The sequence below is a fragment of the Mchenga conophoros genome, linkage group LG22, assembly GCF_057382185.1.
Source record: "Mchenga conophoros isolate Kocher_MC1m ecotype Shallow Benthic linkage group LG22, M_conophoros_male_GT1.1, whole genome shotgun sequence".
In the NCBI taxonomy this organism is placed as follows: domain Eukaryota; kingdom Metazoa; phylum Chordata; class Actinopteri; order Cichliformes; family Cichlidae; genus Mchenga; species Mchenga conophoros.
Window position 1 is genome coordinate 9,563,061 of NC_140546.1, and position 115,106 is coordinate 9,678,166.

The 115,106-nt window shown below is 40.4% G+C and overlaps 7 protein-coding genes and 2 long non-coding RNA genes across 11 annotated transcripts; 3 read left to right on the forward strand and 6 right to left on the reverse strand.

Moving 5' to 3' along the window:
- The first annotated feature begins 652 nt into the window (after positions 1-652).
- klhl43 (kelch-like family member 43) lies at positions 653-15,431 on the forward strand. Of its 2 annotated transcripts, XM_085261297.1 has the most exons (8): positions 653-838; positions 7,832-7,963; positions 8,051-8,371; positions 8,751-8,899; positions 10,372-10,718; positions 11,468-11,767; positions 11,967-12,142; positions 12,458-15,431. In XM_085261297.1, the coding sequence occupies exons 3-8, from the start codon at positions 8,058-8,060 to the stop codon at positions 13,251-13,253; spliced, it is 2,082 nt and encodes a 693-aa protein (XP_085117423.1). In that variant the 5' UTR covers positions 653-838; positions 7,832-7,963; positions 8,051-8,057; the 3' UTR covers positions 13,254-15,431. The 2 variants fall into 2 exon arrangements, with proteins under 2 accessions (XP_085117423.1, XP_085117424.1); XM_085261298.1 differs by having other exon boundaries at positions 7,832-8,371.
- A 1,300-nt stretch (positions 15,432-16,731) lies between these two features.
- On the reverse strand, positions 16,732-21,211 carry rpl11 (ribosomal protein L11). Its single transcript, XM_085261299.1, has 6 exons — positions 21,105-21,211; positions 20,335-20,485; positions 19,340-19,446; positions 18,910-19,041; positions 17,500-17,610; positions 16,732-16,814 (listed from the first exon to the last, which is right to left on the reverse strand). Exons 1-6 carry the CDS (start codon positions 21,108-21,110, stop codon positions 16,785-16,787), a joined length of 537 nt encoding a protein of 178 aa, XP_085117425.1. The 5' UTR covers positions 21,111-21,211; the 3' UTR covers positions 16,732-16,784.
- Positions 21,212-22,341: 1,130 nt separating this feature from the next.
- Positions 22,342-32,217, reverse strand: LOC146548791 (cyclic GMP-AMP synthase). Its single transcript, XM_085262244.1, has 9 exons — positions 32,064-32,217; positions 29,495-29,617; positions 29,184-29,401; positions 28,630-28,858; positions 27,506-27,636; positions 26,399-26,543; positions 24,963-25,062; positions 24,432-24,554; positions 22,342-23,250 (listed from the first exon to the last, which is right to left on the reverse strand). The coding sequence occupies exons 2-9, from the start codon at positions 29,598-29,600 to the stop codon at positions 22,857-22,859; spliced, it is 1,446 nt and encodes a 481-aa protein (XP_085118370.1). The 5' UTR covers positions 29,601-29,617; positions 32,064-32,217; the 3' UTR covers positions 22,342-22,856.
- Positions 32,218-34,151: 1,934 nt separating this feature from the next.
- LOC146548792 (elongation factor 1-alpha) lies at positions 34,152-44,330 on the reverse strand. Its single transcript, XM_085262604.1, has 8 exons — positions 44,181-44,330; positions 43,013-43,165; positions 41,305-41,484; positions 40,912-41,208; positions 40,679-40,829; positions 38,912-39,168; positions 37,270-37,504; positions 34,152-34,528 (listed from the first exon to the last, which is right to left on the reverse strand). Exons 2-8 carry the CDS (start codon positions 43,154-43,156, stop codon positions 34,404-34,406), a joined length of 1,389 nt encoding a protein of 462 aa, XP_085118730.1. The 5' UTR covers positions 43,157-43,165; positions 44,181-44,330; the 3' UTR covers positions 34,152-34,403.
- Positions 43,843-57,921, forward strand: LOC146548793 (uncharacterized). Its single transcript, XR_014890442.1, has 2 exons — positions 43,843-43,985; positions 48,904-57,921. It is a non-coding gene; the product is annotated as an uncharacterized LOC146548793 (long non-coding RNA).
- Positions 44,482-48,135, reverse strand: LOC146548794 (elongation factor 1-alpha). Its single transcript, XM_085262603.1, has 8 exons — positions 47,979-48,135; positions 46,988-47,142; positions 46,310-46,489; positions 45,917-46,213; positions 45,682-45,832; positions 45,342-45,598; positions 45,026-45,260; positions 44,482-44,938 (listed from the first exon to the last, which is right to left on the reverse strand). Exons 2-8 carry the CDS (start codon positions 47,129-47,131, stop codon positions 44,814-44,816), a joined length of 1,389 nt encoding a protein of 462 aa, XP_085118729.1. The 5' UTR covers positions 47,132-47,142; positions 47,979-48,135; the 3' UTR covers positions 44,482-44,813.
- A 3,445-nt stretch (positions 57,922-61,366) lies between the features above and the next one.
- On the forward strand, positions 61,367-65,044 carry LOC146548795 (G2/M phase-specific E3 ubiquitin-protein ligase-like). Of its 2 annotated transcripts, none has more exons than XM_085262606.1 (5): positions 61,367-61,510; positions 63,115-63,296; positions 63,510-63,682; positions 63,958-64,172; positions 64,289-65,044. In XM_085262606.1, exons 2-5 carry the CDS (start codon positions 63,150-63,152, stop codon positions 64,522-64,524), a joined length of 771 nt encoding a protein of 256 aa, XP_085118732.1. In that variant the 5' UTR covers positions 61,367-61,510; positions 63,115-63,149; the 3' UTR covers positions 64,525-65,044. The 2 variants fall into 2 exon arrangements, with proteins under 2 accessions (XP_085118732.1, XP_085118731.1); XM_085262605.1 differs by lacking the exon at positions 61,367-61,510 and adding an exon at positions 61,564-62,532.
- A 56-nt stretch (positions 65,045-65,100) lies between these two features.
- Positions 65,101-69,123, reverse strand: LOC146548796 (uncharacterized). The gene is made up of 5 exons (XR_014890441.1): positions 68,886-69,123; positions 68,573-68,678; positions 67,250-67,948; positions 66,041-66,259; positions 65,101-65,434 (listed from the first exon to the last, which is right to left on the reverse strand). It is a non-coding gene; the product is annotated as an uncharacterized LOC146548796 (long non-coding RNA).
- A 21,075-nt stretch (positions 69,124-90,198) lies between these two features.
- Positions 90,199-91,347, reverse strand: LOC146548797 (uncharacterized). Its single transcript, XM_085263161.1, has 2 exons — positions 91,170-91,347; positions 90,199-90,713 (listed from the first exon to the last, which is right to left on the reverse strand). The coding sequence occupies exons 1-2, from the start codon at positions 91,345-91,347 to the stop codon at positions 90,199-90,201; spliced, it is 693 nt and encodes a 230-aa protein (XP_085119287.1).
- Positions 91,348-115,106: the final 23,759 nt, after the last annotated feature.

Consider the following 115,106-nt stretch of genomic DNA (forward strand, 5'->3'; position numbering starts at 1 on the left):
ACATGTTTGATTTGGCAGATTTTTTTTTTTTTTACACCAGTTGCCCTCCTGACATACGCCAAGAGGATATGTGTCTTTTCTTGGGATCAAACCAGGAGTCATTTGCTTGCTATGTGATATGTGAACCACTGCATTATCCAAGCATCTCATCAGGAATCACAAACCTGTAGCTGTCTGGTTTGTTTGGATTTGAATTGCTGATATTTATTGAGTGCATGTTTACGTGAAACAACACAGGTGATATTTTTATATGATGTCAATTCTGTGCATGACTCCAGTTGTCAGTTTTTGTTGCATTTAAATTCCAGGCACATTTATTACTATCCACTAAACACTAGACAACTTAATGTTTGCAGTAATCATAAAATAACTATTGAGCCATGCTAACCCTGTTTGCTGGTGTGAAAAAGCTGAGCAACAAACTAACAAAGAAAACAGACACACAAGAGAGAAGCCAAGTTTAACACCTGACACCCTGAGGTCCCAAAGGAGGGAGGGTGGTGAGAAGAGAGCAGGCCTGTTATGGATTCTATTCTAGGAGGGGAGGGGTGATGAGGGGGTGCCTGTATTTGGAAATGGAGGTGGATGCTGGAGAAGGGAAACGAAAGAGGAGGGTCTGAGGGGGGGTTGAATCATACGTTACAGCTTTGTTGGGGACCCTGATACTGACACACAAACAGTCACATACACACACACACAGCACTGCTGCAGATGGACAGAGGACAGAGGGACGGAGCTAAGAGGAACCTGTGAGTGAACAACCACCCAGAACAAAGAAAGACGGTGAAAGAAGACGAAAAGGAAGAGAAGAAGAGCAAGAGCGAGGCCAGAGAAAGAGGTAAAATACATTTAATTTCAATGCTTAACAGCATGTTGAGGAGATTTTATTAAAGTGAAATAAAAACAAAACACATATGAAATTATCTCAATATGAAATTATGCTATTATCATAAAAACTAGAATTTATTCTAATCTTTATATTTAACTGTTGAGTGGAAACAATGTGAAGAAGCTGCTGCTGGAATATTACTGTACCGCAGGGGGTGTTAGAGCACACACACACACACGCCTGTAGTGCTGGTCAGCTTCTATAAATACCCGTATGAGATAAGCAGAGGAATGCAGCCACATGTGAAAGGTGATAGAAGCCGGGAGCTGCTGTTGTGTCGTGTGGATTTATGCTGCACAGGTACAGGTGACATAAACGCAGTATAGCACAAAGTATAGCACACAGTTATTATGGGTTATTATTACTGTCACAGTATGTGAGCCTGTAGTTGGTTGTGGAGCCCAAGCATGAAAACAGCATGAGCCCACCTGTCTCTGTAGCTCAGGTAAGACCTCAGCAGCTTTGAATCTTTTCTCTATTGACTAATTTCTTTATTTAACGATGAATGTTATAAATGCAACCATTTCTACATCGAGCTGATCGCCTTTTCTTGAGACTCTTGGTTTAAAAAGTTTGATTGGATTTTCCAGCACGGGCAAATTTGTGATCAAGATTTCAAACAAAGTGAAACAAACTGAAGATTCTAGCTTGTAAGAAGAAGAACAAACGTGTGAAATTCTCACATCAATATTTATAATTCGCACATGAGAGCTGAAGGCTGTGAGAGATCAGATAAATAGGTTTACCCGGCAACAAATGAGGCAGAATTTACACACAGACACTGTAGATGTCTGTATAAAGGTGTTGTTTATGTGTAATACAGATTAGGGATATCCTCTCCACGCACACTATGGAGAAGACTGTGTGTGACGGTTGTTCCCAAACAATTCAGGTATGAATCAGATGGCTTTCTATTTCTGTCCGTGGAAACAATATCAACGACCAGTTTTAACTCTGTAAATAACGCCGATGTTTCAGACTATAGCAAGCAGCTGATCGGTGAAATTGCTCTAAAATCAGTCACTTCCTGCTGAGCATCAAACAGCAAATAATCAGAGCATTTATATATGAATTATATAAGTTATTAATTCAAAATTATACTTTAATAAATGAAAGTTTGCTGACTTAAGCTGCTCTTTATGCCAGAGAGAATAATTGTGTGTGTTCACTGTGGATGTGAGGAGTGCTGCTGCTCCTCCTCATCGACAGGTGCTCTCCGTCTCCTAAACCTCCCACACTGTGATCCAGTCACAAAGGGCAGCAGATAAATTCACACTTAATACATAGTTGTTGTTTTTTTTAAATTGGCACATTAGAGTTTTTTTTCCTCTCATAAGTAGTTTTTCACTCCTGAATCACTGCTGATTGAAAACACATCTCTAATCAAGTTTAAAAACAACAAAAAGGAACAATAAACACACTCGGAAAATCAGAATCTGTAGACTGCGCTTGTGTTGTGCAGCTCTTACACGTTTAACTGAAAAGACGCTGCTCGTTTTCTGCAGAGTGACAATTATTGGACAAAATTTGTGCTTCTTTGAGAAGTGCGACACACTCAGAGCAGCTTCACAGGAGCACAGAGCTCAAGGTTTAAAAATAAAATTTCAGAGCTGAAGCTGGACCTCCAGTGCTTAGATTACCAGCCTCCTCCTTGTATTTCACAGTAAAATAGTTCCTATTTCTTCAGGTGAAAAAGCACGTGTGGCAACAGCAAATTAATACAGTTAAAAAGTGTTTTCAACATCATTTAAGATGTATTTTTCTTTTCCACCAGACACAAACAAACATCTATTAGACTGCAGAGAAGAAACTGTGAGGCTCATTACAGCTCCATAACTTCAATAATCAAATTCAAAGAAAAGCAGAGCTGAAGCTGAAATGGGCAACAATGTTAAAAATGTTTATGTTTGTAAATAAGAAAATAATCAGCCCACAGATGGATCATGTGATCACTGGCAGCGATTCAAACTGAACTCTATTTGTGTTCGGCTGCATGTTTACATTAATAACTTTCAGAGTAATCTATTACACATATGGGCTGATCCGCTTTAGTCCAGAGCTTTTATTTAACCACAGGAGGCAGGATCTTCTCACAGTTTTTGTGATAACACCTGAACTCAAACTGATTAATGCTCAATCTTGTTGTTTTGAAAGAGGTATATTTGTTGTTGTTGGTGGTTGGAGCTGGGGGTGGAGGTCTGGTTCCCAGTACGGTGGATGACGGAGCAGCTGCTCACACCTCTAACCTTGGTCCCAGATATTTGTGACAGCTGACCCACACAGAGCAAAGATTATTTTCACAGCACTGAATCACTTCGTTAGCAAGTTTGTCTGAAATCTTGATTTTAAAGATGTTACATGTTAAAGGAAATGATAGATGGATTTATTTATGTTTAAACTACGAGAGCACAGCGTCAGCTAGTGGCTTTTTTTTATTCCAGATGCATTTATATGAAAGAGAGTGGGCTTATTAATATTTGTGACAGGCCACATTTAGTAAATTACACTTGTAAAACATGCATTTAAGTAATGCTTCAACATTTAAGCTAAGCTACTTTCAGCTGCTTCCTCTTTCAAAGGCGTCACCACAGAGGATTTGGCTGATTTTCCCTTCCTGATTCAACCTCAAAGGGATTTGTGTATCCTCCATGGACTGAAGTGGGGATCTTTCATATGGTAGACAAATGTATAAATAACTACACTGTGTTTAACTTTTGAAAGGGAATGAAATTCAGTAGCCTGCAGAGACTGAAGCTACTCTTCTAAACTAGTTAGGTTAAAATACCGGTGGACGTTTTTTCCCTTTAGGATTTAGGATGTAGGCTTTGTCTTATGAGGAAGAACAAAAACTGTCCGGTGTTCAACCATGAGCATAAAATTGTGTAAACCAAGAAAAAGGTGCTTAATCAGATTTAGCTAAATAGCAGGCGTTGATTAGCCTGAATGTGATAAAAAAAAAACTGCAGTTCCTCTTACGGCCACTTGAGGCTTGCTCCTAAACTGAGTCCCCATAAACCTCCAGGTTAAAACATCCAGCTTCACAGCAGGAATAAACCTGCTTACAGTTTTCTGTGGATAGTTTCTCTCTGAGGGGCGTGGCCACCTTCACTGACAGCTGTTGGGACCAGTAACCAGCTGTTGCATTGTCACCTTTGCTAATTAGAATTAATGAACCATGGTATGCTATAAGACAGACTTTCCTTGTGTTAACTGACAAAACCTGAAATCCCAGCTGGAGTTAACAGGTATGACGGTGCTTATCAGCTCTCCCTGTTAGGCTTCCATTATCACATGATCATAATAATAAAATGGTGATAAAAATCATTAAAATGCATAGTCGTTGCAAAAAGAGATTAAGTCACAGAAAATGGTTAAATCTGGTGATTTATCGCACTGAGCGGTAAAATAAACATTTTATTGTTTATTTATGTTATGGCAGAGTGCGCCCTCAGTGCTGCTGTTTATATCTGAGACTTAGAGCTCTGATAAGGAGACGTGGAAATCGCTTTAGTTTGCCAGCAGATACAGAAGTAGGTATTCCTGGTGTGTGTTCTGTGCTCTGGCAGCTGCAGCAGTGTGAAAGAGACTCGCACTCAGTTTGGGTTTAATCAATATTCCGATTACCAGCTTGAAGAATCTGTATTGCACTTACATCATGCTTTAAATAAAAGAATTAGTGAATACCTGGGTCTGTCAGACGATTTTAAACTGTGAACATAACCTGCTCTTGACCAGGTTCTGTGTTCAGCATATGTTACTGCTGTGATTTAGCCAGGCACAAAGACACTGAAAACTCTGACTTTAAGCTTGAAATAGCCCGCTGAGCCACTAATCTCACTTCATCGTGCACCCCTTGGGGCCTCTGTGCCATGTTTATGCGATTTTTATGGGACTGAAAAAGAAATTCTTACTTTATTTGAAATTTCTATAAGTAAAAGTTTGCATATCTTTTAAGATCAGGCTGTAAATTTTCAATTTTCTACATTTACGTTTGGTTTTGTCTTCATATCTCTGCTGATGCTTCATGTTTTAATGGCTCTGCGTTGCTGTTACCATCAAACTGAAGGGGAGCGGCCAAGGTCACAGTCACAGAAACCCTGTATAGACTCACAGATCCGAAAGTCTGTGGAGTGATTTCACTCTTCTTCTTCTGATGTATGAGGTTATACAGCAGCTTAGCAGTCGGCTAAACGCTACTGTTTCAACTGTTTCAGGAGGGATTGCAACACTCCAAGTGACCATTTGTAACTCTGAGCTCCTCCTCTTCATATGACACCAACAACAGCTGCTGCTCCGTCCTGTACTATCCCATCTCCCACCATTGCCCGTCCTTATGTGGAGCCCAAAGGCGCTATTTAAGGGAGGAGGGTGGAAAGAGCGGTGAATCACGTCTGTGGTCTTGGTGGTTTCACTGCAGTTATGTTTGAGTTGTGGGTGTAGGAATACTTTTTCCATGAGGCTAGAAGTTAACCGAGCCGTCTTTTTGATGAGCTGAGAGGTTTGACAGCATCAGATTACAGATACAGTAACACTGGTGGTCGCATCAGAGGATGTTGTTAACGATTTAGATCAGCCACATTCTGCAGCAAAGGAAGCATGAGAAACATAACGGAGGCAGAGAGACAACATCATTAATTTACACCATCTAAAAAAGCTTAAATCACATTAATAACATGTTAGAAATAAGCTCATATATTTTAACATATTAAACCTTACTACGTCCAGTCGTTGTGCAAGCACACGCTCATAAGTTTTGCAGATTATTTTGCTAAGAGAGCAACAGTTACACCAAAAATGACAAATTCTGCTTCTTAATGCTTTAATGGTTTATCCCTCCTGAAATCTACACTTGTGCCCAGTTCTTCACTAAACAAAGGAAATGCGGACTTACTGAACATGTTCTGGAATGACAACAAGGGCAAAGCTGCTATTTCCAAGGCTGTGTGGTTTTATAACTGGCAGAGCTCGTTATCAACAAACTGTGAGCCAAGAACAAAGATCACCGTCTCTGTTTATCGCTGCATGTCCACAACACTTTAAAACTCTGCAAACAGAGCAGGGAGGCCTCTGCGTTTGTGTCACTAACATTTATAACCGTGTCATCGTGACCTTCGCTCATTCACTGCATCGCGCACGAGTGCAGCAGCTGATGTAGAAAATAGCTGCATATAAAGCACAAAGCAGACACGCCGAGTTTCAGATGAGGAGTTTTTATCAAAAGATTTGAAATTTGTTGTTTGTCCTGCATCGTCAGAGAAGGATGTGTTTGTCAGTGTGAACCAAATAGTGCCACACAAAGACAAAAGACACAAACAGACAGATTCTTTGCAGTAAAGATTGCTAATATTTTCTTTTATAGCTTTTTCTCCCAATGGATGTTCATACTACACCAACGTTATTAAGTAATAGATAAATGATTAAATGATGTAAAAGTTCCTGGGTTTTGTTTTTTTTTTTTTTTACCATCTACAGTAGAAATAATCAGTTCTCATTTCACATTTATTTCTTACAATTTTGGCCCAAAGCTCCGTGCAGATACATTTTTTGTTTTACCAGAGCAGCTTTTCTTTATCGTGCAGAAAAACTGAGATGTGCTGTTGATATTGCACTTCTTATTCTTATATTATTCTCAGAGATTAAATGTGCAGTCAAACTTCTTTACACTGACAGAAAGGGGAGAGTAAAATGAGTTTGTCATCCCTGATTTAAGATATATAACCAACCAAACCAGAATAAGTAGAATCCGAAAGCTTTCAGTGAAAATTGTTTGTAAACAATATCCCAGACCAGTTGCACAAATACATTTATGCATATAATATACAAGATGTTACTGTTTTCAGCTGAAAAGACAAGACGACACCCTCCATCCTTCATGCACAACTGAACCTATATGCTTTCAGCATATGCAGGACGTCCCCTATGCAACATTTCTACTCTTTGTTTATTTCAGACACCCTCTAACATCCATGTATCGCCTCCTCTCGGTCACCTCACTGCTCTGGCAGTTTGTAGAGCTCGACTCATTGCGAGCGTGACTAAGATTCCCCGGTCGCTTTGTGAGTGAAATACGGAGCGTGTGATGTGCAACAGTGGGCCACTATAAACCGCAAACACCGCCCCGAGCCGAGCCTCAGGACACATGCAGCTGTCATTCACAGCTACAGACGTGGAGTTTGTCCTCGGGCGAGCCTCTGCGGGATTTGGAAAAGGTTCTGATGATCAGTCGGTGTTTGTTGTGTTGTGTCAGAGTACTGGTCATCTGTCAGTAGGCGGGGAGTGATTCTGAAGTCACCATAATACAGAGACTTTTGAAAAGCTCGTGGATTTTGTGATACTGTAAACAGAAAATGTAAGAAGTGGATCCAAAGTGCTTCGTCAATATGTACAAAATATAAAAACTGCGATGTTAAACAAAATTTCAGCAATAATGAAAAAAATGTATGAGAATAAAATACTGGAAATACCAGATAACAATAACTATAAAGGAAACTGGGATGATGTAACAGGACTGTTTACACCAGAGAGGGAAATCACATCATGAAGCTTCAAGCTGAGTCACCATTTTAAAACTAGATGTGAAGACTGAGGGGTGGATTTGATTGGTTGTTAGTGAATGAGTGTATCCCAGGTGATCATCCATTCTGACTCTGATAATGACCATAATCCAAAAGCTGATCGGCAAAGTGTTTGCCGAGGTAGTGAGGGAGGGACCTGAGGGCTGTTTTCCTTGCTAAGCAAATTGAGGCCTGGTCAGCACTTGAATTTGAGAGCACCTGGGAAGAGCAGCTCCTGTAAACCTGTGGTCAGCTGTGGCCCAGGAGGCAAAGTTGGTCATTGACCAACTGGACGGTTGTTGGGTCGGTCATCAGCTCCCCCAGGCTGAACATCAAAGTACTTGGACAAGTTGGTGAACTCCAAATTTCTGCTTCTGTTTTCTTCCAGGTGCTGTGTGCTGTGTTAGAGTGAAACCACCAACCTACCCAGCTATCAACACTGATCCAAGGCTGCTTCACTGAACACTTATTTTCCCCTAAAGAAGATCAAACCAACTCGTTTGTACATTTTATTGTAAAAGTAAGTTACTCAGTGGGTGAATTTAATAAACTCAGTCATTAAAGTAAAGATCGACTAAAACAAAGAAAAAAAACACATCGCCCACAGTCCAACGATGCCTCCCAAGAAGAAGGCCTCCCGTCCGAAGAAGGCTGCCGTGGAAACCATCTCTCAGGTCGCCATGGAGGCTGTTTCAGCCACCTTGAAAGTGGAGAACCGTGGCGACGGTGTTGTGGTGATGGAGAGCGGGGTGAAGAAGATTGAGCAGATGGCAGCTCTGGACATCGCTCAGCTGAACAGCCTCAACCTACCCCTGCCGCCGCCCGTCATCAAGCCCGGAGAGAGAGGCCTCGGCCTGGGCAGCGAGCTCACGCGACCCCTGCACGGCAACGCCCTGCTGGAGGAGCTCAGCAAGATGCGCCAGGAGAAGTTAGTTTGATGCTGACTGCTGCATCACACTGTAAAATACTTTCAGTTAGTGATAGAGTAATATATGTTTTTGTGCAATAATTTAAGTTTACAGGCTGCTGAGACACACAAGGGTAATTTCAAGATTCAGGCAGAATTTCATCAATAAAATTTCAAGGAACTGAAAAACTTTTATTGGCACTTTACAGTACGCGCCAAAACAGCATGATACAATATAACCTTCTTAGGCTACAGCTATGATTGAGTGCATTGCAAAACCCACACATTTAATGAATCTTTCAATTAAACACATCAGTAATTCAGTTATGGAACGATACAACCTGGGAAAATGACCAGTTTAGAGTTTTATTAGAGCTTTCTTCTTCTTTGTTCCTCCCAGGTTCCTGACTGATCTGGAGTTGGCTTGTAAGACAAAAGCCTTTGATGTCCACAAACTGGTGATCTCCTCAGTCAGTCAGTACTTCAGGGAGATTCTGGCCAAAGACCCCAGCATGAAGCGCCTCGAGCTCCCCTCCCTTTCACCTCTTGGTAGGTTCAATTCATGTTAAGACAAAGCTTAGATTCTTACATGTAACCTTCAAATAAAGCTTACAACATAAGTCAAACTCCTTTGGCCACAGACTTCATGCACCTCATGACGGTTACCAGGCCAAATGTACAGCTTCTTCCTCCAAGTTTGTTACAATGGCCAATCACAGCATCTCTTATACCGATGCTACAGCAATAACATCTTAAAAAAAGAGAGTGCGTGTTAATAGTTTTCTGTCTTTTAGATGTTTTTGTTGAATCATGTCGTGCTGCAGACTATTTAGGCAGATACCTTACACAGCCATTACTTCAGTGTCTCGATGACATTAAGGCTTGGATGTCTGTTAACTTTTTAAAATTCAATGATAAAAAGACAGAGGTGATGGTTTTTGGTAGCTCCACTGAGACCCCCAATGTGTATGTAGATTCCCTGGCACAGTATGTTGAGCCAACTGTCACAAACCTGGGGGTCAAAGTGGACTGTGATCTGAAGTTTGATAATCAAATTAAGGCAGTGGTAAAATCTAGCTTCTTTCACCTCAGGCAGCTGGCAAAAATAAAGCCAATTCTTTCACGGCAGCACTTTGAGACAGTGATCCACGCCTTTGTTAGCACTCGGCTGGATTACTGTAATGCACTTTATATTGGGGTCAGTGCATTATATATTAGTCATCTACAGAGGGTGCAAAATGCCGCAGCTCGTCTTTTAACAGGCACTCGAAAGTTTGAGCACATTTCCCCTGTTTTAGCTTCACTTCACTGGCTGCCCATTTCTTTTAGGATTCATTTTAAAATTCTTTTATTTACTTTTAAAGCTCTCCATGGCCTAGCTCCATCTTATCTCTCTGAGCTGCTACAGCCTTATACACCCACCCGCTCTCTCAGGTCAGCTGATCAGCTGCTCCTGAAGATACCCAGGACTGGGCGTAAACTTAGAGGAGATCGTGCTTTTGCTGTAGCAGCTCCCAAACTGTGGAACAAGCTTCCTTTAGAGATTAGACAGGCCACTTCTTTACCTGTTTTTAAGTCACTCTTGAAAACCCACCTCTTTACCCTGGCCTTTGACACCACGTGAGATGTTGGTTTTTTATTTTAGTTGTTTTTAGGTGATTCGATGCTGTTTTATCTTGTTTTTGTTTTAACATAGGGCTGTTTTAATTTTATGTTTTAATTTTATGTTTTTTATTTATTTATTTTGCTGTTTTCTGTTATTCTATTGTTTTAACTTATTTTCTGTACAGCACTTTGTTCCTGTGCTGGGTATTTTAAAGTGCTTTATAAATAAAATTGGATTGGATTTACATCCTATGAAGCAGAAAAAAATCAGTTTTTTCAAGTATAAATGGCAATAAAATGTTAAAATAAAACAGTTAAATAAAACAGTTATCCATTGCTCCTACCGATGCATGACACTCCTTATCTAAACAACTTTCTTAAGTTCTTCAGTTTATGTGGTGACTCCCCATCTGCAGGTCTGGCCAATGTCATCACCTTCGCCTACCTGGGTCGCGTCCACATGTCCCTGTACACCATCAGCTGCACCGTGTCCGCCGCCGCCACCCTGCAGATCCCGCAGCTCCTCAAGATGTGCGTGGACTTCCTGCTGGCCGAGCTCAACGTGCAGACCTGTGTCTACATCTGGAACATCGCCGCCGCCTACGCCCTCCTGCCTGTGTGCGACGCCGCCCGCCGCTTTGTGCTGGAGAACTTTGTGCAGTTTGCAGAGACACCGCTCTTCAACCAGCTGACCCTGGAGCAGATCTCGGCCTTCCTGCAGGACGACTCACTGCTGCTGCCTTCAGAGGTCACCGCCTTCAAGGTCAGAGGTCAAACATCGTGTTTATTTGTTAATAAAACATCGTTCCAGCACATCCGGCCGAATTAATCACAGCTGCGGTTTAATCTTAAGTTTATTTTAATCCAAATTCTACTAAAATGCTTCTTACTGTGAATTTGGGGGAAAATAATATCAACTTCTCAGGTGAGAAGTAGTGCCGGCTCTTCTAGGAGGCGACTCCTGACACTTGCAGTGTTAACTCGCTGACCCTCTGGGACTTCCTTCTATTTTCATCCAGGACTAAAAACAGGCCCCAGACCAGCTGTTGAGAACCCAGCACAGACCCATCAATCCAAACCAGTCAGCTGCAGGTCGGCTGTGAGCATAAGGCCCCAAGTATAACTCCTTGCCTGTTTATTAATATTCAGCCGCATTACAAACTTAAATAGACAAACAGCTGAGAAGAAGTGATTTTATTTATAAACTGGACCATATGTGAGTCTGTGAATATCTCAGTAGATACATTAAACTGGTACCATCTCCGGACTGGTTTAGTAGCACAACAAATTACACATACTGAATCCAAACGGTGAGTTATTATCACAAATCATATTAATTAAACCTAAATCATAAGTGCCAAAACAAGACATTTTAAAACTTTTTCATGACAAACAGAAATCAGGAGATGTGGGTTTCCTGAAAAACTATGGCCGCCGCAGGACTGGAAAATGAGAGAGTTTATGCTAAATCTTTAAATCTCTCATATCCAGTGATGTCATCTCCTCCTCCAGCTCGCCATGAAGTGGCTCGACTTTGACGCCTCCCGTCAGGTTCACGCCGGAGAGCTTCTGTCGCAAGTTCGCTTTGAGACCATCCCGGCCAGCGAGCTGGTGAGCCAGATCCAGCCTGTGCCGCGCATGATGCAGGACCCCCAGTGTCACCGCCTGCTGGTGGACGCCATGAACTACCACCTCCTGCCCTACCAGCAAAACACCCTGCAGTCCCGACGCACGCGGGTCCGCGCCGGGCATCAGACTCTGCTCATCGTCGGAGGGCGTCCGTCTCTCACCGAGAGAGCTCTGAGCCGAGAGGTCGGTGCTAAAAATGTGTGACTATACTGAATAGAAATAGAACAGAAATATCCTTTATTGTCCCTCAATGGGGAAATATGAGTGAGAGGACATGTAGTTTGATCCTGGGGCTGAGATGGACTTATTTGCTAGTTTTGTACTCTTTATATTCAGTTAAAACTAATAAAATGCCAAACTGACCTTTGACCTTGGCATTTAGGTGCTGTGGAGGGACCCTCGTGACGGAGGAGCCACCTGGCGTCACCTCACCCAGCTGCCAGCAAAGAGCTTCAACCAGTGCGTGGCTGTGATGGATGGTTTTCTGTATGTGGCGGGAGGAGAGGACCAGAACGACGCCCGAAACCAGGCGAAACACGCCGTCAGCACCCTCAGCAGGTGGGAGCAGGAACAACCAGCAGGACGCTCTCAGATATCTGACTGTAGTGAAGCTCACAAGGGGGTTAATGCTGCTCTTTGATTATATCATGGTGACTTTGATAGAAGATCACGTCTCAGAAAATATTAAAGCAATAAAAAGAATATTACTGCAGAACATCTGGAAAAACATTTATAACCAATACATCAACAGGACCTTGAGATCAGTAACCCGTCCCTGCTACTTTGGTTTTACCTAATCAGATATATTAGAGCCCCACTTTTCCCTGAACGAGCCTTTAACTGACTCTCTCCTCATCCATTTCCCTACATCAGATATGACCCTCGCTTCAACACCTGGCTCCACCTGGCCAGCATGCGTCAGCGCCGCACACACTTCTCCCTGGCTGCCAGCGGCGGTCGACTGTTCGCCATTGGCGGGCGCAACGTGGAAGGTCTCCTGGCCACCAGCGAGAGCTACCTGCCCTCCTCCAACACCTGGCAGATGCGTGCCCCCATGGAGATGCCCCGCTGCTGCCACGCCAGCGCCACTCTGCCCTCCGGAGACATCCTGGTGACCGGTGGCTACATCAACTGCGCCTACTCCCGCTCTGTGGCGTGCTACAACGTGGAGACCGACACCTGGTCCGAGAAGCCTCCCATGGAGACGCCCCGCGGCTGGCACTGCTCCGCCACCGTTGGAGGGAAGGTGTACGTGGTGGGAGGAAGCCAGCTGGGGCCCGGTGGAGAGCGGGTGGATGTGCTGTCAATGGAGGTCTACTCTCCTGAGAGTGGATCATGGAGCCGGGCCGCCCCGCTGCCTCTTGGTGTGAGCACTGCAGGTCTGTCCTCGCTGGCAGAAAAGCTGTACCTGCTGGGCGGCTGGAATGAAGCGGAGAAACGCTACAAGGCTGCCGTGCAGAAATACGACCCGGCCACAGACAGCTGGTCTATGGCCGAGGATCTTCCCGAGCCCACGGTTGGAGTCTCCTGTTGCACCCTGACGCTCCCGCATCGCCAAACACCGCGCCGGCAGCACCGCAACACCCCGGGCAACGAAGACCAGCAGCAGGTCGCCAAGAACCGAAGTAGAGAGAGCAGCATGTCTTCATCACAGAGCACCACCGCATAGGAACACCGAGGAGGAGAGAGACCAGAGGAGAGCAGAGGGGGTCAACCTCAGGACAACATCTGGATCATGTCTGATGTCTTTTCTGAAAAGTTTAGTAAACGTCACAATTTAAGAACAAAACAGATAAACTTAAAGGTACATGTTGTAAATTTCTACATTTTAAAAAAGTTCCAAACCTTTTTGAAAAACGATCTAAAGTTCTGAAAAGCTGCTATGACTTTATGTCCAAAGCATCTGTGTTCTGTGTGTAAGAGGCAAACTAGGGCCGGGCCAGATTTTTGTGTAATAACACGATGTGCTGCAGCAAGTCAGCGTAGCTTAACCAGCCACTAATTTAATAAATTTAAAGGTATTTACTGTGGCTGTCAGGAAAAAGGCAAAGCCTGTCGAGGAAATAGGGGTAGATCAAAAGAAAGATCAAAAGTAAAACATCTCAATTAAAATCTCAACAAACATCAGTAGAGTGCTGCCCCCTGCTGGTGACAGGTTTAATTAAAGGGTAATTACAAAAAATACCTTTAAACTGCCGCAAGTGCTGAGTAAATGACAAAATAAATGTAAACATCTGAGAAAACATTTACTCAAACACTCAAATGTGAATGTAGACATGGTAAAGTCACACTTATCATGCATATTAAGTTCATATTAACAGAAGTGAGCATACTCAGCAAACATTATTAAAACAGCTATGGTGACATTGCTTTCAGGTACGACAGAGGCCACAGACCGTCGAGGAGTTAAATACACGTGTCTTTGGTTTTTTGTTTTTTATATAATGACGTCTGATCGACAGTCGCACATCTTCCCCATGTTCACACACTGGTGCTCCCACAGTTTGAGCCATCACCATTCATCTGCATGTCAACTTATATCTGATCTGATTAAGGTGAACTAAAAGTGTCTCTGCACCGACGTCAGCGTTTCCTGTGATGGACGTTCAGTAAGAAATGGGCTCCAGAGTGTTTCGCTTCGTTCAAATCGACAATCTGACTGAAGATTTAAACATTTAAACTTGCAATTATAGGCAGCTAACATGAAAACATGCAATATCCAGTACAAGTGACAGGGCATGTATGTAAGAATAAGAAGATGAAATACTTTATTTATCCAAAAAGTAGTGAAATACAAACAAAACACAACAAAAGATAAGATCACGGGCTCAGACGCTATAATCTATTTTATTGTTTTAAAAATTGTAAGCTGATTGATTTGAAACTCAGGTTCAAAGTTCCAGTCTTGTATTTGTCCAATTTAACGTCTTCAAAGACACATTTCTGTCCACGTGCGTGTGTCCTCCATTTTTATGAAGTTAGAATCTGAGCCTTACTGATGATGCAAACAACCACAGCACCCGAGCTGTTTTAAAAAGAATAAATAGGAGACTGCATGGTCCAAAGGAGGTTTAAGGTGGATTGGAAACAGAAAAGGTAACGGATGGATGGGAAGGTGGAGCCGGTGGAGGAAGAGAGGCGACAGGTGGATGATGAAGGACGGATAGATGGAAAAAAGGTTATCTGTGTCTGGGGTGGTTTGATCAAACGTCGCTGTGAATCCGCAGGTTGTGCACCAAGATGTTTCTAAGCCAGCGCGTGGCTGTCAAAACAAGTGTGAATGTGTGTGTGAGTGTGAGAGAGTGATGGCAGGAGTGTGTGTCTGCTACAGCGAGAGAAAAAAAACTGACAAAAACTGCAAAAAATATGACGATTTATCATCAGGAAACTTGAAATACTCAAGATCAACTCAAGAAAACCAGCAACAAACGATCATGTAGTCAAGGATTTATTTATTTAATATTTAATTTTAAGTAGTGTAGCTTAAACGTAACAAAAAAGACAAAAAATATGCAGATGCAGTGCCTGGAAAAATATATAAAAAAAATAAAAAAGGTTAAGCAACTTGGCTTCAACACTAAATAATTAAGTTTCCCCAAAACATAAAAAAAAAGCATAAAAACCTGAATAAAAGGATAAAAATATACAAATAAAGAATTAAGTGGTGTCACGGCTCACCTGTTTTAACTGAAACTAAGACAAAGTGCAGAACCAGTGAGACTCCAGCAGCTGTGGAGCACTTTCACAGATAAATACTCTGCATCCTGCACTTTATCTGATTGGCTGAAGATGTGTTTGGGTGGTTTCTGTGGAGTTTCACTGAATAAAGACAATCTGATCAAAACAAGTCGACTCTGCCTGTTGTTTATTGTGGACACTCTCTTTTTTAGACGTCACGTTAGAAGTGGAGACACGAACTACTTACTGCTTTTCAGGGCAGAAAATCAGTGCAGGAAACATGACTGCACGATTTCAATAAAACCTAAAAAATTCATTATCCTTGTCCCTCGTAAACATGAAACAATAGTTTTGAGTAAAATGCAACAAAAATATAAAATTAAAAATGTATTTGCTTTATATAGATGTATGCGCTTGGTATAAAAAAAATTAAATTTTATTTGACCAGATTCCTTTTTAATTTACATTTTACATCACCCTTGTGTAACAGAGTTACATGAAGAATTTACACAATCAAATAAGTCAGCATTTTGGGCATAAATATATATTTATCATGTGCAAAAACACAGGTTTATCACATGCAACATGGCACTGTGCAGGAGCCTGGAAATCGTACTGAGTATTTTGCAGGCATTTAAAGCCTTAAGGATAAATCACAATCCTACTGAAGTCAAGTGTCTTTGATCACGATCAGTTATGAAGCATAAACCTTCATGGATCCACCCACTAATCCAGCAGGAGTTGTACCTGCTCCTCTGTGCTTGGAGAAACAGGAAGAGCGCTAGCTGAGCTCTGCAAAGTGAAGGGTTGTCCTTTGTTGCCATGGTTTCTGCTTCTCAACCACCTCAACACTTCCTGTTACACAGTGAGGATCGTTTTCTTTAGCATGTGATTTATCATAAAGACTCATTTTGCAGAACACGCATTATGTTTATTTCTTTATTAATGTGTCTATTGCATGATGTGAATTATTGCTGGTGTCACAGCAGGGGTACATTTAAACTGTAACTCCTCTAGTATTTTAAAGAAGTTGCCTTTAAGCAGTTTCATGTTCTTCTACTGCTGTGAGAATGTTAAGCAGAACTCATTTTATTGTTCAATTTTAATGTCTTGTAAATGAGACACTGAGTCTCAATGGGACTACCTGCATAAATAAAGCTTAAATAATAATAAAAACTATTAGCAAAATAATGAAACTGCAACTCGGAAATCAGAATACCTCGAATGTTGATAAACTGAAGGATGTTAGTACTTTTATCAGAATTTTATTCCAGTTTTAAACATGTTTGCATTTAAAGTGAGCACATTAAAGTACTACTGTACGCAAGTAAAATTAATGCTGCTGCATTTCAGAAATTAACACTTAAATTTTTCCCTCATAATCGGCACAACATTTCTGCATGTCAGTTTTTTTTCCCCTCCCACAATCAATTAAAAGATCTGAGAAATAAAAAACACGAGACAAAAACTTATTTTTTCCCATTTTATTACTTTGTTACAAACAAGATCAAAAGGTGGTCCTTTACTTGCCGGGGAGGATGATGCCATCGTACTGAAAGAGAGGAGACGAGAATGAGAGGTTACACATGAAGGAATTTGAATTTTCAGAAGAACCGTTTCACTCAAAAAGGACGTGAATTTTTAAAAAGCTGCAAAACTTTTAAAAATAGTTTAATTACCCTTTTCAATAATTCAAAAATAATAATACAATCAGCCTCCTCTGATTCAAAGGTGCTACTTTTCAGCAAATTATCCACCAAATCTTATGATACATGTTCAGCATTTAACTTGAATTAGAAGTTCAACAAATATCAGGGTTTCCCCTTCAAAATAAAGGTTTAACATTTGGTCAACATTTGAGCTTTGAAAGGTTTATGACACTCAAACTGAGTCAAACATCCTGTTCCTCCTCTTTGTCGCTTTTAAAGGAGCGTTTTCTAAATTTCTTTCTTTCGAAACTGTTTAAAAACTTCAAAAATTAACGTCAGCTATTAAAAAAAAAAATGTAAAGAAGCACCTGCTATGACCAAATCAACCCAACCTTCACTCATGCAGGTCACTAACAGCACATTCTCGTTCTTAACAGTGGTCTTATAAAAAGGTCAAGCCTCTACAGGAAATGAGCTGCACACCCAGTGGGAAACTCTTCCCCCTGGTGGTGAAAGTGTTGCCCTACAGAGGGTAATTCTTCCATAAAGGACACGTAATCTGGCAGCAATCAGGATCTGTGTACTCACTTTCTGCTGGAACCAGCGCATGGACTCCTCTTTGCGGATGCGGTGCTTGAAACCGATGCGGCCCCTTTTCCGCTTCTTGTCGGCGATGCTGAAGCCGGGTCTGCCCAGAACCTGAACGCAACAAACAGGGGAGAGCGCTTCAGAAAAGGCTCCGAGCAGCATGGATGCGCGTCTGTGAAGCCAAAGCTTTGACCTCAGTACAGCCCCCAAAACTTGATTCGCTTATGAAATAAAAACAATCATTTAATACTTATGAATGTTACAAAAACATTAGCAAATATTGGCTGCACAGTGCACGACTTCAATAGGAGAAAGTAAACTCCATTAAAGCAGAGCTTAACTTTTTATGTACTGCTTCAGTTAAAGACGATCAGCTTTGTGTGTGATTTCTAAATCAGACGTCACATCCGAGTAAACAGCATGCAGCTGTGAGTGGGTTTATAATGACAGTCTATGCAGCTGCACCGCACTTCACATTCAGCTGTCACCACATTAAAATTAAACTAGGCTGTTTTGTTAAAAATTAACTTTCTCTTCGTGTCTTTGCTCACCTCCTCTGGTGGGAGGTCTAAAGCTCAATTTAAATTAGCGTGTTCTGTGTAGAGAGTACGATGAAGTCTACACCATTTCCAGCACTTATATTTGTGTGACTGTGCTGTTTGTTACACTGTGTATAAATTCATACTGAAGTCCTGTCGATTTCCTGATTTGGGATTTCAAAAGAATCACCTTCCTCAGTCAAGTTTCCTGGTATTTTTGGAAAATTGGATTTACATTAAAAGTACTAAGAAAAAAAAGAAAAAAAAAAGGCTGAAAATCTGCGTATCGCAGCCCTGAAGACAAATTCTCATTTATTTTATTATACAGCAAAACCTGTCAAGCTGTATGCTATTTTTTCACGCTAATTTTTTTTTTTTAGGTTTCGGTTTTAAAAGGTAAAGAACTTTTGTTCCCCCTCACTGATTTAATTTAGTCAAGCTTAAAATATTTTTTTGTGGTTATAAAATGAGCAAAATAAATAAATAAATAAAAAATAAAAAATGGAAGGACAACATCAGAACAAAGTCTCTGTGCCTCACTGCAAAGGCCACACTACAATGATGGCATCAAATAAACTGACATGAATATAAAACACTGCTAAACATAAGCACTTGAGACAAACCTACTGCAGGAAGCTGCTCCGAGGATTAAATGAGTCAAATAAATCCCCGTTACATCGTATTTATTATGATTTGTTGTCTTACTGTCATCTAAAACCATAAAACCCTCAAAAACCTTGAATGACAGGTCCAAACAACATCAAGCACCCACACACGAACAATCAAAGCAAAAGGAGACAAGTAGCCGTTACTGACCCACCAAATAAGCGCTACAATTATCTACTCTTAAAGGCATTTGAGTCTTCCTCACCACATAGAAGTCCAGACCGTAGATGCCGATGCTGGGGTCGTACTTGATGCCCAGATCGATGTGCTCCTGGATGCCGAAGCCAAAGTTTCCGGTGTCGGAGAAGTTGTTCTTTCTCAACTCGTACTCACGCACCTGGAAGCAGCAGAGGAGAACCGATTTACAGCAACAGCACAAGAAAACTCCCCCAAAACACGACAACAAATCTGAATATTCATGTCAATTTGAATAACTCTACATTAATACAAATTTTTTTTGTGAAGAACGATGAATTTTTTATTGAAAAGTTTTCTATGATTTTAAATTTTACTCTAATTTTAAACACTACAATATAAAACCTTAACATTTATCAGTCTGGGTAAGCGACACCAAGGACTGAAAAGTGGAAAAAGATCACATGGATGCAGGTAAAACATGACATGGAGACACAGACCTTGAGTCCCTTCTCCAGAATCTCCTCTGCTTTGGCTCCACGGACGGTGCAGTGGACAGCAATCTTTTCATTTCTGCGAATACCAAAGGATCTCACAGTGTAGCGGGCTGCAGGAGGAGGAAACAAAAACAACCTTTAAGTCCCCATAACAGCACGAAGCGGAGTGAAATATTTCCAAAATGCAGTCCATTCCTCCTCAAGGAGGTACACATTTAAGATTAGACACATAGCAAGGGGCTACAGGAAGTAGTTTAAAAAGTTGAGCTACTACTGGCCCATCAAACACAAGGCGGGATGTGTGCCGCGGTTAATCATAACCTCTGTTCAGCTGCTTACATTTGACTTTAGGATTTGAAAAAGTCTGGTGATCATTTTTGTTTTTTAACAGTAAAATAGACTTTTCAAAGAAGTTTTCTTGACTTTAAGAAACAGGCTTAAACTCAACCGAGAACAGAAACATAACCCGGAGCCGTTACCACAGATTTGCTGGCTTGTTGCCCTCACTCATCAGCACCAGTTGCAGAAGTCAGTTAAGTGAATTATGCATATTTTATTACAGTACAACTAATAACTAAGACTAAACCACAGCTAGAAAGTGAAAACTTTGTTTTTCTATGCAGGAGGACCCGACTAGAACCTGCAACAGGCAACAATATCACTAATGTACCGGTGTGCCAAACGAGGACTACAGTCACCATCTCCTGTCAGGAGGTACGCAAGTCCAAGAGAGGCCATTGGCAAGTGAGTTTTCAAAGTAAAATACAAATAATGGCAACACAAGAGTCTTCAATACTCACAACTCAGGCCTCAGAGACCATTTCATCCCAATAGCTTAGATTCTGTTTGGTCTTACCCTCACCTGTCCATATGGCACTCTTGTGTTGTATATTTGTACTGTCCTTTATCATATACACAGGGACTTTACCTTTGAACCTGGTTGTACTGTGTAACTGTGACAAAGTTGTGTTTTTTGCTAAAGTGAGACAGACACCTACCCTTGGAGAAGACGGGGGTCTGCCCCGTGAGCTGCTCCAGCACCTTGGCAGCTCTGGTCAGTCTGTCTCCGCTCTCTCCCACGCAGATGTTCAAGCAGAGCTTGCGAATGCGGACCTCTCGCATGGGGTTCTCCTTCTTCTCACCCTGGTCCTGAAAGGGAACAACACATAGGATCAGCAACTCAAAAATATAAAACATGACAAAACCACCATCATCCAAAGTCCTCACACCATCTTAGCTGCTCCTGTTCCGCTAAAAAACCAGCCTTACTCGAGCTTCAGTTTATTCCTTCAGTCTCTTACGTCCTGTCAATGATCTGATCTACTTCAGCCTGAGATCAACACATGCCGGCCGGAGAACATGTCCGTACATATCCCCGCTGCTAATGCTACTGTTAGCACTGACACAAGAATCATACACGTCCTGATTTTTGGCAACCCCGTTAAACTGCCTAAAAACACCTCGATTAAATAACGACACGCTCAAAAAGCGGCCTGAACGTCTCTGCAATCTGAACTTTAATAGCGGAAGCGCACAGGTTCACAGAGTCTGTTAGCGGCTAGCTGGTTAGCATTACTCGCTTTCCTACTTTTAATCACTTTTCTCCAACTTTTATGTACAAATACGACCCCAGTGTGATCAACCACAGTGAGGTCTATGGCTCTGTTGACGGATCAGCCATCAGGATGAGCCTGCTGCTCCGATGACTGCAGATTTTAACCGTAACTTCACATTTCATCGCCACAGTACGACGTGAGACGATACTCACCGCCATGTTGGATCACTAAAAGAGGGCGTTTCGTTTCCGGCGACGTATATTTATAGTCGTGGGTTCACCGAAACGCGGCTTGAGGAAACATCGATGGAGAGAGCCAAGGTTCCGTGTAACGTGAAATAATAATAACAGCTAAAAACATCAACAACAACAACAAAAATAAATAAAGTTAAAAATATATCATAAAGTTAAAATGACAATAGAGCTAAAATATTAGACGTCATAAAAGAAAGTTTTAAACTTTTTTCTTTTGAAGGTAAAATCAGCAGTTTTGACTGATAAATTAACACACAGTGCTTTTTTTGCCCTGTTTCCCACTATAATTTAAGCAACGCTTCAAAATTCAACATAACTGCGCTAATAGGCAGGAGGAGGCATTTATGCTGGCTGCCAGGTGCTTCAAGTCTATTGAAAGATGCTCATGTGTATTTCTTCTGTATCACTGTTAACTACTATGTCTTTTCAATCTATTTCCTTTAGGGGTTACCAAAGCAGATCATCAGCCTCCATCTCACCCTGCCTCTAACATCCTCTTCTGTCACACTAACCCTCTCGACCACCTTCCTCGCTGCATCCACGAACCTCCTCTTCCTCTTTCCTTCCTGCCTGGCAGCTCCATATTCAACATCTTCTGTCCAGTATATCCACTATCCTTCCTCTGCACATGTCCAGACCACCTCAGCCTCGCTTCTCTAACCGCTCAACCTGAGCTGTCTTGCTGATGCACTCAGTTCTTATGTTGTCCATTCAGGTCATTCCCAGTGAAATATTAACATCTTCTACTCTGTGCCTTCCTGCTCGGCCTCCTGTCTTTTTTTAGAGCCACCCTTTCCAAACAAACACTAGCAGGTCTCACTACCATCCTGTAAATATCTGTTTACAGGATTAATTAATTAAATATATGTTGATTAAATATATTTTTGTCTTCAGAGTTTTTACCAGACAAAACAATTTCAAGACGAAGCAAGCCGTCCTCATTTCTTTTATAATTATTTGTGAAAGCAAGACAATTAAAAAATTACAATAATTATCATCCAATGTATTATCTTTTCTATATATTGCTATTTAATTAAGCAATAATTACACCTAATGGAAAAGCTGTTGGATGAGTTTCCCTTTTTGATCTATTAATATTTTTGTTTATGAAGCTGAGTCATATTACACTTAATTTTTTCAAAAACACAACATTTAAAATGGTGAATTGAGCCACACGCACACACAAAACTCAAACTAATGTTTTTGTATTTTATTATTATTATTATTTGCCTTTATTACACTTTAAATACCTCTCTATAAAATAGATTTATTAATTTTGTTTTTTTAGGTTGCAAGGAAGTCACATTAAATCCGATTTTCACAAAAACACAATAATTCAAAAAGATCTAAAATTCTACATAGATAGAAAAAGTGAGGGAACGGGAAACAACAACAACAACAACAACAATAATAATAATAAAGGTAAATAATGTGAACACAACCTAACCTTTAATGACATCAATGAACTATTTCATGGCTCGAAAGGCTGCCATGGAATAGCTCTACGACATGCACTATAGGTCCACCTGGAAGTTTAATGCTATTATTAAGTAAAGAAAATATCAGGATGTAAAATGTTTTTTTTATAACTACTTCATAACATCAAACAATGTACAATGACGTTAATTTGATTTCACCTGAAATGTCTGAAATCAGTTTTTGGTCACAGGGTTTCACTTAATCAGCATCATACTTCACATTTCTCATTACTTAACAGGATAACAGGATATAGAAGGCATAACCCACCAGGACAGTAAATGCTACACCCAGTTTATTCATCAGTGCTGCGTCCACAAAGTGAACCAGTACGAAGGACCTTTCCTCAAACGTCTCATTGCAGGTTTCATCTAAATCTTCCCTGGGCATCAGAGGTGGCACCAGAGCTGGAGGCTTCAGTAGGGGCAGGCCCTCCCTCCTCTGCTCCTTCAGGGCACTGACGAGGAAAGCCAGAGCTTTACGAGAGAAGGAGGACGGCGAGAAGAGGTTGCATTCGGGAGCAAAGAAGTGAGGGAGGTTGCCTCTGCTCGCATAGTCCTCCAGCGCCCGGACAAGATACAGGAAGCAGACAGGAAGGTCCTGAGGGTTCCATTTGGCATCGTCATACCTGAAAGACAGGATGCAGGGAGGAAAACATCAGAGAAATCACGTATGTAAGTTAAGAGTCATATCAATTTGTGGGCAGATTACAGGTCACTCATTCTTATCATTATAATTAGTAATAAGCATAAATATACTTTGTTATATTTACTTGTAATATTTTGCAGAGATTTAAATAGGAAATGTTTTGCTTGTTATTCAACTGAAAGGAAATGATTGTGCTAATCTTTACATATTTTTTATTCTTGGAGTCTAATAGGGTAGCTTTGGACCCTGAGCCACGATTAATTCTCCACATGCAACAATTTTGTCTTTTATTTTGTTTTTCACAACAAAACCAGGGACCAAGCTGAACTTTAGTTAAATAAAGATCAATGCACTAACATCAAATACTCTACTTTACTTATGTTCCCCAAAAACAAATAAATAAATAAAAATGTTATTATTGTATTCAACTTCTTTCCATTATGGGCATGTATGTCTGCAACCCATTGGCAGTGGCTTCGTGTGCCACTAGAGGGGCCACTGCACAGTTTGGGAACCACTGCATTAGACCTTCTTTTGATTGGCTGTCCCTTACTAACAGAAGGTTTAAACAGGAGGTGGGTGGAGCTTCTCACAGCTGGGAACATAATCTGTTGCAGATGCTGATTTTGTGCCTCAACAATGACTTGTGCAAGAAAATATGCATTAGCAAATTCATTTAGGAATTCACTTTGTAGTTCTTTAATTTATTTAGAGATTAGTAAAGTCATTTATGTTTGAACAATGCAATTTCAAACAAGGTTGAGATATCTATCTATCTATCTATCTATCTATCTATCTATCTATCTATCTATCTATCTATCTATCTATCTATCTATCTATCTATCTATCTATCTATCTATCTATCTATCTATCTATCTATCTATCTATCTATCTATCTATCTATCTATCTATCTATATATATATATATATACACACACGTATATATATATATGTATATATATATATATATGTATATATATAAACATATAAGAACAAAAAGGAAAACATAACAGCAAGTGAGTTGGAAGCCGCCAGTACATCACATTTCTTTTTTACATGAATTTATCACCCACACATACGTCAGGAGAAATCAGGACTTCAAGCCAACCATCGTTAGCTCTACCTTTAGCCTACCCCTGTAACGAGAGTTTTGAGGAATACCTGGTGGACAGGGTGTGCAGGAAGGTGGTCTTCCCATGGTACGAACAGAGGTCATTCAGCTCTTCAGGAAAACGTTGTTTTAGACCCTCAATCAGAGATTTGAGGAGCATTAAGCACCGCTTTCTGCAAAAAAAACCAAAAAAAAAAACATATGGCAGAAAGGCACAATCCAAAAGTTTAAAATCTGTGACATTTGTCATCCACTTCATTAGCCAATTAGACAGTCTAGGCTCACAGGCAGGCTGGAGCTGATCCCAGCTCTACATTACTCAATTATTTGTTTATTATCTTATCGAAAATGCTCTACAAGCATAATAAGTGTAGCTCTAAAACAGAACTGCACAGGATGGCACAAGATCTGTAATTGCACTTATGTCATTTTACACAGCGACATCATCAACTCTGAATACTGTGGTCAAACCAATTAAATCTATCAATTAAGATTCTGTCTAAATGACACTCGACACTTAAGTGCTTTACTCCGGCCTGTGATTCCAAGATGATCAGATCTTGTGTGAGAAGATGTCTCACCGGCAGCATTTGGTGTCACGACTCTCACAGCAGGTTTTCTTGTTACCATGAGACGTGATGATTTTCTTCTCAATGTGAGAGAAAGAGATCCTCCAGCTCTCTGATGAGGGAAGGCAAAACATAATATCACCACGTATTCGGACAGCATACAACAAAACCGAGCACTGTCTATTGTGCAATAAAGCTTCAGAGATTCAAACCTATCTATGACCTGTCATAGTTTGTCTTATTTTATATTTTGTCTTTGCTCTTAGTTGTTGTTATTATTTTGGACTTCGGTCATGGTGTCATACCTGTACACTGAAGATGGATCAAAATGTATTGATTGTTTTTCCCCAGTACTCAAACTTCGATATCTCTGAAACCATTCACACGATTTGGACTGTTTTAAATATTATTATATGTCTTGTCCATGAGAAGATGTAAATAAAACAGTCGTCTACCTGCAAAACTGGGATTTCTACACATATACAAACCTGCTGTCATAAATTGGACATCCAAATATTTTAGTGACTTCAAGAATCTGTCACTTTGTTAACATGAGCTCCACCCCTGAGAGTCACTGAAGCATAGCACCAGATATTTGCCCCAAAACACTGAAGGACCTAGCTCAAGAAGCTTCCAACATAATGGGAATCTTTAAAGCTGATGCTGGAAAAACACTGAGAAACACCCCGACCTTTATCCTAAACAAAACATTTGTATCATCTTACAGAAAAATAATACTTTTTTAAACTTTCTGGCTGTTGTTGAAGTGAATCTATCAGGCTTTTCCTTATTTTCTGTCATATAGCTACCGTTAGCTGAACTGTCCAGTTAAGTCAGGGGTGTCGAACTCCAGGCCTCGAGGGCCGGTGTCCTGCAGGTTCTAGATATCACCCTGGGTACACACACTCAAATCAAATGATTAGTTCATTACCAGGCCTCTGGAGAACTTGAAGACATGTTGAGGAGGTAATTTAGCTATTTAAATCAGCTGTGATGGATCAAGAATCCATCTAAAACCTGCAGGACACCGGCCCTCGAGGCCTGGAATTTGACACCTGTGGGTTAAGCAGTTAAGAAAATGAAAGGATGAATGGTGGATAATACTTTTTTCAGTCACTGTTTCACCTTATGTTAAAGACGGACAAGGTTTCATAATGATAAATCAGAGTATGTATCACTATATCACTATATCACCATGAGCCAAACGCTCAGGCTGTTATGCTGGAGGTTTCTTCCTGTTAAAAGGGAGTTTTTCTTTCCCACTGTCGTTGAAGATCTTGCTCATAGGGGGTCATGTGATTGTTCTGGTTTTCTCTGTTTTCTCTATATAACTGAAAATGAATTGAACTGAAATGAATGTGCTTTGCATTGCCAGTCTTTTTTAAAACAAACCACACAGAAACTCCTCTCTGAGTTTGGGGTCTGGAGAGGAGTCAGCTTCCTCTCACCTTTGGCGTCCTCGCTGAGGTTTCGTCCTTTCTGCCTCTTTGGTACAAAATAACACGGCAATCTTCGGATGTCTTGAAGAGCTTTCTTTCCCAGCCAGTTGGATATATCCAGGCCATTACGAACCGCAGCCGGCCAACTTTGAACCTACAAACAGACACGAGGAGGAACATTACCTCGCAGCAGGTGCAAAACACAGTTAACTCTTTTGCCACGTGTCATGTAACTGTCCCGGTTCACTGTTTAATATTTATTTTTTGGTGGGTTTCAATGGCATCCTGATGTTGTTATTCCTCTGTCAAGCCTTTTTTGGGATGCCTGTTTTGTTTTGCCCTTTGGGAGATGTCATTGCTAGATTTCCAAGTGATTCTATCTCCTCAAAATTAGTTTTGTGACCTTTGTGTATAGTGGGGAAAAAATGTAGGTGCATACTGGGGGCTATGTTTATTATTGTAATCCATTTTGAGGTGTGTTATGTGCTGTTGCTGTCTGGTAAGGAGTAAATATTCCTGTAGTTTTTCCTTGTGGTAACTAAACTGATTTCTTTGAAGCTTATCTGCTCCCAGAATAAATATGTATGGCATTTCTTCCCTTGCAAGTGAATAAACACCTTAAACTCACTGCTCTGTGTCTCACTTTATAAGCAAACTTTGAAACTGACACTAGTCAAAAAAACAAGCCTCAAACTGTCAAACCAAAAAAAGTTACAAGTTGATGCACAAGATAGGTTTGACAAAAGACTTAAAAATTTTACGTTACTGAGAGGGAAACATTAGAAACACAAGACTGGGAGAGCCCAGTGTTTCCAGAGCCCTTAAAGTACAGACAATACATGCAGATGTGTGGTTTTATTTTGCCAATAGTTTCCGGCGTCACTTTAAAGGGGTATGAGTAATTTTGGGGGGAGGAGAAAGAAGCCAGTGATGATTTCTCTTATGTCCAAGTTAAACAAACTGAGCATTGTTACAAAAGTGCTGAAGGTGAATCATGCACCATTCAGACAAAACTACAGGTCCTCCAGGCTTCATACCTTTAATTGTGATTTTGAGCAGCACACATAAAGCGGTCAGTAATCTTATTTATGACCACAGAGCAGATTCAGTGATTACCTCGAGCGCAGGAACCACGTCCACGGAGATCAGCTCCTCGCTGTTCTTGTCAGTTTTGAAGAGAGACAAAGTGACAGCCGGAGAGTGCACGCGCTTCCTGTTCACCTCCCAGCGATAGCATTCATCGGGCACTGAAAACAGGCACAGGTTAAATGTTAAAAACTCTGTTTTTGTTTGTGTAAGGATCCCACTCTGAAGAGTGCACATTAAGAGGCCGGTACCACTGTGATTAAAATGCATCTGAACATGTTGGGCTTCACTTCTCAACACTTGTGGTTCAGTAACATCAGAGTTTACTGACTACTCGTTATAAAATTGTTATTCACTGCAGATATTTTGGGAATAAAGAATAAAAAAAATCAATTATTTCTAATCTCACTTTATTAATCTAGTGATGGAGACTCGGGGTTGGTGTTGATGAACCTTTTTGTTAACGAACATCAAAATCAAAACTGCAAAGCTAACAGAAACGATAGTGCATACTTACAAAATCAGCAAAAATAACAACTTTAGTCTCTTTTTGTTTATTTGGTTCAGTTTGACTGTAGAGAGTTTGATGGATATGCACATAAACTCTGGGATAGTTTTGTCTGTGCAGTGCTTGCACTGTTACATTCTTTTGCTGTTAATGATAAAACCACAGTTTTGCTGCTGTGCATCTAAACTGAACTAAAATGAAAATAATGGAAAACGTGACACTATAATAACTCTGATGGGGACTAAGATACAGCTGTGTTTAAAAAATATCAGGATAGTGTTAATTAAAAAATGTCTCTGTAATGCACAAATGAGTTAACAAGTTCTTTTTTCAGTCTAGGTATTGATTTTAAATGATCCTAACAAGCATCGAACAAGATCATTTCTTGTGCCTGTTTGACTGGCCTTTATTTAGCCTCATAATCGTGAAAACTGGGCTCTGCTTAGTAAAAGTTGATCCAAATTTAGCCCAATATGATTGTCTGTTTTACATCCCATGAAACCATGATCAGATCCCACCCAATTAAGACCTGTTGACAAGACAACTTTAGGAAATTCTCTAAACAGTTTTGAGCCATTAAAAGGTGGAAAAGCCAGAAGACCAGCAGGAGAAACAGAAGTATAAGATTAGAGGTGAGGCAGAAAACCTTTGTAGGTCTTGAGGAATTTGCGGACCAGGCGATGCATCTCATTCAGGACCTTGCTCGACGAGAGGGTGAGGTTGTTCTCCAGAAGAAAATCCTTAATGGGTTGTCGAGTGGGCCGGGTGAGATCGAGCCGGTAGAAGAGACCCCCGTCGAGCTTCATCGGGTTGAGGCGTAGGTTTGGGCTGCCTGGAAACGTCAGCATCATGTCAAACTCATCAGGCATGTGGATCTGGGAGCAGAGGATGAATTAAAAGTCAGATCAGATCACATCAATCAGGAGGAGCAGAGACTGGGAAGGGATGTGCAGGAAGGCTTTCATTATATATTAATCACTAAGGTGCTATGAGATGTTTTAGAAACTACTGAAGTGATACTCGTGCATCAAGAGTTATTTGATGACGTGATTTGATGTTTTTCAGGCAGTCAGAAGATCAGATGAACAGGTGAACTTAATAAGAACAAAGGCAGGACATACGAATACTTAAAACTGGATTAAAAAACATAAACATTAAAATAGTCACGTCTGAATTAAAATTCAGAAGCTGTGATCTCACCTTAACTTTCTCAAAGTAGCTGCCGGCGTTGAGGAACTCTGCTGACTTGAATAAAGGTTCATTGTTAAGGAATTTCAGCAGATTCTCACGAAAATCGTTGACCACCTCAGCAGCCCAGCGACGGTCTGTCAGCCGGATCTTCAGGTCTTCGGCATTATTTTTGATCCAGGTCTCCAGATCTGTGGGGATGGCGGACTCCTCAGCCACCTCCCCCTCCTCTGCAAAGTGACAAAGATAATATTTTTTTAGGCAAAGCAGAGAGGTGAGCGTTAAAGATTCACGTAAAGCCCCCAAAATTATGGCAGTGTCACCTGACTGCTGCTGCTGAATCTTCTCTTTTGGTCTGGCGACAGGCTTTACTCTGTCTCCCACCCGTGCCTCACGTGGGGATTGTTGTTGTTTGTCCTTTAACTCCATAACTCGTTTATTTCAGCCTTTAACACAGATAAAATAACCTGCTGTTTAATTAAATCTATGAAACGTAAATATGGGAGATGTAAAAAAAAAATATTAGAAACACACCACTGACTTTGCCCATTCTAAAATCTGCAAATTTTCTGCAACCTATCCAACCTTTAACCTTTAACCACTGCTCTGTTCATTTATTTCTTCGTGTTATCATTGATTCATTTTGATCTTCTGACAATTTTCTTTTTTTGGAGCTGACAGTAACACTTTAAACGCTTTACCTGCAGCAGCTGCTAACCGCTGCTACACTTGTTTTTCCCGAGACAAGTTCAGGACCAAATATCTGTCAGAACAGAAAAAGTAACACGAAGCTTTTTATTAACTCACTCATTTCAAATTGTAAATCTTAATTACACAATAGTAAATTACATGGTTGTGTTTTGTTTTTTTCTGCAGACCAACTGCACCATCTTAAATGCCCAGCAGGGGGCCACAGCCCACACTTTGGACATTGCTGATCTAATTGTAGAGGTTTATTAACACGTGGTAAACATTTATACATTCTATATAAATTACAACAGATATCATACAGTTAGATTTTATGTCTTTAATTATTGAAGTTTAGGACTGTGTGTTTCTAAAAAAAAAAAAGTGTTTGCTTAGTCTTTGCTGGCTTTGATGTATTCCATATGATATTACAGTATGGTAAGGTTGTGTTGTTTTTGCAGCCCTGACCAACATCCTACATACACTTCAGTCATCCGGCCACACCCTGCATTGCTGCTATCCTGCACATTCACAGCTCCCTTCCACGCTTTGGTTAAACAAACTGACAGGACAGTTGAGCCCTTTGGGCCCAGTTGGTATGAACATGTCAGACTCACTGGAGTCCAGAGTTTGTGTCAGCTGGACTTTCATTAACACCACCTGACTGTAAAAGCTGCACCAAAGTGCTGTACTGTTGGTTGAAATCAAGTTACCAATGCTCTGTTCTCATACACTTCATTCATACACACGTCATTCACTTTCTTATTACCCACTGCAAAAAAGCAGGAATTTCTCATTGAGACAGTGAAAAACTTAACAGATATCAGAAGACTTCCTCCAAACAAAGTACAGCAAAATTCAAACAGAAGCCAGCTGAAATGTAATGTCAGCAGCTCAGCTGTCAGCAGGGAGCAAAACATTTATAATGTACAGGGTGTAAAAAAACAAAGGCCGGTCAGTCATGGCCGGTTTGTTTTAAAGTTTATGAGTAAAATGAACTTCTAGACTTCTCTGGAGCAATAAATGGATGAGAAAATTGCAGAAGCAGGGAAATATTCAACTCCTGACTAAGATAAAGCCCATGGCCTTGCATAATAAAATAAACTAAGTAAAAGAAAGAAATATTAAACTATACAATTTAAGGTGTGTTTTGTTTTGTTTTGTTTTTTGTCAGGGTGACAATTCATTACCGAAAAGTTTCTCTTTTTTCACTATTCCACTATTTCATTACAGTTTTGCTTTGTTTTGTTTGCTGTGGGTCTGTGGCCATTTATTCAGATTAGTCAAATGAATGTGATTTTCTGTGAATGAACAGAAAATGTCATCTTTTCAGTTAGAGGACAATCTCAGTCCTTTTTGCTTTTTCTGTAATTTTACGGATTTACATCTCAGGCTGTTCATCAAATTTGATAAAACATCGTTTGATTAAAGGATGTGTTATTTAATTTATCGTGTACCTTGATTTTCTTTACAGTAAAAAACTCAGGTGAGATGTTTTATAGGTTATTGAGCAATACTTTTAGTCGTCTGCCACGCTTTGGATCAAACTTGGCTGTATGTGTCTCATGAAATTAAATGAGCTCTATGATAATTTATACTAGTAGATGGTAAATACCCAACTTTCAAATAAACAAAATGTAGCAGTGGGCCGGTTAGCGTTGTTTGTGTTTATGAACATCACTGCTCCTCCCCATCAGGGCTGTACGAGGTCCCTTTAATATCCCTGCAGGCCAGCAGTGTTAAGAAGGAGTTCGTGTAGTTAATGTTTAAGAAAACCTGATTGCGTAAGTGGATCCAAAGATCCAAAGAAATATAGAGATAAATTTGACTGAAAAGGGTTGCATATGCGTACAATGTGACCCACGAGCGTAAACTAAGCGTTACACGCGTACCAGTGATTTCTGTGTAATGTTTAAGGACTCCTACGCGCGTGCTCCAATCCACACAGAAATACGAAGCGATCCGACCACAGGTATAACACTTTTATAAACGTGTACGTCCAAACCTGAATAAATACTGATCATTTACGCACATTATATTAAGTTCGGCTTCACGGATCCCGGATCCGATCATTTTGGCTTTCAAAAACCACAGCTGAGGGGCGAAAGAGCCGCGGCTCTGTGACCTCTGCCGTAAAACACCGAAGCGAGTGATTTGTGATGTGAAAAGAAGCAAATGAAACAATCCGACAGCGGTTTGACTCACCTGAGCAGCGTCCTCTGCAAATGGAGATGAAGCCCTGACTGTTGTGTTTTACTTCCTACTCTAGGATTACTTTCTCTTTCAGTTATCATGAAGCAGAATCTAGGGATGAAGCCCTCTTCCTCCTCCTCCTACCTGGGATCCGGTTTTGAGCTTCATCACCCCTGATGGGAAAATGTTGCGCAATGAGCTGGGGTATGTGCTCACACACCTTGTACGTTCAAGTGTGCCCAACAATGAATTCCCACAAAGACACCACTACATCAGGAAGCATTTAGGCTCTATGAATCAAGTGTGAGGTTTAATGCTTTACTTGTGTTTTTGTGGCTTTTATCTCTTACCTGCTCGTGTTAGGTCAGGATCACTTAAGTGGAAAGAATGTGTCATACATTCAACCAAACACTGTTCCAAGTAATCTTGCACAATCTGGAAATATCCTCTGATTTTTTTGGTTTCATTTTCAAGAAAATGCGAAGGCTGTGTCACCTTTGATTCTACTGCAGAAATAAATGAGGGCATAAATAATCCTTATTCTTGTTCTCTGCATACTCTGATGGAGATGAGAGAGCAGAGAACTTGTCCTGCTGGTGCTTAGAAAACAAACTGAAGCTTATCATGAACTTCAGAAGACACAGACAGGTCCACTCCCCTCTCATTATAAATGGAGAATGGGTGGAATCTGTCTCCACTCGAGGTTTCTGGGCACCCACATTTTTGTCATTCTCACCTGGACCCACAATACCAACGCCCTGGTAAAGAAAGAAAGCCCAAAAGCGGCTAAACTGTGTCCAGTTGGTCTCACAATGTGTTGCTAGCTGAAGGTCCAGCTGCTGTATTTCACAGGGAGAGAAAAGAAAGAGAGTTAACTTCACTCAGAGATGAAGATAAGAAAGACAGGACAGGAGAGGAGAGGAAGACGAGAGGTTAGGCGAGGTATAGCTGTGTTATTTAAAGTTACATGAAAATTCTTTACATTTAGTACAGGTTGAACAGGTTAGTTTGCTGTACTTCGAAAAGTAAAGATGAGGGTGCGACTGGTGCACAGTGGCTGTGGTTCATCAGTCAGAGTTAGGTTACACCCAGTGTAGCAGAGATTCATGTGAATTTTACCTGATGATGCTGAGATTGATTGACTGAATTCCAGCATAAACAGCGTACTGTCAGTGCAGAGGATGGAAATCAGCCAGGACAACTCATGACACATCTGCTGACATCTGTTCGAATTCAGTTGTGTACATCCACAAAGAGTATCAGGTCAGCTGATCACAGCCTGTACATTAAGAATATTTCTCAATAGAAATTGTGAGTTCTGATTCTTTTGCCAACACAGAGCCATCACAACTAATTTTAGGCTTCACCCACCTGCTGAGACTGTACACATTTTCCTGTTTAGAGGCAAAAACAAAGCAGGGAACAGAAAATAGAGACATAGTTTTTAGTTTCCTTCATCTTCTTCAGATTCAAGCTGAGTATAATTAGAATAAACGAAAGTTAGACTGAAGTCTGTGTTCCCATCTGCTGATATTATTTTATCATAATTATAACACAAGGTTCAGTTAGTTTGCACAAAAATAGAAACGTCCTACAAAGAGCTACTTTTATTTCTTACTTTGAGTACATTTCAGAGCCTGTACTTCTTTACCTTTACTTGAGATAAATCAGTACTATAAGTTTTACTGGAGTATTTTTATGAGTAGCATTTGTACTGCTACTTAAGTACAGAATGTCTGTATTTTTGCTGCCACTGAGAGTAATTAAAACCACCCAAGAAATCATTGAGAGGCCTAAGTCACCCCTGGATGCCATCGCCAAATCCTCCTGTGTCTGGAAAACCAGGGCCATCACAGGTGACCCCTTGCACCCCGCCCACCACCTGTTTGACCCGATGCCCTCTGCTCGGTGCTGTATGCCAAATATCCTTTTGGCAAGATATGAAATGGTAGCTAGAAAGCACTGAAGCATAGAGCAAAATGCTGGTATGAATGGGTGAATGAGGCATGTATGAAGTGTTTGAGTGCTCAGGTAGAGCAGAAAAGTGCATAAAAGAACCAGTGCTGCCACTGTCTGCAGTCAATAAACACAAAAGAGGCGTTTTCATTTGGCAATGTTTGAGATTTTTATTGTTTTGGTTTAAATGTAATCATGATGGTAGTTTTCCCTTGAAGGCACGAACCTTCCTTTCCTACGGAAACTCTTCCGATGGGTTTTAATCAGCATAAGCCAGTCCTTGAGTAGAGAGCTCTGCCTCAGAGAAGACGGCGCTGGATGGAAGGGGGGAAGGGAGGATGGGGCGGCCCGCTGCTGCTGAGACGCGACTTGTCGGTGGACCTCCTGCACGAGGATTCATTTCTTTTTGTCGGCTTTCTGTGCGGACTTGGTGACCTTTCCACCGCTGGCAACCTTCTTCTCGACGGACTTGATGACGCCAACGGCAACGGTCTGCCTCATGTCACGCACGGCAAAGCGGCCTGAGAGGAAATGGAGAGAGGAGTCAATGAGAGGCTTGAAACAAAACCTTAAAAAGTTTTTAAGTTTGAACTTCACAATTCAAAAGACAGCTTGGTTAAGTCTCATAATGGGTTATAACAACAGTTATAACAGGTTATAACTACATTAAAGAATATGTCTGTGAAGGTTCGTATGGCACAACATAGAAGAGCCACCTCCACGGGACAAGACTCGGCTGTCCATCTGCATCTAAAGGTCAAAGGTCACTCTTTCAAGGACACAAATGTTCCCATTTTGGACAGAAAAGACAGATGGTTTGAAAGAGGAGTGAAAGAAGCCATTTGTGTCCACTGTGAGCGACCATCTTTGAACAGAGGCGGTGGCTTACAACAAAAAACTGTCTGCCATCTATAATCCAGTTTTGAGATCCCTTCCCAGACGCCTTAACGCCCACTCATATCTTGGGCCATTTGACCTCAGGAAATCACATGATAGGGTGGGGCTAGGTTTCACAATGAGCTCACCCGAAACCTTGGCTGATGGTGACCTACACCCGTTTTCACACCTGGCTCGATGATTAGGTAGAGGATCATTAGGGGGCCCATTAAGACGAGGTGAAACGTCTTCAAGCAACTTAAAGAAGTCCAGACGCTTTTCTTTCCAAGCTCCTTAGACTAAAGAATATTGTGCAACATTTAATAGGTCACAATACAGGAACTCCAGCAACGCTTGAAGGGAAGAGGAACAACTTTATTGCCTGACCAACAAGTTTCGGCTTGTGGACTAGGTCGGCTACTGGACTAAGTCATTAATGATGAAGACGGGGGTGAGGAGACATAATCCCCACCTGTCTTAAAATACATGCATGAAATACATAATAAGAATATTACAAATATACAAAAAACGATTAAAAAGAAAAAAAAATTTATTCAAAAAGAAGTCAGTGCAGCAGTTAGATAAAAAAAAGAGGACATCATCACATGGAAAAACATTTGTAGAAAGACAGAATGCTAGACATCTAGAATGCTACTCCTTCTTTTATTGAAAAAATAAATATAAATAAATAAATAGATAAACATTACCCATGCGAGAATGATTGACAGAGCAAAGTAACTGGTAAAAAAGAATTTAAAAAAGGGTACAGTTCACAAAAACTCATTGATAGAAAAATCCTCATTCATGCCTCTAGGGTGCAGACTCTTAAAACTGAATATCCAAAATGCTTCTCTGTTTTTTCGGGATAAAATTAATATTACCACCTCTTTGGTTTAGTTTAATGGCTTCAATGCCTAGAAAGAATAGAGGTGAATCTGGATGTTTATCATTGAAGTGTCTTGCAACAGGGCTGGTTAGATCATTCCACTTTGTGACTTTTTCATCCTCTTCTGTGCCAGAAATATTTGCTGTAACATTTAATAGGTGACAACAACAACCTACATGTGAACACAGCCAAGGCCAAGGAGTAATCGACTTCAGACGAACAAAGCAATCTGAGCACTCCGCCCTCTACATTGATGGGAAGGGATAGAAAGGGTAGAAAGCTTTAGGTTCCCTGGGGTCCATATCTCGGCCAACATTACCTGCTCCACAAACATTTTCCATCAGGTAGGAAAACCACAACAAAGAATGTACTTTGTCAGGAAGCTGCATCAGGGCCCAATTAGACCAAAACTGACTGCTAATCAACTTCTACCGCTCCACCACCTTCTGACCTACCGCTGTACACTCCGGTTTAACTGCTGTACCATGGAGGACAAGAGAAAACTGCAGCGGGTGGAGAGGGCAGCAGTGCGGGCAATTGGCACTTCACTAACCCCCTTCAGAGACATTTATACTGGCGGACTTCAGCAGAGAAGCAGTATCATCATCAAGGACCTGTCGCACCTGGACACCCCCCCGGGCCTTTTATAAACGCTACAGGTCAATCAGGTCAAAGACAAACAGGCTCAATAGAAACATGCCCGACCTCCACCCTGATTGAAGGTTAACGGTTAACTGTGCTGTTAACATTTATGGACATTTTCACTGTATTTATAAACTGCATTTATTGTAGTATAATGCAACCAGCATTCCTACCTCTAGTCCTAGCTCTTACTCAAAGTTCACTGCCATCACATTGCACCCTATATTGCACCTGCTCTTTTATATAGCATATATAACTTGTATATACCTTGTACATTTCTGTGTAGACACTTACGTTGTTACATACATTCACTGTGTAGGCACCTCTTAAACTTCAAGTCCATTTTTTTTGTTTCTCTTTTTTTTCTTTTTGTTTTTTTTTCTCTTATTCTGAAGGAATTTTAATGTTAAATTTCTATATGCTGCTAACGGAGAGATACCAAACTGTGTTTCACTGTTCTTGTAACAGTGACAATAAAGATCTATTCTATTCTATTAATCATGACAGATCACATGAGGTTAAATGATCTCAAGTCACAGATATATTGTTAAACCTGACCACACTTTCAAATATGGAGCTGGATGTGATCCCTTTAAAGGCCCAGGGTGCTGAAATATTTTTTTTGGGCCACAATGAGCACCCCAAAAACACAAACTTTGTCATGATGAAGCTTCAATTAATTTCACTCGATAATAAAATTACCATAAAACCCAAAATAATTCATGGAAACACTCACAAACCGACCTGATGTAACATTCCAAGCACACAGTAATCTTAACCACGACTGCACTGTTACTGCAGCTTTAAAGGAAAGGCTGACACATAATTATCTTCGAGACAAACAGCGTTTTTACTCACCAAGGGGAGGGTACTGGGAGAAGCTCTCGACACACATGGGTTTTCCAGGCACCATGGTTATGATGGCGGCATCTCCTGACTTCAGAGCCTTGGGGTTGTCCTCAAGCTTCTTGCCAGAACGACGGTCAATCTTCTCTTTGAGCTCGCTGAATTTGCAGGCGATGTGAGCGGTGTGGCAGTCCAGCACGGGGGCGTAACCCTGGGCGATCTGGCCGGGGTGGTTCAGGATGATGACCTATGAAGGGAGAAATGAGGGAAGTGTTGTACTTAGAGATCAATATCCTTCCTCAGTTTATTACTGGACTTCTATTTGTGACAGAAATAACCGAAATGAGGAGGGGGGGGGGGCTATCCAGGATTGTATTCCTTTCTGGATTAAGCTCCAAAAACATTTCCTTCAACTTTAACATTTTTAGTTTTCTGTGCAGCTTTTCTTAGGGGGATGTCTGTCGATGAAGATGTGCTTTTAAACAAACTGGTTTAAATTCTCGTACTCATGCTTGGTTTAATCACAGCTAAGAGGCCTAAGTGGAAATACTTAGACTACATTAAATAAGAACTCCACTTGCTGATTTTTTTCTCTACTATCGGGAGACTTCGCCTCAGAATAGGATAGACAGTCATGTAATTCTGTCATTTTTTACCTGAATAAATGTAGACATAAACAGTGATGAGGCATACCATAGTTTTCAGATTTAAAAAAATCAGATAAATGAGTAATTAAAAAATTACATTTTAATTAAAAGGTGTCAAAATAGGTAATAGATACTATATGATTTACTTGGTTTAAAACTTTTCAAACAAAAGCTATTTATTTATTTGTGAAGGACCTCTTGCCTGCAGTACCTTCACAATCCAGCAGGGGTCCACCTGTATTTTGTTTTTGCTTTTATTTGTTTGTCAGCCATTATTTAGTGGTCAGTTTGTTTTTTCCATATGCAGATATGGGAAACAGGACAAATAAAGCACAAGACAAACCTTAAAACAGCAAAACAAAAGATGTTTCTCAAACCTTTGACAGCTCTAAAGAAAACAAAGTGCTCTTTACACTGAACTGATAAAGATCCCCTTTAATGCTCAGTGGTTAAAATGTGTAACTAATAAATCATGATTGATTTACAAACTGGGTGAGCTGATTCCCGAAATCAGGGCTTTGGTACACTGGTGGGGCCTGCAGATGCTGCAGGTAAGCCACGAGAAGTCATTTATCATTAACCTGTTAACAGAAAGGCTTCATTTTCAGTTTTGTGAATTAGTTCACAATTATCAACAAATATCGACATTAAAGAATGAAATTACTTCTAAAGAACTTAGACTGAAGTAGGGGCTGTCAGGAGGCAGAGGTAAAGTAATGATGTGCCTTCTTGGCCAGAGTCTTTCCTGATAAATAAATAAATAAATAAATGGGGAATCACTCTTAACATGGAAACCATCGGAAGACTGAAAGGAATCAGTGAATTAATAAGAAGAAACTATTTCATTTTAAATGTATGTATTTATGGGTGGCCCTGAGATTAGTTTGGATTTAAGCAGCGTAAAGCATTATACTGAAGTGTTGCTGTGTACCTGCTTCATGTATAATCTACAAAAATAACTGTGTGCATGTTTATTATCACATGTTTAATCTTTTCTTTATGCTTACCTGGGCGGTGAAGTTCTCCGCAGCCTGGGGTGGGTCGTTCTTGCTGTCGCCGGCCACGTTTCCACGGCGGATTTCCTTGACGGAGACGTTCTTGACGTTGAAGCCGACGTTGTCACCGGGCAGAGCTTCAGACAGAGACTCGTGGTGCATCTCCACGGACTTCACCTCTGTGGTCAGGTTGGGGGGAGCGAAAGTGACGACCATGCCGGGCTTCAGGATACCGGTCTCAACACGGCCGACGGGAACGGTTCCGATACCTGACAGGGGGGAGAGAAGTCAGCGCTCCTCCATATCTGACTTGTCTTTTTTTTAGTATTCAAGCTTTTCTGCTTTTGTAAATAAAGACTGATCTGATTGGTTAAACACTTAAAACAGTGAGGAAGAGGCAGCTGGGTTTTTATTGTGTACTGTTTTTAGTATTAATAATAAAATTACATTTGTAAGTCCTGTAAAACCAGAGGTAGAAGAAGCTTCATAGAATTTAAAATAATAGCAGCAGTAAAGAAATAAAATGGTCCAAAAACATACAAACAAAGAAATACATTTTAATAGTTAAAGCTAAATAAAGCTCAAACAACTTAAAACAATAAAAGTAAGGTGTTTTGATTCTGGAATCTAATGTGGCTTTAATGTTATCAACTAAACTGAGGTGACAAGATTTTCATAATTAAATATCCTCTTTGCTTTTCCTGATATATTATTTCAAACTACCCAAGATGTTTATGAAGGAGGTTTTACAGTTTTCTTATTAATCACTCTTAAAAGCACTGGATGTAACACAATACAAAGCAACACTGCAAAGTATTTAGATTACTTTTTTTGTCGTAAAAATGAACACAACGAGTGATTTGCCAGTGATTTAGTTACTTTTACAATCATCAAATCAGCAATCAGATCCTGTTATAAGGTATTTCTTTGTTATTTCTGTTGTGACAAAACAAAAAACATAAAATAGAAAACCCCTAAAATATTTGTACTGCTTCTGTCCATCTTTGACTCTCATAACATTCAGCTCTACATTACACTCACGCAATCCTGCAGCTGGGGTCAGCAAACGTAATGACAGCAAGGTCGACCTTTAGATTGTTTAAGTATTTTCATTATTTCCTGCTGGTGCTCAGATACTACTGAGGAGAACGATGCTGATGCTACAGCTCTGAAACGGCAATGAGGGAAATTAATAAGCTTGTTGCTGGTGATTTCAGAGTAGAGGAACACAGCGGTTGTCGGAGTAAGACTATTTGTGTTTTGTTTGCAGCTATATTAGTTTTGAGGGTCCAAAAACCACTAAAAGTTATCCATAAACTCTGCAGGTGCACTGCACAGATGCAAATCTGTATATAATAAAAGAATAATAAACTAATTAAAAGCATAAACTTGGATGGTTTTTACCACACAGCAAGTCGTATCATTATTCAAATTATTGCATTAAAAATGTTCCAGAAGGCACAAAAAGCACAAACAGGGTCTGAAGGTCCAGTCCAGACACCGATTAGTGGAAGTGAGGTCAGGAAGTCAACAATAAATCTGTGTCAATCTCAGCAATCACACCTCTTAACTTTAAACCTTAACCAAATCCAAATAAATTACTTTTTAAAAACTACCTTTAGAGGTAGTTTTTTACTGTAGGCATTTAAAAATGGGAGTTTGTGGGCACTGACTCGCTTTTGGAGCCAGCCACGAGTGGGAAGAGACACAGGTTTTACTTTTTCCTTGAGATGCGTGATGACTTACTGGTTTTACAGGGTGCTGTGTGGCTTTACTTACCGCCAATCTTGTAGACGTCCTGCAGGGGCAGACGCAGAGGTTTGTCGGTGGGGCGGGAAGGTGGCATGATGGAGTCCAGAGCCTCCAGCAGGGTGGTGCCTGTGGCTCCGCCTTCCTTGCGCTCGATCTTCCAGCCCTTGAACCAGGCCATCTAAAGTGTAGAAAATGAGAGGAAGTGAAGAGAAAGACTCTTCGAGCAGACGTCTACACTGGGGTGTGTTTGAATCCCTCACCTTGTCACTGGGCTCCAGCATGTTGTCTCCGTGCCATCCAGAGATGGGGACGAAGGCAACCGTGGCGGGGTTGTAGCCGATCTTTTTGATGTAGGCGCTCACTTCCTTGGTGATTTCCTCAAAACGCTTCTGGCTGTAGGGGGGCTCGGTGGAGTCCATCTTGTTGACTCCAACGATGAGCTGCTTTACACCCAGGGTGTAGGCCAGCAGGGCGTGCTCACGGGTCTGGCCGTTCTTGGAGATACCAGCCTCGAACTCACCAACACCAGCAGCAACGATCAGCACAGCGCAGTCAGCCTGAAAATGAACACCAGGATGCAGATTAGATCCAAGTCTGCTGCAAGGCGAAGTTTGCAGGAGTCAAATCCTCATGTTGGAGCTTATTGTTTTTACCTGGGAGGTACCAGTGATCATGTTCTTGATGAAGTCTCTGTGTCCAGGGGCATCAATAATGGTCACGTAGTACTTGCTGGTCTCGAATTTCCACAGAGCGATATCGATGGTGATACCACGCTCACGCTCGGCCTTCAGTTTGTCCAGCACCCAGGCGTACTTGAAGGAGCCCTTTCCCATCTGAACCACAAAAAGCAAAGTAGAGGGAAGAATCAGTCAGAAAGGTTTAACAGAAGAGATTTTATTTAATCGGTTTTATTCATAGATCTGAGAAAACTGAAGTCCAGCCTTATCAGAACTGAATTTAGAGAATTTTACTTTACTATTTTAATTTATTGTTAATCTTATAGAAATACAAGCATCCTTCACCAGTGTTCATGACCTTGAACCTTTGACAAAATACAAATACTAAACTCCAGTTAATCCCTTAATCTGAAAAGGTAAAATCACCTTTTAACTGGCTCATAATGAGCTTTTTAAGGGGTGATTATGCAACTATGCTAGGCAGACAATCTGAGTTAGCTTGTTTAACAGAGGTACATTCTGAAAGGTTGATTCTGTTCATCTGGTTGCAGCGTTTTCAGAGGTATATGCATTTTACTGTTTTTTTACCCATTTCATAAGCAAACAAAAAATATATAATTAACTTATTCTTAAGTAAAGTAAACCCTACTAAAAAATGGTTAAAATCTTTTGTGATGTAAGGCCAAAACATGTTTTGCCGCGCAACAAAAACTTTAATGAGCAGGGAAAACTCGGTTTGGTTAATTCAGTACCTCATAAATAAGTCTTATTTTTAAATAATTTTTTTCTAGACCTAAAGCTGTTTTTCTTCAGCTTACATTCAGGAGAGCATACTTTTAAAAAATGAACCTCTGTTCAGCCTAATAGCACCAAAAAATTTACAGGCTAGGTGAGAAAAATTATGTAAAACAACATTTTTTTGTACCTTATACAGTCAACCAGAATAGTTTCTGTATGTTTTTGTATGTTTTGTGAATTGATTAAAACAGGTTTTCTTATGAAAATGCTGCATTTTTCTGCCTTGTGTTTGTCTTTGTTAAATTCTTGTGTTCAAGGTCTGCTAAGCATTCTTTGGCATCCTTCAATGTCTGTGCCTTACTGAGCCCTAGGTTTCAGTGCTAATATCCTGTATTCATCCTAGTCCTATGTAGAATACAGAATGTATCCAAAAACATTGGTTATTGGAACATTTCATGTTATAATATACAAGTAAAAAATTATAACATATAATTTTCATGATATATATCATGTATAATGATTATATTATATTGTATGGTCTTTACATTAGATTATAAACCACCTTAAGGGGAAAGCAGTGATTTGTCGCTATATCAAAAAATGAATCGAATGTTTAATAAATTTCACTTTCAATGTTTAATTAATTCAGTTTCCCCTAAAATGTTGCGTAATCTTAAATATATAATTATATACAAGCAAGATTTTAACTCTTATTTTGCACGACATAAATTAACCTAACATTTAAATCTTTATGCGTATTTTGCGCTTGAGGGCAGTGTGTATTTTTTAACAGTAGATGGCGGTTTTACCCAAATAATATCATTGAACAGTTATTCCACCACACCCCACCGTCTACTGTTACGGCATTTTACCTCAGAGTCTCACTGTTATATCCCATACAGTGTTTATGCGGTAAAAAGCCTAAGATTAGGCCGCAGTCACCCACCTCAGCGGCTTCCTTCTCAAACTTCTCGATGGTTCTCTTGTCGATTCCTCCGCACTTGTAGATCAGGTGACCGGTGGTGGTGGACTTGCCGGAGTCGACATGTCCGATGACCACGATGTTAATGTGGGTCTTTTCCTTTCCCATTTCGATTTACTGTTTTTAAACAACATGAGCAGTCATTTCCACTTTTCAAATACATAATGTGCCATATATAGTAGTTGTCCCCAAAATGGTGTGAGCCCAGTGAACGCCATTGTGGCTCATTGCCTTCACCGAACGTTAAGGATCCCTGTTTTTCTGCAGAGTTATTAAATTAATGGGGGATTCGTGTTTAATAAAATGAAATAATTCAGGCTCCAATTTATCTCACAGGCCTTGTTCTTGGTCATTCCCCAGGAGTTTTATGAAGCCAATTAAATTGAAAATTAACTTGTCAAAATGTAGTAATAAACTGTTTCTTTCCACTTTGCTGTAACTGCGGCATTAGAGGTTAAGTACTGTTAGCTAGGCGGTCCTTGCGCAACAAAAAATACGCAAAGTCGTATGAATTGTAAATGGCTGCAGTATGCTAATATACGTTTTGAACATAAGAGACTATTGGGGAGGGGGTGCTTTTTTTTCCTTTTGAAATAAAGGACACCATCTATAAACATTAAGGACACCGAGGTGGGACGCTGATGAGTCACACGCCATGTGCGTGCTGGATGAAAACCGGCTCCTCTCCTCCATGTTGCACCCGTCGGGAGCGCGGAGCCGCCATGTTGTCAACTGATGCAAGCGCGCACCCGAACATACAGCATTGAGAGTCAATGCGCGCGTTCACGCAGGTGGAAAGAACAGGGCTACCATGACTGGCAGAAACAACCTGGCAACTCGTTTTTGACATCTGTCCCTAGCGCCTGCCTAAAAATCCTGATGTGGACCCTTACAAGTGAGCCAGACAGGCTAAAACGAGCCAGGAGAAGCAAATAAGGTGAGCTGGCACGTTTTAAACCTTCCAATGAGAATTCTTAATGCTACGTTTCACTGAATGGATTACTAAGGTTTCTGGCTCTAGCCATCAGTTGATTTAAAGGATTTAAGCCCTGTACTACCCCAGCTTTTGTGGAAATGCATCAATGCTAAAAATTTAGCTCCAACAGCTGCATTTTAAATTAAATTCACCAACCTGTGTCCAGCAACTACCAAGACGTCCAGAGATTTCGAGCAGAGGCAAAAAAAGGACAGAGCGTGATCTCTCCGGTGTTTATATACCGAACTAGAGGAGAGGGAGGGATGTGCATTGCTCTTGCTGTGTGTCAGACTAAAATAAGGGGTGCTATTGGCTGGGGTGGCATATCTCCTATGGAGGTGATTGGATGACAAGTGCATCACTGGACACAAATAGCATGGATAAAAAACAGCTGCAGCACTTGACAGAGGCTCGCCTGTCATACCAACTGCAACTGTGAAGGATACAGACAAGCCAATTTCAATTTTTTCGGAGACAATATTTTATTAGTTACCAGCAGCTTCTTTCCAATCAAATGTGGCATTTTAACATTTAGATACAGTTCTAAACCATTTCCAACTTAAACTCAACTGAGAAGAGGCACTGTCATGTGATTCAGGTAAGTGACAATGCCATAGAGTTCTTTTTCCTGCGAAAACTCTTGCGATGGGTTTTAATCAGCATAAGCCAGTCCTTGAGTATAGAGCTGTGCCTCAGCGAGGATGATCCAGGGTGGGAGGAAGATGTAAGGGAAGATGTTGCCCGCTGCTGCCAGCACACGTCTTGTTGATGGATTCCCTGGACGGCCATTCATTTCTTGCCCTTCTGAGCCTTCTCTGCAGCCTTGGTTGTCTTTCCGGACACTTCCTTGGGGATAACAGACTTGATGACACCGACAGCCACTGTCTGCCTCATGTCACGCACGGCGAAACGACCTGAAATAGGAGCAGGGGAAAGGTGGGGTTAGCTGCTGTACATTATGCCTAGTCAAATCAAGTAGGGCTTCTGGGAAGCAAACTTACCGAGGGGAGGGTAGTTGGAGAAGGACTCCACAACCATGGGCTTCTGTGGGATCAGTTTGACAATGGCGGCATCTCCGGACTTGACGAACTTGGGGCTGTCCTCAAGCTTCTTGCCAGAACGACGGTCGATCTTCTCAACCAGCTCGCTGAACTTGCAAGCAATGTGGGCAGTGTGGCAATCCAGCACAGGGGCATAGCCTGCAGCGATCTGACCGGGGTGGTTCAGGATGATGACCTGTGGACACGCTAAAAGTTAGCAAATTCCATAATACAACCCAACCCTGAAGACTCCCAGCACCATTGTCGCCACACCAACCTGAGCGTTGAAGCTCTCAGCACCCTTGGGTGGGTCGTTCTTGCTGTCGCCAGCAACGTATCCACGACGGATTTCCTTGACGGAGACGTTCTTGACGTTGAAGCCAACGTTGTCACCGGGCACAGCCTCGGGCAGAGACTCGTGGTGCATCTCCACGGACTTCACCTCAGTGGTCAGGTTGACAGGGGCGAAGGTGACGACGGTGCCGGGCTTGATGATACCAGTTTCAACACGGCCGACGGGTACAGTTCCAATACCTGAGAAATTAAAACATTGTTAAAGCACAGAAAAACATGGGTGTAGTGCAATACTAGCCTTGTAGTACTATGACAGTTCTCACCGCCAATCTTGTAGACGTCCTGCAGGGGCAGACGGAGGGGCTTGTCAGTGGGGCGGGAAGGTGGCAGGATGGCATCCAGAGCCTCCAGCAGGGTGGTTCCAGAGGCATTGCCGTCCTTGCGCTCGATCTTCCATCCCTTGAACCAGCTCATCTACAGACAAAAGTCATTGATTGTTTAGTCCATGTTCAGTCAGATTAGCAAATTGAGATGTGTGGAATGGCTAGCAGTCCTCACCTTGTCACTGGTCTCCAGCATGTTGTCTCCGTGCCATCCAGAGATGGGGACGAAGGCAACGGCGGCGGGGTTGTAGCCGATCTTCTTGATGTAGGCGCTCACTTCCTTGGTGATTTCCTCAAAACGAGCCTGGCTGTAGGGGGGCTCGGTGGAGTCCATCTTGTTGACTCCAACGATGAGCTGCTTTACACCCAGGGTGAAGGCCAGCAGGGCGTGCTCACGGGTCTGGCCGTTCTTGGAGATACCAGCCTCGAACTCACCAACACCAGCAGCAACGATAAGCACAGCGCAGTCAGCCTGAAAATGAACGCCAGGATGCAGATTAGATCCAAGTCTGCTGCAAGGTGAAGTTTGCAGGAGTCAAATCCTCATGTTGGAGCTTATTGTTTTTACCTGGGAGGTACCAGTGATCATGTTCTTGATGAAGTCTCTGTGTCCAGGGGCATCAATGATGGTCACGTAGTACTTGCTGGTCTCGAACTTCCACAGAGCGATATCGATGGTGATACCACGCTCACGCTCGGCCTTCAGTTTGTCCAGCACCCAGGCGTACTTGAAGGAGCCCTTTCCCATCTGAACGGGAAGAAATTAATGAAATTTAAGGTCACAATCCAAATATCTACATGGAAAATTTCAATGTGGATCCTAAGATATAAATTTTAAGTGTATTCAGTATTCAAATTACCAGGAGCCCCCCTCCTCAAAAAGGGACATTAAATCACCTATGATAGGTACAAACATAAAACCCACAATTTTCCAAAAGCATTAAAAGTATTTCTAAATCTTAGTGTATGCAAGTCATATTCAAACAGGTTGTACTTTGTTTTGTGTATAAATTTTAAGGATTTCTTTTCACTGGAGGCCTCAGACTGTCAGACAAAGTGCACATTCACCACCAGTGCTCTGCGCGCGATAAGCCCCACCCCGCATGCGCGCACACGGCTGTTACACCCTCATGCCGGGCAGTTGAGCTCAGAGGAAGGCATGCCGACGCCGCCATCTTGGACTTTTTAACAGAAACTGTTTTCAAGACAAAATGGATAAAATGTAACTAAATACACAAGCTCTTACCTCAGCGGCTTCCTTCTCAAACTTCTCGATGGTTCTCTTGTCGATTCCTCCGCACTTGTAGATCAAGTGACCGGTGGAGGTGGACTTGCCGGAGTCGACATGGCCAATGACCACGATGTTAATGTGGGTCTTTTCCTTTCCCATTGTTTTAGTTTCTGTGGGCAAGATTAAATAATAAAAAATTGCGTTAGGCTTACTATTAAGTACCCGTTAGGCTTCGTTAACAGACATGCATGTACAACTAAGCTATCGCATCTTGAGCCCGGCTACATTAGGAAACCATCCCGGCATGTAGGCATAATGAAAGGCGGTGAAAAAAAAAACAAAGCCTACTGAAACGTATTGTCTTTTTAATTTATACGGAGTTAAAAACTGAAATTCAACTCCATGGCTACTCGGGCGCTAGGCTTTAGCCGCTAGCAGGCGGCTGCTACTGCTAGGCCTCACTCGGCCACAAGCCAGCCGAGACACGTGTTACTCCACTGGGCCACGTCGGATAAAGTTACAAAGATCGCCAAATATTCAGAAGCTCTCTCGTCCGGACTTCAAGCACCTGTTGCCGGATAAATACGGGCAGTTGTTTCAGTGAGGAGAGAGAAGAAATGCCATTCAAGCATCTTCGGATCTCCGGTCTTGCAGCCCTCCTTTGTTCCCGTTGCCCACTCTACATTTTCGCCTCCCTCGTAAAAAATCTTTCGTCAAAAGTTTAAAAACAGCATCCAGTAAACCCACTAACGCACAAACCTCACAAAAAACTATCATGTTAAATACAATCAGGCGAGAACGACCTTTACCATTTTTTAGGATTAATTCCCTCGAAAATTAAATCCACAGGTTAGTGTCAAGTTACGTAACCGAAAAAGCAAAGTTTGGGATTAAACGAAAGAAGCACAAAGAAGATGCTAACGCCTAAACAAATCACGTTTAACTACAACCGTTAAAGGCCCGAGGCCGGGTCCCTCTCTATGTGAAGAATGGGAGCTAAACTCACCGGTGTTTCTGGGTTTTCACGGCCAAAGCTGCTGCCCCTAAGCCAGGTAACAGAAAGAGGAAGAGTGGGGCCGGACTGGGAGGTTTTATACTCAATGGGAGGCGGCCTCATTTCCCGTCACCCTCCTCGGCGCAAAACCCCGCAAATCACACACATTCCTGCAAAAAACGTCAGCACTCCGCCGAATGAAGCCCTGCAACATGCATCATGTCTCATCAGTGATATGAATAAAATCAAAAAACATAATAATAATAATTAATTAATAAAATAAAAAAAAATCTCCAGGGGAGAAACGAGGGTGACTTAAAAGATACAGAAAAACACATCTTTAAAGTTAGATTTCACACAAATTCCTCCACTTTTATTATGAAAAGGTGCACACTTTTACATTTTCCAGACATCAGAACACAAAATGCTAGGATGCTGAGGGAAAATAATAATAATCTACTTTAATGCTATTTAAGTGAAATATGTGTAGTATTGTTGTACATTAAAGAGTACTTTTATTATATTTTAGGGTTTTTTTCTTAGGTATAAATGATGTAATTTGGCAGCACCCATAGAGCTTTTAGAAAGAAAACATTAGCAGCACTCAAGTCAAGGAAAAAATTAACTAGTAGAATGTACTTTACTAAAGCTACGTATACACGTTTATATATTAGGTGGCCAAGAAATGACTGGAAGATGCATAAACCTCTGTTAAGGGAAAAAAGACTCGTGTCCATAACAGTCAAGCTTCCAGTCTCCCAAAAGGTCTCTTTATGCCAGGAAAAACCCTGATTCTTATTTATAATAATTCAGGCTTATAATTAGCACTGCAGTCAAACCCTTCAGAAAATAATGGGAAAAGGGGATTGCATCTGTGCTTTATTTTTAAAAAATGTTTTAAATATTCATGATAATTCACTGATTTTATGTTTTTCAGGGACATCCGAGCAGAAACGTCACACACAGGTAACAGAATTTTGATTATTTTAATCACAATTTATGTTTTAGAAGTTTCAAACCTCAATCCAAAGTCCCTGAGGACACTCCCCACTTCCAACTACTGTTAACACTGGGTCGTCTCATCAGTCTGATAAGATTATTTAAATCCAATGAGATTCAAAGAGCACCCAGGGTGGGGGGAAAGATGAAACCCCACTGTTTTCAAGACACCCTATCAGCCACACATCTACATTCCTGGCAGCTGGGTGTGAACATGTTTGATTGAATTAAAAGTGGGGGCTTGTTTACAACTGCAAACCAAAGCATGGTGGGAAATCCAAAAATATATATCTAAATCTTAAGAATATTTACAGCTAATGTGGCCACATTTTCTCTGTGCACCTCCCTGGTAAATCTGTACATTGTGAATAATTAAAACAAATAAAATAAAGGTGGAATAAGGCTGAGAACTCGGTCAGAGGATGCTGCTTGGAGGTCAGGAGGTCAGATTCTGCCTCTTCCTCGTCACTCTGGCATGTTGCCCAGCACAGAGGCAGCTGGCTTCCCCTGGTACTCTCTCACATACATACACACTAAATACTGGCTCGGCTTTCTCTTTGCAGTTCAGGTAGCAGGCACTTCGACTTGGCAGCTGCTGCCTTCACTCAGCACCAAGCACAGCGATGGCGAGGGGGGTGGGGGACAGAGTGAAAAGCCTGAGAGGTGGGTAGGGAGATAAGAAGAGAGCACGGAGGAGATAAGAGCAGAAAGAGCGTGGTGTGGAGCAGCAGGACATTTACAGTTGTTAAAGAGCTCATCTTGGCAGACACCTTTTAAAGTGTAGGTCTTTTTATACGCAAAACACCAGTAAATGCACTGCTTATGCATGCATGTGAATTGCTCTTAATGTTTGACTATAAACCAGTTCTGCTGTGTTTTACATCTTTAAATATAACCCGTCAGACGAGCTACAGATGAGGAGCCACGCCAATAACACAATGAGAGATTTAAATGTATTCACAGGGTGGATAACTGCCATTCTCCAGGAAGGGTGTAAAAATGTGAGCCTCAACAAGCTTGCAGGTAACTGGTAACCAAACACACCACCTGTGGATGTGATTCTGTGAACCCCTTTCATCATAAATCTGTGTTTTCCCTGCACATAAAAGGGGCTACATGAGCATGAAATACATTTTTGTTTATTAAATGGCCAAGAATTTCAGTTAAGTAAGGTAACACAGGGTCATTGCCTTAACTATAGCCAGGAAACACCCTGTGAATTCATCAAATTTGGACTATCTCACCATCATTACGGAGTTTTTCACATTGTTTCTGTGAATTAGTCAGGCTGCACTTCTCTTTTGTGCTGTCACAGTAGGTGGCAGTGTACCTGGAAAAATAAACAATGAACTTTCAGTCAACCATAAATGAATCAAAAATAAATAAATGCTCTAGCGCCGAAAGGTTGCACTAGCAGTATTAACAGAAAAAATGTGCCTCTGTGTAGGTACACTCATAAACTTTTTTGCATTGCAATAAAATACAAATGAACAAGTTCAGATTATACACACTTGCAGTTTTTCTTTGAGAGTACAAAACTACTATGTGCAGCCCTTCTACCAAACAAAGCCACAAAGGTGCTCAAGGTTTCAACCTGTTTCCTTAAATAGAGTATAGGTTTCTTTTAAAATCTTTCTTTTAAACTTTGAGAAAGTAAAATCACTTGAGGTCCAAACTAACATAGATCATCATTATTTATGTCTAAAGAAGGTAAATGCTACTGTTATGTTATCATTTCCCCATCTGCGAGCATCCAAGGATCCGCTTTCATAAATTTCATATAAATGTTATAATCAAATGGGATCTCCAGGACCTGTGAGGACATCCACATGTCTGCTAATTTTTAAATTTACTCCTTCAAAAGTATGACAACAGCGACTTCTTGTCAGCTTCGTTTGCAATTTATGCATGTTCATTGATTTAAATGGCCAAAAATAACAGGAATATGCTTTGACTTCAGGGAAGTAAGTTAATACAGATTCTTTCATGGGGACTAGTGGTGGTTATGTGCATAGTCGCACCTCAGAGACCCAGCTTGAGGATAAAACCATACCTCCTGACAATCAGCCATTGTGAACCAGAAATGATGCAGTTTTTCTTGACTTTGATGATAAATGATCAATTGCTTGATCTCTAGGACTGGTTTATATTTTGGGGAAATATACTTAAAAAAAAGAGAAGTATATTAAAATATGACACATATAGTAACACACAGCTTATTTGGATATTTAGTTTCCATCACAAGATAAAACAATGATTTTCCAAACACAGGACCCAAATCCATAACTGTACCTATTAATTACAATTTGTCTGCGGTCTTCAAACGAGGTGACTGGTTTTGACTTGTGAGCGCACAAAAATGTGGACAGGCGTCTTCTGCCAGGCAGTTAGTTTGTACCGTTGAGGTGTTGCCTCTGACCTGGAGCCTGATTGACAGCTGTAAAAATGTCTTCGTAGAAAAAGGATAAGTGTGATAAAATAGGGACTATTTAACCTTTCTCCCTAATTTATGAGGTTGTCACTGATGAGTCAATAAGGAGTCAGGAAGGACCTGAAATTTAGAAAGTCAGTTTTCCAGTCTTTGAAAGGTGGAGTGAAGAAACATGGCAGAGATCCAGGGGTGAATTCAGCATTCAAGGTGATTTAGACACGTAGGCACCTGACCTGTTCTCCCAGGAAAGTGGCTTTAGCTGCGTCTTTGGCAGGCAAACACACCACCCAGCTGCATTCACTTTCATGGTCGCCGGTCACCACTTGGCACATCAAGATCTCACGACCTTTGCACCCATATTTTAGATAACAGATCTTTCTGTGGTAATACTGCGCTCATTTGAAAAATCCACTGGGCTTCTGATCATCTGCATCATATTATATCACTCTATATTTCCTCCAATAATGACCTCAGTTGTAAACATAAAGCTGAGCAAAGTCCTTCTGAAAGCAAGTCCCACCTCGGTCCTCATTTCACTTTTTGGCTTTTCAGTAGTTATTTTATAAAATGACCAGACATTTAAAAAAAACTGTAGAGATCGTGAATACCAGCAAAACTGTTTAAACAAATTACACTAGTTTCAAGCAGTGCTCAGTTATTTGATGCACATTAAAAAGACATTCAGCATTCTTGTTCTTTTATTTGCTTATTAGTTAGAGAGATTTGAGAGCAGCGGCACTTGATTAATAGGTTTGATATTCACTATATTCAACATAAATGTTGTAGTAAACACAAAGTGTTTACAGTTTTGCAGCTATACAGCCATAAAGTACTGAGCATGAAAACTAATTCTCAAAGCATCCTAGTTAGGGCATTAGTAAATGAGCCAAATTATTTATTGAACCAATTCATTCATTCATTTCATTCATTCATTTATTTGTTCCTTCCAAAGCAGAAATTTTAGTCTCACTGTGGTGCTAAAGGGAAAAACTGGGATCACCAATATCAGCGGGATCTATTTTTGGGATAACATGAATCAACCTGTTCTCATCACAATGCAATGTATGCTTCCTGTTTGCCCCTGTTACATATCGTTATCCTTTAGCATTAGGGCTCGAGGCTGTGTCAGCCAGTTACAGATAGCAGTTTCATTTTTACAAGGCACTAACAACAACTTGGTTAGCTTTGGGCAATATTGAGGTTTTGCAGTCATGTAATCACTCACCATGTGAGTGATTGCTGAAGGTTGCTGGCAGTTGCAGGGAAATTGATTACTAAAGCCCTAGTCACACAGGCATAGAGGGAGTCAGAGACCCTCTGGTCACCAGGAAAAACATGTATTCCCTGACCAGTTGCCAAAAACCTCCTTGTGATTGCAGTGATTGGCACTAACAGATTGTCGTAGTCAGCTGTAGTTTCTACGGAAAGTACCATCTCGTCTGTAAACACTTGCTAGCTAATCTCTGAGTGACAGTGAAACCGTGAAACACAAACCGAAAACAGAGATTGCTCATCTTCAAGGTAAAAAGTTCACCTTTTGTGTTGGTTGCAGCGCTGAGGCCCAAGTCAGCATCCTACAGACAAACAAGCAACTACTGCAATTTGCTTGTGACCAAAGCAATCACATGGAGGTTTTTGGTGCTAGCAACCAGTCGGTTACTAGTATTGGGTTATGTACTGGTGTTCACATCATCCAAATATGCTAGCAGCTCTCAAGCAGTGTGTGCATGACATCACACAGGGAACTTGACCACAACTATACTTTAGCATTGACGCCCCAGGGATGAGAGTGGGCTCTGTTGAAATGTGCCACATTTTATTCTGTTAGGCTACGTCCACACTAGACTGGATACATTTGAAAATACGTTTTCGTCTGAAAACGCTCCGCGTCCACACTATCGTTTTCAGTCATTTCCACAGAGTTGTGCATCCACATTGAAACGGACGAAAACGCTTACGTTCCAGTACTGGGCATGCGTGAAACGCAAGACGATTCGGTCTGCCTCATTTCTGTCTGCAGTTTATTTACTTTCCAGCTCTTTGCACCGAGTTTTTTAAATAGACTAACAATGAGGTGCAGTTGTTGTTGCGAGTAACACAAAAGTACAAAGTTGGAAAAGCGAGTGAGAATTAAAGAATTTGAAGAAAATCTAACTGGAGCATGTACAAACTGATATTAATCTTTAATAGGGCTGTCAAAATTGAGAGCAAACAAAACAACTGCTGTTTATTGCCCTCCGCTATCTTAGTTTAATTGGTCACTTGACTGCATCACATGACTAAAATGCGTCATCGTTTTAGAAAGTCTCCGTTTTCGCTGTCCACAACGCGACGCGAAAGCACCGTTTTCAAATATTTTTGAGAGCGTTTTCAAAACGCTTCGTTTTCCTTCAGCAAAAGCGCCGTCTCAGTGTGGATGGGAGGCCAAAGCGTAGAGAAAACGATGTGTTTTCAAATGAAAACGTATTAGTGTGGACGTAGCCTTAGGAGCACATATATGGTGTGAGTAATGGTAACTGATGAGCCCATCTGATGCTTATAGTGTCCAAATCTAAGTTCCTAACACTTGCTACCAAGTGAGATTAAACTCGCAGTAGTTACAGTTTTGCAGCCAAGTCAAACAGTATATACTCAAAACCATAAATTTTAGCTTCACTGTGGCACTAAATCAAAAGTGAGGGGATCAGCTGTCTCACTGGACTCATTTTCTGGGTACCATGGATATTTGTGCCACATTAATTAGAAGTCCAACTTACTAGCAGTGCGTGGGTGCTCTTCTTCCAGCTCATAAAGATTTAGTCTGTTAATGATAGGACGAGTGAAGAGAGTGAAGTACAACGGCTGTGCTCTTATTTCAGGGACCAGCTAGAACAGGGCGGCAGAGAGGAAGAAGTATGACTCTTTCTGTGTGTGTGTTTGTGTGAGTGAAAAGGAGAATGTGATTCAACAGGCCGACCGACCGGCAGTCAGTCCCTGGCAGCACGTCAGTGATGACTCATCAGGTATGAGCGGTGGTCATGACAACGGCAGATCTGAACATTTCACTACTGACGTGGGAAAACATGTTTGTTAGTGAGGAGGATAGATAGACACATATCAGAATTGCAATAAATATACATTTTAACTACTTATAACCATGTAGTCAAGCATTTAATTTCAAATATAATTTTCCATAGTGCCATTGTACATGTACAATGACAATAAATGGCTATTCTAAACTATAATACATTTTATTTATAAACCCTCTATTGATTAAGCTCCCAATATGACCAAGTGGGTTATTTAAGACTACCTAGCTATAATATTTTACACAGGAAATGGCTCTGCTTGTGTACATCATATCAATACTATTTTTATTTATAAGAGATAATATAAAAAGTTCTGATTAATTATAAGTTTCAGTAATTTTTAATCCAAAGTATCTGTGTTTTCATTGTCACCTCAAGCATTAAATACAAACCTCAAGTATCTACTCAACACCTGTTAGCCACAGGTCACTGCAAAACATCACAAATTGATTAGAAGTGGGATGTTACAATAAAATAAAACCTGATAATGTTACGCCATACAACCTACAGTATTAGTGTCTCATTTCAAAAAAAGTAGAAGAAGTAGGTCAACAAATGTGATGTTAAATATTTTTACAAATAAACGGCACTAATAGATTTACAGCTGGGGCCGTCTATGACTTTAGGCAGTCATCTGAGGGTTAAAGAGCCAGAATTGACAGATATATGCTCAGCTGCTTTTGTTATCACAGACTCAGTGACTTAACTAAATGTGTGGCCAATTGTGCTGACGTCTGTAGTCACCACCCCCCGCCACCCCCAAACGTCTGAATTTGAGTGGAAAAACCCTGACTGCAATTAGATATGCATGCTTTTCTCTCCTTCTCTTGTGTTATATCCAAATTCAAATGCCTCAAGTAACAAAATCCTCAACATAGGTTTGAAAAGGCTCTGGTGTTCCAAAATTATTTGGACACTCAAATATTACATCTACACAGATTGATTTTCATAACTTCGGACATTTAACTGCTGATATGACTCTAGGATTTTTTTTAATTATTCAAAGAAATCAGTTTGATTTAATATTAGGATACATCTCAATCAATGTTTTATAAAACGCATTTTTATTTGAATAATTTTACCTCCCACAGTAAACACAATGTCATTTGAAAAACATCCTGTTCTTATCTTACTTGAAATCACATTTTAAAAATTCATTTTAATGTGAATTATGTTTGTTTATTTCACATTTACCCTCCAATAACTGGTAATATTTACAAAGGAAGTATTCAGTTTCAAAGCGCTTGTGTATCTGGTGTAAGTGTTTACCATTATTGGGATGTTTTAGTTGCAGTCAAAGAAGAGACAAAGGCCACTTATGGTAAAGTTGTGGTGGACAAAAGGATCACCATGAGACTGGCTCCCATATTGAACTAAAAGTAACTATGGAATTTTTAGATTTACCGGATTTATGGCTGCTTTTCATCAAAGATGGACCCTTTCAAAACACTAAAAACGTATTAAAAAGCAGTTAAAGGCATTAACATATCTGGTAAAGTCCAGTCTGGGTTTAGAAAAATAACAATATGGGATCAGCTTTATTTATTTGGAGAGAAATGAATGACAATTTTATGAGTGCAGACTTGGGTAACATTATTGTAAAAATAAATAAATAAAAAGGTCATTTTGTCAGCACATTATCTGTTTTTTTAAATGAAGGCTTTGTAAATGGTCGCTAGTATTTTAAATAAAGTATTAAAACTGAAAGTAGCCTCTGTTCTTCTTATCTACATGCTTAGGTCCAATTAGACTGATTGTTTTCTTAAACCAGTAGCTTGTATATGGTGAGTAAATGACACTTCACAATAAAAAAAATCTAAACTTTGCATTTATGCAGGTTAGACCATTAAACATTTGACTAAAATAGTTAATTGTAATAGTTTAAAATAAATGTCTATAATTTTGCTGACCTATTCTACTTCTCGGAGCCACTTTATAGTAGAGTCAGAGTGTTATATATTTTTATTTTATAGTAGTATATTGTATTTTACTTTGACGTTTGTTTTCTGAACTCAATTTTACTGTTCTCCTTTATTTTTTGTTTTTCCTTTATCATTGTATTTTATACAGATTCTACTTCATAAATGTGTTATAGCTGATGTTAAATGTCATAATATGACATATAACATTTTTTTTAATATTTCACCATTAGCCAAAGCTTTATAGAGTTAATTTTTTTCCTCTGGATTGTTGTAGAAGATGCTGGATACATAAATAAATATACTTGAACTGAATTGTGAAAATAACTATTCTCACTAACAAGAGTTTCACGGTGAAGTCAGTTTCTGGTATCGCTCACAGTCTGTCTCTGTTCATCTGGGGCGTCACGATATGAGAGAAGAGAGATGGCTGTATATGTTTGTTCAGCAAGATGGCAGCTACATGTTTAAGCTTTGTGGTGTATTAATAGTCTTATGGTGGTAGTTTCAGGACTATCTTTGGGCAGTAATTCAGTATTTAGATTATATTTGCTGACTTATGCATTTATTATAAGAAAGAAACACATCTGGCATGGTGTCAGTATTCAAAAACCAACTATTTGCAAAATAGATCTTAAGAAAAAAGTGGATGAAACCTTAAAAAACCTTACATAGATCGAGCATCACCCCACCAGGAAGAGCAATGAATGAAATTGAATTGAAAAAATATCATTTCAACACAATTGGCACCCTTGTATTAATCTAATGTCGTACTGTGCGTTGTAGCCTCCAGAACAAACATGCCCACATACTCTTGGGTATAGAGTGTAGCAAAGATCTCACACAGAAAAGATGCTGATGCTGATTTAAAAGTGGGCGGCAGCAGCATCCACTCAGTCCTGGTACATCAGAGTTTTCTTTGTGAGCCAGTTTTTAAGAAACATAACTGGTGTGTCTGAGTGGGTGCAGGGTAAAAAAAAATCACTGCTAACATTCAGAAAATCCCACGTCATTGGCATTCATGTGCATACAGGCAGAGTTTAAGGTAACTCAATCTGAACTGCAATGTCAGCACAGACAGTGTATGCAAATACACCCTGAATGAGCTGCAGGAATGGGGACAGTTAATGCAAATAAAGCACATTTGCAACACATTGCTGGGCCCACATTTGCTTTTGGCTGCTACCCTCCACACACTCATGTTCACACTTTCAGAGTATTCCCTTTAGGTTTCCTGGCTCTCATCTGCATTTCTTTCACACTCCAAGTGTTAAGAAGACTGCATGCATTTAACAGTCTGCAGGGTAAAATAACGTCTGGCCTTTGCTACTTTGTTTCATTGCAGCCTCAATTCATCTTATTGAAATGCCTCTTTGATATCTCCTGACCCATATGCCACTCTTTGATTTGTAACCCAGTTAAAATATTGTATTAGAAAATACAAATAAACATTATTTCTCTCACTAATAAAATGTGTTTTCCTGATTGCAAATGTAGTATTTTGAATATGTTCAATAAAGCATTCAACACTAATAAAATGTGTGATTATTATCAATTTATATTAGTATGATCTCATTAGTTCATCTTCATTTAGGTTCAGGTATAAAGGTGAAATGATTCCCGAAATCATTAAATATAACCAGTGTTTCCCAAATAATCAGCATGAAACAATTTCAGTCAGTTAGTTGCAGCAATGCGTCACATCTATATGCATTTCTGACTTCAGGGCTGTGTGAGTGAGCAAACTGAAATGTTTAATGTGAATCTGGATTTTAAAAGAAGGAATAGTTAACAAAAAACTACAGACTGATTATATATGAACAGGATAGATGTCATCTCCCGCAGGCGTGTCTTTGTGCTTTATTAATCTACACCAAAGGGGTGAATACCTGCTAACTACATTATACCCAAAAATATCAATTAGGTCACATTAGCTGCAAAATGCTAACTGCTATTTATTATTTATTTTTACCAGTGACACCAATATAACATCTCCACATTCACAAATATACACTTCTGACATTCAAAAACAAAACAAAAACAAATCAGCGACCAATATAGCCACCTTTCTTTGCAAGGACACTCAAAAGCCTGCCATCCATGATTCTGTCAGTGTTTTGATCTGTGCACCATCAACATTGCGTGCAGCAGCAACCACAGCCTCCCAGACACTGTTCAGAGAGGTGTACTGTTTTCCCTCCTTGTAAATCTCACATTTGATGATGGACCACAGGTTCTCAATGGGGTTCAGATCAGGTGAACAAGGAGGCCATGTCATTAGTTTTTCTTCTTTTATACCCTTTCTTGCCAGCCACGCTGTGGAGTACTTGGACGCGTGTGATGGAGCATTGTCCTGCATGAAAATCATGTTTTTCTTGAAGGATGCAGACTTCTTCCTGTACCACTGCTTGAAGAAGGTGTCTTCCAGAAACTGGCAGTAGGACTGGGAGTTGAGCTTGACTCCACCCTCAACCCGAAAAGGCCCCACAAGCTCATCTTTGATGATACCAGCCCAAACCAGTACTCCACCTCCACCTTGCTGCCGTCTGAGTCGGACTGGAGCTCTCTGCCCTTTACCAATCCAGCCACGGGCCCATCCATCTGGCCCATCAAGACTCACTCTCATTTCATCAGTCCATAAAACCTTAGAAAAACCAGTCTTGAGATATTTCTTGGCCCAGTCTTGACGTTTCAGCTTGTGTGTCTTGTTCAGTGGTGGTCGTCTTTCAGCCTTTCATACCTTGGCCACGTCTCTGAGTATTGCACACCTTGTGCTTTTGGGCACTCCAGTGATGTTGCAGCTCTGAAATATGGCCAAACTGGTGGCAAGTGGCATCTTGGCAGCTGCACGCTTGACTTTTCTCAGTTCATGGGCAGTTATTTTGCGCCTTGGTTTTTCCACACGCTTCTTGCGACTCTGTTGACTATTTTGAATGAAACGCTTGATTGTTCGATGATCACGCTTCAGAAGCTTTGCAATTTTGAGACTGCTGCATCCCTCTGCAAGATATCTCACTATTTTTGACTTTTCTGAGCCTGTCAAGTCCTTCTTTTGACCCATTTTGCCAAAGGAAAGGACGTTGCCTAATAATTCTGCACTCCCTGTACATGCAGGTGGATTGGTTTGTTCGATAGTTGTGAAAGAGCGATAAGGTGAATACCGACACATACACAAAATAAAACGTTTTAATGAGCCAGTGTAAGCCCAGACAGACGACCTTTTACTAAAAATTGTGTTAGCTTGCAAGCTAGCGCCAGATATTCTTTTGTTCGTAAATCAAGGTCAGTACAACAAACACGATTACACGTAAAAAGCAGTAACCATCCTGTATTAAATACCGAGAAAGAGAAACGTTTTTCTAGAATCAATAACAGTTAAATATCAAAGGACGGCAAGAGGACGTGTGTACACGAATATGACTCCCGTTACACCAACGACACACCGACTCCCCTCTCCACCGACTCCACCATTAACATCCGGGTCATTCCCGGTCTGTCTGATGCAAGTTCCAACGGAGCGCTGAAACCAGCGGCACACCCTCTAAAACACACACACACACGGAGCTCCAACAGCAGCCCGAGGATACAGAGATAGCATAAAAAAGTGTTTTATTACTGATGAACCAGTAATGTAGAAAACCCTATCTCAGTATCAATAAAATGTCTCAGTAATAAAATACGTCAAAGCCTTCTTAGGTTGTGTAGTTTAAACCAAATTCGCAAAAATTACAAAACCAAGCACATTTCCAGTGTTGTTAGTTTTAACATTTATTTCAGTCAACTAAAAGTTTTTTTTTTTCAAAATTGGTTTTAATTGGTTTATTTTAGTTAAGAAAAGACTTCTTAACTTGTTTCTTTTCTTTTCTGATAAATGCTAACACCAAAACGCAACTTACTGCATAACATGCAAGGCTGTGATATATCAACCCAACAAAATATATTTTGTTATGTAAATATATAGAGAGCGAAAACAAAAAGGAAAAAACTGACACAAACGTTAAATGTATTTTCTTGTGCCATCTAGTGGGTGTAAAGACGAACTGTGTGCAGCAAAGCTGACTGTGCAGAGGGCATTTACTGCTTACTGTAAAATCATGTGAATATATAAATGTCTCCTTATATAAAAAAACAAAAGAAAAAAGTGACTGTAATCTATTTTGTTTGGGGATTTGTACACAGGTCTCTTTCAAAAAAGAGATTCAGATCTCACTGAAAACATATGTTTACATAATAACGCCTGTAGATGTAGCTTTAGAAACAGTTATTACTGATTTTAATTTTTAAATAGTTTTTATTTTTTAATTTAAAAAAGATTTTTTCTTTACTTTAAGTTTCTTTGTCATATAGCCTCTGTCATATTGTAACTTAAAACCATTAAAAAATAATATCTTTATATCAGATATGTTGTTGGGGTTTTCTCTATATTATGTAGAGTCTTTACCTTACATTATAAAGCAATATGAGCAACTGTTGTTGTAACTTGGTACAATATAAATAAAACTTTGAATTGCCGGTTTAAATTCCTCAGAGGTTATGCTGCTCACTACTGAGTGGTACTTTAGACTAAAACCCTACACCTATTGCAACATAACTAAGGGAGGATTCAGGGTCACCTGGTCCAGCCCTAACTATATGCTTCAGCAAAAAGGAAAGTTTTAAGCCTAATCTTAAAAGTAGAGATAGTGTCTGTCTCCTGAATCCAAAGTGGAAGCTGGTTCCACTGAAGAGGGGCCTAAAAGCGGTTCTGCTTCTCATTCTACTTTTAAATATTGTGCTTAATTAAAAATATTAAATAGGCTGAACTCAATTTTTATCAAATTGTTATTAGAACTCGATTTAAATAAGTTACCAGTACTTTTTATGCAAAAACGCTGATAAACTCAATTTATTTGAGTTGTCTTAACATAGAAAAACTAAGTAAGCTGGAAGTTTTGCTTCTTAGTGCGGAAGGATGAAAGATGTGTTTTGAAAATGCCACGTCACTACCGTCCTCCTCCCTCGCGGATCAGTCCACATGTTCATGGTGCCAGCATTTGTTATGGAATATGTTTAGCAAACCTGGAGAAGCGTCAGCTCAAGATATTATTGTTGTCATTGCTGTGGATCTTTACGTGATACACTGACTTGGTGAGTAAATGTTTACTCTTATTCAAACTGATTTTGTGGCTTCTCTTAGTTTAGCACCAGGTTTATAGTCTTGCTAGCTAGTTAGTGTTAGCCTAGCGTTGCTGCTGCTGCCGGTGTTCCAGATCTACTGGCGTTTAGATCAACTGGCGTTGGTCGAACAGATGTGTGGCAGTCTTGCGTTTCAGGAGCTGCTACCGACAAACCAGCAAAAAAACGCCAAATGTGTCACCTGTGACACTTGTGAGGTTATCTCAAACACACCCCGTCAGTCTTGATGCTGTTGAACAACAAAATGTTTAAAAATGTGGCGAGTTTACCTGCGTGATATCCTCACGCGCGACGCGATCGCGAAAACAGCAAACAATTAACACCACGCCGATGTTGTTCACGGGACAGCAAGAGTAAACGATCGGGAGACTCTTGTCGTCGTTATCGTTCCCCTCGCACGTTTTATTTCTCCGGTTTCAGCGTTTTTGCTCCACAAGTACAGCGTGCAGTTTACTTTGTGCACTAACATGGACTCGAGTCAACCAGCGCCACCTCTGGCCAAGTGCCACAGCCTACAGCCAGATCAACCTGTGACACACATCTGCAGCACGTCTGAATTCGTTTCATGCACAACACATTTGTACCTTTCAATTGTGTCTGTTTGTGCGTCATGCAAATAAACCTTTGAAAAGAATGAAATGATATCATATATTCCTTATTGGTACGGTGGCCCTGAGAGGCCAAACGGACTGCAACTTCAGAAAACACATGCAAAAAGAAAAATGCTGCAAAAAGGAAAACGCTGCAAAAAGAAAGACGCTGCACTGCAACTTCAAGAAAAACGCTGCACTGCAAAAAGAAAAACGCTGCAAAAAGAAAAGCGCTGCAAAAGCACACAAAGCACAACGGAAATAGGAAAAAAGATAACGGAAATGTTCCTGGGGAGACAATAACCCGACGGACCAGTTGCACGAACCAAAACATGCTAACCAGTGCGCTCGGACTGGGACACACTTCAAAGAAGTGGAGGAGAGGTAAATGTGTTGTAATCTCATGATTCTAATAATACTACAGATAAATAGGTGGTATTCAGAATACAGTTTTTTTGTTGAAATAAATAGATTACACATCATTATTTTCCTATTTCGTATGTTAGGCTATGCCCTCTCTATTTTTTGTTAATTCCACTCTGGTGGAAACCCAAACAAAACAAGCATTAAAAGGCTCTAATGCCTGTGTCTCAGTTTCGCACCCCATGCCACCTCTACTTGCGGCAGTATAATGTTTTCAAAATATTTTCAATAATTATTGTTCAAAAAATTATTTAATATGAAGGCAATAGGCAGAGTATTACAGGCATAGCGATAAAGGATGTGCCCTCATGTAGTCCGTGCTGCAGGGAGAATGGACTGCCATACACGTGAAGTTTCTGTGAGCCAGGGAGTGAGGAAAAGGAAAGTGGAAAAGTATGAGTTCTCACCTAGCAGAAAAGGGAGATGGAAGCATGTAAATATAATAATAACCACTGCAGCAAAAACAGTGCCTGTATCTATTTTTTTCACATTTTTTTCCATGGTCAAAATTACTTTATTATAATGAATCGTCTTTATCTTTAGCTGCAGATGAAAATGAATATTTCTACGTTGGAAGAATGATTGCAGTTTCCATTGTTCATGGTGGTCCAGGGCCATGTTGCTTATCTCCAAACTTCTTTATGTACCTTGTTGGAAAAGACAAGACATTCGAGGCACCAATTGATGATATACCAGATGAAGAAATCAAGAAGGCTCTACTAGAGGTAAATTTATGATGTTATGATTATGACAAACACCAATAAATGCAAATTTTTAGTTTTAGTTATCCACTTAACATAATCTTGGTAACTAACTGATGCCTGAAATGATTACGGATTGTGTAATCCAAGACTGTTACATCGCACATTAATAGACAGCATGCGAAGGATGTCACTTGTGCATGTGTATGTGTGTGTAATATATATTTTTCTCTTTAGATAAAGAATGCAACATCTCTAAGTGAGCTCCGAGTAATCTCAGAAAAACACTCAAGCATGCTCCAGACAGCAGGATGCTGTCGATTCATGAGGACACTGGAGGATAAGAAGAAGGTAGTAGCGGATTACATTCAGTGGTACTTCATCTACCGAAACCATCTTTCCATCCAAAGGTATAGAATTCAGACTATTATGTGCCCATTTAACGAAATCTTTTCAGAAGAATAAATTGTTACTTTTTTTTATTCCTGTGAAATTTAAAGGATGGAAAAAACATATTCTAAATGCAAGACCTTTTTCAGGAGGACTTTTTTTTTGTAGCAGGATGAGTGTCTTAGCTAGATAAGAATGTTGGTTACTTTCTTAACACAGTAGTTTCCGATGTGAAGTTTTGCTTTCTTGCACAAATAACATTAAACATTTTATTAAAAATTAGACTGTTTTCTAGTTTCAGAAAGGGTCTAGCAACACTGGATTTTCTAAACGCCCTGGAACAGCATCCTTCACTCTTCTTCTCATTCATGTGCTACACTGAGACCAGGCTGACAGCTGATCTTCTTGAGAACATCTTCCATGTGCAATTTGGTCCACCTGGCAGCTCTAGGCGTCAAGAGGAGACAAGAGTACTAAGCTACTGGCAAGACTATCTGCTTTCTGTAGAAGGTATTAAATTTGGTTGAAAATGTTGAAATGAGTACATTTATGTCAGCAAAGTGTAATGGCCCCTTTTTCCTGTTTATTATCATTAGAAATAACTTTTATTCTCTTTACATTTTCAGAGAGAAATGGAAGTCTGTCTCTTGAAGACATCCTTATGTTTGCAACTGGACTGGGAGAAATTCCTCCTGCAGCAATTCAGCCAAAGCCACAACTTCTTTTCCAGACCACTTCACGCTTCCCTGTAGCAGATGTCTGTGCAAATACTATCAAAATCCCAGTGTTACACAGTTATGAGGACTTCCAAGAAGCCATGGATTATGGCATCCAGAACTCTCCTGGGTTTGGGCTTCCCTAAGGTCCAAGTCCTTTTGCTTTTAAGCCACATTTATGGTTTTAGCAAACATTTGAAGTTTGTGATTTTAAAATCTGAAAATTTTGTTTCTAATAATTTCTGTAAATCACATAAAGTTTAATGCATCGCAGAAAGTTCAATCAGGTTTTGGAATTTCAAAAGCATAGTATCATAGTGGGGCAATTGAACAAGTTAGACATATTTCACTGTGTTAAGAAATTGCCAATGTAACAAAATAAAACATTTCTGAAGTATTCTAATGTACTGAGACACGCTAGTATAATAACACAGGGAAAAAAATCTGATAAATTCAGTTAAAAGGCTTTATTTAATCAAACACTTCTGTGTTTGATTACATTTTTTTGTAAGATATGCAAGTTGTTCTTGGAGTTAGAAAAAGAAAAACCCACATAAATACAGGTCTCGCTGAATGCTTTTGTAAACCTTTGTTTGTAAAACAGATCTCCAAATTAATCAATGTGTTTGTTACAACACCTAATTAAAAGGAACAAGTTATTTTGTACAGTATGGTCTTTTGATTTCTTCAGGTAGAAAGCGTACACACTGAAAAGTTGACGGTAGTGAAACTATTTATATAAAAACTATGGTACTATTTTTTTCAATACTCATTAAAGTTGGTTTGTGAGAATTAGTGTCAGTGGTAATTGTACTCACATCTAGCAGATGATTTTACATTGACTTCTAAAGTCCAGTCATATTTTTGAGTGTTATATAATTTTCAACTGCAGTAGTCCAGTTGACTGGTCGAGGGAGCTCACTCTGTCTTTCCAAGTTTGTGAAATGAACCTGGAGATTGTCGTCCCCACATAGACTGTACTGAGCAGGTAGAATGTCATCAAACTGGTGCAGGATTTCTTGAGGCACTTGGAATCCACACTCTCTTCCACCATACCTTAGGTCAGTCAGAAAAATGAAGAAATTCAGTCACTTCTCCAGGTACCATCTTTCAAGGTTACAGCAAAAGCGCAAAGTCAATCTTATAATTAAAAGTCAGTTCTGGAAATTGTGATTTTAAAGAATCTTAATTATGCATATATCTACATTTGTCATTTTTAGCCAAGATGTGATCCAAAGTTAAAATATGATTGTCTAACATTTTTTTTTTGGAAAAAAATATAAAAATAAAACGTAAGTGCATGAAGTCAGAGAACAGAACTAATGGCAAAACACAAGTGGCAGCTTTAATTTCTATTCAGCAAAAAGGTGAAAACAACAAAACACACTATTCAATTGCTAAAGTGTGTGTAATACCTGCTGTGAGTAACAGTTAGGGCAAATTGTTAAACCTAAATGACATACTGCTTACTTAACTCAAGTGGTTAGGTCAAGAAAGAAAAGAGTGCACATAAGGGATGGACTGTTCCTGAACCATTTTATAAATGAACAAAAGGTTTAATAACAGCAAGCTGGACAGGTATCCTGCACATACAATACACTATACTGAGGAAGAAAAATTTTAGTAAAACTATGAAATAAAATCCATGGACTAAATACATACCTATGAGGCAGGTGATACATGGCTTCTGGTTTACCAGATGGACAACAAGATTGGCGCACAGGTCGGATGGTGTGAGTGTTCCAGAGATCTCTGTACTCGTCAAGCTCTTTTTGCAAGACATTGAGGAAGACATATCGTAGAAGGCATTTATGTTCATGACTGCCGTTGAAAAGATGCCTCTCCCTCAGGTCACTGAAGAGTTCAATCCAGAACTGAGTTCTAATGGTGGAATGACAAGGCATATAAAATTTAATAACACAAGTGATTCAATGTAATTGTCCTCTTTAAACAAAAGTCGTAATCTTAAGAATATTGAAATGTGCGCAATTTCGTTCAAAGAAAAGCTTATTCACATGTTTTGAAGTGTTTCATCAATGCACTGCAGGAAAACAAAAGCAACTTCACACAAATAACAAAATTTAACAAAATGATTAATCCTTCTGTTATTCCTGCATTTGGCGGTTGAACTTAAGAAAAGTTGTAATATACAGATCTGTCCATATAAATGTACTATTTTGTTTCTACATGAACACTGAAGCTGTTATCACTTGTTAGATACCACACAGAAATCCAAAAACTAGTGAAAACATCAGTATTTTTTTTTTGGCACACAAAGTCGAAGAAATGTCTGAAACGAATGACCTCCTCTAACAAATTTCTGTCATGTTGGATCAATGTTCTTATATTACTCATATTACAGTTCTCAAATTTGAAGAATCCCTTGTTCTTTTATTTATATGACTCCCTACAGGTAAACTATTTGATCTAGATGTTAGTTTGGTACTACGTAGGCACACAAATTTGAATAAATTTTACTCAATTTTAAATACATCAATCTTTACTGATGCCATTGCCTCTAGGATTTATAAAAATTTATTAAAATGTTGAATGTCAGTTTGTTTGTTGTTTTTTATAGTTCCTTTTTAGGACTTTGTGGAATGTCTGAGTAGGATTTTCCTTTTGAGTGTGTTGTTTTAATACAAACAAATGTCACTGGTATACCAAACCATTTATTATATTTTTTGAAGCAGTTGTGCATCACATGAGAAAAATGTGTAGGTGACTATGTTTTTCTTTGTTTGTTTGTGACTGTAATTTAATATTTGAGTATAAAGCCCCACCCACAAAAAAAAAAGTATATCGCTGACCACGAAACACCTTCAGAACCATTCAATTTTAGTTTCAGAATATATTTTAAAAGCCATGTACCTTTGCTTTCTGAACGAAGACCACCAACTTTCAATCCGTTGATTTGTAGTTGAGGTACCATACATATGACTGTGGGCTCCTGCAAGTTCATCTCCATGGTCTGATCTTAAAGCACAGTGAATGGCTGCCATTGTGCCATTTTCTGTGCCACAGTCTGTACGAAGGCATGCTGGAAGTTGACCAAACCGTGACAAGCACTCCATATAATATTTTGCAATGATACCTGGGTCATTATTTGAGCTGCCACAGCTGAGCCACATAACTTTCCTTGAAAATCCATCGACACATGCACTAATAGCAACACCAAAGGGCTTCAGCTTATCATAACCATCCACATGCCACACTTGATTTAGTCCTTCTGAAAAATATCCTCTTCGAACAAACCTGCGTTTACAGCGACGCTTAACACCATATGGATCTAGTCTTGAGAGTATGTGCATTACATCATTTCTTTTAACTTTCAGATTATACTTTTGTCGCAGTGTCTGACACATGGATCTGTAACCCAGAAGCTGACCTGAGCCTCTCAGTTCTTGTGTAACAGTGGAAATGACAATGTCAGTGGGAGTAAAGTCAGTCCTTCTAGTCATTCCAGCATCTTTTAGCCTCCTCTTTAATGTTCTCAGACTCATACAAATATTATGCTTGTTTTCAAGAAAATCCAGGATCACTTGATGATGTCTGTGACTGAGACTGGGCCTAATGTTGAAGAGAAAACATGAAAAGATAATTACGACCGCAGGAATCCATAAATGCACTTAATAAGTGTTTTTTTAAAAAAAATACCACATCTGAAACAAGTCTCAATAAACATGACTCAAGTATTTAATCTTCTTGATGTGTGCTTAAATAAAGGCCAGCAAAAGCTCAAAGAACATGGACCAGGATTCAGGACTTATCACTCTCATTAAGACCTCTATGCTGACAACTCAAAATGAGCAAAATTAGAGAAGTTAGAAGAATTTCGTCACTGTGTACATATGCCCTATTAAGTCATAAACTAGTTTTTAAAATTATGCTGTAGAACCGGTGGCAGGCTTAAACCAGAATACAGTTCTTAGTACCTAGCAGTTCATGCCTTTGCGTTTTTGGAATTCTGATTTATCTTGGCATACAGAGTCTTTATCAATACAAAAACCTTAGAATAAGGAAATGAATATAGTACTTTGGAATGGCATATGAATAATAATCCCCCCCGCCCCCCGCCCCCCCAAAAAAAAGTTTAACATTCACTACTGAAGCTACTGTGGTGTATATAAGTCATTATGAAGCAATTAAAAGGTGAGCAATAAATACTAGAACTTAGGAAAGTGAAGTGCTTACCATTCTCTATAAAAGGTGCTAAAACTTGAATGTTAGTTCCACAGGACCCACAAAAAACTCCAATTTGCCCCACTAGCTGGATTCCACAATATGGACAATACATTGCCTGATGAAGACACAATGCCAAATTAAAACCTGAACACATTAACTGCAATATTCCTTAATGACTTTGACTTATTAGTATTTGTTCTCGAGTTTAAAAAAGCTTCATTTCTAAGGCTACATTAAACATTATCTTTGTTAGAATTATCTTTGAATGTATATTCCAGATATCTGTAGTATTATTAGAATCATGAGATTACAACACATTTACCTCTCCTCCACTTCTTTGAAGTGTGTCCCAGTCCTAGCGCACTGGTTAGCATGTTTTGGTTCGTGCAACTGGTCCGTCGGGTTATTGTCTCCCCAGGAACATTTCCGTTGTCTTTTTTCCTATTTCCGTTGTGCTTTGTGTACTTTTGCAGCGCTTTTCTTTTTGCAGCGTCTTTCTTTTTGTAGCATTTTTCTTTTTGCAGTGCAGCGTTTTTCTTGAAGTTGCAGTGCAGCGTCTTTCTTTTTGCAGCATTTTCCTTTTTGCAAGTGTTTTCTGAAGTTGCAGTCCGTTTGGCCTCTCAGGGCCACCGTATATTGGCCTAAATTTGTACAAAATTCCAAATTATATACACAAAGTCATAGAAATCACCACTCCAATTGGTCATCATGATTTTAATATTCTCTTTTCCCATAACAATGAAATACACCTTGGACAAATATGACACATCAATATTTCATTAGTGTTGTCACATCACATCCTGTAAGCATCGTCTGCCTGTGTCTTTTCCCTGGAAATTAATATTTCCAGCCAATATAGGCAATCCATCAACATGGCTGGAGAGTTGGTAGTTATATACAGTCTGTATAAGTGTGGTTAATCTAATGAACATTTGTAAGGAGACGGCAGTTACTGTGAATTCACAGCAGTTACACAGTGATTAGTAATAAACAGAGCCAGTGAGAGTGAGTGGATTTAAGAAAGTCAGTGACTCAGGTGTGTCACTTGGTTTGTCATCTGTTTGTGAGACTGGAGGAGACGCAGAAATCTTTTGTTTTAAATCTTAGTTAGGAAGGTTCCTGTTTGAAAACAAGCACTTTTTGTGAGAAATGCAAGAAGTACATCTGCAGAAAGCACACAGTTACATTCTGTCCATCATGTGGACAAAATAGAAAATGTTGAGCATTGAAAAACTGAGAACGTTGGGCAAGTTCAAAAGAAATGTGTTTGTAAGAACGAAAAACCAAATTGTTCCTAAAATAGTTATGGAAAGTCTAACTGTTGTATGTCTGTGTTCTACATGTTTATCTAATCGAAAATAAAGGTGCTATTGTTTTATTGCAGTTTTTTGACAATTCTGAGTGGATTTACACAGTACGGGTCAAAATGACCCGCAACAAAATCAATGTCATTTTTTTGTTCTTCAACATAATACAAGGGTTCATTTCCAAAACTTGCATATGATCTTCAATTTGTAGCAGATCCACTATCACACAGCAGCTGGAGCAGTCTCCAATGGAGGTCAGTCCACTGCTGCCACCTGTGGCCAAGTACCATAGCCCACTACTAGATTAACTTGTGACACATCTGCACCTGCTGCTATGATGACATTGAGTAGAGGCTGAGTGGCTACACTTACCCCTGGTACATCCAAATCTACCCACAAATATGTTGAAAGATGCAATCCCAGCAATGTGGATTGTCAACACTAAAAACAATCAGTAAGCAAAGACAACAGGGATCACTTTTTTCTGTTTATTTAGCACCCACAACATTTGTAGTCGCCTTCTGCACAGGGGAAGTCCACACACACTGTGTGGTACCACTTTCCACAGAAGGTGCATTCAGTCTGCAAGATTGAATGAGATTGTCAGAGTCATTATCTGACTGTTTATTACTGATCACCTGCTGTACATTCACAGTAACTGCCATCTCCTTACAAATGTTCGTTAGATTAACCACACTTATACAGACTGTATATAACAACCAACTCTAAAATGTTTGTTCGCAGAGAAAAGACACAGGCAGACTACACTAACGACATGTGATGTTACAACACTAGTGAAATATTAGTGTCATTTCATTCATTTCAAAGGTTTATTTGCATGACGCACAAACAGACACAATTGAAAGGTACAAATGTGTTGTTTGTGAAATTTTCTGTTGATTTTTTTTTAAATAAAAAAAGTGAGCCCAGACAAAATTCTTCGGGAGGTGCAGCCGCTGGGGGTGGGGTGTATTTTCAATCCATAGCCCTAACTAACTAACTATATCTCCAAAAGTTGATTCTGTTCATCTGGACGTAGCGTTTTGTGGGAGAAACGTTTCGTCACTCATCCAAGTGACTTCTTCAGTCTCAGCTGACTGCAGGTTTCCCCAAATCTTACTATATATATATCTAACTATATGCATCATGTTTAACCTGAGTAGCAAAAGTCCGCAGGGGGGTTGAAAACGATACGCCAGCAGTTACCTGTGCTCGCAGAAGCCTTGACCTCCCGGTCAGCTATCGCGCTGGTGGATAACAGAGCTCTCCGAAAATGTGGGAGCACTTTTGCAAATATGTGATATTTTGATGAATTAAGTAGATATTCTTAAATATATATCTTAAAAGGTTATTTTGTGACCCAGAAAGGGTAGTCTGGGGAAAAGGAGGATCACATTTGTAGGGATGGGTATCATTTAGGTTTTATCCGATACCAGTACCAAGTACCAAGGGCCGGTCAATATGGAGAACACAAAATTGGTCCAAAAACCTCTCATGTTCAGCTGTTTTTTGTAAAAAGATAACAATGTTAGCCTTTTCTGCAGCTATAGGGGATTTATGGTATCACTCTTGGCTGGAAGCAGTGCTTAATCAATGGAAAAAACACAAACTTTGTCCAAAAACCTCTCACGTTTAGCTGTTTTCCACTTTTTCTTTGGTCATTTTAACCTTTTGGCCAGGGTGAAGGGAGTATCTGCCATCAAACAAGAAGACAGCCGCATGTAACTACGACAGTGTTTGCTAGTTCACCTTACATGCATTAATTTAATAACGTGGTTAGCTTACACACGAACAACATTAAGCTACTCACGCAGAGAAGAATGGCTGCTGCTGCCATCATCATCCGTCATCATTTCTGCTACACTGGCAGGACTCTACTCTCTGGGTTTTTGGGGAGATGCTGCTAACTCCGGGTCTGATAACAGGCAACCCACCCGCAGTAGATGTGCTCGGTGTGAGGTCTCGCAGCAAGCTATAAAATACGGCGCATTTCTCGGCTTTTAACAAAATGCTATATGTCACCAGGTGTTTCCTCAGATTTGAGAAGTTACCTCCTTTGCACAGTATCACCTTAAAGCACTTGTTGCAGGCTGCTGAGTTTGCATCTTTTGCTGTGAAGTACAGCCAGACTTTGACCGCTTCGCCTTGGGCATTTTTAATCTGTAGCTCTGCTCTAAAAGAACGTACGTACCTGGGCCCGCCTACTATCCTCGGAAAGGTAAAATGATTGGCTAGAATCCAAAGTGTATGAAATCTCAGGAAAAAAAAGCACCGAAATAAAGCACCGAAATGTGCGCTGATTTTCGGTCTGGTTACTACCGTTTATGTCAGAACCGGTGCCATCATGGCATGTCACATATTTGCAAAAATGCTCCGACATTTCCGGAGACGTCCATTTTTTCATGCTTTGTGGCAGCTTTTGAACATCTGTGGCATCTATATCTAATGTCAAATCTAGACTTTATTTAACAACATAAGCAAACTATATGTTACAATGATTGCACAGCCATTAAGGATCAAATCAGTTTCATTTTTTTCTGTTTTTTCTCCCTCTGCTTGCTTCTTACTGTCTTTGAGGCTCAGGACCAGCACTCCTGCTATTGGACAGAAAGACATCAACTCAGTGGTAAGTATTATGGTTTTCCAATATATTAGCAATTTTCAGTGACATTTATATTAATCAGGCTGAACTTAATCATACTTTAGATCAGCCTGTTTCACTTATTGTTTTATTTGTGCTTTGGTTTGGGGAAGTTGTTTCTTCACTGATCTTTTCCTGTCTTCTGTTATTAGATTTGAGATATGACTGCACTATGCTGTTGCTGTTGACTCCAGTTAATTCTACAAGACATGCTGTGTAAGTACACAAACAACAACAGTTTGGTCTGCATTTCTTGAAAGATCACATCCCCCAAACTTAATTTAGAGGGTCTACACTGTATTTAGTGAAGTCTGCAAGTTTTCTAACAGCAAAATTTGTTTTGTGCCCAAATCATTTTGCACATCATTAGAATGAAAGTTATTGGCCATGTTTGCATAGCCCTTTTTAAAATGATGCTTTCATGACATTATTATATGTTAGGTGGTGGTCAGGGCTATCCAGACTAGGGATGGGTATCGAAAACCGGTTCTTGTTAAGAACCGGTTCCCACTGTTTCAATTCCTTCATTTCATTTCATTTCATTCATTTCATTTATTTATTCATTTTCAGGCACAACAAATACCTATATTGAACATAAAATACACAAAACAAAAAACAAAACTTGCCTGAAAAAGGAGTGGGACGAAGAAAACCCCTATACTCACTCATCAACAAAAAATAATAATAAACTTCCCGCAGCTACGCCCATCATTGCATACAGACCCATCAACAGCCCCGGGCAGATACAAGCATCTAAGCGGCAGCTCGCAACCAACAATTAGAGCCTTCATAACTGAATACAGAATATATAAATTATAAATTGCATTACCACAGGTAACAGGCAGTAATAACTACAAGTAACAAACACACATACATATACATACATATTGAAGGAAATTGCCGTCCCGGGTTTCCTCCGTGGCGTGAGCGATAAGCAGAGTTTTGTCCTTTCCTTCTAAGATTCCTAATTATTTAAAGTAACACTCAGGTATGCCATTCAGCGTGTTAGTACGAGCTCGGGAGCAGCTTGGGAGAACAAGAAAACAGAGACTGCTTTAGGTTGCCTTCCCAATCGACTCAAAGGTTTATTTAGTACATGACAGCTTATATAGAGGAAAAAAAGGTTCGTGTGTCAGCTTTCCCAGTTCAAACCGGTACAGACTAAATAAGGAAACGTCTTCCTGCCTTGTGAGCAAAGAAGTATCCTGTGTGTAGTTTATCAGTTCAGCTATAATTTATGATCATCCCAGCAAAATACACTCCTAGACATAAAATACAGAGTTCTTTCATTAGTGAATTCTGAAACGAACCACCTAGCCTTTAACGAGCCTTTTCCAGGAGATAAAGAAAAAGGGAGGATGGGAGTAAGGAAGTGGTCTCATCTCTGTGGTGTTTTCGACCTTGGGGGACCAGCTTGTGAGTCTTACACCTTAATTCTTGGGTCACAGAGAAAGAGAAAAACAACTAGTAGTTGGGCCTTATTGAGTAACAGTTTTCCTGTATAAAACAATATCCTGTAAATGCTACTATGGTATCAAAATACCTAACAGTTCCCCTCTTTTATTATTTTTAAAAATAATAACTCAAATAGAAAGGAAAAATCACAAATGTAATAACATAATATAAAAAGCAAATCATAAAATGTAATAGTTCACAACCTAATGTTCAATATACACATCAGGAACATCATTGGTAACATCTGGCACATCCTCAGGATCAATTTGTGCTAATTGCAAATACATTGAAGTGGCTGTACTGGTAGCTATATGGGTTATCATTGAAAATGTGGCTTGCAGAAATGTGAACATGGTTGCAGTTTACAATACAAAATAGCAAAGAGAAATCCTAAGGTTAATGCGATAGATATGATAAATAACCTAAATATATAAAAAAGACAGTTCTTCAGTCGTCTTCTGGCCTGGTCCCAGGTTCGAGAGACACAGAATAAGCGTCGTATGATGACAATGGGCATTTCATTTTCTCCATTATCAGGATGAAATGAGTCTGGCTTTATCAGGTTAGACATCATGTGGTACTTTTGGCTTTCTGTTCCTGCTGGATGTTTGAGTACCTTGTTGTTGTTCTTTCAGACGTTGTGTGTTAATCAGTGATTGCGTGTGTGTGTACATTGGATCCGGGCGCTGGCTCGCCTGAGATGTCGTCTGCTTGATCCGACGCCTGAGATGGTCCGATTGGGCTGGTCTTAACCCTGCTGGCATGAATCCACTGAGGTTGTCCGTCTGTGAGGATGCTGGTTCTTCGTCACTGCCAGTACAGTCTGGGGGCTGGAACACGCGCGGCCTCCCAGAGAGTCCTTGGTTTTAGTGGCTTCTCCAACATGCATCTCCTTGTCTCCACTGGTGGAACTGTGGAGGGGAAAAGCTGAGAGAGACAAACTTTCTGATAGTTATTATTCAGTTTTTCTACCAGGTTGTGAACATCAGTGGACAATGCAATATACATCACCTTCTACTAGCGGTGCCCCTCTGGAAGCTGACCATGGTGTTGGAAATAGTCTTATTTCAAATGGAAATAATTTGGTTACTGCAGATTGAGTCATTCTAATCTCACACAGGACTTGAGTAAGTAATTTGACCCAGGTCATTAAAGTTTTAGCACACTTTTGAATTACTTCTAATGTGAATGAAGATCCTCTATCACTGTTAATCTGGTGAGGTATTCCGAATCTGGGTATTATTTCATTGCTCAACTTTTGACAGACTACTTCTGCAGTTTCTTTTGAGGTTGGATAAGCTTCTACTCATTTACTAAATTGATCCACTATTACCAGTAAGTACTTGATGCTTCCTTGTGCTGGCATATGTGTAAAATCAATTTGTAATGTATGAAATGGAAAATCTGGTTGTGGTAAATGCTGATGTTTCGCTTTTGATTTTCCTACATTAGTTCGTGCACATGTTAGACAGGTTGCTAATATGCTTTTTACTGCATGTGATGTTTTCTCAATTACAAATCTTAATTTTATTGCCCCTATTACCCCTCTTTGTCCGACATGACTCACACAGTGAAAATGTCGGGCAAGGACTGGCATCAGGGAATATGGGAGGGCAATCAAACCCTTAAGATTTTGTATAGGCCATCTCTGTCATCTAAGGTACAGTCATTATTCTCCCAATAGGTGTAATCACATGCAGAGGCTTGCTCTTGTATGAATTTTAAATCAACATTTGTGTCTAAATAGTCTGGGAGTGTAACAAGTGGCAGCTGTAGGGGCACAGATAATCAGGCTTCTGTTTACACATAGTTACTGCATTTAAGTCAATTTTGTCTCTGGACATTGTTAGCAGGAATTTCTTTAGATTCTTAAAGAAATCGGCGACTTTGTCATTATTTACCCTCCTTTTGTCCATAGCGGTAACATTTGATGCATCACGTCGCGGCATTCTATCATATATTTTCTACAGGACTTTTTAAGCAGACTACTTTTCTTATCACAAATGATATTCAACATTTCTACTGACCTGTTTTCTGGCGATAATCGTTCGGGATAAGGCTCCGGAAATAAATTAGAATGCATTGAACTTCTTAAGTTGTAAACAAAGTCAGTCACATAAGCACTCCCGCATGTTCTGGATACGTGATCATGGACGTCTTCACCGATTCGCGGACGTAGGTTACACGTAACCGGAAATGGGAGTTATACTGAGCCGTTATTTGAGACTTTATTTTGTATTTTATTAATTTTTGGTTTTACAGGTACTTTAGATTTTTTATCGGACCTGTCTGTGGTCTTTGAATAATTCTGACCCATGTTCAGTGATTTCCAGAGGGGTTTACACGCTAGGAGGATTTAGGTTAGTATTTTCGCTGCGGCACAGCTGAGGTCACTTTAAATTTATTGCTAGCAATTTTTTGTTTGTGTGAGCAACTCTCACTTAGCGAGCAACTTCTCGCTTAACGAGCAACTTCTCGTAAAACAACAGGCAACTTCCTGTGTCTTTCTGCTTTTAATTTACTGCTTTTAACCCTTGTATGGTAATCGGGTCTGTGAGACCCGTTCAACTTCTCCCTGTGTCACTCTTTGGTGAGCAACTTCTCACTTAACGAGAAGTATTTAAGACAACAGGCAACTTCCTGTGTCACTCTTTGGTGAGCAACTTAAACAAAATTAAAATATTCAAGACAACAGGCAACTTCCTGTGTCCACCAACACCACACAAGGGTTAATTTACTTTATTCGGGGACTGAGGAAGTCGTCAGTGTATCTCTCTGGATCACTAAGTGAAACTTCGTCAGCATATCCCGTTTCTTTATGGATCAATCACTGAGAGAGGTATAATAGGTCTTTATATAAATATGAAAGACGCATATTTACCTTCTGTCAGGGATCCCACTTCTGACACCAAAATTGAAGGAAATTGCCGTCCCGGGTTTCCTCCGTGGCGTGAGCGATAAGCAGAGTTTTGTCCTTTCCTTCTAAGATTCCTAATTATTTAAAGTAACACTCAGGTATGCCATTCAGCGTGTTAGTACGAGCTCGGGAGCAGCTTGGGAGAACAAGAAAACAGAGACTGCTTTAGGTTGCCTTCCCAATCGACTCAAAGGTTTATTTAGTACATGACAGCTTATATAGAGGAAAAAAAGGTTCGTGTGTCAGCTTTCCCAGTTCAAACCGGTACAGACTAAATAAGGAAACGTCTTCCTGCCTTGTGAGCAAAGAAGTATCCTGTGTGTAGTTTATCAGTTCAGCTATAATTTATGATCATCCCAGCAAAATACACTCCTAGACATAAAATACAGAGTTCTTTCATTAGTGAATTCTGAAACGAACCACCTAGCCTTTAACGAGCCTTTTCCAGGAGATAAAGAAAAAGGGAGGATGGGAGTAAGGAAGTGGTCTCATCTCTGTGGTGTTTTCGACCTTGGGGGACCAGCTTGTGAGTCTTACACCTTAATTCTTGGGTCACAGAGAAAGAGAAAAACAACTAGTAGTTGGGCCTTATTGAGTAACAGTTTTCCTGTATAAAACAATATCCTGTAAATGCTACTATGGTATCAAAATACCTAACACATATATATCTACACACACAAGTACATATATGTACATACATACGCACACTTTATTTTATTTTTTTTATTTTGGAATCCATACCAGCAATGGTAAGAGGACAGACATTACAGAGCACACTAAAACCATCATTGAGTATACTGTGACCAGACCAACTGTTTGTAGAGAAATTTAAATCTATGAATATTTTTGCATTGTTTCAATTGTAAACTCAGACTGTTCCAGATTTTCACACCACATACAGACACACAAAAGCCTTTACGGGTTGTTCGAGTTCTGGGTAATTTGAATTCTCCAAAGCCTCTCACATTATAAACCTTTTCTCGAATTTCAAATCTAGTTTGTAAATTTGCCGGTAAAAGTTTAGTAAAAGCTTTATACAAAATTATGGATGTATTGTAATTAACCAGATCCTGGAATTTAAGTAACTTTGCCTGAAGAAAGAATTTGTGAGTATGATCTAGATAACCAGCCTTGTGAATAATACGCAGTGCTCGTTTCTGTACTGTGACTAATGGATTAGTTGTATTTTTATATGTATTTCCCCACACTTCCACACAATATGTAAGATATGGAAGAACCAGGGTACAGTACAGAGTACGAAGTGCATCTTTATCAAGGAATTGTTTCACTTTGTTCAAAACTGCGAGGCTTCTAGAAATTTTGGTTTTTATGTGTCTGACGTGGGGTTTCCATGAAATTTTGTTATCAATTATAACTCCCAAAAATTTGTTTTCACTCACATTATCAATTGGTACACCTTCAATGATAATTGGTAATTCTATATTATATTTTAAATTACCAAAAAACATTGCTTTAGTTTTATTTATATTTAATGATAATTTATTTATGTCCATCCATTTTTTTATTAATTGTAGCTCCCTGTTTACAGTCATTACAAGATCAGTATAATCATCGCTACTGAAAAATATGTTGGTGTCATCTGCGAACAGTATGAGTTTAAGTACTTGAGAAACATCAAAAATATCATTTATGTATACATTGAAAAGTTTTGGTCCCAACACTGACCCTTGGGGAACACCACATGTAATACCAAGTTTCTCTGAATGGTAATGCCCTATGCTAACATATTGTTCCCGACCTGTTAGGTAACTTTTTAAACCAGTTACCAGCTTTCCCTCGAATACCATATCTTTCCAATTTATCCAGTAAAATTGAGTGATTGATTGTGTCGAAGGCCTTTTTGAGGTCAACAAAAATACCAACTGCATATTTATTTTTATCCAGTGTATCAGTAATTTCTTCTACTGCCTCAATTATCGCCATTGAAGTGGTTCTTTGCGTTCTGAAACCATACTGACCAACATTTATTATTTGATGTTTTTCAAGGAATTTTTCTAATCTTGAATTAAAAAGTTTTTCTAGAATTTTTGAGAATTGAGGCAGTAGAGAAATAGGCCTATAATTGGTAAAACTGTGTTTGTCATTACTTTTATATAGTGGTATTACTTTCGCAATTTTCATTTTTTTTGGAAAACAACCGGACTGAAATGATAAATTACAGATATATGTTAAGGGACTAGCAATATTCAGAATAACCTGTTTAACTACAGACATATTTATGTCATGATAATCCATTGAAGACTTACTTTTACATTTTAATGTGATATTTATTACTTCTTGCTCATTTGTAGCTGAGAGGAACAGTGAAAAGGGATTTGATTTTATATTACTGATATTTTCATTTTTATGACACGGGATGTCCGCTGCTAGTTCAGGGCCAACATTTATGAAGAATTTATTGAACCCATCGACAATATTACTCATGTTGTGATTTTCACCATTTGCATCAGTAAAATATTCAGGATATGATGTTCCAGAAGATCCTTGTTTAATTAAGTTGTTTAACACATCCCAAGTTCCTTTTATATTGTTTTTATTTTCATATAATCTTCTTCTATAATAAAGTTGTTTGCTCATTCTTATAATATCAGTCAATTTATTTCTATATGCTTTATATCTTTGTTCCACTTCTTTTGTTTTTACTTTGATAAACTGTTTATACAGATTGTTTTTCTTTTTGCAAGCATTAATAATTCCTTTTGTGAGCCAAGGACTTTTTATCTTTTTTTTCTTTGTCATGTGTTCGTTTACAGGACAATGTTTATTGTACCACATAGTAAAAATATCTAGAAAATTATCATAAGCCTTGTCCACATCTGACTCTTCATACACCGAACTCCAATCTTGTTGTGCTAAATCGAAATTGAAGGCATGAATTGCTTCTTCATTTATTGTTCGCTTTGCTATCATGATCTTGGTATCTATTTTTTTTAAATCACAGTCACACAAAGTAAAAACTGGTAAGTGGTCAGTTATATCACAGACAAGCAGGCCACTATTAATTTGGAAATCCATGACATTAGTAAAAATATTGTCAATAATAGTGGCGCTATGTGATGTTATTCTGCTTGGCTTTGTTATTGTTGGATATAGTGATAAGCTGTACATTGTGTCAGTAAAGTCATCAATGGCTTTTAACCTTGTTGGATTTAGCAAATCAATGTTAAAATCACCACAGATAAATAGTAATTTTTGGTTCACCGAAGCAAACGTTTTTTCTATCCATTCATTAAAAGTGTCAATACTTGAACTGGGTGTCCGATATATGCAACTTATTATAACATTTCTCTTTTTTTCATTCATAATCTCAATAGTCAAACATTCCAAAATTCCATCAATAGCCATAGACATAGTTGTTACAACATTATATTTTATAGAGTTATGAACATATATAGCAACCCCGCCGCCCGCCTTATTTAATCTATTCATGTATTTTAAATCATATCCATTCAAACAAAAATCTATTCCTTTATCGACATTGAACCAAGTTTCAGTGATGGCTATAACACTAAAGGGGCGAGAAAATTGTTGCAAATAGTCCTTAATGAAATCAAAATTAGAGTACATACTTCTGCTGTTAAAGTGAATTAATGAGAGCTTCCCGTCTAGGTTAATTTCTTTTTCATATTGTTCCTGAGTGAAATAATTACAATTTTTAACAAAAGAAGAGAGAAAGTTACTTTCAGAATCTATTTCTGGATCTATTATATTATGCTCCTTATATTCACAATCTAGATCAATTACTTTCTGTTGAAGAACTAATTTCAACGTGTCCATGTCATTTCCTGGTGTAATTGATACATTGGTGTCAGTTATACTTGTCCAGATCCTCCATGTTCCTCACTATCAGTACTTTTGCCTCTTCTGGTGTCCCGTTTAGCTTAATGAAAATCTTACAGTTTGTTACCCATGTATGTTGTATTTTACCGTTCTTCTTCAGTTGCCTTGCCTTCCTCGCGATGTCTGCGTTTTTTCGTGTCAGATGCTCATTAATGAAAACGTCCGTGCCTTTCAGTTTGCGTCCTTGTTTCAGCAGTGCGACCTTGTTCTTCCGATTGACAAATCTCATAATGATGGCCAGCAGTCTGTCACTCCTCCTGGGCAGTGAGTGACATGCTTCTATGTGCTCCAGGTCCATCTCTATCCCCTTGCTTTGGAGGAAGGACGCCACCTGTTGCTCTACCGAGCGGGTCTCCTCGTCGCTGGGCTCCCCGACGTTCCCGGCCACCGCGCGCGCGTACGAGCGCGGCTTGATTTTAATACCGCTGATGACCACGTCGTTCGTACGGGTGTACTGCTCCAGCTCATCCACCCGCCGCTCGAGATCCATGATCCATCTGTCCTTCTCGGCATTTTGGAGGCGTAGCTGTTTTACCTCCTCCAGAAGCCCCAGAAGCAGCTCCTGCTGTGCCCTGACTGCGGCCACGTCTCCGCACAGCGCTCCGAGGGAGGTTTTAATGTCCTCAACCTCCTCTGGTGTTGGGCCTTTCTTGGGTGGCATACTGAAGCGAGAGCACGAGGCGGCCACCACGAGGGACCCGGAAGCGGAATTTCTGATGATGGCGCCTGGCTAGGCCTGCTGGCTGATGGTGGAGCCTGGCTGTGGCCTGCTGGCTGATGGTGGAGCCTGGCTGGGTCTGCTGGCTGTGGCCTGCTGGCTGATGGTGGAGCCTGGCTGTGGCCTACTGGCTGATGGTGGAGCCTGGCTGTGGCCTGCTGGCTGGAATTGTTTGCCATTTTTGCAAACGATTCCCTTATCGATTCCAGTTGCCCCGAATGACGTCACCACGTTGCGGAGCGTCATTTACCTGGCAGGAAACATGGTACCTAAGCGGCTCAAACGCTCAAAAGTTTGATTATACTTTACGAGAACGGATGACAACAGGGCATCTTGCAATACTTGCAAAGTAGATATATCATTTAAGGGAGGAAACACTATGAATATGCAAAAGCATTTGCTCACAAAACACACGATGACCTTAAATGAATGTCGTGTTTTTAATTCCGCTCCGGACTCATGAATCTCAACCCAGCAGCAGCGGTAACGTTTGCACGTCCTCTCCCGTTAATGCGGCAGGTAAATAATCAACTAACAGTGCATATTATGTTTGCGCGATCTGCCTTATTACAAAACCTGCCATTACTGTGCATTTAGGTGACCATGATGAGAGAGACAGACAGAGTCTGGCTGGCTCAGATGCTGGCAGTTCTCACTGCAGTCTACCGGTAGCGTCTCCTTTCAGGCCAGGATAGACGAATGTCACCGAGCAGTGACTACGTTTATGGTAAAAGGCTTGCACCCATTTGCCACAGCAGATGCCCCGATTTTCAGTAAGTGAATGTGTTTAATTGCAGGCAGGGACATTACTGGATATTCTTGTGTAATTGCTACTGAATAATTTATGTTATACTTTGTTATTGCTACAGAAGAATATTTATTTTATTATTTTACATTTACAATTTTTTTTCCTGGGGACCCTGTGACACCCCATTGAAGAGCCGTAGGCTGGATGTCTTAAGATCTCACTGCTGGGTTTGTAAGGCCATGTTACTCCTAAATTTCTATCTTGTTCAAAGAGAAGATATAAAACAAAGTTCTAAGCTAATCGACCTTAGTGTTCTCCTTTTTTAAAAAGAATCGATAAGAGAAACGATAAAGAATCGAATTGTTAAACAGAATCGAAAATGGAATCGGAATCGTGAAAATCTTATCAATACCCATCCCTAATCCAGACTGACAATTGGGACATTGAATGTCACCTCTCCGTTGGGGAGGGGGCCTGAGATTGTCTAAATTGGAGTCTGTTCTATACCAAATGCAGAAAAAAATGTTTTAAGAAAGCAATTAAGTTCATGTTCCAAAAAAATATGATTGTTTGCTTGCAGGACAACAGGAGAGATGAGTCCTCCGTCACAGATGGTGTGGTCAGTGAAGATGGTCGCCTGCAGGTTCAAGCTCATTCCATCTCCAACCCACATCCACTGCCACTGTGCTTAAGGGAAGTTAAAGACTTTCTTCTGCACTTACATTTGGATCACTTCGATCCATGACAGTCATTCAGGCACTAATGCCTGGACTGGAAACAAGCCATCCTTAAAATAATACAACATTCCAGCTCATGTGTTGGAATGAAAAACAAATGTGTTGTTTAAATCAGAGACTGCATTTGTGACAGAACAACAAATATATTTTATTTTGATCATATAAGTAATGTAAGTACAAAACAAACTTGAGGTAGGCCTAAACTTAATTACATCTGCGACTTTGTTTCATTGTAAGATTATAACAGTGAAGGCAATATAATTGTTTGTTGTTCAAGAGAACAGTGTCCAGTATGTTGGCTGTTATACTTTTTTGCATTTGAAAATAAAAGTTGGGCTGATTTTAACATCATTACAAAAAGTGTTGTTAATTATTTTTAATCATATTCATGGTACCACAAATTGATTTTAATTTAGTTGAACTTGAAATGTTTGTCCGTAGGTAAACAATTAGTATTGTACAGTCAGAAATATCAAGTTATTCTTAATACTGCAGACTTGCAATGTATAAGAGTTCCTAACAGTCATCTTAAGTAAGCTTTACTTAGTTTTTTGAGGCAACGAGTTTCCTTAGTTTTTTTGAGTTCTAGGAACTAATGAGGTTGTACGCTGTACTCAAAATGAATAAGTTGCCCTAACTTGGTCATCTTAAGTAAACTTGATCCAATTTTTTTGAGTTCTGGGAACAAATGAACTTGTACAGAGTACTCAAAATAAATAAGTTGTCCTAATTTAGTCATTTTTAGCTAAGCTTTACTCAATTTTTTTGAGGCAACGAGTTTCCTTAGTTTTTTTTAGTTCTGGGAACTAATCAGATTTTACAGTGACAACAAGTAAACCTGCAGTCTGAGAGCGAAGTGCTCTAGATATCTAGTAGACCAGGCCAATGGTCAGCTTTAGTAAAACAGAAATAAAAAAAATCTACTAAAACAGAAAATGAAGGAGAGATTGAAAATGCGCAGGAATTTCTAACGTGAATAGCCAGACTGCACCAAGGATAATTGCGGAGAAATAAACACACAATAGCCTTGAGCCATTTTCTCACATGAACTCACTCCCGAGATAGAAAAACTTTTGCGATGGTCACTAATATAGAATGCACATCACATGTCAAACGCAATGCATCTTATTTGCTGTTTCTGATTCAACTGATTCAAAACCTAAATATAATTAAACTGAACTAGATTTAACTGATTTACTTAGAAATAACTCAAGAAGTAAAAGTTATCAGGCTATAGGCTCTAATCCTTAAGTGACATTCAGGTCCACACTCCTTGCCAGTTGGTGGCGGTAATGAACAACTTGCTGTTGTCCATAACCGTGACCCTGACAACCGCATTAAGTTAGTACTTAATGCGGCTCCACTTGCTTTGAAAGGCTTTACTTTAAACTGTACGGCATTGAAAAGTTGACTTTAATCTTACAGAGGTTGTGATGACTTTATGGCTAAATAATGTCAGTAATACACCCACAAATGGAATAATATGAAAACGTAGACAGGTTGTGAATGGTGACTGTTTTTCAGTGCTGAATATCACTAAAAATATGTGCACAAGGAGAAGATTAGGGCAGCAGAGACAGCTGGGAAACACTGCAGGAACAATTTGGACATGACGAGGCTTCATTCGACACGTCACTGCGTCAGTACCTGATTCAGTGGTTTATAAAAGGAATTGAATAATTGGCGGGATTTGTGCCGTGTTTAGGTGATGATTTTGTGCAAGAGATAGCGAACCAGTGTGCGACATAATTAGAGTCAAGGAGCCAGGAAGACAGGACCAGTTCAAATTAGTTCATCAGCAATTCTGCTCCCAGGTCCTTAATGTACATAAGAAATGCACTATACATATTGTTGGGAGAAAACTCTGCAAAAAACCCAGGAGGAATAAAGACACAATGAGACAAAGTTACTTTCTTTGCAAACGTGTACACGGGTGAGCTGCGAAGAACAACTCACACCATGCACAGTGGCTTGGCAATTTTTATAGGCACAGAGCACAGAGACAGTGAGAACAGGATAAGAAAATAATAAACAGATAAAATAAAACAACTCCATATATGGTGCTAGTCTCGTCAGCAGAGAGCTAGGAAAGATAAAACAATCTAAAACAGTATGTCCCAGAAACAATATGTCTTTGCTGGGAAAGTCTAAAAGACACTTCTAAACTAATCTAAACACAGACAAAGGGTATCTTTGCACATTTAAAAGAAGGTAAAGAAACATAGAATCATTTTTCCTCTAACATATTCCCTCCTGTTTTAACTTATTTTAAATGTGTACAACAATTGTCTGCAATATGAAGTATCTGTAGCAATTTTTAATTCTTCAAATGTCAGCATAGTAGAAGTGTAAATCATGTGGTAAAATATAATAAAAGAAAGAATAAAAGTAATATTAAAGAGAAATAATAAAACTAAAACTACAACAAATAAAAGAATAAAAAGAAAAAGAATATAAACCTTATGTTGTACCTGCATAAACTACTAATGTGTTAATCAGTGCATGATCACTTGACAAGTCATTTTTAATCACCACGTCATTTATTAGCAGCTATTACAGGTTCTCCTCTAACAGCATGGCAACGGGATGCTGTTCTTCTTGAGGCACGGCAACATAAGCAGTCATTGTAGTTGTTATCATCTTTGAAATCATTACTCTTAAACATGACACCACACACAACACTAATATGAGCAGTGCCACCATGATGAAACCTAGAAAGACAAACGGCTTTGCTGCAGCAGCCAACCACGAGCCGCCAAATAACCAGTCCAGCCAGCCTTGTGGTATAGCTGCTCCAGATGTGTGGTCAGTGACATATTTCTGCAGAACGGTCAAATTCTGCAGAGCTTCATAAATGTCTCCTCCAGCTTCGTATCCATCAGGGATAAAAGTGCAACATGTCTCCCCGATCAGCTTGCAAACTCCTCCTTGTGATGCTGTTAGCAGGTCTAGAGTCAGTCTGTTCTGCAGCACCATCGTTCTGATGGCCTTCTGTTCTCCTGCTAAGGCCGTTCCCAGGGTCTTAGTCAAGTTGATGTGTCGTAGCAGAGCATATCGGTTGATCTCCACATGATCCCGCACCTCGGCAACTCCAATGCCGGGGATCAAGCTCTGTAAGAATTTCACTCCTCCTCCCTTGGTGCCGTCCGTGCACATCCTGTCTGGTATTGAGTCTTTGTTTTTAGTGGCATTCGGTAACTGTAGTTAGAGCAACAGTTGATGCTCATTAGCGTCGTGTTTCTGGCACAGGTTGTGTTGGTTGAACAGGCCATACACTCCCTCTCGTTCCTCGGTGGGCAGAAAGTGTATATGTATTTACATAGGTGAGTAGGCAGCTCCCCCACTGCCCGCGATCCATTGTTCATCACACATACTGGCAGTTGCGCTGCGCTCAGTTTGTTTAGTAGAATGACATCAGGCAGTGGGTCTGAGACTTGGGGCCAGGTCAGTAAGTTGGTCTGTCCAGAACAGTTCACATTCGTGAGTGACGATGACCTCCAGGTTGCGTTTGCTGGGATGCTGTAGTTGGCCTTGGACCAAAGAGTACCGTAGCCTGGATGCGTTGCCAGGCCCAGCAGGCACCAACTGCGATCTTCTGGTATGCTGTATGGCCATAGGCCAGACGTCTGCGAGGATAGGGGCATATGGGCACATACATAGCAGTCAGTTTTATTATTCAAGTGAGCTGTAGTGTTCATAAACTGCCACCAGAAATTAGTGGCGTAGCCATGGGGAAACTTGGTGTGCTTTCCTTTGTCATATAGTGTCTGCCTTTCCTTCAGATGACGTGACTTGTTGTCCCTCACGGACACAAAGATGAGGAGCCCGGCCAGGGTCAAGCCCGCTGCAGTGATAAGCAGCCAACACCTCATGACAACAGAACACACCCTCCTGTTGTGAGTAGAACTCTCGGCCAGAAAGGCTGATCCCTCCACCGAGCAGGATCACAACAATTGGGCGAGTCTGTGTCGGCTGAGTTTAGATGGCTTCACTTACTCTCCTGCAGTGGCTCTGATGGATCCAAGATGGTCGTTCCGCTATTTTGCAAGCGGTGGGTGTAGTGAGAAGAACTTGGTATGGTCCCTCCCACCTTGGTGAGCTCCAGTTTTTCCTTTGGAGCACCTTGATCAGAACCCAGTCACCGGGCTGTAGTCTGCAAGACACTAGAGAGACATCATCAGGTTGTTGATTATGTACAATGATCTCTTTGTTTTCCAACAACTTAGACATCCATTCTGCTAATGTGGTTTCTCTGATTGATTTGCCTATTGGTTCACTGGTGATGGGGAGTGGGAATGGCCTACCATGAATGATTTCAAATGGAGTTAGTTTCTGGGAGCCCTGCGTTAAGCGCATCCACATTTTCACTAAACCCAAACATTCAGGCCACGGCCTTCCTGTTTCTGCCATGCATTTCCTGAGCCTTTGTTTTATAGTGCCGTTAGTTCTCTCTACAAGGCCTGCACTTTGTGGGTGATATGCACAATGGTGTTTTATGCTGAAACCCAGTGCTTCAGAGACCTTAGTGATGACATCATTTACAAAATGAGTGCCGTTGTCTGATCGTATCAAAGCTGGGATGCCATATGTGGGTATTGTTAAGGTTCAAAATATTGGGGATGGACACCAGAGGAAAAACCCACAATAACAACACTGGTCCGGTCGGGTTGAGTCAAACGATGATTTAATGATCACACACGTGGGAGATGGACACTGTATGCAGACAGTCTCAGATCTCATCTCAAAAAACACATCACCATAGTTTTATGAAATCAGGGTATTAGAACGCCCCCTCATGCGTAGTGACAGGTGTAATACAATCAATGTTGACAATTTTATTTAACACAAAGAATAACATTGTCTCCTTCCCGAGGGCAGACGCTGACTGCCCCCGTCTCCTGGAACCGTCTGTACCCTGCTAAGACACAACATGGCAGCTACAAGGACTCTTTCATTTGTTAAGACCATCAGTGTGTATTGCTCTAAATCAAGTATATAATATTAAATGAATATTGCTGGATCAGCTACTTCTACTTAAAACATATTAAAACATGACTAAGCACAAAATCACCAAGAATAACATCTTATAAGTGCTGTGTAAGCGCGTGCGGCCTTCCAAGCTCAAAGCCTTTGCCCTCCATAGATCAGCCAGACTCGCGCTGGCTGTAGCTTTTAACCTTTAATTACCTTGAGCACAACTCTAGAATAAGCAACAAACTGCAATGTGTATGGAATGATCATGGTTACATCTGCAATGGAAAATCATGTTATTATTCTGGTACCTGTAAGAAAAGATCAAACTAAAGTTATCACCATCACTGTAATGCAAAGAATAATGTAAGGTCAAAAACTTCAATTTATGCTTAATGCAAAGCTGGTTATATACTTCTAATGAACTAATAATGCCATATTAAAATATTAAATGATAATGAGAAAAACATCCCCTCCTTATTCTACAATTCCCTCTGTTGACCTCTGGAGAATCCAGAGATCACAAACAGTTGTGTCCCTCCTTGGCCTACACATTCAGTTCCACATGCATCATTGGCATCATGGACATTGGAGTAATGACTCCAGGGTCCACTGCCCTCACAGACATACTTTTGAACATTCTTCTGGCACAAGGGATGAGACAACAACAAATAACCATAATACCCACCACAACAGACAAAGAAAACATGACCGAAGCGATAACCCCCTTCCACCGTCCGAACACTGAGGTCAGCCAGCCTTCTAACGGATTACCAACACCGGAGTGATCATGCATAGTTTCAGAAAGGCTCTTTAGGCCCTCCAGAGCCTTGGTTACCGACCCATCTGGAGCAGTATTGTTTGGAATAAAGGTGCAACACTGGTCAGCAAACATAGAACACACGCCCCCTTTTTCCGCTAACAACATGTCAAGGGCCATTCTATTCTGCACTCCCATTAACGAGGTCGGACCCACCTGCTCCGCCAACCCCTCCATGCCGTCTCTGGTCAGGTTAGAGAGCCTCAGTACATTATAGTGAACATAATTAATCCTATCTACATTCTTGTTTGGGGTCACTGGAAAGAAAGCAGAAATTATTGGAATATTTTCAAACCCGGCTGCTATTTGGTCAACAAGTTTAAATTCATTTGGAACCCCCCTGGGCACTCCAATGGAGTCGATCCAGGTGGGGGAATTCATTCTAGGGTCATAAACATTTATGTCATGTATTCCTCTCTTCCTCAAAATGTGTCTTTTGCGCCTGGCTGCCAAAGTGCGCGTATTAAGTGAGGGAATTGATTTGACCTTATTTCCGATTAGCATAAGTGGCGCTCCTAGTCTCACCATCGCGCATGTCCCCACGCTCCCGAGAGGAACTCTGACCAATAGAGTCCTGTGCCCGCAATAGTAATACAGCCCGCTCCTAGCCCAAGTCCCAATTAGGGTGGCTGCATCACTCACATTGTTGGTGGTCCTCCCAATCTGGGGTCAATTTCCCCCAACCGATATTTAACTTTATCTGTGGTAAACTTAAAGCACGTATAATTATCTTTCCGGGGCATAAACGGCCCTACTTGCGTGAGCTTGCCAATAGGGGGAAATAGACTGGACAACACAGTGCAGTTCCCCGTATTCACAGCTCCTCTAGTTATTTGCAACATACAATTATAGCCCCACTGATCCTCTGGATGCAGAGGTGCAGGCTCTATAAATAAACGCGGCCTTGCCGAAGCGCAGGCTACACAATTAGCCACGATTTCCCCTCTCGCAGTGCGTACTCACTGAATAATCCCAACAGACCCACACATTGTATCCCCTCCAAGCACTGCCGACGTCCCTGCAATTAACAACATCACACAGATCAAACGTAAAGGAAGTTGTGGCGCCAATAACATAATCTAATTCTAAACCACCATATGTGCTGAGACACTCATCCTTTTTACCAGAGACCTCGCGCTTCACTCTTGCCCGCAACCTTAAATCACTATGGACCACGCGTGATGTACTTGGTGTATCAAACAACGCCGGACTGGCATGGCCTCCGTGCTCAGACTGGTTTCCCGGGTCGGTCTGCAACAAACAAATCAAAAAACAAATAGCCATGATTAGCAACATAGTTAACATCAAACTCATAATAATTTTGAACATTGTGATGGCTTTTGAAACTCTTCTTTCATCACCAGTGTCTAATTGTTGTGATGGCATGGTGGTATGTGAATGTTATGGTGTAGTAAAAAGTTCAAAGCCCTTTATCAGAGCCTCTCTCTTGTTTTAGGTGTTCAGTGTGGTACCGCTCCTTTTCGTTGGCGCGGCGATCTCCTCCTTGACTGCTCTTCTTTCTTCGACCTTCCGGGTAGACCACCGGTCGGCCCGTTGCACAGGTGTGAGGGTTTATTCTGCCGCTCAATTTCACCTGTGTTGGGTGGAGATTGATCCTTCCCCACCAAGCCCTCGTGCGCGGCCGCGCACTGCGTCCAGTGATACCAGGTGTCGCCTTTCCCCTTCAGTTGGACCGCTGTCGCCGTCCGAGCCGATACCTCATATGGACCAGTCCAGCGGGGCTCCTTCCACTTTCGTTTGATGACTCTCAGCCACACTGTTTTCGCGTCCGGGACCTCTCCTTCTCCTGTGGGCCCTTTACAAGCCGCCTGTTTCGTGAAACTGGACACTAGCGCCTTTAGCTCGTTCCAGTAGTCTGCATGGGACCGGTTCCCCTTTTTGTCCCGTTCAACCGAGCCCACCGTCCAAGGTGCCGGAAACTGTCTCCCGGTTTGCAGCTCGTATGGTGTAAAACCTGTGGATTGATTAACAGAACATCTTATGGTCATCAACGCAACCGGCAGGGCTGCGACCCAATTTAGCCCTGTTTGCGCGCAGATTTTTGCCAATTTGTTTTTCAAATTTAGGTTCATTCTTTCTACTTTCCCCTGAGACTGAGGATGATAGACCGTTCCAAATTTATGCTGGACGCCCAACATTTTTTCTACTTTTTCCAAATCTTGATTTTTAAAATGGGTTCCATTATCTGATCTAATTCTTTTCGGGAACCCATGACGGGGAATGTAATGATTGATTAAACACTTAATAACAGTCTTAGCATCCTCCTTTTTTGTAGCCCAGGCCTCTGGCCAGCCGGTCAGAGCGTCAACACACACTAACAAATATCTTACACCGCCAGGCCCGGAATCAATCATATCAGTGAAATCAATAACAATCTCCTCTCCCGGCCTCTCAGGGGGCCGAAACTTACCCACTTCCGGTTTTACTGCTGGCTTAGGATTGTGTGCCCCACAGATTAAGCACATCCTGGCCTTCTCTCTTATCATTCCTCGCAGCTCAGGATGCCACCAATGACACAAATTTCTTTCCATCTGGGCTCTCCCCACGTGGGCAAGTCCGTGGGCTTCATCCACCTTCTGTTCTTCCATTTTGGCTGTCAGCACGGGGCGCCCGTCCGGCCCCCTCCACAAATGTCCATCCTGCCAGGCTCCTTTGTTTTTCCACACCCCCTTTTCCTCTGGGGATGCCTCCTCCTGGGCCCGTTTAACTTCCTCAATCAGGTCAACAGGTATCTCCTCTTCTGATGTTACCTGTATCATTTGTCTCCGTCCTTTGTAGCCTGCGGCCTCCTTTGCGGCTTCGTCTGCTCTCTGGTTTCCTTTTTCCACCATGCTGGTTCCTTGGGAGTGAGCTTTGCATTTTATAATGCTCACCTCCTCTGGGTCAGCCAAGGCCTTTTCCAGTTCCTCCATTTCATGTTTGTGGGAAATAGGTGCATTGGTTGCTGTTCTGAATCCTGCTCTTTTCCACTGAGGCAGCTCCACATGCGCTGCTCCAAACGCATATGCCGAATCGGTGTAGATGTTCACTCTTGTTAAGGTTCACAATTGAGGAAGGAGAGTACAAACCACCCTTGGTCCAGAAGCTCTTGGTCAAACAATGATTTTTAATGAATACACACGTGTGGGAAGACAACTCTGTACGCAGACAGCAAGTAGTCTTCAACTTAATCAAAGCATGAACAGATATTTTATAGCATCAGGGTTTGATTTACTGACGCCCCTTCATGCGTCACAGATACATTTTATACATAGATCAGATCAACACCACAATGACTTTTAACCCAGAAGATCATCTTCTATTTTCATGGCTGGTACTTTCCGTTCTTGTCTTAAAGTGAATTGTTCCTCTTTCTTGCCGAGACAACAAGGACGGTTCCTCTTTTACCGAGACATGACTAATCTCTCCTCTAAATAAATCTAACTCATGTGTGTGTGTGTGTTGACCTCACATGCTCTTTGTGTCACCTCTTCACCTGTTGCACTTCTGACCTTTCACTAGACCAGAGGCTCACTGAGACTATGTGTATGTCTTCTACTAAATAAATGTTTTAACCAAGAACCTCTACTAAAACCTTAATATGAAATGACCTGATATATAAGTGTTTTGTAAGCATATATTGCAATTCCTTCTATGTTCTAGTTTTCCCTCAGCATGTATCACCTGAACAGTCACGTCAGTGAAGCTTAAGACCTTTAAAGAACCTGAACATCAACTCAAATAAGCACAGATATGCATTGTGTACACAATAGTTATAACTGCATCTGAAATACAAAATTAACATCATCCTAAACATCTTAAGGCCATCTTAAAGCTATCTGTTACATTGTTAAAGCCTCGTCTTAGCCTGCTGCTCAAAATAACTTCCTGCTTCTGCAACTCTCTGCAAGCCTGTTTCCTGTCAGCCTGTGACTTTTAGCCTTTCTGAAAGACACACACTGTTCAACCCCTGAATGCAATATAAACTCCAGATTATATTATTAATGCAATGGTAATAATGATGATTATTTAACAATAGCAGTAAAATAATTTCCCTGCTCCACACTCTCCTGTTCTTGGCTAGTCTCAAAGCTCGAGCTAAGGCTATCACTTCAGCTCTCTGGGCCGACTGCTTTCCCTCAATCCTTCCTGACTCTCTGACCTGATAATCTCCTTCTACTCTGCAAACCACCGCATACCCTGCTTTCAGTCCTCCTTCGTCTCGGTGGCAACATCCATCGGTGAACCAGTCCTCAGCTCCCGGTATGGGTTCAGCCTTCAGGTCCTCTCTAATCTTTTCCTCAATCTGTGCTCTTTTGGCGCAGTCATGTGGTTCCCCTACACCCATTAAATCTGCCATGTTAATTCCTTCATGTGTAAATGTCAAATTTGGGGCCTCTAAGACTTTGCTCAGTCTCTGTTGTGCCCGTGGTGACATACAAAATGCTTGTGAATTCACGTATGCCACTATGCTATGTGTAGTGAGTATTTTTAGTGGGTGTTCTCTCACTACATGTGCTGTTTTTTGGATAATTCTAGCGACCCCTGCTGCATGTTGTGTGCATGTAGGATGCTTTGCTTCTGTTGGATGTAGTTTTACACTAACATACATGAGCACATCTCTACCCCCCCCCCCTTTTTTCTGAAACAACACTCCATTTACAACTGAGTTTGTTTCAGAAACATCCAAATAGAATGGCTCATCATAATTGGGTGTGGCTAAATCTGAGGCCCTTGACAAATCCTGTTTCACCCTAATAAATGCGGCTTCAGCTTCAGGCGTCCAAGGCAACTCAGCCTTAAAGTTTCAAACGCCAACTTGCTTCATTAGGCCCCTTAAAGGGGCAGTTTTGCCTGCATAATCCGGAATGAACTGCCTGCTGTAACCTGTTAAACCAAGAAAAGAAAGCATTTCTCTCACAGTTCGCGGTTTTGGGTGTGTCAAAATTTGGTCTCTGTGTGTGTTCATCAAACCCACTGATTTGTGTGCGATTACCCGGCCCAAAAAGGTCACTTCAGGGCGAACTAACTGCAGCTTGTCTTTACTTACTTTAAAGCCACATTCCGCCAACCTATTCAACACAACGAACGATGCCGCTGTACAATCCGCTGCTGACGGGGCTGCAATGAGAAGATCATCAACATATTGTATTAATGTACAATCATTAGGCAAATTACATGACGACAGGGCTTCTTTAAGCACCTTGTGGCAAACGTGTGTATCTGAGTTGTTGGCCTCTGTATGTGAATGAAAAAATGTCTCTGAGTGACTCATGCAGAGGAAGACAAAAGAATGCATTTGCCAGGTCAATACACGTGAACCACTTTTGGTCACATGTGATAGCTGATAAAGCTGTGTACGGATTTGGTACCGGTGCAGTAGTAGAGAGTAATATTTCATTAATGGCTCTCAAATCATGTGCCATGCGGTATTTTCCTGTTCCATGTTTCTCCACTGGTAGAATTGGTGTGTTCCACAGTGAGTGAGAGGGCTCTAACACCCCGGCCCTTAACAGGCCTTCTATTGTTTCTGTAATTCCTGCCTCTGCTTCAGGTTTGTGTTTATACTGTGGTCTATTGATTGGTGTGTGTGACTTGAGCTGGAACAAGACAGGAGGACACTTAGCTAGGCCAACATCCGTGGGCCCTCTTGACCATAGACTGTCGGGCAGATTTGACAGTCCAGCAACTGCGTGAGGATGATCTACACACTCCTCACCATGTGTTTTTGAAATTTCTTTATGTTCCAAAATCACTGTACCCTCACAGGCACAAGTTATGCGATACGTTTTACAATTTGGAGCATAAGATAAGTTTGGAATTTGGGTTCTTTGCCACCCTGTGTCGTCCAGTGCTCGCCTGACCATTGGACCTAGATCACCTGCACCATAACCTTGGTGGACCGCCAATGTAATGTGAGGGGTTGAATTTTCTTCCACATTGTACCAAGGCAGTTGTTCATCAGTTAATTTCACAGCCGCGGCTACACCTTCTGGTCCAATGTAGATGTCATGTGTTTGCACATTCCACGTCTGACCCTCAAGATCAGATTGAAATAATTCACGATAAGTGTCGTCATTCTCTTTATCATAAAACAGGGTAACGTGGTAAGGGTCGCGCGGAGGGGAGTAAACTGCCAAGCTCATTATCCAGGGTCTCCACAGCTGAAATTGCCTCAGAACATCCTCTTTCACTAGTCTCCCCCAGTAGATATCGGCTTTTGCTCTTTCACAGTCTTGAAGCAGATATTGAGTCTTTGAATTTGTTCCCAGGCACGGAAAATGCTGGCCCCCTGGCAGAGTCACAGATAATCCATCTGCTGAACATGTGATTGTGGCGCCCAACTTCACGAGCAGGTCCCTGCCCATAAGATTTACTGGCGCTTGCGATGACACCACATAGTTGTGTTTCAAAGTCTGCTTGCCCAGCTTTGTCAAAGCTGGGTCAGTCACTGGCAGAGTTGTCGGGATCCCGGAAAAACCCACCACGTTCACTGTGTGGCAGGACAACGTTGCACTGTCTGGTGCTGCTCTCAAGGTTGAATATGTTGCTCCAGTGTCTACTAAGAAGGGCAATTCTGTCCCTTCTACAGTCATTGACAGCATGGGATCTGCCATCCCCATGCTGTTTGGTCCCTCCGGGTCCCTTCAGTACTGGTCCTCCCTCCAGTCAGCCACTGGATACTGCGCGGCTGGTGCTGCACTCGGGTTTGGGGCCTGATATGCTCCCCTATAGCCATCTCTTGCTCTCGGAGCTCCACGTGCCTGGGATTGGTAGCCTCTTCTTTGATTGTTCTGCCGACGTTCTGGGCAATATTTGCTCCAATGACCCTCTGCTCCACACCTCCAACAGACATTCCAAGGCACACTGCTGAGATTCCCCGTGTTACGAGCTCTTTGTACTCCCCCCGCTGAGCCACCACGCCCTCTGTACGATCCACCGGTTCCCCAATTCCCTGTGGGTTGGTTCTGCCTTGGTGCATTGGCGGGCCATCCGTCATTAGTGCAGGGACCCGGGCCACTATCTGGCCATTCAGGCCCAGGACCAGGCTGGGTCGCAACTATCATCATTTTTTCTGTTTTTTCTTTTTCCTCTTTTTTCTTTTCGCAGGCTTTGTTTCTGGCCTCCGCCAACTGTAGTTTGAGCAGAGACGCTTGTGCCTCCTCCAACTCTTTTTTCTGCTTGTTCGCCCTGTCCTGCTCCAGCTGCAAACGATGTGAGACGTGTCTTTCCCACTGCACCGAATCTGCTACGGCAAAATCTGGGTTTTTCTGTAGATCTTCTGTGACCTGGTTTGGCAGCCCTGCCAGCACCGCTGAGTGAAACCACGCCCGATGCTCACCTTCTCTACCCGGATGGGTACCTGTTTCTAACAACCACTGATCTCTGAATTATGTCACGCTTATTAGTGGCTCATATTTATTTACGGCCTATGTTTGAACTTGACAACAAAGGCAGAGCATCATTTCATCCTTTCAGGGTGAAACACTCCACTTTCTCTGTGTCATGGCAGCTCAGAAAACTTCATGAACTTTACTTATTTAAAGGTATGACTTAAAATCAGTTGTGTTATCAGTATAAAATATTTAAGATTTAATTAAATTGTTTTCAATTGACTTACAGCAGCTTACTCTGATCTAGGAACGCTCTCTTATCCTTCTCAAAAACTGAAGTTACTCAGTCTTAAATGCTTTTTACATTACATACAAGGTATGTCTGAAAATTATTAAAACCACTCTTTTTCAATTAGAAACCATTTATATTGTTATAACATCAAAACCAGCAGCATATTTACAAACTTTCAGCAATAAAAAGCCTTCTGCTTATAAGGCTCACACACACTCTGGGCAGGAAGTGAAAAGCTCCGTTCTCCTCCCTTTTAATGCAGCTCATTTGCATGTTCACACCGTCTAAAAATAGCTCGCAGCGCAGCAGCTGCGCGTCACACAGAGTCTCACACAAAGCTCAGACAAAACTCTATTTTATATTACAAAGACGTCTTATATTTACAACCACTGACAGGCCTGACAGATTCAGCACCTAACAAATTTCGACAAATTTAAAATAACGGGTCTCACCGAAGAAAGTCTCACTTTTTTGTAATCAATTAACCAGTATCTGTTTCCTCCAGAACAGCCTATGGCCTGATTTCTAAAGAACCTAAACAATTTTGACAAATTTTACCATCTCACCAAAGAAAGATAACTTTTCTGTAATCAATTAACCAGTATCTGTTTCCTCCAGAACAGCCTATGGCCTGATTTCTAAAATCCCTAACTCAATTTAACTGTGTCCAAAAAAGCACATCACACCATTTAAAACGGTGAGGAGATTCTAACTCCTAGCTTATTTCAGGATGCCCTGTACCCCACAGTTAAGCCAAACTGAACTAACCCTGTTCGCCGACAGGTCAAGACCGCGCGTCCACGGCCAGGAGGGAGCGTAACCTCCGGGCTATGTGCTTCTTAGCATCTTCCAGTGCCGTCCTATAACAATTTTCACCTAAACAATTTTGACAAATTTTAACATATCAATTAAACAGTATCTGTTACCTCCAGAACAGTTTCTGACCTAATTTGTAAAACTATTAACCAGTCTCTGTTTCCTCCAGAACAGTTTCTGTCCTAATTTCCCTACCAAACTACCTGAGCCTTCAGCTCAATATCCAGGGACTCAAACCCAACATTATTACTTTCATATTTCTTCAACTTCATTAAATACTCTTAAACAACTTTAACTGCATAACACACGGTGATTCTCATCAAAATCAAAACAGACATTCACCAGCAACGTCAGTGAGTAGGCTTTTAATTTAATGCAGCCCAATTTGGCACAGTTTGGGAAACAACTCAACAGGCAGTGCCTTACCTTTAGATGCACCCGCGGAGCCACTCACATCAGATCCCTGGTCCGTGCCTGTCCGCTCGACAACCTCAGACCGTCCACACCTCACACTTCCACCCCAATACCACAGGACGAGCCCCCAAAATGTTAAGGTTCAAAATATTGGGGATGGACACCAGAGGAAAAACCCACAATAACAACACTGGTCCGGTCGGGTTGAGTCAAACGATGATTTAATGATCACACACGTGGGAGATGGACACTGTATGCAGACAGTCTCAGATCTCATCTCAAAAAACACATCACCATAGTTTTATGAAATCAGGGTATTAGAACGCCCCCTCATGCGTAGTGACAGGTGTAATACAATCAATGTTGACAATTTTATTTAACACAAAGAATAACATTGTCTCCTTCCCGAGGGCAGACGCTGACTGCCCCCGTCTCCTGGAACCGTCTGTACCCTGCTAAGACACAACATGGCAGCTACAAGGACTCTTTCATTTGTTAAGACCATCAGTGTGTATTGCTCTAAATCAAGTATATAATATTAAATGAATATTGCTGGATCAGCTACTTCTACTTAAAACATATTAAAACATGACTAAGCACAAAATCACCAAGAATAACATCTTATAAGTGCTGTGTAAGCGCGTGCGGCCTTCCAAGCTCAAAGCCTTTGCCCTCCATAGATCAGCCAGAGTCGCGCTGGCTGTAGCTTTTAACCTTTAATTACCTTGAGCACAACTCTAGAATAAGCAACAAACTGCAATGTGTATGGAATGATCATGGTTACATCTGCAATGGAAAATCATGTTATTATTCTGGTACCTGTAAGAAAAGATCAAACTAAAGTTATCACCATCACTGTAATGCAAAGAATAATGTAAGGTCAAAAACTTCAATTTATGCTTAATGCAAAGCTGGTTATATACTTCTAATGAACTAATAATGCCATATTAAAATATTAAATGATAATGAGAAAAACATCCCCTCCTTATTCTACAGTATGAAGTGATTGCACAGGCATTTTGCTACTGAAATTGCATCTGCCTTTTTCACTGGATAGATTTCCGGCCACTTTGAGAACACATCTATAACCACTAGGGCGTATTTCGACCCTTGACATTCGCTTAGCTCAATAAAATCCATATGAATTGTGTGAAAAGGATAAGGTGGAGTGGGAAAACGGCCTCTTTTTGGTCTCAGGTTTCCCTGAGCATTATATTTTTGACACATCATGCACGTTCTGACAAATTGTTTTGCTGAGGTTTCAAAGTTTACAGTGTAGAAATGAGAGTTAACAATACAGGTCATTCCCCCCGATGACAGATGCGTACAGCCATGTGTCACTAGCAGAACGCTGCTGCAGGATTGCTCTCCCCCCGCTTCAGGACACCTACACCAGGAGATGCCGGACTAGAGCAGCGCAGATACTGAAGGACCCGTCCCATCCTGGCAACAAACTGTTCCAACTTCTGCAATCTGGTAGAAGGTTCCGCATCTTCCGGGCAAGGACAGAGAGACTCAAGAGGAGCTTCTATCCCCAAGCCATCCGTGCCCTAAACACACACACCCGCCCTCTCACATCATCTATAATTGACTGAGACAGGACTCTCTTCCAGACACTAAACCCAGGCACAATGTACATTCCAATTCCTTTAATTTTAAATATGTTTATATTGTCTATCCTGTAAAATAGTCAGATGTCTATTCATATTAATGTACAGAATTCACCTGCTTGCTGCTACTACTGCACATTCACCCAGTGTATATACTATATATATATATTTATAATGTTCTTCCTCTACACCCCCCCCCCCCCCCCCAAATTTTTGCACATGTCGAGGAGCGTGTCAGGCCACATTTCACTGTGTGTTATACTTGTATAACTATGCATGTGACAAATAAAGAACCTTGAACCTTGAACCACTAATGCTGCTGTTTTGTGGAGAGATTTTGGCAACACTGGCTTGCCATAGCACATCATTAAGTCGTTTGTCAGAACTGCACCGTGTTTTAGCCATTTTGCCTGCTCTGCTGTGCTTGCTGCTTTTTGTTCATTTTTCAACACATCCAGTGGAATCTGATGTGTGTGCACTGCCATGACTGTAGTGTTTGGCATTTGTGCCGCCTGTTTTGCTGTTCTGTCAGCAAAGTTGTTGCCTCTAGAAATGAAAGAGCCATCAGTTTTGTGTGCTGCACATTTACATAATGCGAGTTGTTGTGGTAAATGTATTACAGTCAGTAGGCGTTGTAACAGGTTGGCATGCTGAACCGGTTTTCCGGTTGATGTAATCATTCCTCTGTTTTGCCAAATTTTTGCGAAATGATGCACAGCAGAGAAAACATACTGGCTGTCTGTATGTATGTTTATTCGTTTGTCTTTGTGTATTTCACATGCGCGTATCACAGCTATCAGCTCAGCGCTCTGTGCAGAATATGAAGAAGAAAATGGTTTTTGCTTCTATTATCTTACTGTCTGTGGTCACTGCGTAACCTACACAATTCCGGCCTGTGCTGTAAGGTCAAACGCTGTTCTCCTAGCTTCCACACTTGCTGATAATAAGGTGGATCTGGGCCTGGAGTTTGTTTAAATCTCAGAGTGTTGTGATACTCGGTCGGTTTCTGGAAAGTGGATGTGGCGGGTGTGTGTTGACGGGCCACATCGTGTAGTGCTTTTAGCTCTGGCAAAGCGAGAGTCCAGTAATAATGTGGAACACCGTAGCCTTGAGAGAGACACACGCGGCTACTGTTTTCTGTGTTAGTGCTATCTGGCTCTGGTGGGGTGTCATTTAGCATGCACTCAGCAGTCATGCCATTCTTTTCTGGTATCACACCTATCCTAAGTTTTGTCAGAGCGTCTCTACCTAGCAAATTTACTGGACACGACGGGTCATATATGCATTTAATAAAGCACCTGCGGCCACTTGCTGTATGTACTAGTTCTAAAGGGGCAGTTAATTGTTGTACAGTTGTGTGGCCTGAAGCTGACTTTACAACTAATTTGTCCTTTGAAAACTGTAAGTTCTTAAGTGGCTGCCTCAAAACTGTTTTGCATTATTTCTCTGTGGCCTACTCCTACAATCTCGTGTGAAGTGACCTTCCTCTCCACGGTTCTAGCAGGCGTTGTCTCTATTTTATCTGCTGTCTCTGCGTGGCTGTCTACAGCCTTGGTGTCTGTGACCTTGCTTGCGTGTCTCTGTGTTCCTGATAGCCACCTGCAAATGAGTCTCTTAGTCTATTGTCAACACGTCAGCCTTATTTTTAAGTTACAGAATGCTTCTTTTTTTTCTCTTCTCTATAGATGCAACACTACATTTTCACTTAAGGCATTTTTAGATAATTTCTAGTTTTTCAAACAATTCATGCATCTCACACATTTCAAACTTTGAAGTTAGGGTTGTTTCCCATTTATACATATATATATATATATATTTAAACTTTGCATTGGTCACAGCTCATAGCTCACAGCTCTAAACCTAGGCATTTTTCAATCATATGCCTAATCACTATGTGTCACTGTGATTCTCAAGTATTGTCACAAGTTCGTTTAAATTCGTTTCCAAAACCAACAAAATAATCAAACAAAAACAAAAACATAAACGTGTCAGGACACAAAAGAAAAAAGAAAAAATGCTGCCACCCGAACAAGGCAGAAGTCTGCATATGTTGGCTTTTAATAGCGTGCAGCTTCTGCTCTAAAAGAAACAAATAAATAAAAATAAAAGAAAATGTGTAACATGCTCATCAGCTTAGCAGTGTCTACATACTTAATTCAGCTTCTCAATCCTGTAGTTTTAGCTGTTGTCTACAGGGTTTTGCTTATTGGTTGTTATTATAGGTGTGCTCTATATCTCAGCAATGTGTCATTCTAGAATGATAGGTTTCAAGCTGGTCAAGTGCCTCTATGCACTTCATTAGTTTAGTTATTCTCTGTATTGTCTTCATCTCACATGTCATTACACTGAGTTTCAGCAAACCTTAAGCTTGATGCAGACTACTGTTTAACAATTATCCACCTCACATCATAACCGACTAAGGTGCCTCTTCATATTAATATTATGTCATTGTTAATATTATCATCCTTGTCTTATATAATAGCAATAGCATATTATAATATTTCATTTGTGTGTACCATTATACTACTACTGAGCCAATTTGATAGTTAGGATCATCTTATTCAGCAAACAGATAATTTAGAATTCATCCAATCTGCACAGATTTGCTTTTCCATATTTATATTTTATTTTGTATCCATCAAGGGCTTCAGGTGATCTGCAGTATCACCATTTTCCCAAGCTGGAGACAGTTACCTTTTCACACACTGTCCTTGGCTGAACAATGACACAGCCTTAATATACCTTATTTATTTTATTAAAATATTTTCGTGTGAATTATTTGCTTTATATTCATTTTATACATTCTGGGCATGGTCATCATGCCAACTGTGTTTCATTGTTAATATCACTTTACAGGTTGTTATCCTTGCTATTATTAATTTCAAATACTCTAAAGATAATTTCTACTGTAATTTTCCCTTTGTTTATCCTTAGTTCGTACTTTTTATATTTATATCTACTCAGTGGGGTCTGTTTTCAACCCTTTTAAACTACTTCAAACTACTTTGATCTCTAGTTTTCACTTAATAAGGGATTATTATGTTCTTCCTGATATGGGTGGTGCTGCAGATGCGGCTGCAGGAATGGGTGATGGCTTTACTAAAAGGATTGTGGGGACTGCACAGTGTCTCATCTTCTGGTTTTACTAAACTGGCAGTTGAGTTCTGTTCTTCTGACTGTTTATATTTTGTTTTCTTAAATTTCTCAATTTACAGACAGTGTTTTGTCCGGCGCCTGGACTTTTCTTTTCTCACCACTGCTCGTCAGCAGGAGTGAGTTTCAATTTCACTTGTTTGATTACCCATGCATGTACTTATATTATTTATAGTAAATTGACAACACAGCTGCTATCCACCTTCGCTGGTATGGGGAATGAGAGTGGATGCTCACACGCCCTTCGACTTTCGGACTATTTCCAAAAGCGGTGTGAACTTTACGAGACGAAACTCGACCGTTCTCCCAAACCACCAGCACGTCAGTGAACAGCAGTGAAAGAAAAACACAGTAGGAGCAGCTCAGTCTCTTATTGGACCGTGAAAATTCAGCTTGCTCCCTTAATTAAAACAATACACACACACATTCACATTCACACCTATTCGCGCGACCGGAACCCTTATCATAAGGGGAGCTCCTGCAGTGGAGAGCTACTTACTCCCTAGACCCAGTCTAGACCCAGCTGGGGGAGCTACCCAGAGCTCCAAAGCTACCAGTCGACGAGCTCCAAGCTACCAGTCGACGAGCTACGCTACCAGTCGACGAGCTACGCTACCAGTCGACGAGCTACTTCCGCTATTTTAAATTCCCTGAATTTAAAATATGCTTTTACGCAAGATTGTGTCAGTGTGTCTGTATCTACCTGGTCAGTGTCGCCGGATCTGGTCCACCTCGATCGGGCCCCACCGCCGTGGGTCGCTTTCTAAGACGTTGGCCAAGACCCGAATTTAACGCTCTTGGACTGTTATCACACACCTAGTATGTGAGCTGTCGACAGTCATGCAACATGGACTGGTCACGGAGATGGGACACGATGGAGGTGCTCCGGCTCAGAAGGACCAAGAAATGTTGGGAGAAAACTCTGCAAAAAACCCAGGAGGAATAAAGACACAATGAGACAAAGTTACTTTCTTTGCAAACGTGTACACGGGTGAGCTGCGAAGAACAACTCACACCATGCACAGTGGCTTGGCAATTTTTATAGGCACAGAGCACAGAGACAGTGAGAACAGGATAAGAAAATAATAAACAGATAAAATAAAACAACTCCATATATGGTGCTAGTCTCGTCAGCAGAGAGCTAGGAAAGATAAAACAATCTAAAACAGTATGTCCCAGAAACAATATGTCTTTGCTGGGAAAGTCTAAAAGACACTTCTAAACTAATCTAAACACAGACAAAGGGTATCTTTGCACATTTAAAAGAAGGTAAAGAAACATAGAATCATTTTTCCTCTAACACATATAGTTATAATGATAGACGTTATATAAATGTACCTGTCCGCTGGTGAATAGGGGTGGGGGAAAAGTTCGATACTGTGTAGTATCGTGATATTTTGTTTGCTAATAATGTATCGATACAGGGACAGCAGAAATCGATATTTTGTTGCAAAAAAAGTTTTTGTGAACTGGAACATGCTCTGACTTCAGAGCATGTTGATCAGCTCCTTTTTCAGAGCAAGAATCCTGACATTCCTTCACTGTCCAAATGTGTTTAACTTTTTTATGGCAGCAATAAACATGACAGTTTACTTATTTTCATTTAAGACATGTTTTATTTTAATTAAGTTTAAAACTTTTTTATTTAATGTAAAATTATATTTTGTTTTAATTTACTTTCAAATTCTTCAGTTGCTGAAGGGGCTGCATAGTTTTCACAAATTTCATAGTTCAGAATAGCTATAATTGTACCAGATGGTAAGTTGGACTAGACTGTAATACAAGCCGTTCAGTTTGTCAACAATAAAACTGACTGAAATGAGAGAAAGACTGAGTGTGAGACTTTGTTATTAGATTAAATGAATATTGATAAAGTTTACCTTTATGTACAGACTCTGAATATCGCAAAATATTTTTAAAAATTGCAACAATATCGTATCATGCATTAAGTATTGTGATAATATCGTATCGTGGGATGTATGGTGATTCCCACCTCTACTGGTTAATTACATAATCAAGTGGAGGCAGGGACCTCACAACACAAGCATACTCCTATTTTTTTGTGTAATTGTTTTTTATTAGTAAAAAACATTTAAGAAGTCACAAGCAAAAGGAGAACACACAAACAAAAATGGTTTATTCATCAAAACAAGTCAAAAGGAAGCAGTTCATTTTAAGTTGTAGATTTAATAATGAACCCTTCATTTAGCCATCAGTACTGATTAGCCATCGATATCCATCTCGTCATCACTGTCTTTCTCTCCTACATCTATTTCCATCTCGTCATCACTGTCTTTCTCTCCTACATCTATTTCCATTTCATCATCGCTGTCTCTGTGTCCAGGGGCATCAATGATGGTCACGTAGTACTTGCTGGCCTCGAACTTCCACAGAGCGATATCGATGGTGATACCACGCTCACACTCGGCCTTCAGTTTGTCCAGCACCCAGGCGTACTTGAAGGAGCCCTTACCCGTCGGGGGGGGGGGGGGGGAGAAGAAATTGGTGAAATTTAAGTCAAACTGGATCACAGTCCAAATATCTACATGGGAAATTTCAATATGGATCCTAAGACACCAAATTTAAGTACACCAAGTGTTCAAATTAACAGGAGCCAAAAAAGGGACATTTAATCAATCTATTAGGTTTAATAGATTTTCCAAAATTATTTAAAAAAAATTCTAAATCATATTGTATGCAAGTCATATTCAGAGGTTTGAATATAAAACAAAGCCCGTGATCCAGCCTGTGGGCTTTGTTTTATACACAAACAAAGCCCACAGGCTGGATTGTTTTACGAATTTATTCTCTGTTCACTGGAGGCCTCAGACCGTCAGACAAAGTGCACATTCACCACCAGCCCTCTGCGCGCGTTAAGCCCCACCCCGCATGCGCACACGGCTGTTACACCCTCGTTCCGGGAAGTTGAGGTCAGAGGAAGGCATGCCAACGCCGCCATCATGGACTTTTTAACAGAAACTGTTTTCAAGATAAAATGGATAAAATGTATCTAAATCAGCTGGCAGATGTTCTCACCGACATCTTCAACATCTCTCTGAGCAGTGCCGTCGTTCCCACGTGCCTCAAGGCCAACACCATCGTCCCCGTGCCCAAGAAGTCTTCTGTGTCCTGTCTCAACGACTACCGTCCTGTTGCACTTACACCCACCATCATGAAGTGCTTCGAACGGCTCGTCATGAGACACATCAAGACCCTGCTGCCCCCCTCACTGGACCCACTGCAATTTGCATACCGCCATAACCGCTCAACGGACGACGCCATCTCCACTGCACTCCATCTTGCCTTGACACACTTGGACAAGAAGGACTCACACATCCAAATGCTGTACATAGATTTCAGCTCAGCATTCAACACGATCATCCCCCAACAACTGATCGGAAAGCTGAGCCTGTTGGGCCTGAACACCTCCCTCTGCAACTGGATCCTGGACTTTCTGACCGGAAGGCCTCAGTCAGTACGGATCGGGAACTGCACCTCCAGCACCACCACACTGAGCACTGGGGCCCCACAAGGCTGTGTGCTCAGTCCTCTGCTGTTCACACTGCTGACTCATGACTGTGTAGCAACACACAGTTCAAATCACATCATTAAGTTCGCTGATGACACGACCGTGGTGGGTCTCATTAGCAAGAACGATGAGTCAGCGTACAGAGAGGAAGTGCAGAGACTAACGGACTGGTGTAAAGACAACAACCTGTCTCTGAATGTTGACAAGACAAAAGAGATGGTTGTTGACTTTAGGAGGACACGAGGCGACCACTCACCGCTGAGCATCAACGGCTCCTCTGTGGAGATCGTCGACAGCACCAAATTCCTGGGCGTGCACCTGGAGAAGGACCTCGGCTGGTCCCTCAACACCAGCTCCCTGCACAAGAAAGCCCAACAGCGTCTCTTCTTTCTGAGAAGACTGAGAAAGGCTCGGCTTCCACCACCGATCCTGACCACCTTCTATAGAGGAACTATCGAGAGCATCCTGAGCGGCTGCATCACTGTCTGGTTTGGGAACTGTGCCATATCAGACAGCAAGACCCTACAGCGGATAGTGGGAACAGCAGAGAAGATCATCGGGGTCTCTCTCCCCTCTATTGAGGACATCTACACCACACGATGCATTCGCAAAGCCACCAGCATTGTGGCTGATCGGACACACCCCTCTCACACACTCTTCACACTCCTGCCATCTGGAAAAAGGTACCGAAGCATTCGGGCACACACATCCAGACTGTGCAACAGCTTTTTTCCACAAGCCATCCGTCTCCTCAGCAAAAAGGGACTGACTGATAAACACGCACACACACACACACATACACACACACTAACATTATCACTCAGCTTAACTCAACTACCTCAAAACATTGAGACTGGACTGACTAATCAACACAAGCGCAAACACACTGTCCTACACCACCAAACCATCGTACACACCAACCTGTAAATGCTCTTTTGCACAATATTATTACTGGACTTTTTGCACTAACTTCTGCACTTCCTAATTTTTGCTGCTACACTAAGGAATGTTTACTGTTCCTGCACTACCTCAACTCATCATCACAAAACCTTATTATGTTACGTTGTATTTTTTGTTGTTGTTTTTTTTGTTGTTGTTTTTTTTGGTCGCACTGTCACTTGCTGCTCTTGTTTGCACATTTGCACGTGCACTTTGTTGTCTGCTGTCTGATAACAAAAAAAAAAGTCATCCTTAGATAGTTAGATAGTTTTTTGTTAATTTATGAGAGAGATACTCCCATACAGCTTGTGACAAAATTTGATTCGATTTGATTGATGACCCTAGCCTTGACCTTTTGACCTCCCCCCTCCCCCTCCCCCCTTTCCCCTCCCCCACCGGAAGTGTGTAATTTGATCCCCTAAGCGTGACGAATTGCATCCGGAGAAGGGAGGGGGAAACCCCCCGGAAGTGTGTAATTTGATCCCTAAGCGCGCCACCTGTTGCGCCACCTGTTGTTGGAAAAAAAGTAAAAAAAAGTTTTTAGAGGGAGGGAGGGGTCTGCGGCGGGGAGGAGAATAAAAGCAGAGAGGAGGCCGTCACAATGCAGTCTCAAATTTGCTGACATCTGGTGGTGAGATTTTACTTACTACCTCTTTAAGGAAGTGTGGCGTACAGTAATTCCACCAAAAGTAAATAAAGTTCAAATAAATAATTAAAAGCCCAGAATTACCAGGATAATCACACCCATGATAAGTGTACATAAATTTCTGACAACGACTGTAAATGTAAAATGAATCCAGATTTGACCATAGCTTTTTTTTTGTATTATCCCAACACCATGTCCTGTAGTGGCTTGTATATAGATAAGGATGATTTATTATATTTTTCCACCTCACCCATAACACTTACTACACCATGACAATAACCAGTAGCCTGTAGTAGAAGTAATAGTGGCAGTAGTAGAAGCTATTTATTTATATATTTTAATGTTACCACAGTACCTCAGTCGCTCTTGTATCATACAAATGGCCTCACATGCCTACTGTGGTTCTTTCGTGCTGATAACACCTTTGAATTTCACTCCTGGGTCACAGTCCAGTGCCTCAACCACTATAGTTAACCATTAATTCTGTTTTTAAAAAGTCATCTTGATCTGTTTTAGCAGAAAATCAGAGAAAAAAGCTGAATAACTAAGCATACTCGTACATAGTTGTAGGTTGAGTGTTTCCATTTTGCTTTTAGTTCAGAGGATGTTTTAAATTTTCTGATATAAAGATACTAGCTTTATGGCCACTTGCGTCATTTGCTTGTTTAACTGTGAGTATCTACTGGCTTTACAGTCATGAAACATGCTATGTAAGGCTTTATATTGTCTTTTCATTCAGTGGCACTTTTCAACATGAACAAGATGACTGTAAATAAATATGCCAAAAACATGTAAACCATATTTACTCCATATAGAACAGATCATCTGGTTTGATTTTGTTTAAATTACTTCATAAATAAACACAATTACACAATTCTGAGGTCAAATGTAAACAATTTTCACTTTTCTTTTTAATCAGCTTAAGTCAAACTAAGCCCTCTTCTTTCCTTTTTGTGGATACAATTTTTCTGATAAGCCTAAATTTCCAGTTGCAAACTGAATTTCTATTGCTTTTGGATATGATGACATCACTGTCATGGTATGATCCACAAAATATCAATTCAATTTCTCAGTTGTTCATTAATTTCAAAGCATCCTAATTTAACAAGTGATTGTGATACTTTATAAAAGTCTGTCATTTATTTATGAGGATGGTAGGGCTGCAGCACTAACCATCCTAATGGTCATCATTCTGGGAGCTATTATAGTTACTAATCTCATAAGCCTCAAAAGACTGCCCTGCTCACCTCATTCAAAATCCTGTGCTCCACCCATTAACCCGTTGAAGTCAAACGGGTCCCTGTAAAGATGTCACTGTTTTGCAGATCATTTCTGAAATTGTTAGTTCTAGACTGGATCAGTTCTTATGTGGGATCCAAACTATCCAAACAACTAATCACAGTCAAGTGTCCCTCCAGTTGCTTCACTCAAGCTGCATTATTTTATATCCATTGTTCACATATTATGATATCTGTTTAGGTTCTCAGCCATCCACGTCATGGTAGTCTTGAGACCTTGTCTTTGAGTGTTGGACCTCTTTTTACCGAAAGAAATCCGGTTGCCTTCTTTTCAAGTGCTCAACACTAGTGGATGATTGCAGAATTGGTTAGGAGAAAACTTTTTCACTATCTAGCCAAGTCAAGACCAGGTACATAGACCTGCTCGAGAACCAGAGGAATTGGAACCAGAGGAATGTACTATAATGCAAGATTAATAGGTTAGAGTTATGCTCATGTTAAAGTCAGTGTTCTGAAGTATCTTTTTACCTGCCTAGATCACTGTAATAACTTACAGATTCTCTGCCAGGGAAATATAATTTTTGCAAGTGGTAATGCTGTACTTTACTAAAACCACTGAATAAAGCGCAAACTGTCCATCATATTGTTACAGGAATACCTGTGTATTGATTTGCTGATGCATAAAATGTATAAATGTTACCAGTAGATTAAAGTATCGCTTGCACTGCTGGAATTGCAGCGATTAGAACACAGAACTCTCATGAAGAGTACCTATTCAAGCAGTAAAATTGATTTCACTTTTTTATCTGCCAACAAATTAAAGTGATTCCCATTTTCCTTTATTAGATATTAGACAGGAGATGTGAATGTTTAAATGTTTCGGAGCTCTAATGTGCAGCTGTCACCTTAGAACAGCGGCACTCTGCAATAAAAATAATTAACTTGAACTAAAATGTAGTGTTAACCTCTTTATTTGTGTAAGTGTTGCATTTCACTGTTCTGTTTTGGGGTTTGTTTGTTTTTTTATGTTCTTGTGAAGATATGACCTGAGTCACACCGTGCCACTTGGTGAAGAGTGCTGTAAAAATAAAATAGGGGAGACATGATGGAATTAATGAAGGCCAGCTGATATCCAGCCTCCCCTAGCACTGCCCTCTGAACCCACTGCTCCACCCCTCCCTTGCAGCTGAGCCTGCCACTGTTCTTTATAGAGTTTTAATTACCATTTTATCACCATCCTTATCATCTGTCTGTGACTGGAGTAGGTGGCACTCATAGGGATCACTTTTGTGGGAAAGAAGTCATATGACCTGTGAAATGCCCTTTTTTAACTTTGAAGTGAACATGCATAAAGCATAAGGCAGGAAGCTGGCCTTAGTGGAGAAAGCTGACAACCACCAATGTAATAGCTGTTATTTCTAACTGGGGTTTTTAAGTCAGGCCAGCTAATGCAAAGAAAGCCTGGCTGTGTAAGTGTGCAGTCAACCCCTCAGGCCACTAGTGTTTATTGATAATATTACCTCTGATGGAAGTAGTCACATCATGCATGGGGCTGTACTCTGCTTGAATTCAGCCATATGCTGCAAAACTCTTTGACCCTTCACAGTGCAAATGGATAATTAAGCATTCTACCAAAGCAACCCAGGAGTTTCTCAAGGTAAAGAAAATGGATAGTCTTCAGTGGCCAAGTTAGTCACCTGATCTCAGTGTAGTAGAGCAGCCTTTCTGTTACTGAAGGCAAAATTGAATACAGAAATACAAATAAACAAGCAGAAACTGAAGACAGCTGCAGTAGCCTGGAAGAGCATCTCAAGAGAGGAAACACAGCATTTCATGAACTACAGGCGTTCTAGCCTTATGGCAGTCATTGACTGCAAGATTTTACATACAAGTAAAAATATAAGTAAAATATTTTAAAAAGTCATAATATTTAAAATGATGTTAGCTTGTTGAATTACTTCCAAGTCTCTGAAAATGAAGACATAAGTATCAAAATGGTTGTAAGCACTTAACAATGTATGTAATAATTTAGTTTTGAATAATAGATGAAAGCCTGCGCTTCAATCACATCTTTTTTTTGTTCATTTAAGTTCTGCTGTGGTGGTGCACAAAGTCAAAATCACAAAAAAAAGTCATTGTCCAAACATTAATGGACCCAATTAAGGTGGTGACACCATTTCAAAATTGGCACCCAAAAACCCCCACAGTACCTACAAATTAGTTTTGTTTTCAAGCTTGCTGTAAAAATTAAATCAAATTAGCTTTTTTAAATTAAGTCACTATTAGTCAAGTTTCAGATTGTGTTAATTAAAGAAACAAATTCCCAATGTATGATGATTATTTAAAAGTGCATTCTTATATTTTCAGGCAAGAAATACTTTACTTTTATCTTCAGTCAACATGAACTTTATTGTTTAAGGACCATACTTTTGTCTCCATATTTTCATCAGTCATAAATTTGGCTGGAAAAGCATCACACCATTTGCTCTAGTAAAAAGACTCTTGTGTGCCTGAGTAATTTCTGATTTATTCTGGTTATTTTTTACCACAGCATCACTAGATGTTCTTAGATGAGGAACATGTGCTTTGTCTGACTCATTTTTCTTTCTGCCTTTAATCATTTATCTTGTAAAAGTCTACAGCTGAGAATGTGGTACTCGACCCTCTTGGACATTTCTTTTTCTTTCTCAGTGCAGATGAATCAGTGATTTCTGTGCATTAGATATTACACTGCTCCTGTACGTTAATGCTCCTTTGTGTGACAAGACCTGAAAATTACACTGATTGCTTTTCAAATGTGAACATGAGATTGCATGTAAATATAACTGCGGGCAATTTCCAAGGTTGAAATGTTAATGCAGTCAAGTTGAAATTCACTGAATCACACCAAGAGAGTTGTGATATTGTGCAGAGAGAATACCCTTAGATGACACATGTATATGTAAAAGTAGGTGTAATTGTCCACATCGCATAATAACACTGGGAATGACTAAGAAATTCAAATTTAATTAAAATCATTGCTAGTATAAAATTATTCAGGCTAAAAAACCCCAAAACAAAACGCATTACTGAAAAAAAAAATCATTTTTTTGAGTTCACATGTCACAGTGTTAAACAAAGCCTGCAAAGTTACTCCAACTATCAAATAAATGTTGTGTTTAGCCTATCAAGCCTACAAGTTCCTAATAAAAAAAAATGCATCCTCTTAGTTTTACTACATTTCTTTATACTATAATATTATTTCTTAATACTTGGAGCTGAAAGCTGAAGGAAAAGAAAAAAAGATACATAGTCCATATACAGAAGTCTAGAAAATACTACATTATCTGAACTCAAAAAAATGATTTTTTTTTTCAGTAATGCGTTTTGAAACTTGACTAATAGTGACTTAATTTAAAAAAGCTAATTTGATTTAATTTTTACAGCAAGCTTGAAAACAAAACTAATTTGTAGGTACTGTGGGGGGTTTTTGGGTGCCAATTTTGAAATGGTGTCACCACCTTAATTGGGTCCATTAATGTTTGGACAATGACTTTTTTTTGTGATTTTGACTTTGTGCACCACCACAGCAGAACTTAAATGAACAAAAAAAAGATGTGATTGAAGCGCAGGCTTTCATCTATTATTCAAAACTAAATTATTACATACATTGTTAAGTGCTTACAACCATTTTGATACTTATGTCTTCATTTTCAGAGACTTGGAAGTAATTCAACAAGCTAACATCATTTTAAATATTATGACTTTTTAAAATATTTTACTTATATTTTTACTTGTATGTAAAATCTTGCAGTCAATGACTGCCATAAGGCTAGAACGCCTGTAGTTCATGAAATGCTGTGTTTCCTCTCTTGAGATGCTCTTCCAGGCTACTGCAGCTGTCTTCAGTTTCTGCTTGTTTATTTGTATTTCTGTATTCAATTTTGCCTTCAGTAACAGAAAGGCTGCTCTACTACACTGAGATCAGGTGACTAACTTGGCCACTGAAGACTATCCATTTTCTTTACCTTGAGAAACTCCTGGGTTGCTTTGGTAGAATGCTTAATTATCCATTTGCACTGTGAAGGGTCAAAGAGTTTTGGAGCATATGGCTGAATTCAAGCAGAGTACAGCCCCATGCATGATGTGACTACTTCCATCAGAGGTAATATTATCAATAAACACTAGTGGCCTGAGGGGTTGACTGCACACTTACACAGCCAGGCTTTCTTTGCATTAGCTGGCCTGACTTAAAAACCCCAGTTAGAAATAACAGCTATTACATTGGTGGTTGTCAGCTTTCTCCACTAAGGCCAGCTTCCTGCCTTATGCTTTATGCATGTTCACTTCAAAGTTAAAAAAGGGCATTTCACAGGTCATATGACTTCTTTCCCACAAAAGTGATCCCTATGAGTGCCACCTACTCCAGTCACAGACAGATGATAAGGATGGTGATAAAATGGTAATTAAAACTCTATAAAGAACAGTGGCAGGCTCAGCTGCAAGGGAGGGGTGGAGCAGTGGGTTCAGAGGGCAGTGCTAGGGGAGGCTGGATATCAGCTGGCCTTCATTAATTCCATCATGTCTCCCCTATTTTATTTTTACAGCACTCTTCACCAAGTGGCACGGTGTGACTCAGGTCATATCTTCACAAGAACATAAAAAAACAAACAAACCCCAAAACAGAACAGTGAAATGCAACACTTACACAAATAAAGAGGTTAACACTACATTTTAGTTCAAGTTAATTATTTTTATTGCAGAGTGCCGCTGTTCTAAGGTGACAGCTGCACATTAGAGCTCCGAAACATTTAAACATTCACATCTCCTGTCTAATATCTAATAAAGGAAAATGGGAATCACTTTAATTTGTTGGCAGATAAAAAAGTGAAATCAATTTTACTGCTTGAATAGGTACTCTTCATGAGAGTTCTGTGTTCTAATCGCTGCAATTCCAGCAGTGCAAGCGATACTTTAATCTACTGGTAACATTTATACATTTTATGCATCAGCAAATCAATACACAGGTATTCCTGTAACAATATGATGGACAGTTTGCGCTTTATTCAGTGGTTTTAGTAAAGTACAGCATTACCACTTGCAAAAATTATATTTCCCTGGCAGAGAATCTGTAAGTTATTACAGTGATCTAGGCAGGTAAAAAGGTAAAATACGACTTAGAGGCGGATATTTGTTTTACTTTATGGGCAACAGTTGTCTGCCCTTGTTCTTGCTCGTGACAAAACTCGCCTCCTGTTGACAAAACTCGCCTCATGGTTTAAACTTGACTCTGAGAAAAAAAACTCTTTCCCACAGAGGGGGGTGCTTTAATAAACTTATTCGAATATGAGCTTTTTTCCACTAAGGCTTATTTTATGGGGAGATGTACGAAATTATTTACCGGGTTACAAGCAATGATAATATCGGCTGTTGACTCCTCAGTGTCATCATTTTCATTTTCTGTCTATTGAGAAAACCCATTGTAAAAGTAATGAAGAAAAAAAACTCTCTACTTTGGTCTGACAAGGAGCAGGCTGCGCAAAACCTACCTCATATAGATGTTTTAATAATAATAATATTTTTTGGGGGGCGCGTTATAGGTTATAAGCATTGAGAAAAAACTGATATCTGCTGTCTCACTCCTCCTTGACCCGCGGTGTGTGTGTGTGAAACAAGATCGCCTGTCACGGCAATTATCTTTTATGGTTTGTTTTTCAGTCCCTTGTAAAAGGGACTCTCAAAAGGAAAAGTAGTATTCAAAGAAAAGTATTCACTAAGGGATATTTATTCATTTTTACACATACGGGGTAGGCAGCCTGTAGGTTACAAGTGGATAGAAAGTTCTTCTTTTCATCACAAGCTATGGTGTAGCCTAAAAATGCAATTTGTTGCTAGGCTGATCATCTTAAAGGTTTTTTACTGCGTCTGTATTATAGGAAAATAAAATACTATTGAAAGAAACGGTTCTCTACAGGCAATAGGAAGTCACTCTTTTTTCCCATTACAAGCGCCGGTGCAGCTTAAGAAAGTAAAATTACATCCGCTATTGTAAAAAAAAAAAAAAAAAAAAAAAAGAAATACAGAGAAAATTGTCATAATATTGAAACAGAATTCAGACTATGAGTTTGTGGAAAACTAACTACCGCTCTGTCTCTCTAGCGGCCTCGGGAGAGCAGATCTCTTCGCCGTCCAAGTACACAGGAACGCTGGGCTGCAGAATGAAAGGATCCATCTTGCGTCTGTGCCTAGAAATTGTGACGGCCTCCTCTCTGCTTTTATTCTCCTCCCCGCCGCAGACCCCTCCCTCCCTCTAAAAACCTTTTTTTCTTTTTTTCCAACAACAGGTGGCGCAACAGGTGGCGCGCTTAGGGATCAAATTACACACTTCCGGGGGGTTTCCCCCTCCCTTCTCCGGATG

Excerpts from the sequence above, each read along its gene's own strand:
- LOC146548792 (XM_085262604.1), bottom strand. The coding sequence starts at position 43,156 with ATGGGAAAGGAAAAGACCCACATTAACATCGTGGTCATCGGACATGTC. Across the intron at positions 41,485-43,012 it reads TTGAGAAGGAAGCCGCTGAG|ATGGGAAAGGGCTCCTTCAA; the intron begins GTGGGTGACTGC and ends TTTGTGGTTCAG. Across the intron at positions 39,169-40,678 it reads GGACGTCTACAAGATTGGCG|GTATCGGAACCGTTCCCGTC; the intron begins GTAAGTAAAGCC and ends CCCCCCTGTCAG.
- LOC146548795 (XM_085262605.1), top strand. The coding sequence starts at position 62,481 with ATGCTAACCAGTGCGCTCGGACTGGGACACACTTCAAAGAAGTGGAGG. Across the intron at positions 63,297-63,509 it reads TCAAGAAGGCTCTACTAGAG|ATAAAGAATGCAACATCTCT; the intron begins GTAAATTTATGA and ends TTTTCTCTTTAG. Across the intron at positions 63,683-63,957 it reads AACCATCTTTCCATCCAAAG|TTTCAGAAAGGGTCTAGCAA; the intron begins GTATAGAATTCA and ends ACTGTTTTCTAG.
- LOC146548791 (XM_085262244.1), bottom strand. The coding sequence starts at position 29,600 with ATGGAGTTAAAGGACAAACAACAACAATCCCCACGTGAGGCACGGGTG. Across the intron at positions 26,544-27,505 it reads ACGTGGTTCCTGCGCTCGAG|GTTCAAAGTTGGCCGGCTGC; the intron begins GTAATCACTGAA and ends GTCTGTTTGTAG. Across the intron at positions 25,063-26,398 it reads CCTCAGCGAGGACGCCAAAG|AGAGCTGGAGGATCTCTTTC; the intron begins GTGAGAGGAAGC and ends TTCCCTCATCAG.
- LOC146548794 (XM_085262603.1), bottom strand. The coding sequence starts at position 47,131 with ATGGGAAAGGAAAAGACCCACATTAACATCGTGGTCATTGGCCATGTC. Across the intron at positions 45,599-45,681 it reads GGACGTCTACAAGATTGGCG|GTATTGGAACTGTACCCGTC; the intron begins GTGAGAACTGTC and ends TTAATTTCTCAG. Across the intron at positions 45,261-45,341 it reads CTGAGAGCTTCAACGCTCAG|GTCATCATCCTGAACCACCC; the intron begins GTTGGTGTGGCG and ends GCGTGTCCACAG.
- rpl11 (XM_085261299.1), bottom strand. Across the intron at positions 17,611-18,909 it reads ACGGTCTGGACTTCTATGTG|GTTCTGGGCAGACCCGGCTT; the intron begins GTGAGGAAGACT and ends TGTTGCGTTCAG. Across the intron at positions 16,815-17,499 it reads TGCGCTGGTTCCAGCAGAAA|TACGATGGCATCATCCTCCC; the intron begins GTGAGTACACAG and ends CCTCTCTTTCAG.
- klhl43 (XM_085261298.1), top strand. The coding sequence starts at position 8,058 with ATGCCTCCCAAGAAGAAGGCCTCCCGTCCGAAGAAGGCTGCCGTGGAA. Across the intron at positions 10,719-11,467 it reads CAGAGGTCACCGCCTTCAAG|CTCGCCATGAAGTGGCTCGA; the intron begins GTCAGAGGTCAA and ends CTCCTCCTCCAG. Across the intron at positions 11,768-11,966 it reads AGAGAGCTCTGAGCCGAGAG|GTGCTGTGGAGGGACCCTCG; the intron begins GTCGGTGCTAAA and ends CTTGGCATTTAG.
- LOC146548797 (XM_085263161.1), bottom strand. The coding sequence starts at position 91,347 with ATGGAAGAACAGAAGGTGGATGAAGCCCACGGACTTGCCCACGTGGGG. Across the intron at positions 90,714-91,169 it reads AGCAGTAAAACCGGAAGTGG|GTTTTACACCATACGAGCTG; the intron begins GTAAGTTTCGGC and ends ATCAATCCACAG.